The 129,990-nt window shown below is 44.5% G+C and overlaps 7 protein-coding genes across 11 annotated transcripts; 6 read left to right on the forward strand and 1 right to left on the reverse strand.

Moving 5' to 3' along the window:
* The first annotated feature begins 17,356 nt into the window (after nucleotides 1-17,356).
* LOC134641722 (P2Y purinoceptor 14-like) lies at nucleotides 17,357-31,189 on the forward strand. Its single transcript, XM_063494241.1, has 4 exons — nucleotides 17,357-17,373; nucleotides 17,658-17,787; nucleotides 26,622-26,881; nucleotides 28,941-31,189. The coding sequence occupies exons 2-4, from the start codon at nucleotides 17,668-17,670 to the stop codon at nucleotides 29,569-29,571; spliced, it is 1,011 nt and encodes a 336-aa protein (XP_063350311.1). The 5' UTR covers nucleotides 17,357-17,373; nucleotides 17,658-17,667; the 3' UTR covers nucleotides 29,572-31,189.
* Nucleotides 31,190-38,504: 7,315 nt separating this feature from the next.
* Nucleotides 38,505-55,767, reverse strand: LOC134640730 (scavenger receptor cysteine-rich type 1 protein M130-like). The gene is made up of 11 exons (XM_063492631.1): nucleotides 55,728-55,767; nucleotides 52,298-52,588; nucleotides 50,251-50,556; nucleotides 49,870-50,178; nucleotides 46,637-46,942; nucleotides 46,280-46,564; nucleotides 42,041-42,346; nucleotides 41,677-41,967; nucleotides 41,129-41,458; nucleotides 38,676-38,767; nucleotides 38,505-38,588 (listed from the first exon to the last, which is right to left on the reverse strand). The coding sequence occupies exons 1-11, from the start codon at nucleotides 55,765-55,767 to the stop codon at nucleotides 38,505-38,507; spliced, it is 2,640 nt and encodes an 879-aa protein (XP_063348701.1).
* An 8,429-nt stretch (nucleotides 55,768-64,196) lies between these two features.
* On the forward strand, nucleotides 64,197-79,303 carry ano7 (anoctamin 7). The gene is made up of 24 exons (XM_063493638.1): nucleotides 64,197-64,229; nucleotides 64,942-65,055; nucleotides 69,341-69,388; nucleotides 69,468-69,595; nucleotides 70,519-70,626; nucleotides 70,701-70,837; nucleotides 70,912-70,969; nucleotides 71,730-71,840; nucleotides 71,926-72,091; nucleotides 72,165-72,255; nucleotides 72,360-72,456; nucleotides 73,124-73,267; nucleotides 73,367-73,504; nucleotides 74,957-75,055; nucleotides 75,212-75,314; nucleotides 75,830-75,941; nucleotides 76,020-76,074; nucleotides 76,411-76,508; nucleotides 76,671-76,822; nucleotides 76,912-77,117; nucleotides 77,315-77,457; nucleotides 78,781-78,871; nucleotides 78,949-79,068; nucleotides 79,142-79,303. Exons 2-24 carry the CDS (start codon nucleotides 64,962-64,964, stop codon nucleotides 79,292-79,294), a joined length of 2,652 nt encoding a protein of 883 aa, XP_063349708.1. The 5' UTR covers nucleotides 64,197-64,229; nucleotides 64,942-64,961; the 3' UTR covers nucleotides 79,295-79,303.
* A 4,690-nt stretch (nucleotides 79,304-83,993) lies between these two features.
* eif4h (eukaryotic translation initiation factor 4h) lies at nucleotides 83,994-96,973 on the forward strand. Of its 3 annotated transcripts, XM_063493556.1 has the most exons (8): nucleotides 83,994-84,112; nucleotides 91,598-91,785; nucleotides 91,868-91,932; nucleotides 92,014-92,110; nucleotides 93,182-93,292; nucleotides 93,744-93,890; nucleotides 94,467-94,582; nucleotides 96,430-96,973. In XM_063493556.1, exons 1-8 carry the CDS (start codon nucleotides 84,048-84,050, stop codon nucleotides 96,433-96,435), a joined length of 795 nt encoding a protein of 264 aa, XP_063349626.1. In that variant the 5' UTR covers nucleotides 83,994-84,047; the 3' UTR covers nucleotides 96,436-96,973. The 3 variants fall into 3 exon arrangements, with proteins under 3 accessions (XP_063349626.1, XP_063349627.1, XP_063349628.1); XM_063493557.1 differs by having other exon boundaries at nucleotides 93,182-93,265; nucleotides 94,467-96,973; XM_063493558.1 differs by lacking the exon at nucleotides 93,182-93,292.
* A 1,447-nt stretch (nucleotides 96,974-98,420) lies between these two features.
* rffl (ring finger and FYVE-like domain containing E3 ubiquitin protein ligase) lies at nucleotides 98,421-107,668 on the forward strand. 3 transcript variants are annotated; one of them, XR_010095569.1, is made up of 9 exons: nucleotides 98,421-98,629; nucleotides 101,070-101,248; nucleotides 103,146-103,343; nucleotides 104,217-104,465; nucleotides 104,598-104,802; nucleotides 105,170-105,193; nucleotides 105,301-105,510; nucleotides 105,664-105,992; nucleotides 106,659-107,668. XR_010095569.1 is itself a non-coding variant. In XM_063494242.1 (8 exons), exons 2-7 carry the CDS (start codon nucleotides 101,072-101,074, stop codon nucleotides 105,486-105,488), a joined length of 1,041 nt encoding a protein of 346 aa, XP_063350312.1. In that variant the 5' UTR covers nucleotides 98,421-98,629; nucleotides 101,070-101,071; the 3' UTR covers nucleotides 105,489-105,510; nucleotides 105,664-107,668. The 3 variants fall into 3 exon arrangements, 2 of the variants coding, with proteins under 2 accessions (XP_063350312.1, XP_063350313.1); XM_063494242.1 differs by having other exon boundaries at nucleotides 105,664-107,668; XM_063494243.1 differs by lacking the exon at nucleotides 98,421-98,629 and adding an exon at nucleotides 98,771-98,893 and having other exon boundaries at nucleotides 105,664-107,668.
* A 3,328-nt stretch (nucleotides 107,669-110,996) lies between these two features.
* On the forward strand, nucleotides 110,997-112,893 carry LOC134641360 (uncharacterized). Its single transcript, XM_063493748.1, has 8 exons — nucleotides 110,997-111,022; nucleotides 111,269-111,414; nucleotides 111,518-111,749; nucleotides 111,843-111,918; nucleotides 112,000-112,277; nucleotides 112,409-112,486; nucleotides 112,574-112,650; nucleotides 112,746-112,893. Exons 2-8 carry the CDS (start codon nucleotides 111,407-111,409, stop codon nucleotides 112,813-112,815), a joined length of 819 nt encoding a protein of 272 aa, XP_063349818.1. The 5' UTR covers nucleotides 110,997-111,022; nucleotides 111,269-111,406; the 3' UTR covers nucleotides 112,816-112,893.
* Nucleotides 112,894-112,970: 77 nt separating this feature from the next.
* On the forward strand, nucleotides 112,971-116,493 carry LOC134641359 (G2/M phase-specific E3 ubiquitin-protein ligase-like). Its single transcript, XM_063493747.1, has 7 exons — nucleotides 112,971-113,101; nucleotides 113,874-113,970; nucleotides 114,049-114,211; nucleotides 114,288-114,391; nucleotides 114,481-114,625; nucleotides 115,437-115,557; nucleotides 115,726-116,493. Exons 1-7 carry the CDS (start codon nucleotides 113,032-113,034, stop codon nucleotides 116,028-116,030), a joined length of 1,005 nt encoding a protein of 334 aa, XP_063349817.1. The 5' UTR covers nucleotides 112,971-113,031; the 3' UTR covers nucleotides 116,031-116,493.
* The last annotated feature ends 13,497 nt before the right edge of the window (nucleotides 116,494-129,990 follow it).

A 129,990-nucleotide genomic window follows, 5' to 3' on the forward strand; every position in this document is an offset into this window, starting at 1 on the left:
CAGACATAAAGAGACGCTGTACACACAATCACACTCCCCAAGCGTACTCTAAGAACCGGGTCTAGGTACCCTTGTGCCCAGACCCAGGTGGTGTTACCCTTTTCCCTGCGGTGGAGAGAAGCAGACCGCCCCGACCCCGCAGCAGCAGGGAGGCCCCACATTCCAGACCCCAATCGGACGGCCAACTTCTCCTCCTAGCCCCCCCGCTCCAACAGGCCGCAGAGAATGGGGGTGTGAGAAGACTCCAAACCTCCCTCCACCCGCTCATATGTAGTGTTGATGCATGTGTGTTCTAAGGTGCATTTAAAACCCAGGAGGACATGGAGCTACCTGCCAGAGAGCAGCAGGTAAGCTCATAGCCCCTCCTGATAGCCCTCAATGTCTACGTGTATTTAAAATTGAGAGGTGGGCAACGACGCCAGGGGTGAGGTGTACACCCTGATGGTAATTTGGAGTCCGTGTAGCGTGCCCACCCCCAAGATCCTATATGTATGTGTAATGAGAGTGTGAGTAATGTGAATGTCTAAGTTGTGAGATAAAATTGAGGCACAGGCAGCCAGAAGGGGACAGAGGGGGGGGATGCCTCCCCTGCACCCTGGTGACACACCTTTACCCCAAGGCCCTGCATGTGTGGGTGATTGTGGTGGAGCGGGAAGAGGGAGGCAGCTGGAGATGGGGAGGGAAGGAAGGGAGGGGCAAGTGACCCCTCCCTGGGGCCAGCTCCCCCGCTGACCCCAGTAGGCATCCCCATACTCTGCAACCCACCAGGGGAAGGGGGCCCAGGCCCATCTGGACCGGGCCCAGTTCAGCAGCGCCGCCCGGCCCCACAGAGCCTGGGACAGCCCACCCGACCACACCTCAGAGAAAACTGCACCCACCCCATCATCCACTCATCTTCCAGACTACACAAGACAATAGACACCCAGGCTGAGATCTTCCTCCACCTCTCCTGTATCTCCCCCTCCTGCAGAGAGAGTTCCTGAAGAGAGGAAAGCTCCTGCAAGATGTGACAGCCTCCCCCACCAGTTGAAGAGCCCCCCAGGTGGCTCAATGCACTGGTGGCACCTCGCGCCAGGGCTGAGCTCCCATACACCCACCCGCTCACAACCCCGGCAACAGACCAACCAGGACCCAAGCCCCCAAGACCCAGCCAGGGCCCCAGCCCGGAGACGGAGCGCCCCGCGCAGCCACGAGGAAACCATCACCTAAGAGCCAACAGAGCCCTTAACAGGCCATGACCTATCCCTAACCCTAACCCTTCAAATCTGAGCGAGCAGCGAGCACGCTGCCACGGGAATGTGACATTCACAGAGAAACCCCCGGATCCTCCCACTGACATGACATCACTGTGGGCAAACTTCCACCCGCCCCACTCCTGCTCAACAGGTGACAACAGATTTAAGAGCGACAGGACTCAGAGCTGCTGAGTCTTTGATTTTATTTATTTTCTGCTGTGTTTTACTTGCATCTATTTGAAACAGTGTAAACACAAAACATGATTTTATTTTATCTGCTGGAATATGCAGGAAGTAGGTTTAAATGTTAAACAATTTCTTCAAGTCAAAGACTGCTGCATGTAATTTAATATTTGCTTGATTCAATGTGCATCAAGGTAAAAGATTAAAACTAATGAAATAAGTTTTTAAAAAGAGACTTTTTCATTTGATTACATTTTATATGATGATTATGCAGAAAAAATAGAATTGGGCTGAAAGGTCTGTTCAGGTTGTGTATCATGGTAAAAAAAAAAAAGTAACTAAGTAATAAAGTAACTAATTACAAGTAACAGGATTACTTTGCTGGAAAAGCAATGAGGAATTAGTAACTAATTACTATTTTCAAGCAACTTGACCAACACTGGTCACCACTGTGCTGCTGTTGGCTCCTTGTTCCAATAGATTCTCACTTAAAATCAGATGGTGTGTAAATAATTTAAACAAAACAGTAAAAAGCAACCACACCTGCAGCACAGGTCAAAGAAACAGAGTCACCACCCTGTGTAGGTGAAAAAGAAAAAAGATTCAAGAATAAAAGCCAACACTTACCTCATGTCGGTACAAAATAAAATGCTTTTGCTCAAAAATGAGGCAATGCTGAACGACGGGTTGGACGAAATTACGGAAGTATGAACAGACAGCCAAGTGGAGGACAGAAATACAGCTAGCAGGTAGACAAACATAAATATGTGTTTGCCTTTTGTAGATGAAAATATCTTTGCATTAAAATGGATGCACAGGGAAAATTCAGCAGATGGACGATAGTGGAAGGAAACAGTGGCGCCAGCGGACAATTAAATGTGACCCGAATTTTCAAAAAGGTTGGGTATTAGGAGCTGGTGTGTGTGTGTGTGTGTGTGTGTGTGTGTGTGTGTGTGTGTGTGTGTGTGTGTGTGTGTGTGGTGTTTTGTTTTCCTTTTTTGGCACAGGTAGGCGGGGAGGTGATTTGCAGGATCCGTGATCTGACAAACCGTCCTACTTTGGCAAATCGTCCTACCCGTGTTATAACTTGATGGTGACTTCTAACTACTCCAAACTGTAACCCCAACCATAACTATAAGAAATATTCACCATGGGTTAAAAAATGGAGTAAATTTGGGTTTTGTGTTGTGCGTATGCGCAGACACAACTGGTAGGATGGTTTGTGAGGTAGAATGGATTCCCAGAGCGAAAACTGGCGGTCGAGCATTCCCGCATGCCCCAGATCTGTGTTTCGTGTTTTCCCATCACTGTAACTGAACACCATGCACTGCAATTTCCTGGCGTCTGGGTCCACCTTTTATAGTTACCTAATATTGGGAGTCTGTATTAATAAAGTGAAGCAGCGTGTAAATCATGTCAATCTTACATTTAGTTTAACAGTAGTAAAATATTTGATGTTTGAAATTATAATAATGATGCTAAAACTTTTATTCATCTCTTCCACAGCCTGTGTTTTTGCCCTGTATTTTTCATGGTCCCTGTGTCTGCTCGGCTGGTCCCACAGGGCTGCATTGGTTACCTGGGCGGAGCTCACTGCTCCCGCCTTGCTGGCGCACCTGTTTCCAATTATTCGGCTGGGGATTTCTCGTGTACTTAAGGCTGGGGCCCAGAGCCTGTGTAACTGCTCCTGAAGGTTTGTCATGTTCGAAGTAGAATAAAGGGCCATGCTCCAACTGATGTTTAGCCAGTATTTTAATCTTCTTTTCACCAGCAAACACCGTGAAAAACTATGGTGAAATGATCAATGAAAAACACAGAGATTACGTCAGCAGAACAAAAATTACAATTCAAATAAAACGTACACACAAAGTAAATGCACCGACATACTGTGTGCGCCTTTCTACTGAACATTCATGAGCAGCTGTAGTCCATATCTTCCATATTTCCACCTTTTACAGGAGCCAGCCTTCTCTTTCTGGCTCGAGCCCTCAGTCTCTGGTGACATGTGCGCTTAATTGAGCATCACCCCAAAGCATGCGCACCACAAAGCGCCACACTCAGGTCCACCAGTAGGTGGGGACAACACAACATGAATCCAGATTAAACACCAAATTTTGAACATTGCAATCACATAATAATTACATTTCAATGCGACAGCTACAGCCTGTCTTTGCTGGATGAGTGACTGAGTGGGACACTTTCCCCAGACCTGTTGCCTTTCCCTGTGTGGAGTACGAGTGTGTTGGTGTTTTGAACTGCAGTGGAGAGTGCGAGAGGATTTTCCCTTCTTCAACTATCTTTTGGATCACTGGACTTTTATATAGCTTCCACTTTGGTGATCCAATTTGGATCCATCCTGTGTGTGTAGCTGTCCGGTAACTAATATCACAAGTTCATAAGTAAACTGTATCTGACCTGCTTCTTCACAGTTTCAGCTTCTGTTATGTCCTCAGCACGTTACCCTGACAGCTTATAGCTGAATAACTAGATTCAGATATAAAATATGACACTAGGAGTAAAGCAATAAAAGAGGTTAACGATGACGACAAACAGAATGAAATAGAAAGTAGACGGGAGTACTGGGAGAAGCATTTCATCCAAAACCGACGAAGGAGAGCGTCTAAAACTGCAACAAAGTTTGAAATATGACCGCTTCTGTGACACATCAGGCGATGATGCGTAAACTTCAAATATCTGCTCGATTCATCAAGACAACACAAACGTGCTCTGACGTTTTTTGAGACGTTACCCCACCAGCTGAGCCGGCCAGAACCCCTTACTCCTCCCACGGGGTTTCACCGCTTGGTGGAGGTTAAATGTCAGATACAAGTCACTTAGATAATTTCATTATCATATCGATTCTAAAGTCTTACTTGGAGAGCTGACTGTCATGGACCCGGTTCTGGGGACTCGGGGTCTGTAAGCAGTGTGGACCATTATTATCATTATTATTATTGTTGTTATTGTTGTTGTTATAGTAAATGATGTATGTTTGCTGCACTGTGCTGTGTGCTTGTGTTCCATGCTTGTGTGTGTGCGTGTGTGAGTGCAGCAGTGACACTCCCAGGCCTGGTGGGTGTGGCCCTGCCAGCTGGCTGGTCACGCCTAGGATCTCACCTGCTACTGATCAGGCTCGTCGGGGAGCTACTTAACAGAATGATGGAGCTTCCTCCGGCGCAGGATTGTTGAGTTAGACTCCATGTTAGTGTTTCTAGTGCTGTTAAGTGTATGCCTGCTGGAGTTGGTGTCGTAACGGCTGCGTCTGTTGTTTTTTCCTCAGGAGGAGAGCGGAACAAAGGACAGCAGGACGCACGGGGTGCGTGGGCACGAGAGCCGAGAGCACGGAGTACAAACACTTGGGAGAAAGCACGACAGGAGTTGATTGAGCGCACTGGAGATTTATTGTGTGTACATTTACCTCACTGTAAATAAACGCACTGTTCATATTTGCACTGAGTCCAGCATTTGGGTCCTTTCTCCAACATCCCCACAGCTTGCCCTGGCAAACCGTAACATTGTCAGTATATTTTGAGCTGAATACTTGTCTTGTCTCTGTCCCCTGATGTAAAAATGCGCTGTTCTTATTTTGACAGCCGACTCTGATTCAAACCATTAAAGATATTTTAATCCAGGAGGAAACATTTTCACCGTGAGCAGCAGAAACAGCATGTTGACACGTGGAGATCCTGAAGGCTGCACCAGAGATGATCAAATTATGTTTTTAATATTTTTTCAGTTCTCTTCCAAACAGCAGATCCCAAAAAAAGCATTCTGACCTCTGACCTCTTTGGTTTTAACAGAGAGATGAAGCCTGTGTTTAACACAGATGGTAATAAAAACTGTGATGTCATCAGGTACACTTATCCAATTAGGGTTGGGTATTGTCACATTTGTGTAACCCCGGGGGTCGGCAACCCTGGGCACGCGTGCCACAGCTGGCACGTGAAGGGTTAACTGATGGCACGACCATAGCTGGACTGACCATCGGGCATACCGGCAAATGTAAAAGTAACTCAGTTGTTTGGTGGTGGCTATGGCGAAGCTTCCACAGAGGCCAGCAGGTGGATGAGGGAAAGGGGAGGCAGGAGGAGGAGAGACCCGAGGCGGCCGCCGGTCCGAGTGTCAGGTGAACTGAACTTCAGGTAAGAAGTTATGACCTGCAGTCTGAGTCAGATATAAACCAAGTTTAGGTGGAGTTTATTTTCGTTGTGCTGACTTTTTACAGTCAGTTACAATAACTCGTACTGCGTACTAGCTAGCATGACGGAGTTTCTATACAGCTGGGTGGGTGCTATGATGTTACTGATAGTGAACTTTATTTTATTCATAAGGTTAGTTAGTAGAGTCGCCAACCGTTCCGTAAAAAACGGAATCGTCCCGTATTCAGAGAAAATATTACGCATTTCGTGTTGAGCTGAAAAGGAACACAGTTTGTCCCGGACTTCAGCTAGAATGAAAAAGAGACAAAGCTGGATTTATTCTGTCGTTACGCTGCAGCTGCCTCTTCTCCTCTCATTCTCTCCCCTCCCTCTCCTGTTGCTACTTCAATCATGAAACTGATCAATGATCAGCTGATCGGCTTTTCTCTCTTGTTTGTTTATCGCCCACTTTGCGCCAGAAAGAGGAAACCAGCGGATGTCGCGCTAAACAACAGCAGCACGTTTAAGCTTGATCAGCTGTTGTTAGAATTTATTTAATATTACTTTCTAGTATCAGCTGATGTTTGCTGGAGCCACAGCTGTAAAAGCTGCTGGTCATGATGTCGGTTTGGATATGTGGTGAGAGGGAAACATGAAGATGAAACCAGGAGATGTCCTTACTGAATCATCAGAGCTGAACAGGTGATGGAGAAACAGGTTTACCTTTTAGGTGACATGAATGAGTTGAAGGGAAGTTATGAACTGTTTCTGAGAGACAAATAACACCAGGATCCTTTTCTAAGTAGCTGACAGCTGGTAACTGTGCAGGGGCGGGTCTAGCAAAGTGTTGCCAGGGGGCCAGGTAGGGCATTAACAGGGAAAGGGGGGCACAAAGAAATACTTTTCTTTCTTATTCTCATTTAAAATGTCTCGCTTTTAATAAATAATTATCTGAATCTTACAACCAAAGTTTTTATCTGACGTAAAATGTCTAAAATCATACATATACCAACAAGACTGTACATCACTGTCACAACAGCGTTTGTTTTCATTCAAAGGCTTTATGGCTTTAATACCTGGTGGGCCGGTCTCTCGTCAAAATGCCCGGGCCGATTTTTTGTCCCAGTCCAGCCCTGGGCACGACACGCAGTGAATTAATCTGAGAAGGTGCATTAAAAAATAAATGGCCGGGCCAGCGGTGCACATCGCAAATTAGCTCGCATACACACATTAGTTGTGCCGCTTCTTAATGACGGTATCTTAGCTAATAACCTCAACTGCCAGATTCAACTTGTAGTTGTCTAAAAATAACTTAGCCTACTGGTGAGAGGGACGTTGTTAGCTTTCCACATTCAGACTCTTCAAATGCTTCAGGAGCTTTCCGCTCAGCGCAGCATCAGCACCGCGGAAATACATGGATACATCCGAAGACTCGAGACAGAATTCACAATGCGTTTTCAGGACTTTCAGGTGTATGGACCAATGTTTTCTTTTCTGATCAAACCAGAAAGCTTTAATGAGCAGCTGGATTTGTCTCGCATTAACTGGCTGAGTTAATGCCAGTTAATGCAACATTGAAGCAGCTGGAATCCACAGCTGTGCGTGTTCATGGAGCTGCATTTTCACCTGCTGGACATCACTACCTGACAAGTTTAACTGTCTTCAGAACATTGCAGAGGCCTTATTGACAGTATTTGGCTCTACATGTCTGTGTGAGCAGATTTTCTCTCACATGAGTGTCCTCAGGTCTGAATGCTGGACACTCGGAGACCTGTGTCTCTGAGTGGGAGACCAGAGATCACATTAACATGTGTGTCTCTGTATTAACAAACATGCCATATTGGCCCAGTTTATTTTTCTTATCATTGCTGTGAGGAGACCATAAATAGCATTTTCTGTTGTACAGTTCATTTGCTGTTATGGATACAAAGTGTCTTTTTTTTTCAAAATAGCTGATAACTATTCGCTGATAGCTGCCAACATTGTGTATTAGAATCAGCTGTGCTCCCACCTGTATGTCATTACCTGGTCTCCTTGTTTGTGTGTGTATATATAGTGGGTGTCAGTCTGTGCTTGTTGTCGGCTCGTCTGTGTTCCATGGTGTTTTGTTCCTCTCTCTGCGTCTCTCTGCCCCGCACCCCGTTTCGTATGTTCTCAGGTTTGTTATTTAGTTTTCCCAGTTTAGGTTTCTTTAGTCATTTGTCATTCCTCACTGCCTGTTCTGTCACTCCGTCACTTGGAAATAAACGTCACTAGCATCATCAATCTACTGCCTGCATTTTGGGTCCTCTTTCCCTCCAACACCACACAGCTCGCCTCGGCAGCCGTGACACATATGGCACATTCGAAATTTTAGATGGCACTCATCATCAGAAAGGTTGCTGACCCCTGCTGTAACCGATTCAATTCAATTCAGTTTTGACTCAGACAGTCAGAACTATTATAATTCTGATCATTTAGCAGTACTTATTCATATTTTATATCTGTGTATAAACCAAAGCTGACACTGAGACTTTATCAGAGCTGTGAGCATCACAGCAGGTGTCTTTGTGTCAAAGTAACTGAGGATCAAACAGAAAAACATGAAGCAGATTTTCCTGTTCTGGCTTTTTATATTTCAATTTCAATTTCAATTTTATTTCTATAGCACATTTAAAAGTCACGATAAGCAGATAACCTTAAAAATATTCTGCAATTTTGCATAATTTTAAGGTTTAAATTTCTTCAGTATTGAACAGCAGAAATTAGGCTTTCCTGTCCGAGGTCATTTGAGTAAAAAAAAAAAAAGACAGCGGCCGACAGCGCTGTAAACAACGGTAGACTGATGGGTAATAAGCGAAAGAATAAGTCAGAAAACAGATTTTTATCGTGGTGGAGGCAAAACAGCAAAACTCAGAGGGAATTAATGACGACATTGATCAAATGTGAAGCGCAGTTTGCTGCTTCTTTTGCTGCTGGTTCAGTGAATTTGGGTTGGAGAGAGACAAAACCTGCAGCTCAGAATCAGCGCAAAAAGACGTAAACACAGAGCAGACCTGCCACATCAGAATCGGTGAGCCCCGACAGCATGTCCGTGTACGTGCCGTCGGGTGAGAAAGCCGAGAAAGAGAAAGCTTTGTGTCAATGACTTTAACACAAAGGCCTCTGCTGTGATGCTCACACCTCTGATGAAGTCTCACATGTATCAGTACTGATAAATGATCAGAATTATAATATTTCTGACTGTCTGAGGCTAAATTGAATCGAATCAGGACTTTGATTTGATTTGATTTGATATACCTTTATTAGTCCCACAAGGGGAAATTTCATAAGGCTGCCGACCTATTGCACGCAATGGCGGCGCCATCTTACCCTCCGACCATACATACATTACACAAAAACATCACATGGGGAAGACAGGTCAGAGGGGTATAACAATGGAAAATGCACCACATGAGGAAAGATAAGGAGAAAAAAATAACTCCCCCCAGACTGAGCTCCAACAGGGAGATCAGTTTGAGAACAGAAAAAAACACCTCTGCACATGAAAAAACTCTTAATACACCAAAGAAACACATGACAAGCAACAGGGATGGGTAAAGGGTGAGAGACATCCAATATAGACAGTACATCCGGGCCTGCAGCCTGTGCGCTGGTCTCCATGATCCACCGTCAGCATCGGAAGGGAATAAGCGTCGAAGGCGTTTGGAGGGGGAGGGGGGATGAGTGTGTGCATATCAGTGTATATGTATGTGTGTGTGTGTCCAGAGTTCAGCTGAGACAGTGTCCTTCACCCTGCTAGGCTAAGTAAACAGTCTTCCAGCCAACCCAGGTGGCCTTGCATGGAGTGGGAAGGAACAGACTAAACGCAGTCGTTATCAGGGTGTTTTTGTTCGGCTCCAGCCTTGCGACTGCAGCTGGCGCCGAGAGGGTATCCGCATGAAGTGATGTTGCTTTTTACTTTAGTGCGAACAGCTCATATGAATTTCAAAGCAGTTCTACAGTCCAACACTGGTCTCTCAATCTCCCGTTGGAGAGCCGGGAGCTTCGCCATACTTGCGTTCTGTGATGTTGTCATTCTTGTGCTCAGGGAGCCGATTATGAGAACTCACAGCAGTGTGCCTCCCCGAGATGTCATCCAGTTTGCTCAGAGGTGTTATTCCGAGCTAGCCCTTCCGAGATGTAATCAGTCTGCACTCAGAGATCTTATTCTGAGTATTCACAGCAGCCGTAAGCTTCTCCAAGATCTTATCCGTGCTGCACTCAATGAGCCCATTTTGAGAAACTCACGCCTCGTCCCATTGTTTCAATTCCAGCGAGCAGCCTTGTGGAGGTTTGAACAGCCGGTTCCGCTTTCTTAATTCTTCGATAAGTCAGGGCCAAGCCAGCTCCGATCAGCAAGAACCCTGTTACCATGGTTCCGAATAGGTAGATATCTTCAGCACTCAGGCTCACCCAAGCCCAAACTTCTCGATGAGAAAAGGGTGTCAATTGCATTCAGGGACCAGTTGATCCAATCCATAATTCCTCTTTAAGGTTTTAGAGAACAGACTGTGAGAGAGTGTTCCAGGGAAAGTAATACAAAAAAACACGAGACTAGACAAGGACATAAGAGGCTAAGCAGGGAAGCTAAGGGAGAGGAGAGGAGGAGAGGAGAAAAAGTGCGACCGCCTTCGTCAAGAGCAAGAGCATTCTACTCTAGAACTGGAATCGAATGGATTATAGAAATCAGTGATGATACCCAGCCCTAGTGAGCAGCCTAGGCCTGACAGAAGTGGATGTAGCTGTGGGTAATAAGAAAAGATGAAAAGAACTATTGATAACTTTTTTATTAAGTTAAGGCCTGATCCGTCTGAAATTCATAGCCAGCTCTGACACAAAGCCATCAATCTCTGAGCGCTGAAAAAGCAACAGTGTATCCAGAAAACACATTATATGCTGCAATAAATGCACTGCCCAAGTGTCCCCTCTCCCCACTGCCTTTCAGCAGCAGGCAACAGCAAACAGGTCGTCAGAGGAGGCCGAGATGATGATTAAGTTTAACATTGTCTACAATATTGCCAAAGCACTTTAAGTACAAGATTGTTAGTTAATCATTTAGAAATGAATATTGTCTGTATAGACTGCAATTCCCCCCCCCCCCCCCCCCCCCCCCAAAAAAAAAAAGTGCACAATGAAAACTGCAGTGTAAAGCAATGCGGTTGAAAAATATGAGTTAGGCGCAACCATGGCAAAAAGTTAGTCTAGAGCCCTGGCCAGGTCCCATACTCCTTCAGTTGCTTTTCTACTCGAGTACTGAAAGCATTATACACAGTGTATTCTGCTTGTATTCTGCTTTTCAACGTTCACATGCCAATGGATGCATCAGAGACCAAGTTGGGGTTCATAAACTCGCCCAAGGACACCTTGGTAAGAACTCCAGACTAGAGCACACAGAGATTGAACCAACAACCATCCAATTAGCAGATGACCTGCTCTACAGCCAACTCAATGACAAACAAGGAGGGACAACGAGAGAGGAAGAAAAATGGATCGAATGCAGCTGTAGGCATATGTGGGTATGTTGATTCTTACTGCCGTGCATCCAGTAGAGTCGCCACGGCCAGTTTATGACATCCTGAGTCTGGTAGAGAAGTTTTAAAGGTGACACAAGATTAATCATAGAAGCACAAAAGTGATATTATTTCTTGATAAAGACACAATAGATGATCGTCGTTCATGACACAAACGTGCTCCCATGAGGTGTTTGGAACAAGTGGGTGTTTCTCCTGCTGTGATGTAAGATCCAGGTACTGATGTGACTGTATGAGCACCACGTCCCCTTCAGAGGACTCTGTCTATTCCAACAGAACATCCCAAGTAAACCGGGGAACTATGAGATAAAAACATGGGCAGTATGTGATGCCAGGTCCAGCTGTACATGGAACATGCTAGTGTACGATGGCAAACCGTCTGTCCTGCAGTCAGGACACGCGAGTTGTCCCTAACATTGCAGGTTTCCAAAAGAAAACAATCACCTGTAACAGCTTGTTTACTTCATAGACCCCTGGCCTGCAACTGCAGAAAAGAAAGCTGTCCATGATGGGACCAGTACAGAGGAATAAACCTGAGCTTCCTCCTGCACTTGTGTCAAATATGGACACGCCTTTGTTCTCATCAAAGTTTGCCTTCACTCAGACCCATGCCCTGGTGTTCCTACCATGCCAAAACATAGAAAACTGTCAGGTAATGATAAATATACAGGTCCTTCTCAAAAAATTAGCATATTGTGATAAAGTTCATTATTTCCTGTAATGTACTGATAAACATTAGACTTTCATATATTTTAGATTCATTACACACAACTGAAGTAGTTCAAGCCTTTCATTGTTTTAATATTGATGATTTTGGCATACAGCTCATGAAAACCCAAAATTCCTATCTCAAAAAATTAGCATATCATGAAAAGGTTCTCTAAACAAGCTATTAACCTAACCATCTGAATCAACGAATTAACTCTAAACACCTGCAAAAGATTCCTGAGGCTTTTAAAAATGCCCAGCCTGGTTCATTACCCAAAACCGCAATCATGGGTAAGACTGCCGACCTGACTGCTGTCCAGAAGGCCATCATTGACACCCTCAAGCAAGAGGGTAAGACACAGAAAGAAATTTCTGAACGAATAGGCTGTTCCCAGAGTGCTGTATCAAGGCACCTCAGTGGGAAGTCTGTGGGAAGGAAAAAGTGTGGCAGAAAACGCTGCACAACGAGAAGAAGTGACCGGACCCTGAGGAAGATGGTGGAGAAGAACCGATTCCAGACCTTGGGGGACCTGCGGAAGAAGTGGACTGAGTCTGGAGTAGAAACATCCAGAGCCACCGTGTACAGGCGTGTGCAGGAAATGGGCTACAGGTGCCGCATTCCCCAGGTCAAGCCACTTTTGAACCAGAAACAGCGGCAGAAGCGCCTGACCTGGGCTACAGAGAAGCAGCACTGGACTGTTGCTCAGTGGTCCAAAGTACTTTTTTCGGTTGAAAGCAACTTTTGCATGTCATTCAGAAATCAACGTGCCAGAGTCTGGAGGAAGACTGGGGAGAGGGAAATGCCAAAATGCCTGAAGTCCAGTGTCAAGTACCCACAGTCAGTGATGGTCTGGGGTGCCATGTCAGCTGCCGGTGTTGGTCCACTGTGTTTTATCAAGGGCAGGGTCAATGCAGCTAGCTATCAGGAGATTTTGGAGCACTTCATGCTTCCATCTGCTGAAAAGCTTTATGGAGATGAAGATTTCATTTTTCAGCACGACCTGGCACCTGCTCACAGTGCCAAAACCACTGGTAAATGGTTTACTGACCATGGTATTACTGTGCTCAATTGGCCTGCCAACTCTCCTGACCTGAACCCCATAGAGAATCTGTGGGATATTGTGAAGAGAAAGTTGAGAGACGCAAGACCCAACACTCTGGATGAGCTTAAGGCCGCTATCGAAGCATCCTGGGCCTCCATAACACCTCAGCAGTGCCACAGGCTGATTGCCTCCATGCCACGCCGCATTGAAGCAGTCATTTCTGCAAAAGGATTCCCGACCAAGTATTGAGTGCATAACTCAACATAATTATTTGAAGTTTGACTTTTTTTGTATTAAAAACACTTTTCTTTTATTGGTCGGATGAAATATGCTAATTTTTTGAGACAGGAATTTTGGGTTTTCATGAGTTATGTATGCCAAAATCATCAATATTAAAACAATGAAAGGCTTGAACTACTTCAGTTGTGTGTAATGAATCTAAAATATATGAAAGTCTGATGTTTATCAGTACATTAAAGGAAATAATGAACTTTATCACAATATGCTAATTTTTTGAGAAGGACCTGTAAATAGTCAAAGCAGACGGGGTCATTTTTGAGCCCAGAGGACAGCAGATGTGATTATTTGCTGCCAGTGAAAAACTTGAAATAGTTTAAAAACAGCTTCCTAAATTAACTTTGACATATACCTGTCTGTGATCATCTGTTAAAGCAACCAACTCTGGTTGTGAAACGATAAAACAATAACTGATTATTTAATTTATTTTTTACCCAAAAACAAAGAAACAGGTCATTTAAATGAGGTTTTTATCAGACTTACATTTGAAATGGAATAAAGAAATAGTGTCAAAATGTTCGAATTAAGTTTAATTAAAAGTGGGGGGAAAATCCGCTTCATATTAATTCAGTATCAATCAAACCAGATGGGGACATTTTTGACCCCTGAGGACCACAGGTGTGTGGAAATCAGGAGGACATTATGAGGGTTAAGTCGCTGTCTTCCCTGCCTTCCATCTGTTATATTCTTTCAATCTGTCTCTCAGTGTCAAGTTTGCGTCTTTGTGATTTGTTTCTTGTTTCCTGTTTTATTTTGATAGTCCCAGTCCTATGTCACTGTTTTCAGTTTTACTTCCCCCTGTCTCGTTAGCCCTAATTTCTCCCAGCTTAGCCTCCCTCCTGTTTCCCATTCCCTGATTAGGTCTCTGTGTGTTTAAGCCCTGCGTTAATGTTTCTTACTTTCTTCATGCTGTGTGTTTGTCGTGTTCCAGTGTTTAGTTCCTCTGTTCTGAGTTTTGTTTTGTTTTTGTGAGAGTGATTTATAAGGAGATTTTTCCAGCATTAAAGCTGCGTTCTGAGTTCCAGTCCCGTCTTTGAGAGTCCTGCATTTTGGGTCCTTTTTCCTGCCTGCCTGCCACACAGTCTATCATGAGAGAAACATCACTGTGTCCCGGCGAATTGTGCCCCCTAGTGGTGATAACTAAAATGCTGCTTCTCAGTTAACAACAACAATAATAATAATGCAATCAACACATTTTACAACTTGAGTACACACCTCAACGTTTAGCCGTTACAACGATGAATCCTGTCCCCACTTAGATCAGAGAGGACATAGTGTGATTGAACTGACGTCGATCAGCCTTCCTGTTTCTGTCACACATAACCTGTGTCTGTGTCCGACTTTTACTCTACATGTTGCAACATTTGGACACCATATAAAAGGTTAAAAACTAAGATTTGTATTCAGATCTTTACCTTAACACATCGTAATGTGACAAAGACAGTCACAAATGAAAACACAAGTTTGGATTTGGTTATAACAACATCAAAGTGTCACGAGCTGCTTAGAGGATCCACTCGCAGGACTCCTGGGTAGCGTTCACACAGAGATAGTTTATTACAAATCTTCACCGAGTGTATGTATAGACAGTGCGGGGTTAGTGCTATATACAAGACGTGAGGGGCAGGGGTCCAGGGCTCCAGGGAAAACGGGGAAACCACACTCGCGCTCCAAACAGCCTCTCTCCTCTCCACTAGCGACCTGTCACTCCTTCCACACACCACACGGGGAAACACGGGAACGGGTCCGGGGAATCTAGGAACAATTGCTCTCTTTTCAGTTCTCCAGACTAATTTTTCTCTAGTTTAGCTTTTTGCTTGTGTCACTGTTGGTAGACTGAAATGGTACCTATAGCTCATTAAGGTTGCACAAGTAATCCAGGAGATGGGCCATTACACGAGGAGACCTCAACAGGACCGTAAAAAGGTCTCAACCCAGCAGCAAGAGTAACAGGAGGAGTGCTGCCAGTACCCTACAAAATAACCTCGACAGGTCGTGTGCATCTTCATGCTTTGTAACTAGACAGGTTGATTATAGTCATCCCTTGGCTGTTAACCATTATATCAGATTTGTGGAAAAATAAAATATATTTCAACTTGTTATTATAAATAATCAACTCTACTATAAATGCCAGAAGCCATCAAGATTTTTCACAGCATTCAGAAAAAGCTACACACATATTTGACATTGTAAGGATTTACTCAATTTTACAAGGCAAATACATTAGTATAATAAGCTTATAATAATCTTTGAGATGTTTAATTTTAAAAGACAGGAATCCAGGCAAGATATTAATCTGACCTCCCACTGATATCCAGCAAAGGTGCGTATTTGGATATCTTCTTAGACAGCAGTTGGCTCAAGTTATTATCTTTCTCATCAGGGATTAGTAGCTAAATGTCCCTGGGGGAAAAAAGGGGGCTCTATAGAAATACAGGACACTAAAATCTAATGTCCTTTGGTCAGAAATGCTTCATTTTTTAATGTAAGTGAATTAATGCATTGATCTGCATTTACAGATCATTGGTTTGTATGTGAATACCTGAGTGAATGCATGTGTGCAACACACACACACACACACACACACACACACACACACACACACACACACACACAGAGACACACACAGACACACACACACACACACACAGACACACACACACACACACACACAGACACACACACACACACAGACACACACACACACACACAGACACACACAGACACACAGACACAGACACACACACACAGACACACACACACACACATAGACACACACACACACACAGACAGACACACACACACACACACACACACACACAGACACACACACACACACACACAGACACACACACACAGACACACAGACACACACACACACACACACAGAGTGGTTTAATGCTCTAAAACTGCCTCATAACTTACATTATTACATGATGTGTCTCAAAATAACTGAAGGAACTAATAAAACTAAAAACTTGTTTAGTTGCCGTCTCTCGTTTTGAGCTTCTGTCTGTTTAATTAACTGTTTCTGAGTCTGTTTCATAACTGTGATGTTTGTGTCCATAAGCGCCAAATCAGCTCAGCAGCAGCTGCTAAATAAGTAATAAAACAGTTAAAACCATTTAATGTTTCAGCTGAGCAGCTGAGGTCTTATTGGATCAGACTAGTTACTTTAACTAGCAGAATTAACAACATCCCACATGAAAGAGCGGAAAGAAAAGAACTGCACATATGCATCGGGGTGACTGCAGAGCAGGTCATCTACTAATGGGAAGGTTGGTAGTTTGATCCCTGGGTCCTCCTCCACCATGCCAAATAACCCCGGGCAAGATCCCAACCCAGGCTCCCTCCAGTGCAACCATGAATGAGCTCAGTTTACATGCATTCAATTAGTGGTGCAGAAAATGTAGAAGATTGTTAGGTAGGTGTCAAACTCGAGGCCTGCGGGCCACATCCGGCCCGGCGTAGTGTTATAACTGACCCCTGAGATCCTTAGCTGCCTTACCAAACGACAGGCCACCCGTGATCATTCCCACGTCGATGACGTCAGATTAGTGATGCGTCTGTTCATGTATTCAACCTTAATGTCAAGTCAGAACGAGCCGTTAGCGATGGCCAAGAGACAAGTTGATTCTGAAAACAGCCTTTCAGACTCAGCGGGAGGTTTAGTACATGCTGACTGAAACCTGTGTGTCTTACACGTGGAGCTAACGTGACTCTAATTTAGGAATATAATCTAAGATGGCACTACCACACAAAACATCAGGACAAGTTCAAAAACTTGAATGCAGACCATAAACTCGAGGGTTGAAGAGGAATCTGACGTCACCGCAGGCATTTTTCACCAAAGGGAATTTACCACAGCCGTGAAAGTTTTATTGTGGCAGAGGAGCTAGCCAAGAGCTGCATGTCGAACGTGAGTCCAGACAAAAAAGACGGCGTTTGAAATCTTTCAGACTCATACATCCCAACTGCTTCGATTTATAGTTATGTTAGAAGAACGTTTAGTTTTGGTCTGTTCAGTAAATGTTTATCGTGTTCGGCCCATGACCTAAAGCGTCCTTTGAGTGTGTTGTGGTTTATCTGACTAATAACGCGGCTCTTTATCGTCACGTCACGCTAACCACATCCGTGGTTATCAGCAGTTCTTCTTTCTGTGTAAGAGCAGAGGGGAAGTAGTGTGGTACACGTTAGGCATCGAGGAGAGTTGAGGGTGAGTGTGCTCTGTGTGTGTTTGTTGCAGAAAAACATGCTTTTCCATATTTTAATGTTCAGCATAGAGATGGCAGCTGTTCAGCTGGGTTAGTGTCAGTGCACTGTACTAATGATCACAAGGTTTTAACATCGTTTTCTTCAATAAGATACTTGAAAGTCAGACGTTCCTTTAAATATGCAGCTAATAGTAATCATTCTCCTCTTTGTCAAAATGATTTTTTAATTATTATATATTATATAATTATAATAGAGAATATTAATGTGGATTATCTCTGTCCAAAGCCAGAGAAAGATGAGTGGAGTGGCCTCATTCAACAACAGCTCTTCATTTTCCAATGAGACAGAAAGCTGTAATCCAGTCACCACCGTGTCCCATCTCTTCTTCATACCCATCCTTAGTTTGGTGTTTCTGGTGAGTTTCAGCGACTCAGATCAGTGTATTGCTATCAACAACTAATTAAGGTAATTTACATTTTAGAAATTTCTTCAAATTTCAGCAAAAAAGTGTTACAGTCCTTAGTCTTAGATCCAAGTGTAACATAAAAGACTTCAGCAGAGAGCATGGGCAGGCACAGTGCAGACACAGCTGTGTTACAACCAACAATAACCAAAATAGCGTGAATGCACAGATAGAAAGGGAAATGAAGTCAGATCCTGGTCTTTTAATATCCAGTGTTGTCCAGCTGTAGTGTTTCACCATCAGCTGATTCAGGACTCTCATGTACTGTGGTGAGTCACGAAGCCCGATGGTATCCTCCTCTGTCTCAGAGGGCTCGTCACTGTTTAGCTGACTACCGTGTTATCGGCTTACGTGTGAGTTTTTTCATGACATACGGGAGTAAGAGATCTCGATGGCCAGTTCACCGAGGAGCATCCTTGTTCTCAGGCTTTATGGTGTAAACTGGGAGACCTCCAGCTTGGTTTACCACCATATAAACATCTGACTCTCACTTATCAGCAAGTTTATGTTTCCCTCTTAAGCGGGCAGCACGCACTGCTTCTACTTTAGCAGCAGTTACACACACGTCAATCCTCTAACTCTGTTCCAGACGTGGCTTCAGACTTCGCACATATGGTGAATGTGACCTGTAGCCATCGTCTCTGAGGGAAAAAACAAAAGCCAGGTCAACAGGCAATCTGGGTTTACGACCGTACATTAATTCATAAGGTGTGAAAGCTGTTACCCATGGACCAATGGTTTCACAAAACTCTGCCACTGTGAGCTGTCCTTGTTGTCCAAACAACGTCCTATTAAAACACTCCACATGGTTTCCCCTGGGATGTTAGCGTGTGGTACGAATGTTGTGAACACCCATGATTTTATAGTTTTTTGATGTCACTATGGAAACGTTCAGGAATGCCATAATGTACAATGAAATTATCCCACAGGCACTGTTTGAGCGTTCTGGTTTGGGGTTGGGATGGCACGTGGTAAAGTGATGTGTAAATACGAGAATGTCCTTAATATTACTCCTATTATGCTCAGTGGACAAAAAGCCCATACAGACAAGCTCAAGAGGCCTGGTGGACTTCATGGTGAACAAAGGGGCAGCTCTTTTAGGAAGGGACCACAGGTTTTAACCTTTCTCCCAACATCTGCGGCCATCCTTGACCAGTAATGACTTGTTCTCACCGGGTTGAGATGCTTAAGTGGCCTATATCATCATGGAGACTCTATCTGGATGTCATGGTCTGTGTGCAGCAGCAGGAAAGTAGGATCCAAATGCAAACTCGTGGTGGACTCAAACTCAAAGACCTCAAACACACAAAACAGAAACTAAACTGGGAAGTCTAGAAAGTGAACTTGAAACAGAACACACAGGCAAGTATGAGGGATGACGCAACGTCGAACAGGAACATACGCAGACACTAAATGCAGAAGGGGAACAGGGCAAAGAGCAAACACCTGGGAGACACGGCTGACACTAATTACATAGACGAGATTGGGAGGAAGCAAAACAGAATACACTGACCTTCAAAGTAAAACAGGAAGCTGACTGGGCACAGAACTAAACCTATACTAAACACAAACCTCAGAACTAGAATACAAAATCGGAAATCAGAACTCTAAAAGTCATATACAACGAAGAAATCATAGAATAACAATAATAATACAGAAAACACTGGGTCACTGACCCAGGACCGTGACACTCAAAAATGTTCTGGAAGAACTAGTTGCCAGGTTACAAAACCTCCATCTTGTCGTGTCCGGCGGAATATTTCATTTTGTAGCTCAAGATGACCGAATTCCCTGATTAGCAAGGGAATATCATCTTCCTAACGGTGGGTGAAACCAATGTCCCCAGTCTCAAGCTGAGCTATAATTTCCCTCAAACAAGGGTCAGCTCGTTGTTCTGGTCTTAGCTGCTCTACTGGCATGTGAGGAATAACTGGTAAACAATTTTATTCACAAACTCATCTGATACAGCAGCTACAGACATGGCTAAAGACCGCACCAGGGTGAAAGCACACTCCACCTGTTTTTCACTTGGACTAAAGCCGAGGAGGTGCTTCTCACACTTTTCTGTAAAGTTCATCTGGATGTTTTCAGTGGGAGAAACGTTTCATCATCATCATCATCATCAGGTGACTTCTTCAGTCTCAGCTGACTGCAGGTTCCAAGCTTATAAACAGTACATTTACATAATGACTGAAGCTAGCACCACTGAAGGAACAATGGGCTGGGAGGTCAGTTCCTTAATCATAATTATGCAAATTCCCATGACCATTGATCAACAACCACTGACCAAAACCCACTGATCAACAACCACTGATCAATGTCCATGAGTACCATTCACAGAGAGTTGGGGAATGGCTGCAATCACAGCATTGTAAGATGGTGACAGATGTACCCTTAGGCCCCCTCCTCGATTCAGAGATGGTCTTTCCCTTTTCACGTAAATGGCCTCCTTGACTCCGCCCTCAAACCAGCGTTCCTCCCTGTCCAGGATGTGTACATCCTCATCATTGAAAGAGTGTCCACTGGCCTGTAGGTGTAAATAGACTGCAGAGTCCTGGCCTGACGAGGTAGCTCTTCTGTGTTGTGCCATCCTCTTAGCCAGAGGTTGTTTGGTTTCCCCGATGTATAAATCCTGGCAATCCTCCTGGTTTACCACTTTCACTGGGCTGGTTTCAGTCATTATGCAAATGTCCTGTTTATAAGATTGGGGAAACCTGCAGTCAGCTGAGACTGAAGAAGTCACTTGGATAATGACGAAACGTTTCTCCGCCTGAAAACGCTACGTCCAGATGAAGAGAATCAACTTTTTGGGATTTACTCACCTGGATGACTGAACATGCATCAGGACGTTTTTGTTTTTACCTGCAGATCTTCTTAAGTCAATTTAAAGATTTTGATTTTTCTCAGTGCAAGAAACTGGTTTGCTTAATGCCAGCAACTGGGTTTTGGGGGTTGGGGGCAGGATGGTATGGGATAGAAAGCTTGGGGTTTCAGAAGTGCATAGTAATTGTACCACTTCCAGAACTTTTGATCAGAGTTCTTTGTAGTGGACAGCGGGCTTTCTATTGCACACTTAAAACTGATGTCGATACTTCAGGATGAGGCATAAAACAGGCATAAACCCAAACTGTGCAAGGGGAATCAGACTTACTGTCGTCAGGGGATGAGGTGGAGAAAGGCCAGATGTAGGGGGGTAAGGTGAAAGCTCAGAGGACATATCCATGTCCTATTTATGTTTGGCTCCGCCCTTCACAATATATGTGCGTGTGTGTATGTTGGCTGTTTTCCATTAGGTAAGAATGCGGATGGTTTGAGACAATAAAGCGCTGCTTAGCATTCTCTTTTTTTTTTTCTTTTTTTTTTTTTGTCTGTCCCATTTGGTTCTTTAGCCGTCAGAATTGTTGTCTGAAGACCAACAAGGATACCAAATGGATTTATTTTGCCAAATGGATCATCATGGCATTGCCGTATTGGTCCATTTGATCAAGCTTTGTTGTTATTATTTATTTTATTTTCAGTTGTTACAGATGGGACAGACATGACTGGGGGATAGGAAAGAGAGGAAGGAAAAGAAAAACAGAAGGGAAGAGGGACAGTGAGGAAGGGCACTTACAAAGACAAAGAGAAAAAGAAAAAAAAATCTCCTGGATCACCTGTTGAGAGAAAAAGAAGAGAAAACAAGCAACAAAAAAAAACAAAGCAACATACTAAACACAACACCATCCCGTTAATCTAGCTAAGTGTGAACAGCAGTAAATATTAAATATTGAATGTTGTTGTGCAGCACACAGGACAGACAGCGCACAATGTGCTTTGAAGTAGCAGCTAAGAAAGGTGTAGTTTATGTCTACGAACAGTGAACACCCGTGTGCACACCTGTCTGGATCAGCGCGCTTGTATACAAAAGGTTTCTCCATGTAACGGTCTGCTAGAGGGTGTGGGGGGCCATAGCCCCGTCCCCCAGGGCATGAAGCAGTCATGGAGAAGATCCAGGCTTCAGACATCCAGAGGCCCCAGAGTGCGAGAGCCCAAGGTGGACCACCGTTGGGGCATCCGTGCCACCCTCCTGGGAAGGGCTGAGGAGATCTCCAGACGAGGGGTCACCCAGTAGCCACGGAGCAGAAGCCAGAGGGGGCTGCACTGGCCTGCCCGCCGGCTCTGCCGGCAGCCAGCTGTGCCAGAGTGAACCAAGCCGCAGACCCCGAGGCCGGAGGCCCGGGGGGTCCCCTTTGCCCCGGAGGAGGCCTGACCGAGCGACAGGCACCAGGTCCCGCCAAGTAGCCACCGGGAGTGAGCTGGTGTATACCTGAGCGCCCAGCCCCGGACACCAAGAACCACCAATGCACCGACCCCTGAGGGCATCAGTCACCGGCAGGGAGTGTGGTGAGGGGAGATAGACCTCCACACTTTGGAGGGCCTGGGTGTTCCCAAAGAGGTGGAGTCTAAGACCCGACCTGACATATAGACACAGACAAACAGGCACACACAGACACAAACATGCATTCCCACCCTCATGCACACATATACAAACACTCAGCACTCATCCAACGTAGTAATAGACATACATGGACATGTACACACAATCACACTCCCCAAACATACTCTATACCCCGGGTCCAGGTACCCTTACCCCCAGAGGGGGAAACGGCACCCAGACCCAAGAGATGTGACCCTTTCCCCCCGGGGTGGAGGTAAGCAGACCGCCCCAGGCTCCGCGGCAGCAGGGAGGCCCATCGGACAGCCAACACCTCCTCCCAGCCCCCTGCCCCGATGGCTAGTAGAGAACGGGGGTGTGTGAAGACCCCATACCTCCCTCCTCCCGCTCATGTGTAGTGTTGCTGCGTGTTGTTCTAAAGTGCATTTAAAACAAGGGAGGGCATGGTGCTGCTGCCGGAGAGCAGCAGGTGTTAGCACGGCCCCTCCCGAGAACCCTCAATGTCTACATGGATTTAAAATTGAGAGGTGGGCACCGGTACCAGAGGTAAGGTTGAATACACAGACCGTCCACTGGAAGCCGTTAACGTGGTCACCCTCAAGGCCCTATATATATGTGTGTGTTATGAGAGTGTGAGGAATGTGGATGTCTAAGTTGTGGAATAAAATTGAGGCACAGGTGGCCAGAAGGGGACAGAGGGGGGGGGGAATGCCTCCCCTGCACCCTGGTGACACACCCGCACCCCAAGGCCCTACCTGTGTGGGTGGGTGTGGTGGAGCGGGAAGAGGAAGGCAGCCGGGGATGGGGAGGAAAAGAAGGGAGGGGCAAGATGCCCCTCCCTAGGGCCAGCTCCCCCGCTGACCCCAGTAGGCACCCCCGTCCTCTGGTACCCACCAAGGCAAGGGAGCCCAGGCCCATCCAGACCGGGGCCTACGGTAGCAGCACCGCCAAGCCCCACAGGACCTGGGGAAGCCCACCCTACCCCACCGCAGAGGAAACTGTACCCACCCCAACATTCAATCATCTCCCAGACTACACAAGACAACAGACACCCAGGTTAGGTTTATTCTCCACCTCTCCTATGTCTCTCCCCCACCTGCAGAGTGGACTCCTGCAAGGATGGAACAACCTCCCTGCCAGTTGAAGAGCCCCCCAGTTAGGCCGATGCACCAGAGGCCCCCTGCGCCAGGGCTGAGCCCCTGTGCGCCCACCCGCCCACAACCTCGGCGACACACCGACGAGGACCGAAGTCCCCAAGGCCCAGCCAGAGCCCCATCACGCAGACGAAGCACCCCCGAACCCCAAGCCCCCCCGCCTGCCCCGGATCCACTCAGGGGCAGCCAGGCTACCAGGCCAGTAACCTACGTCCGCCAGTACAGACCCTCCCCCAGCCCCGCTGCACGCAGCCACGAGGAGAACACCCTCTAAGAGCGACCAGAGCCACTAACCAGGTTATGACCACAACCCCCCGGGTTGAGCCCTCCAGGGATAACGTCTCTAGGGGTTCTCCAGGCGCCCCAAGCCCGTCCCAACCTCCACATCAACCACAATAGCTAAGGCGGGACCAAACCACGACCCCCCACCCCCGCTAGGTGATGGAACCGATCAAAGGAGCCCAGAGGGATTGATCTAATGTGGTGGCAGAGGTTGTATCGAGACTAATGTGATCTATTAGATGGTTTTTATATTGATTAGGATTAAGATTATTTTTATTTTTCCAGTTCATGAGGATCGTTTTCTTGGCGATGCATAGGGCAGTAAAGACCATGTGGACTGTATTAGTTTCTGTAGTGACATCATCCAATTTTCCCAACAAGCACACTAAAGGGGAGGCTGGAATTTTACATTTCAGACACTTTGATAAGTCTTCACATATCTCACGCCAAAACTTCTGCACTGGTGGACAGAACCAAAGAGCGTGGATGTAATTGTCTGGTGTATTGCCTTGACAGTGTGAGCAGTTGTTGGAAGATGTAAAGCCCATCTTGAACATCCGATGACCAGTATAGTGCACTCTATGTAGTATTTTGTATTGTATTAATTGCAGACTGGGATTTTTAATCAATTTAAAGGTTTTTAAGCATACCTGAGACCAGAAGTTTTGGTCTAAGCTTACTGATAAATCTGCTTCCCACTTTGCAATAGGAAGGGATACTGATTCATCTATTTTAGAAAGTGTTCTGTATATTTTAGATAATAATTTGGGGGATTTAAGAGTAAGAAAGTGTACCGCACTTGGGGGTGTTTGTAATTCAGCTTGACAGAGGTAAAAATTTCTTTTTTACTATGGATTTAATTTGTTGATATTCTAAAAATCTTTTCTTGTTGATCCGATATTGTGTAACTAGTCTGTCAAATGAAATAAATTCTGTTCCCTCTAATATATGTTCTAAGTATTTAATTCCTTTACAACTCCATTCTGGAAAATTAATCATATTATTGTTTTGTAATATGTCAGGGTTATTCCAGATAGGTGTACGTTTGCATGGGATTAATGAAGACTCCGTTATTTTTAGAAACTCCCACCATGCTGTCAGAGAAGAGCTGATGTTGATGCTTTTAAAGCATTCATGTCTTTTGATGTTTGAGCTGATAAATAGTAGGTCTGAAATCTCTAGATCATTGCATAGTGCCTGTTCAACATCTAGCCAAGGTTCATCTAAGAAGGTATGTTTTAACCATTCTGAAATGAACTGAAGCCTGTTGGCTAAGAAGTATTGTTGAAAGTTAGGCAGATCTAATCCTCCTCTATCCTTGGTTCTTTGTAGTGTTTTTAAGCTGATACGCGGGGGTTTATCTTTCCAAAGGAATTTAGAAATATATGAATCCAGAGATCTGAACCAATCTTGTGATGGTTTGTTAGGGATCATTAAAAATAAGTAATTTATTTTTGGCAAGATCATCATTTTTATAGTGGCGACCCTTCCCATGAGTGATATGGGTAAAGATTTCCATCTAGTCAGATCGCCTTCTACTTTCTTTAGAAGTGGGATGTGGTTTAATTTAGTTAAGTCTGAAAGCTTAGGAGAAACATTAATACCTAAATATTTAATATTTCCAGATTGTAGTGGGGCAGAAGAAGAGTTATGGAAGGAGCAGTTAATGGGAAGAACTGTAGATTTTGGCCAGTTAATTGAATAATCTGAAACTCTTGAAAACCAGTTTATTAGAGTAATTACCTCAGAAAGGTTGGTTTGTGAGTTTTGCAGAAAAAGCAACACATCATCCGCATAGAGACTGATTTTATGTTCTATGTTCTTACATTTTATGCCCTTAATTGTTGTAGCCTGTCTAAATGCTGCCGCTAGTGGTTCGATAAAAATTGCAAAAAGTGAAGGGGAGAGTGGGCATCCCTGCCTGGTGCCCCTCAGGAGACAGAAGCTGGAGGATGTCTGGTCATTTGTCCTGATACAAGCTGTTGGGGAATTGTATAATATTCTTATCCAGTTTATGAAAGAGGTTCCAAAACCAAATTTGTGTAAAGTTGCAAATAGAAATTTCCAGTTAACTCTGTCAAACGCTTTTTCTGCATCTAGAGATAATATTATGGTTTCAATGTTTTTACTGCATGAGTAGTCTATTAAATTAAGTAATCTACGAGTGTTTGTTGATGAGTGTCTACCTTTTATGAAACCAGTTTGGTCAGGATGAATTAAGAGGGGGGTTATTTTCTCTAATCTTTTTGAGAGAGCTTTGCAGATTATTTTGAGGTCTACATTTATAAGAGATATTGGACGATAGCTTGAGGGAAATAAAGGGTCTTTGCCTGGTTTTAGTAGGAGACTAATGTTGGCAGAATTCATATTTGGTGGTAGTCTGCCATTTTCCTTGATTTCCTGCAACATTCTGTGGAATACTGGTGCCAAAATTGTCCAGAATTCTTTGTAGAATTCTGCAGGAAAGCCGTCTGGACCTGGAGCCTTATTATTGGGCATACTTGTCAGGGCTTCCTGGAGTTGCTTAGCATTCTCAGCTGCTCGTCGTGTCGGCCTTGTCTTTGTGTGATTGGAGCAGGACATCACGTCTCATGATGTGTCCATGTTACCACAACGTAACATGCTGTTCACTTAATCTTTTATGGTGATTTTGTAGTCTCAGTCACTTCATTTAATTCTTATTTAATAAGCAAGATGTTAATTTGGTAATTTAAGATCCCATCAGAGTCAAGCAGAGGGGGTTGAGGGCAGAGTTAACTCCCACACGAGTGGGCAGTGTGCTTCATGTCCTCCGGCCTAGTCAGAGACGGCACGTTGACCAGCAGATCAAACTCAGAGATATTCATTTTTCTGTGGATGAATGGTATAAGGGTACCAAACTCTTGTCCTGAGCCCGCTCTCTATCTCCTCCTCAGGTGGGTTTACTTCTCAACAGCTTCACCATGAAGTTTTACTTCTGCCGAGCTCATCATCGGGTATCCAGCAGCCTGACGGTCTACCTGAAGAACCTGACGGCCGCTGACTTCCTGCTCTGTCTCAGCCTGCCCATCCGCATCACCAACTACGCCAGTGCGTCCGTCACCATCCATGTGCTGTACTGCAGCATCGGGGCTTCTGCACTCTTCCTCAATATGTACGCCAGCATCCTCTTTATGGGGTACATCGCTGCCAACAGGTAGTAACCCTTTAGTGACATCAGACTGTCGGTCTCGACCATAGCTGGACTGGCGGTATGCCCGATGGTAATCTTTCGTTTTTATGGGCCGATAGGGTTTTTTGTTTTGTTTTTTTTCGTTTTTTTTCCGTAAAGGTATAAACACTGAAAGGTGGTGGATTGGCCAGATGCTGGGAGATGTGTAAAAATAACTCAATTGTTGTTTGGTGGTGGCAATTGCGGAGCTTCCACAGATTCGGTAACAGTAGTAGCAAGTGGTGGAGGCCAGCAGATGCAACAGGCTGGCAGATGGATGACGGAAAGACAGGAGGAGCAGAGACCCGAGAGGATGAACTGAACTTCAGGTAAGAAGTTATGACCTGCAGTCTATCTGGGTCAGATATAAACCAAGTTTAGGTGGAGTTTATTTTCGTTGTGCTGACTTTTTACAGTCAGTTACAATAACTCGTACTGTGTACTAGCTAGCATGACGGAGTTTCTATACAGCTGGGTGGGTGCTATGATGTTACTGATAGTGAACTTTATTTTATTCATAAGGTTAGTTAGTAGAGTTGCCAACCGCCCCTTAAAAAACTGAATTGTCCCGTATTCAGAGAAAATATTACGTGTTTCGTACTGAGGTGAAAAGGAACACAGTTTGTCCCGGACTTCAGCTAGAATGGAAAAAAGACACAAAGCTGGATTTATTCTGTTTTTGCTGCACAGCTGCCTCTTCTCCTCTCATTCTCTCCCCCTCCCTCTCCTGTTGCTACTTCAATCATGAAACTGATCAATGATCAGCTGATCGTCTCACTTGTTTGTTTATCGCTCACTTTGCGCCAAAAAGAGGAAACCAGCGGATGTCGCGCTAAACAACAGCAGCACGTTTAAGCTTGATCAGCTGTTGTTAGAATTTATTTAATATTAATTTCTAGTATCAGCTGATGTTTGCTGGAGCCACAGCTGTAAAAGCTGCTGGTCATGATGTCGGTTTGGATATGTGGTGAGAGGGAAACATGAAGATGAAACCAGGAGATGTCCTTACTGAATCATCAGAGCTGAACAGGTGATGGAGAAACAGGTTTACCTTTTAGGTGACATGAATGAGTTGAAGGGAAGTTATGAACTGTTTCTGAGAGACAAATAACACCAGGATCCTTTTCTATGTAGCTGACAGCTGGTAACTGTGCAGGGGCGGGTCTAGCAAAGTGTTGCCAGGGGGCCAGGTAGGACATTAACAGGGAAAGGGGGGCACAAAGAAATACTTTTCTTTCTTATTCTTATTTAAAATGTCTCGCTTTTAACAAATAATTGAATCTGAATCTTACAACAAACGTTTTCATCTGATGTAAAATGTATAGAAATCCATTATTGTACATAGTAATTTGTTTTAGGGTCCCATCATAATTTCTTCAGAAGTAGCTAAGTACTGTATATGATGCCAGTATTTTCCCACATTATCTAGATACTGTACTAGTACTGTGTGTAAAATGCCATCAAAAAGTCAATTAAGTTTTATTCTTTCTCACCTGTCTTTCTATCTCCTCACTTTTTAAAGGTTGCCATGTTAGAAAAAATATTTTGCCCTGCCATGCTGTTTATTGATGTGGCAAATTAATTGTTTATGAAAATATATGTAAATCTGTCATTAGTAATCAGTAATGATCATGTCTCACCTCTAGTCTTTGTCTTAATTTCAGGTTTTCACCATGTGTTGTAGATAGTTCAGGAGGTTAACTCGACCAAGCAGTCTACTTTCGGGTACTGTTTAGAATACCAGAATAGGGAGGATGGTGTAGGTTTAAGTTTATTAGACTGATACATATTTACCAACAAGACACTGTACATCACTGTGACAACAGCGTTTGTTTTCATTCAAAGGCTTTATGGTTTTTCCTATAATACCTGGTGGGCCGGTCTCTAGTCAAAATGCCCGGGCCGATTTTTTGTCCCAGTCCAGCCCTGGTCTCGACGGTTCTGTCACCAGATTAATGGCCGTAAACACCAATGCACGTCTTCTGCATCTTACAACAAGTATCACTGTGACCCCTTATTGAAATTCTTTATTGCATTTCTTCAGGTATCTAAAAATTGTTCATCCTTCAGGAACTCACGTCCTACAGACGGTACGAGCCGCCCACATCATTTCCGGGGTCACCTGGGTATTCCTCCTGATCCCTGCGATCGTTTACATCATCCTCTTTATCATCGCCCAGAATCTGACCTCTAAGTCCACCCACTGCGATTTCCAGGTCAACCTGCTGGATAAAATAGTCCACGTCAGTGCAATCATCATCTTTATGTTGGTCCTCGTATCCCTGGTCTTCTTCTACCACAGCACCTCCCGCAGGGTGTTGCTGGCACAGCAGAGGCAGCCGACCTCCTCGGGCTCCAGAAAGTTAGTGAAGTCTCGCAGGAACATTTTAGTGCTGGTCAGCATCTTCTGTGTTTGCTTCGTCCCGTATCACCTGGTGCGACTTCCCTATACTTTTCAGTGGAACTGCTCTGTGAAGCTGATGCTATACAACCTGAAGGAAGCGACGACAATAGTGTCAGTTCTCAACATCTGTCTGGATCCGCTCGTTTACTTTTTCCTTTCTAAGGCTTTTCGGGCCCAGGTGAGGAGGAGGACGCTGTCCAGGAAGAAACGGGCCGACGTCCGACAAATGAACAAGGAAAGCGAGAGCAGCGAGGAGCAGCAACAAGCCTAACCAGTGAACTGTGAAGAAACATTCAGCCTTTTATAACACGCTCAGATTTGCTATTTGTTTTTAACCTCGAACACTCGACGTGGTGCCAGCGATCAGTGTCTGAAAGACTGATTCAAACTTTTAAAAGAACCAAGAGGACGTTTGATTGAGTGTTTTATTTTAAAGGATAAATGAAAGGACATTATGTCCTTATTGCTTTTGCTTTTTATAATATAATACCTGCAGGTTTTCTAAATGTTAGTTTATAGTTTTATTTCATTTTGTTTTGCTCTTAGAAAACATTTAAAGTTTATAAGGTCACGTGTGCACTGAATCCTCCCTCCAGTAATCCTGAGCTGCTTCTTCTTCATTCACTTTGTGTTCACACAGCAGCACTGTACTTATTAAACCCTGGCTCTGTGTGCGCTGTGTCTTTTGTCTTAGTTGTATATAAAGATGTTTGTATGTCTGTGGCATGTCTGAGTCTGTGCTGCCTCTCACTGTGAAAACAAACAGGAAATGGGTCAGAGTGGAAGTGTGGCCACTGTGTGCGTGTGTGTCAGAGTGCAGAGTGGAAGTGTGGCCACTGTGTGCGTGTGTGTGTGTGTCAGAGTGGAAGTGTGGCCACTGTGTGTGTGTGTGTGTGTGTGTGTGTGTGTGTGTCAGAGTGCAGAGTGGAAGTGTGGCCACTGTGTGTGTGTGTGTGTGTGTGTGTGTGTGTGTGGAGTGATTGGATTCGTTCCAGTTTTGAAGCATTTAAAGGCCTCTGTGTCAGAGATTTTCACTGATCGATAAATTCCACAAACTCCCAGCATGCAGTGCAGCGCTGTAGTGGCTGATAGTGACAGGAGGGACAGCTGTGAAACCAGAACATTCAAATTAAATCTCAGATCAAATCAGTTCTGTTCAGCTCGAGTTGACCAGCTGACTGACGACAGGTAATGTAGCCCTGAGCCTTTGGGAACAACGTGCAGATCAATCAGAGATCCGGTTTGTGGTCCACATTTATAGATCAGGCTAAAGTTTCCCTTCAGCAGGGAGGATGAAATGTTGCAGAGACGGGACAGTTGTCAGTGAGTGATTTTGTGTCAAAAAGAGATGGTGTGAGATAATGTTAGTCCCAGTGAGAGGCTTTTAAAACCAAGTGGAGTGTAGATACGTGCGTGCAATCTGTTTACCACAAACTCACGCAACACCTCTGAGTTTTCTGTGGTTGCATTTTCTTGCCTCTAGCTGTGAACAAACAGGAAATAAGTCAGTGTGGCCAGAGAGAGTGTGTGTGCGTGTGCGTGTGTGCGTGCGTGTGTGTGCGTGCGTGTGTGTTGGTACTCCAGGTGAGGTCATCCTAGCATCTTTCACGCTGCTGGATTTTCTTCTTAGTAAAAACAAATTTTTTAAGGACTCAGCGACCTCGAAGCAGCAGGCTCAGCACCACAGCTGCGTCCAGCATTCACACAGATGTAAAGTTGTGATCACGATGACTGTTGCCGGCTCAGAATGTGGGAGTCCTGCTGCGGTTCGCACGTGTGAACAGCCTCACACTCCAACGTGGTGTCTGTTACAGACACATCAGAGCTTCGGTTTCAAACACAGGGGCATTTCTCCTGAGCTGTGTTCTTTTGTCACAGACAAATATCAATACGTGTATGTATATAAATGTGTTTTCATATATAAATAAAACATAAATATATATTATAAATCATAGAAGCTTTATCATTGCTGACGATGTATCCCATGGTCTCAGTTCTGTGTTCTCATTGGCTCTCTGCACACATTGCGCGTGAGGTGACTTGTGTTCGATCGATGCTACTAACCTGGAAAGTTTCTCTGCATCAAAACTGTGCTCCTTTCCTTCAGATTGCACATTTATATGCAGGAAATGCTGCGAATCCCCACCTATTACTGACGAGCTGCTGCTGCATCGCATTTTGTTCAGCGGGGTTTACATAACCCAGTGATCAGGTTAAACCAGGGGTCGGCAAACCTGCGGCTCCGGAGCCGCATGTGGCTCTTTAGTCCTTATAGTGCGGCTCTGCGTGGTTTGGGAAAATATTTAGCTGAAGTGTATTTTATTTATGTTAGTTCTTTTTTAACGTGTAGTTCTAAATTGGAAGATTATTGTGATATTGAAATATAAAAAATAAAATTATATTCTATTATTTTTTCATCGCTCAAAATAAGCGTCACACTCGCGGAAGCCGGTGTACCCGCCGAAACGCCGTGCATATATTGAGACTTTCAACCCCAGGTAGGCCAATTATGGATCTTCGGATCCACATTATGTCAGCAGCTATTCTCCACTGTGAACTATGTTAAAAACAAACACCACTCACGCCTCACAGACGACAGCTTACAGTCCTGCATAAAGATGAAAGTGACTTCGTACAGCCCCGATTTGCAGACGCTGTGCGCAGAGGTTCAGGAGCAGAAGTCCCGTTGTAAACATATCACGGCAGACCCGACGATGTTTGCATGAACACGCTTTTCAGCATCTCTTTATTGACCACTTTTCACACACGGTTGCTGTACGCATACAGCCGGCTGTAGCTTTGCAGCTCACAGCCTGACACATACCAACAACAGCATAGATAGCACAGACGTTAAGGCGGAGAGGCGTGATTGCAGGTGCCGCTCAGGTGCGTCTGCCTCCCCTGCAGCGGCGCTGCAGACCACGCCCCGCCACACACATTAACCAGGTAAAATACACATTTAGGCAGAATTTTGCAAATATCTATTTTTAATTTTTTAGCAGCATAGTGCTTTTTTTCCAATTATTTTTTAAAAGTCAGGTCAAGGCTCCAAAAGCCCAAAGGCGATATAACAGTTTCTGTTTGCTACATGGATCATTTTAGTTCAGCTGGGTGTCTTTCCTTTTGTTATATTTCTTTAAGAGTTCAAAATGTGTTAATTACATAAATAAAATGTAATTTTCTCTGTAGCACTTTATGGATTTCATAAGCAACACACCAAAGCATAAACGTAAAAAACAATAAATACAGTGTTATCTTCATTTTAGATGTCAAAAAGTATTTGCGGCTCCCAGTGTTTTCTTTTGTGTGGAAACCGGCTCCAAATGGCTCTTTCAGTGTTAAAGGTTGCTGAGCCCTGGGTTAAACCTTTCAATACATTACTTTGAACCTGAGGCCCACTTCCACATGAGGGAGTCAGTGCTCATATTTAGTGAGGGTAGATACTGGTGTCATGGTCTGGGTGAGTCCTGAAGCTTTCTGTGTGGTTGGCATCTCAGGAAGCTCTCTCAGAAGAATGGCCTCAGAACTATGTACAACTATAGGACTCGATATACCTTTTAATGTAATTTCCTACAATGAGACCAAACCCTTTAGCAGGAAATGAGTAATGTACATCAACATAAAAGGCAACACAGTAAAGGGGAGCAGGTACGTAAGTCATCCCTACACCTCTTACTATGGTGCTGCTACAGCTGGTCTCTGTGCTAAGAGAAAGACCCAGTGACTGCTTATGCTTGCAATGACATGTCCTGTTTATGCAAATGTAGCGCCCCAGACTGTGTACTCCACTATAGCCGGGTACGCCCTGAGTTCTAGTTACCTTGAACTTACTTAGTTGCCCTCAGTGCAAGTTCCCCTGATTTACACACATATAACACTCAGATACACTTTTACCTTACTCTGAACTATAGATAAGAAACAGTACAACACACAATATCTTCCGTTTCAACAAAGCGGGTTTACTGAATGGATTGATAAACACCCACAAAATCATTAAAGTAAACAGTCTCTTGCAATGATAAGTTATAACAATAACAACAGTTAAACAATTACCGTAATGGGCCCCACACACTCACACACTCGCTCACACCCCAATTTCCCAAGTCCCCTCGGTGCAGGCCTGGATCGATGCTAGGGTGCGTGGGAACCCACGGTCCTAAAAAGAAAACAAAATGGTGCTCCTACCTGGAAACCTTAGTCTTTTGTCCACAATACACTCACGGCACGCCGAGAGGTCCGTCCCTTAGGTCCCTGCAGCTGCACACTTACTCCTTCCGAGCAGCAAACCTGATCGGCCCGCCTTGGCAATCAGTAGCCTCCCGCTCCGTGAAGGTCAGGTGACGCCCAGCGAAGTCCGCCTTGAGGGCTAACTCCGATTAGCCAAGTTAGCACGCCGCTAACTAAGGATATTTCGAGGCAATAGTGCAAACCAGTCCGGGCCGCACCACCTCACAGTCACGCTCTGTTACTCAGCCATCGACGTGGGATGATTTATCCTCACCGTCGATTGGGAAAAGTCTCTGCAGACGCTAGCCGCATCTCGCGCACGCTTTTCTCTCTCCTCTGCTCTCTCGTGGCTGCCTCCGCTTCTCCCCCGTCTCTCCTTCCGCTCTCTCCCTTTCAAAGTAAAAGCACCTAAACACACTTCCTTACCACTACTATCAACACAGTAAAATAAACAACAGAACTATTCAGATATATCCAACTGGAAATAAAACTTAGCCCCATAAAATATACCCGGGCTACACAAATATATCCTGGATGAACCCCGACTTATGTTATGATCCATCAAATGAAAGTGAAAGGTGGGGTCGTGGGGTCTATCGCCAGACCCAAACAAACCTCAAACAAAATAGATGATCATGCAACAAAAACTCTTATTTATAACTGAACTGGAAGCAAATAAACTATAATTAAGAAAAGGAAGGAAGTTGAGGTCATGTGTCCAAGGTTAAAATAAAAATTGCCCACTCATACCAGAAAGAAAACACTTGCTCTGTCAAAGCAAAAATACAGAATGTCACAGCAGACCAACAGCTCACAGGTTTTCCACAGTTTTTCTTCCAAAAACCTCATTAACCAAAAGTCGCTCTGGGACCGTGTGTAAAGCTCCTTGAATTAAGGTCGCCCTAAATGGTGACTCGCACACAGCATGGAGCAGTGGCTGCAGGAGCCACACATGCACTCCCACAAATGTTGTTCAGGAGTGGGAGAAACAGAGGGGAAGAGAGACAGCAGCTTCAATAGAGCCCAGAAGGTGAGTGGCTGTGACAACCTTTGGCCTCCTTTTCAAAACTCTCTGCACTTTCCTGCAGCTCCTGGGGTTTCTTTAACCTGAGTAGTGAGAAGTCCGCGAGCGGTTTGGGGGGGGGGGGGTTGGAAACGATGTGCCGGGAGTCTGCTGTTGAGTTTTGGACGAAATGCATTCTGGGATATTTAGCTGTCCCAAGTCTACACCGATGCATGCTCGATAAAACGGGCGGATCGAGAACACATCCGGGACTTTTTCGCGTTCTCGGCGTGATGCGTACTTCGAATTGGAACAGTACTTGGTCTCCGACTGATGACGTATCACGAGTACACGAGAACGCAAGTACGCACAAGTACGCATATTGATAAACGCCCACTGTGTCATTTACACACACGATCACAGTAATGGTGAGCAGCAGTCTGTGCTAACACCTCTCACCAGCTTGGCATTCACATGGATCAATATCCCCCCACACAACGTTCAGCTCCACACAGATCACACTCCTTTTGTTGGTTTTGGGGGGTTTTGGCAGGATGTGGTTCTCCAGCACATCACGCAAATCCAGTTAGTCTCTCTAAAGGTTTTCCAGCCAGCTTAGGCCGCTTTTAAATCTGTTTCTGCAGCTTTTCTGTGGTGGTATGATTGGTCACCTGGTCTCCCATCTCTGTCTTCAAATTCAGAACCTCAGTTTATGTCGTGCTTTCATTCCAGTTTCAGTTGCTTTACTGACTTCTCAGTGCAGCTTCTTTATCTCTAACCAATTCTTGTAAATTCGAGCATGTGCTGTAAAAACTCTTCCACACTCAGCCGTCACTAATGACACGTCTTTATCATTGTCATTATTTAACTTTTATGTTTTTTATGTGTACTCACCTCGCTGCTCCTCTTTCAGGTCCTGCGCTTCCTGCATCTGTTTTTGTTTTAGCTTCAATTCTGTCCTCATGGTTTTGTTGAACTGACTGATTGGCTCTGACGATTGTTGATAAAGACATGCACAGCTGTGACAGGTAACTGTCTCTAGTACCTTTAATTACATGTTTGATTGCAGCTGTCCATTACAGACATATGCAAAAATGTTTTCTATACTAGTTCTATCAGTTTAAAACACAAAAACATGGAGATGATTTCTCAGTCATCTCGTCATCTCCCTCTCGCTTCTCTCTGATATAAATCAGTCTATTTTATCTGGCTACTTTAAAACAGCCAGTATCTTCTCTGAGCTTAAAAACACACCCTCCCTGGATTATTCAGGCTAATCTCTAAACTTCCAATTATTTATAAAGTTACTGAGAAACTGTTACTTGTGGCTACTGGGGCTGGTCGAGGGATTTCCACTCAGGTTACAACAAAACCACAGAACTGAAATAACACTGCTGCATGTGCTGTAAAAACTGGCTCCTCCCACATCCGACGTAAATCTGCCAATGAAGTCGATTCTTAGTTCTGCACTCGCTGATCACAGCATTTCTATTGGCAGATTACAGAACTGTGCTTGCATCACTGGCACTGCTCTCCAACGGTTCTCATCAAACTTTTCTGAAGGACAGTTAATATTTAACTGCATCACTACACACTGTGTACTCTAATAAACATTTTACAATTACAACATTTTGAAAGCATTTCATGGTTTTGGGAAAGCTTCCAAAAAAGATTTTAATTACAAAACTGAGAAAAAAATCTTTATACAGAATGAAGAACAGCAGTAATATTGTAACATTTTCTTATTATCTGTTATTAGAAAATAATTTTGTTTGTGGAAAATAAACAACGCTCTCATGAATTTAGCAAAACACTTCATTAAAAGTCAATAAAGCAAAAGATTTTAAACCAGTAAGGAATCAAAATTATAATTCAAAAGTCAAATTCTTGGTCAGTAACGTACAACTTTTAGAACATGAGAAAGCCCAGTCTCCTTCTCTGAGTTATAAGTTGATTGAAGTGCAGGTTTGGCTCCTTTTGATTCGTGGATTTCGGGACTTTAATGTTCGAAAAACATTTTCGTCAGAATAAAAAAATCAAGAGTCATAATCAGTGATGGGAATAACGGCGTTACAAGTAACGGCGTTACTAATGGCCGTTACTATTTTTCAACAAACAGACGGTTGAAGCTGTGTTCAGCTTCAGCTGCACGGAAGTAGCTGTAAGTAATCTGGGTGCTACAGCTTTAAGCAGCTGCGCGCTCCCGCGGGCTGTAATCACGATCACTTTCTAGCACAACACCTGGAGCTAAGGGGCAAAACAATCGCATGAGTGCTGCTGTTTGACTGACGAAGAATAAGTCGTGGTAAGCCAATCACATGACCACTTAAAGACAAAGCAACAAGGTGATATATACCAGTTTATAAATTGTGCTGATAGGCCACGTAAAACCAGAGTCATGATAAACAAGATATACGCGGCATTTTTTCCTCAGTAGTTTCGTCACGTTAGCGCTAGCAAGCACTCTCTGCTATTGAGCAAAAAAAAAAAAAAAAAACAGGGGAAGTTTTAGGAGTGACAGAGAGAAAGTTTTGAGATGTGAGAGATTTGTGACGTTTAGCGTGTTTGGAGTGTGTAGTTAATGTGTTGTCTTGTGTAGTTAGTGTGTAGTGTTGGGGATAGTTTTGTGTTGTGTGTCAGAACAATGAGGCGACTGCTGTCTCCAGGTAGAAACAGGAGTGATACACCTGCTGCTGTCAGACCTGCAGGTATCAGGCTGTGATGTTCTCCTTTATAGTGGACAGACATTATTGTTTTGGAGTGGCACAAATAATTTGTGTGGCATCTTATTGAATGCAGAACAGCTGATTGTTCTGTAAATAGTTTGAAATGGTTATTTTAAAAAAAAGGGTAAAAGGTAAATGGATGCAAATAACTTTGTTGTTTGGAAAACTTGTGCATAGGATTTTAACATTAAATGCAAATATTAATTGTCAAAGTTATGAAATATGATTCATTAAACATGTTTATGGTTGTTACAGTAAAAATGTAACTTTTTCTACTCTGATTTTATGGTTTTTATCTGATTTTAGATCAATTCTGGTTATACAGTTTGTCAAAATGAAAACATGACTGTAAATTCAGACACGTGAGGTTGTGCTGAAAAGGAAGATACTAAACAAGGCAAAGCAAATATTTTTTAAAGGTAAAATGTGGAGGAAACATCAAAAGTAGTAAAAAAATGGGCAATTATACCCTGGACCCCAGAGGGTTAAACGGTTTTTTTAAAGTAACGCAATAGTTACTTTTCAAGTAATTAATTACTTTTAGAATATTGTAACTCAGTTACTAACTCAGTTACTTTTTTGAAGTAGTAACTAGTAACTATAATTGAATTACTTTTTCAAAGTAACTTGCCCAACACTGGTCATAATTAAATCCATTTGTCAATTATAACAAATAATCAATTTCCAAAGTGAGAAAGATTCACAAAATTCAATCAAACGGCTCTGCTGAGGCACAGCTGCTGTGTTAGTGCCGTTAAAACTGCCTCGTCTCCAGGAAACCAGGATAATGTTGTGCTCCTCTCCTTTGTAATCGTGGGTAACCACATAAGGTCATGCAGACAGATGCATGAGAACAAAATCATGTTGATTGTTTCTGTCATTTAAACGGTTTTCTACAGTACATCTGGTCTGACAGGTGTAGTTGGCAGTTAAAGATGGACTGTTCGGTGGGCTGTGATGAGTTGATTGGAGGAAGCAGCAGACCGACACCATCACCAACATGGCAGTGTGACACTGGTTCATCATCATTGTTGGTCCGAGGGCGGATCATTGGTGTTAACTTCCAAGCTTTTATTCAGAATCCACAGTCTGAGTGTGAGTTAGCCATGGCAGCAACCTTCTCCTCTCAGCCTCCAACACAACAGAGCATTAGCTCCAGTCTTTGTGGGGGAACAACCATTAGGTGGAGATGCTCTGAAAATTCTGCTAAACTCACACCCATCTTATTTGCTCTCTAACCAACACAGCCTAACAACAGGTAGCTGTATACCACTTGTTGGTGATGTGGTGCTTGTTGTTCTCCCGTCTGCCCAGCTTCTGCCCCCTGCTGGCCTGGAGAGACATAAGAACACATAGATCAGACTGACTGCATCGCTCCTCTCTCAGGGCTTCGTTCTGATACAAACATGTGTTCAGTACCTTACAGTAGAAATACAGGACAACGTTCTCCAACAGCAGGATCAGCGGCAGGACGAGCGCTCTGATGTTAAAGCCTGTGGGATCTGGATGATCTGTGGGATCAAACACATTCACAGTCATCACGAGTCAAACAGCTGCTATTAAACACAAACTGCAGAGAAATCTGTGAACATCACCTCCACATGGAGCTGCTTGAATCTTGTTCTCTCTTCACTGACTGAATACTGACTGTGTTTCATACGTTGGTACCACAGGTTCATCTGTGTTCTCTGTAAAGACGTCTTTTTTGACGCCCCAAGGACCTCAACAGCTACAGGCCGGTGGCTCTGACATCCCACCTGATGAAGACCCTGGAGCGGCTGGTCCTGGCTCAGCTTCGGCGCCTTGTGAGCTCATCACTGGACCCACTTCAGTTTGCCTACCAGCCTGGCATTGGAGCGGATGATGCCGTCATTCACCTCCTACATCGCTCCCTCGCTGAAATGGAGACCGCTGGGAGCACTGTGAGAATCATGTTCTTTGATTTCTCCAGTGCCTTCAACACTATTCTTCCCTCGGTTCTGAAGGACAAGCTGGAGAACTCTGGAGTGGACCATCACCTCACTACCTGGATTTTGGACTACCTCACCGACCGACCACAGTATGTGAGGACTCAGGGCTGTGTGTCGGACAGGGTCGTCTGCAGTACGGGGGCCCCACAGGGAACGGTTCTGGCTCCGTTCCTCTTCACCATCTACACTGCAGACTTCTCCCACAACTCCACCCAGTGCTTCCTGCAGAAGTTCTCTGATGACTCTGCTATAGTCGGCCTCATCACTGATGGGGACGACAAGGAGTACAGAGGACTGACTCAGGACTTTGTGGACTGGTGCCAGCTGAACTACCTCCAGATCAATGCCAGTAAAACCAAGGAGCTGGTGGTAGACTTCCGCAGGCACAAACATCCTCCACTGCAACCACTGAACATCCAAGCTATGGACATTGAGACTGTGGACAGCTACAGGTACCTTGGTGTTCATCTGAACAGCAAACTGGACTGGACTCATAACTCAGACGCCCTCTACAGGAAAGGGCAGAGCAGGCTGTACCTGCTGCGGAGACTCAGGTCGTTTGGAGTGGAGGGCCCACTCCTGAAGACCTTCTATGACTCTGTGGTGGCCTCAGCCATCTTTTATGGTGTGGTCTGCTGGGGCGGCAGCATCTCTTCTGGGGACAGGAAGAGACTGAACAGGCTGATCCGAAGGGCCAGCTCTGTTCTAGGATGCCCTCTGGACCCAGTGGAGGTTGTGAGTGACAGGAGAATGGTGGCTAAGCTGTCATCCCTGCTGGACAACATCTCCCACCCCATGCATGAGACTGTGACAGCACTGAGCAGCTCCTTCAGTGGGAGACTGCGGCACCCACGGTGTGGGACGGAGAGATTTCGCAGGTCTTTCCTCCCCACTGCTGTCAGACTGCACAACAAAGACTTTAACTGATCAAACACACACATCCACAAATGTGCAATAACACAAATGTGCAATAATCTTTCTGGCACCGTTGTATTTTTCACTCTGTTGTATATAGCATTTGTATTCTATTTTTATCCTATTGTATATTTTATTCTATTTTATTCTACTGTATATAGTATTCTATTTTTATTCTATTCTGTACAGTTGTGTACTGTATTTATTCTTATTTTATTTTATTCTAATTGTCCTTCATAACTTTTGCACTGTCCACTTCCTGCTGTGACAAAACAAATTTCCCACGTGTGGGACTAATAAAGGTTATCTTATCTTATCTTTTTCCTGCCTGTCTGATCTGCTGTGTTGGTCCTCCTGAGGCTTTTATTGTGGAGTTTATCTGGACCTGAACCTCTGCTCTGAGGACAAACCCCTTTAAACTCATCTGAGAATAATCTGTGAACTGTGCAGCTGGTAAAGTGCTTCTAACAGAATCGGGAGATGACACACGGCGCACCTGCCGAACTAACAGCAGGATTATAACTGTGTTTTTATTTAGATGAATGCGCATTTAAAACTGTGGATTTATGAACCACACACACAGTTTCATTCTCATAATAGGACCTGTTTTTTATTTTAATTTTAATTTAATGGGTTAAGAAATGTTTGACATTTGGTCATTTCTTGGTAATGAGGATACTGAACTGTGATCATCTCGAAAGGAAAAATATAGATTTTCAAGTACTTGAACATCACGCCCATCAAGAAGCTAGATGGGCCGTCTTGGATGCTGACATGGAGTATAATTTGATATATAATGATTAGAATGACATAATTTGAAATTTGCTGTCAGTATCTGTGGAGCGTCTTTATTGAGCTCTCAGAGAACCAGACTTACAGTGGTAACCAAACACGCTGTGCCCTGTTCTTCATCGTTTCTGCTGCTGTTTACTCACTTTTTATAAGTTTGGTTTTATACAACATGTGTGAGCCTCTGCTTCAGCTCACCTGAGACAGACACAGACAGCCGACGGCTTTCAGAGGAGAAGTTATGGGAGAAAACGTAGACGTGATAAACACAGCTGTAGTTTCCTTGGTGGTCGGGCTTTGTGACAGGAAACAGGAAGTGTGAAGAATGATTGACAGCTGGCTGGATGTAGTTGTACGATGTGTTGCAGGAGGTGAAGGTGAGCTGGAAGAAGCCTCCTGGGTACTGTGGCTGAGTGGAGCAGCTGATGCTGAAGCTGGAGCCCCTAAACACCTGAAGCCCCTGCTGCTGGGCCTGGGAGACCCCGTCCATGGAGGAGGACACAGAGATGATTGGCTGAACGAGCAGGTCTGTGAACACACAGAGACAATGAAAGGTGAGCTCACATCTACCTTCTGTTTAACAAAAAGGCCTCGGAAGAGGAAGTGATTCTTCTTGTCAGGTGAGGATCAACAACCTGTGGACGTTTTGAAGTTTGCAGAAACCTTCAACAGAAACGTAGCACCTTCTGTTACTGTGACGGGGAAGGAACAAAATCACTGGCATAGATTATTTGATAGATGATTACCTGAGCAGGTGACATCAAGGGTGGAGACGGATATAAAGGATGTTGCACACTCCCTCAGAGCAGCTCCAGACTGAACACAGTCCGGTCTGATCTCCCACGTGGATCTGTCTGAGGACTCCTCTCTCTCTCCTACATAAACTGCAGAGCCACAGTCCAGATGTTCACAGACAACAGCTGCTTCCTTCAGGGTCCAGTCATACCCATCCACTGGTCTCCATTCTCCCAGGTGTTTCACCTCCAGTGTACCTCCACAGCGACTGGCTCCTCCCACCAACTTGACATCAACAAGCGCTGTATAGAAAGCAGAGAGTCATCAGTGAGAGAACAAAGTGAGTTTGAACCAAAGCTGCAGCTCCTCTTCTACCTGAGCAGGTGAGTCCAGCAGCTTTGCCAGGTGAGCAGCTGCTTCTAGCTGAGCCTGAGCTTCTACAGTCCAGGAGAGCAGACTCATGGCCTCCACATTCGAACTCTCTGCTCCACACTGGAGCCTCCACTTCTCCATAGAGCGCCCCCTGGAGGAGCGAAGGAGGCCCACAGCCAAGCTCCCTACAGACCACCTCTGCATCCTGCAAGTCAAAGTCATCTTCACACACTGAGGACCATCTCTGGTTAGACTTCACCTGCAGTCTGCCTGAACACAGACTGGAACCATTCAGCAGCCTGACAGAGTCTGCAGAGATCAGAGAAATCAAACCCAGAGATCAGAGACAGCACACACACAAGACAAAGATCAATCAGTGATGAATAGTAAGATGTTCTGGCTTTGCGGAGGGCTTTCTTATAAAGCAACAAACTATTTCTCCAGGCTAAATGATGATCCTCTAAATTTGTGACACGCCATTTCCTCTCCAGCTTACGAGTTATCTGCTTTAGGCTACGTGTTTGAGAATTATACCACGGAGTCAGGTACTTCTGATTTGAGGCCTTAGTTTTCACAGGAGCTACAGTATCCAGAGTCGTACGTAGTGAGGAGGTAAAATTATTAACAAGATGATCGACCTCTGTTGGAGTAGCGTTCAGATAGCTGCTCTGCTCTGTGTTGGTACAGGGCATTGAAGATGATAACAGTGGGTGGATTATATTCTTAAACTTAGTTACAGCGCTTTCACCACCTGGGTCTGGGTGCAGTTTCCCCCCTCTAGGGGCAAGGGTACCTAGACCCGGTTCTTAGAGTACGCTTGGGGAGTGTGATTGTGTGTACAGCGTCTCTTTATGTCTGTCTGTACGTTGGTTGAGTGTGGAGTAATTGCATATGAGAGCATGAGGGTGGGAATGGATGTTTGTATCTGTGTGTGCCTGTATGTCTGTGTCTATATGTCAGGTTGGGTATCAGACGCCACCTCTCTGGGGACATCTCAGGTCCTCCAAGGTTTGGAGGCCTATCTCCCCCCACCACTTCCCCTGCCGGTGGCAGACGCCCTCAGACATCGATGCGTTGGTGGTTCTTTGTGTCCGGGGGTGGGCGCCCAGGTACACACCAGCTCACTCCTTGGCGGCTGCTTATCAGGGCCTGGAGCCTGGGGCTCGCTCAGGCCACTTCGGAGGTGGGGTGCCCTCGGCCTCTCGGCCCGGGGCTCGGTCACTCAGGCACGGCTGGCTGCCGGCGGAGCTCATGGGCACGTCACTGCAACCCCCCCTGGCTTCTGCTCGGCGGCTGCTGAGTGACCCCTCATCTGGGACTCTCCTCAGCTCTTTCTGGGACAGTGGCGCGGCTGCCCCTCTGTTGGTCTTCCTTGGACTCTTGTGTTCTGAGGGCCTCTGGATGTCTGGAGTTTTGATCTCCTCCATACCTGCTTCATGCCCTGGAGGACGGGGCTATGGCCCCCCACACCCTCTAGCAGATCATTACATGAAGGAACCTTTTAAAAAAATCAAGCGCGTCCATGCTCACAGGTGTACACACAGGTGATCACACACACAAACTACACCCTTTTTGGCTCCTACCTCAAAGCACACTGTGCGCTGTCAATCTTACGTGCTGCACAATAATGTTTAACATTTAGTATTTACTGCCATATTCCCATATATCATTGTGATGTTGTTTATTCTGTTACTCTCGTTTTCTTCTGCTTGTTTTCTTTTTTCTTTCTCAACAGGTGATCCAGGTGGTCAATATGTATTTTTTATTTGCTTATTTTGTTGGTTTTTGTTTTTTGCCCTTTATCCCCGTCCCTCTTCCCAGCTGTTTTTCTTTCCCTCCTTCCTTCTCCCCTTTCTTTCCCCCGGTAAAGTCTGTCCCGCATACAACAAGTGAAAATAAAATAAACAATAAAAGGTGAATCAAATAGACCATTACGGCAAGGCCGGGATGGTCCATTTGGTAAAGTAAATCCGTTGGGCATCTTTCTTCGCCTTTAGACAATAATTCTGATGGCAAAAGATCCAAACGGGACAGGCAAAAAAAAAAAAAAAAAAAAAAAGTTACAGCGCTTTCAGAAAGACATCTACTGTGATAAAGTCGACTCTCCACTGCTGTGTAATCAATTATTGTAAATGTAAATGTTATCAGGAAATGATCAGACAGCAGAGGGTTTTCAGGAAACACTGTTAAATGTTCAGTTTCTATGCCATATGTTAAAACAAGATCTAGAGTGTGATTAAAGTGGTGGGTGGGTTCTTTTACATTTTGAGAGAAGCCAATTGAGTCTAATAACAGATTAAATGTAATGTTGAGGCTGTCATTTTTAGCATCTACATGGATGTTAAAATCACCCACAATAATTATTTTATCAGAGCTGAGCACTAAATCAGATAAAAAGTCTGAATCAGAGAGAAACTCTGTGTAAGGCCCAGGTGGACGATAGATGATAACAAGTAAGACTGGTTTCTGAGTTTTACAGCTGGGGTGGACAAGGCTAAGCATCACGCTTTCAAATGAATTAAAAGTCTGTCTTGGTCTTTGGTTGATTAACAGGCTGGTGTGAAAAATTGCTGCCACATCACCCCCTCGGCCTGTGCTTCGAGGTTTCTGATGCCATACCATAATTTATTTATATAGCACTTTAAAAACAACACATGACTGACCAAAGTGCTGTACAGCAGCAATATAAAAAGTACAATAATAATAATACAATAAATAAATAAACAAATAACAATAAAATAACAGTGTCAGTTACCCACTGAGTCAAAGGCCAGCAAATAAAAATGAGTTTTTAACTTGGATTTAAAAACCACCCCTGGTGTAGACTGCCTAATGTGAAGAGCAAGATTGTTCCAAAGCTTCGGAGCCACAATAGAGGACGCTCGGTCTCCTCTAAGTTCCAGCTGTGATTTAGGGACTGAGCGCAACAGCCGACCGGAGTGAACGAAGGGGGACAGGGCTTCAGCAGATCGGACAAATATACAGGTGAAAGGTAAAAACCAGTAGAAGGATTTTAAAATAGATCTTAAATTCAATTGGAAGCCAGTGTAAGGAGGCCAGAACTGGAGTAATACTGTCATGGTCCTGGGTCGGTGACCCAGCGCTTTAAGTTTATTATTATCATTCTTCTAGTTTATTCTGATTTTGTATTTGTTCTTAGGGTTTGAGTTGTGTTTCTATCATCCCTACCTGTGTCTCTCCTCTGTGTTCTGTTCGTGTCCCCAGTTGGTTGTGTAAAACAGTCTGTGAGTTTCCTGTTTTACTTTGTAGGTTTGTGTCTCGTTATGTCCATCAGTTCCAGCTGTGTCCCCGCCTGTCTGCCATTTCCTAATTACCTGGTGTGTGTATTTATACTGCGTGTCTGCCTGTGTTCCTCGTCTCGTCGTCTGTGTTCATTCCCTATGTTTCTCTACGTCTCTCTGGTCAGCCGTCCTGATCTGCCATCTCTGAGTTTCTCCCGCTGACCTTATGTTCCAGGTTTGTTTGTTAGTTTCACCCAGTTTAGGTTTATGTTCAGTCCTGCTCTCACTTCTGTTATTTTCACTGTAAATAAACCTCCACTCGCATCTCCACCACCGTCTGCATCTTGGGTCCTCATTTATTCATCACACGACTGCTGCCTCAGTCGTGACAAATACGCTCAATTTTTCTTTTACCAGTTAAAAACCATGCCGCAGCAGTTGCAGGCATGACAGAGTGCCCTGGCCACCACCTATTAAAAGGGAGTTGCATTAATCCAAGCATGAGGTTATAAAAGCATTGATGACAGTTTCCAAGTCACGCCTGGAAAGAAAAGGCTTAACCATCGACAGACGCCTGAGGTGACAGAATGAAGATTTGAATGATAGAATGAAGTGGCTGATACATTTAAATACTCTCCTGCCTAAATTGCTCTGAAAGAGAAACGTTTTTTCTGCTGCAGTAAATTTGGTCCTTTATTTGACATGCATGAAACAAAAGAGTGAGAACACATCTGGCTGAAGTAAGACATGCATTTTGTAGTCCAGCGTCTGGACCTTGTGGTCAGGGACATTCAGGAGTCGAGTGTCAGTGCGGTCAGATTCTCTGCACCCCAGTCTTCTATTTTCCTAACTCCTTATCAACTTTCCTACACACTTTTCATTCACTTCATGTTATTTTCTCTTGTGGATAAGAAAAAGTCATTAAGAAAAGGAAATGGTGTACTCCATGTCTACTGTACCCAGCTCTGATTAAGTCATTGATGATGTCACTGAACCTTACCAGAGCAGGTGAGATCCAAGATGGAGGAAGTGAGAGCTGATGTTGCACACTCCCTCAGAGCAGCTCCAGACTGAACACAGTCTGGTCTGATCTCCCACATGGATCTGTCTGAGGACTCCTCTCTCTCTCCTACATAAACAGCAGAGCCACAGTCCAGATGTTCACAGACAACAGCTGCTTCCTTCAGGGTCCAATCAGAGCCAATCACTCGTCTCCATTCTCCCAGGTGTTTCACCTCCAGTGTACCTCCACAGCGACTGGCTCCTCCCACCAACCTGACAGGCTCTAACAGAAAGCAGAGAGTCATCAGTGAGAGAACAAAGTGAGTTTGAACCAAAGCTGCAGCTCCTCTTCTACCTGAGCAGGTGAGTCCAGCAGCGTTGCCAGGTGAGCAGCTGCTTCTAGCTGAGCCTGAGCTTCTACAGTCCAGGAGAGCAGACTCATGGCCTCCACATTGGAACTCTCTGCTCCACACTGGAGCCTCCACTTCTCCATAGAGCGCCCCCTGGAGGAGCGAAGGAGGCCCACAGCCAAGCTCCCTACAGACCACCTCTGCATCCTGCAAGTCAAAGTCATCTTCACACACTGAGGACCATCTCTGGTTAGACTTCACCTGCAGTCTGCCTGAACACAGACTGGAACCATTCAGCAGCCTGACAGAGTCTGCAGAGATCAGAGAAATCAAACCCAGAGATCAGAGACAGCAGACACACAAGACAAAGATGGCAGCAAACAACTATTCACTCATTCAGACTCACAACATACAAAAGTCATACAACATACAAACATACAAAGGTCCAACAATGAATCCAAAGCACAGACACACAAAGGGAACAGACACACAAAGGGAACAGACACACAGCTGAACTGGGATAAAAGTGCACAAACATGAAGAAGAAACTAAAGAGTGATGACAAAAACAGGAGCAGTTATCAAACAGAACTTTTACTGGACTCTAGTCTTTGGCTGCTTCTCGTCATGCTATAGGGTCTCATTGCTTCCTTCACTTGCATCCTTTCCTCCCAATGAGGATGTGACAGAGATGTGAGGACAGAGGAGCTGAAGCTTCCACATTAGAAATCCTCCTTTCAGAGCTTCAGTGTAAAGAGACGTCAGTTAGTTATGATGTGCTGCACAGCTGGATCAGCTGTCAGACCGACTACCAACGTCTCACAACGTCTTCTCTGATAGGCTGATGAAATCCAACAGACCTTTATTCATTTACAGAAGTGACCTGACTGACAGAGCTGATTATTAGCAGCATTATTACTGTCGTTGTTTTTAATCATTATTTGATCCAACCACTTACCCTTGCCAGAGTCGCTCCGGAATAAGATCAGTATCTGCAGAAATTCAAAACACTCCTACCCTACCCTAGTGTGGATGAATTTTCTATGTTAGTGGACAAGGCTAAGCTGGCCCAACACACTAAGGTTAAAGAAAGAAAACTTCGGAAACTTCCGAGTCGATGCCTAGGCCATACAGACAGCAACAGGAAGAGAGTCAGGAAAAATAGGTGAAAACTTATCAGACAGTAACCTCACAGAATCTTAAAAAGATGTTGCTAGGACACAATTTTGCTCTTTCTCCACAACAGCTGCCCATAGTGGACCTCATCACAGCCACAGAAACAGCAATACAGATTAATAAATTAACACAACTTGAAGATGAGCAAATCAGGATGAAGGGTTGAGCCACCTTCTCGGTGCTAAAGTCCCTCCGTCTAAGCTCACAGTACAAGAAAAGAAGGCCGTCACATCCCTGAGCAAAGACCATAACATCACCATACTACCAGCTGACAATGGGAGGTGCACTGTTGCTCTCAAGACAACGGATTATCACATGGAAATTAAAACACTCCTCAGTGACAACAACGCCTATGGAGCCTGAAGACGAGACCCCACAAGCAGCTACAAAAGAAAGTTTTCAGTTGCCTCCAAAAACTTGAAAGGATTGACCGCCCTACATACCACCATCTGTACCCAGGGGATGCCATACCCTGTATTTACAGACTTCCTAAGATCCACAAAGGTGTCCCACTCAGACCCATTGTTAGCAGCTCAAACTCAGCCACCTACAACATCTCTAAACACCTTGCCACCATCCTAGCTCCCCTGGTGGGGAACACCGCTCCATCCCATCAAAAAGTCCACCAACTTCACCAACAAGGTCCAGAAACGTACACTTGACCCAGATCATACCATGGTGTCCTTTCAAGTGGTCTCTGTCTTCACTTGCATTCCTACAACAGAGGCAGTGGACACTGTCAGAAAACAACTACAAGAAAACCCCTGCTTAGAAAACACCGCGATCAGACCTGCACACTGTTAGACCTCTGCCTTACCTCCACATATTTTAAACACAACGAGGGTTTCTACAGACACGAACAGAAAGGCTCTTGGCTCTTTTAAAGGGAGAGTCCCCAGCCACTGGTACAGATATATTGATGACCTCTGGGTCAAAATCAAAACCCAAGAAGTGGAGTCCTTCACTGCTCACACCAACACTGTGGATAAAAACATAAAGTTCACCAGGAAAGACACAAAGGATAACCTTTTGCCATTCCTGGATTGTGCAGTGCGCATTGGGGAGAATGGAAACCTCAACACTGAAGTTTACTGGAAGCCCCCACATACGGACCAGTGCCTCCTCTTCGACTCCCATCACCCTCTGGAACACAAACTTGGAGTAATCAGGACCCTACACCACCGGGCAGAACATGTTCCCTCTAAGCCTGAAGGGAAAAAGAAGGAACACACACGTAAAGGAAGCATGTGGTTATCCTAACTGGGCGTTCATAAAGTCAGCAAAGATGCAGAGAAGAGAAGGTGAGACACCAAGAGGGAGGATCAGGAGGACAAACAGAACAACATCATCATCCCTCATGTATCAGGTTTATCAGAGAAACTCAGGAGAGTTTTTCCACCATGACCTCCCAGTGTCCTTTGGACCCAGCCACACAGAGCTCAGACCTCTACACTGGAGACACCAAACAGCCCCTTCACCTTGACAGGACAAGACTCAGCTGTTCATCTGCATCTAAAGGTCAAAGGTCACTCTTTCAAGGGTGCCAATGTTCACATTCTGGACAGAGAAGACAGATGGTTTGAAAGAGGAGTAAAAGAAGCACATATGTCCAATGTCAACGACCACCTTTGAACAGAGGGCGGGGCTTACATCCCTTTGAGATCCTTCCCAGACGCCGTAACGCCCACTCACATCTTTTGTCAGTTGATCTCAGTAACATGACAGAGTGAGGCAAGCTCTCACAATAGTTTCACTTGAAAACTCTGCTGATAATGGCCTACACCCAGTCGCTTTTCTTTTCAAGCTCCTTAGACTACCATGATGACTGAGAACCTACACAGACACTCTCTAAAACACTTCGATACTGGATACACCTGTGTTTCCTCGTCCCCTCCAGGTAAATTTAAGTAAGTTGATGATCCTTCATGATAGAGGAGAGGGAACGATTTCCAGGTGACAGGAGAGGAGAGGATGTGAGGAAGCAGAAGTTGGTGTAATGAAAAGGATGCTGTTGGTACCCTACCCACCTCTGATGTCACTGGTGGTGTCCCTGATGGGCTTACCTGAACAGATGAGATCCAGGATGTGAGTCGGACCAAGCTTAAAGGGACTGATTTTGTCACTATGATATAATAGTGCACACTCCCTCAGAGCAGCTCCAGACTGAACACAGTCAGGTTTGATCTCCCACACAGATCTCTTTGAGGACTTTCTCTCTCCTACAGAAACTGCAGAGCCACAGTCCAGATGTTCACAGACAACAGCTGCTTCCTTCAGGGTCCAGTCATACCCATCCACTGGTCTCCATTCTCCAAGGTTCACCTCCAGTGTACCTCCACAGCGACTGGCTCCTCCCACCAACCTGACAGGCTCTAGCAGAAAGCAGAGAGTCATCAGTGAGAGAACAAAGTGAGTTTGAACCAAAGCTGCAGCTCCTCTTCTACCTGAGCAGGTGAGTCCAACAGCTTTGCCAGGTGAGCAGCTGCTTCTAGCTGAGCCTGAGCTTCTACAGTCCAGGAGAGCAGACTCATGGCCTCCACACTGGAACTCTCTGCTCCACACTGGAGCCTCCACTTCTCCATAGAGCGCCCCCTGGAGGAGCGAAGGAGGCCCACAGCCAAGCTCCCTACAGACCACCTCTGCATCCTGCAGGTCAAAGTCATCTTCACACACTGAGGACCATCTCTGGTTAGACTTCACCTGCAGTCTGCCTGAACACAGACTGGAACCATTCAGCAGCCTGACAGAGTCTGCAGAGATCAGAGAAATCAAACAGAGAGATCAGAGACAGCAGACACACAAGACAAAGATGGCAGCAAACAACTATTCACTCATTCAGACTCACAACTCCAACATGAGTTCATCATTTACAACAGAACAGAAAGAAATTGTGTAAAAATTGTGTAATCCTTTACTGTCAACGTGTGATGGTGTGTTCACAGCCCTGTAGGTTACCTGAACACAAAAGGCAAAATGTTCAGGAAGCAACTGTCTGCTTTACTGATGATGGGAACAACAGAAGAGTCCTCAGAAAGTGTTTTGAGTGGGAGAAACGTTTTGTCACTCATCCAAGTGACTTCTTCAGTAGTTGAAGAATTCCTAACATTTCTTCGACTGAAGCTGCTTTGTCCAGATGAACAGAATCAACTTTTTGGATTTTCTTACCTGGATGATTGAGCATTAAGACAAATAGTAGAGTTGCACAGCACATTCTGTAGCCCCATAGTTTGTGTGATGAAGAAGAATGAGTCTATTTGTTTCTGTGTAAACTACTGCGAAGTGAATGAGGTGTACCAGTTTGATGCATATCCCATGCCTGGACCGGTTGAACAACCAAGGGCTACTGGCAGATTCATTTCAGCTTGTTTGCAGCCCCAGCAACTTTTCAGTGCCTCATGGACGGGGTGTTGTGTCTGCATGCTGCATATGCTGGATGATACAGCTGTGAGGTTTGGGTGGTGCAGTGGGTTTAGTGTCAGGGGAAGGAATCTAATTATGCCTCTCCTTTGCTTCCTGAGTGGGCATTACTCTACAAAGCAGAAATTCACCAAGTGCACAGATCCTTAAAGCTTCAATCACACTGGAGTGAAAATAGGACAGCAATCTCTTTCTGACCAGGAAAAACTGGTGAGTGCACAGACTGCAGAAAGCAGCCGGTTTCCCAGAACAAGAGTGTGCAGCACCCTCACAGTATTCAATCTGGGACAGATTGGGAAGAGGCCTGCAAAAATTTCTGTCTACGTTGGAAATTCATATTGATTCCCAACAGGTCAGCCTGCACCTATCAGCCCAAATAATCTTCTCCATCAAATAAATAGACAAATGCGACTTACTAAGGTTTGTGGCCTGCCAGGGAAATCTATTAGGCCAGCATGAAAACACTGAAAAGTTGCACCTGATATGCATGAGAGCTGTTGCCAGGACTGTAGCTAACAGATTGCAGCCCATTTGATTCAAGATTCAAGATGCTTTGTTGTCATATTCACAGACTTCTGTGCGTAGCTCTCTCTGAGTAGAACACACAGAGAAAGAGGGAAAAAAGTTTTCATCAGACTGTGACAGATGTGAGATACTGTCTCAGACCAGTCCTCATCTTCACAGATACTATGTCAGAGCGAGGGAGATTGCATGTTTATGTCCAATGTCTCGAACTAGACTCTGATGACTCCTCTTAGGGAACCTTTTGGGAACAGAGTCTCAGCTGGGCCAGACCTCCAGTGTGGAGTAGCTGAGATCTCACAGATGACTTTAATCCATTTTTGCTTGGATTTCTTTTTCTATTTTATGACGTGAGACAGAAAAAGATCTTAGATGACAATAAAGAGACCTGAGTAAAACGCTGGCTCAGGAAGGAGCTGAAGAAGGAGAGCTTTAAGGATGGTTGGTGGTTGGTCCAGAGGACTCCTGAAGCTCTGCTCTGGTCACTGAGCCAGTCTGCTGCTGTTCAAACTCGTGTCTGTTAAACTGTGAGGATTTCACTGAAGGCCTTACCTGAACAGATGATATCCAGACTCGAGGACGAGTTCTGTGATTTTGCACACTTCTTCATATCAGGTTCAGACTGAACACAGTTAGGACTGATTTTCCACACAGCTGTGTCGGAGGTCTTCTTTCTCTCTCGTACAGAAGCAGCAGAGCCACAGTCCAGATGTTCACAGACAACAGCTGCTTTCTTCAGGGTCCACAGAGAGCCAATGACTGGTCTCCATTCTCCCAGGTGTTTCACCTCCAGTGTACCTGCACAGCGACTGGCTCCTCCCACCAACCTGACCTCATCAGGCTCTGAACAGAAAGCAGAGAGTCATCGGTAAAGAAGTAAAACTCCTTCTGATTAAAGTCAAACTGATTCTATCGTTCCTTATTTCTCTGTGATTTCTCTGTTTACCTGTTGAACTTTGTCCTCCTTCAGTCGTGACTCCTGGTGATAAAATCAGAGAATCATCACTATGAAGTAGGACGTTTGTAACACACTGACACAGATACCTGCACCAATGAGACTTTTAATTCAATAAATTCACACCAGGTGACTGACGCAGGGAAAACTCACAGACAGGAAAAACAGACTTTCCAACAAAAAACTAAAGAAGACTAAGGCACAGCTGAAACTAACCATGGGAGACAAGACAGAGGAAGCAAAACTAAGAATCTGACCTATTGTCAGATCCCTTCAGTGCGGCCTCAGAGGACGCCACCATCTACCTGCTCCGTCGTGGACATGCCCATCTGGATCTGTCATGGTACCTGGTCAGCGTTTTCAGTTTCGTGTGAATTTGTTGTCTTTCCTTTGCATTAATAAGATGATTTTAGTTTTAGCTTTGTTTGGTTTAGTCTTTAGTTTGTCTGTATTTCCAGTTTATGGTGTCTTGTTTGATATTAGGTCCCTTTCATGTCTTTGTCTCGTCTCTGTGTCTGGTCCTCAGCGTTTCCCCGTTTCCTGCACCACTGAAAAACACAGGAAATCACACCTGCCTGCCTACTTTAGTTTTTGTTAGTTACTGTGACCACAGCATTTCCTCTGTTAATAATAAAGTATTCTGATTCTATTGAAGGGGTATCTAAAACCTAACCTCTAGAGATGAGCTGAAGACTTTTGAGGACGTAGTCATGGCAGCTATAATGGTAGATAATGACACCATGATTGTGCCCATGAGAGAAACCATGGGCACCATTCACACTGCAGGGCATCAACCTCTGGCATCAACAAGGCATTTTCTCCCAGAGACGGACTGCTGCTCAGGATATTTACTCTTCTTTGGACAGTTCTCTGTAAACCTTAGAACCAGTACGTGGGAAATCCCAGCAAGTCAGCAGTTTCTGAAAGACTCCTTCAAGTCACTTAAATCACCGTTCTTCTCCATTCTGCTCAGTTTAAACTTCAGCAGGTCGTCATCGTGTCTGCTGCCATGTGACTGACAGCCACAAGCAGCTGAACAAAACAATCTTTTTTTAAAAAGCAGCAGTGATCTCACTTTAAACAAAACAAGAAACCTCAAAGCTGTTCAGCAAACCAAAGAGCTGGAGTCAGCAGAGGGCGCTGTCTCATCATTCAGCCCTGACACACAGCAGCCCACAGCCACGTGCTGACTCTGACATGATGAGCCTCAGTTTCAAACTGTGAGCTGTCACTGCTGAACTACAGAGCGCATCACCTCCTGCTCACTTCCAGCCAATCAGGCTCTCGGTCAGCACTAACAGTGAGGGCTGCTGCACACACATCATCACTGAGTAAAACCATCAGATGGATTCTCTCGTTTTCAACATGTTCTTCCATAAATCAGAATCAGAATCATCTTTATAATAACAAACTGGACTGGTCCACAAACACAAATGACCTTTACAAAAAGGGTCTGAGTCGTCTCCACCTGCTACGGTGGCTGAGATCCTTCGGGGTGAACAGGACACTCCTAAGGACATTTTACAACACTGTGGTGGCGTCTGCTATTTTCTGTGCTGTGGTCTGCTGGAGTGGCAGAGAGGGACGGGGGGAAACTCAAACTGGTCAGGAGGGCCAGCTCTGTCCTGGACCGTCCGCTGAAGTCCATCGAGCAGGTTGGGGAGGAGAGGATGTTGTCAAAGCTAACATCCATCATGGACAACACCTCCCACCCCCTGCATGAGACTGTACGAGCACTGAGCAGCTCGTTCAGCAGTGGACTTTTACACCCACAGTGTAGGAAGGAGCGCTACCACAGGCCATTCTTACAGCAGCTGTCAGACTCTATGATGCAGCTTAACATGCTTTTGGTCATCTTACTCACCAGCCTGTTTGTTTACAGTACAGTTTATACAAATCTCTGTACAATTTTCTCAATTTTTCTATACATATTCTGTACATTGTTACCTGTATATACCTGTATATACAAACTTTGGTTGCTTATGTTTATAGGACCACCCTGTGTCTTCCTTTTATATTTTATTTTCCCGTGCTGTAAGAGCTCTGTAACCGAGATTTCTCATCCGTGGGATAATAAAGGTTTATTCTATTCATTCTATTCTGTTTAATTGGCCAAGTTCATGCACACAATGCTCTCTTCCACAGCATGTCTTTTATCCTCCCTGAGCCTGGTTCTGTCGGAGGTTTCTTCCTGTTAAAAGGGAGTTTTTCCTTCCCACTGTCGCCAAAGTGCTTGCTCATAGGGGGTCATATGATTGTTGGGTTTTTCTCTGTATGGATTATTGTAGGGTCTACTGTACAATATAAAGCACATTGAGGGGACTGCTGTTGTGATTTGGTGCTGTATAAATAAAATTGAATTAAAAACACAATAAAGAGGATTTGATCAGAGCATTGTTAAAGGGAACGACCAGAAACTGGTTTTCAGTGTAAGCAGAGGTGCAGTCCTGCTGCAACACACCAGAGCATGGCCCAGGGGAGGAAGCTGTTTGTGAGGTAGCTTCATCAGTTTGAATTCAGTTGTCATTTTCATGCAAGAAAGTAAAAAAGTCAAAACAAGCGATCAAAGCTGCCATCATGATGTCTGGGGCCATATTTAGTAACAGCTGGTGTAAAAACCTGCTGTAGAGGTTTAGCAGCCCACAGCCACGTGCTGACCTCTAACAGCTATGAATACAAATAAATGTTGTGACCCTGCACACACTGAGATCAGAAGCAGAGAAAGAGCTCAGTACAGACGTTAGCTCTAACGCCACGCTGAAGCAGGTACGACACACTGAAAAGAACTGTGATGAGCTCAGGTGAAACTGGAGGACACGATGGGAATGAAATGATAACAGAAAGATGCTGATGTGTGAATGTTGGTATTTCTGGCTGCAGATGAAATGACGACGTGACTGTAACCAGATGAAAAGCTGCTTCTGACTGTCGGAGTGCAGCTTTTCCCTTCCTTCCTTTGATTCTGATTCTGATCTGTGAGTGTCAGGTGATGTTGATGTGTGAGCCAATCACAGCTGTGAATCCTACCTGAGCTCCACAGCAGGAGCAGCAGCAGCAGGTGATCCATGTCCGGGTCGACGTCTCTCTGCTCTGACCGTCACATGTGCTGTGCTCAGCGTATATCTGCAACAGCAAGAGGCGGGGCTTCCCTCCTCTCTGTCTCTGTCTTACTAACAGATGTGATCGCATCTGGAACTGGTACAAGCTGGTTTTAATCTGGTTCTGGTTCCTGCTGGGACTGGGACTTTGATCTGCATTTCTAGAAGTTTATGAGTTAAACTTCAGTTTGATTGAAATCAGCACTGAACAGCTCCTTCAGTGGCAGCCTGCGACACCCTTGATGTGGGACGGAGAGACTCCGCAGGTCTTCCTGCTGCTGTCAGACTCCACAACAAAGACTTCACAGCTGGCCAAACACACACATCCACACATGTGCAATAACACTAAGTGCAATTCTCTTTTTCTGACAATGTTGTATTTTATTCTGTTGTCTTATCCTATTCCAGTGTTTTTCTTAATTTTTGCTACTGTAACTTAGGCCAGATGGTGGAATCAAACCCACAACCTTTTTGCTAGCAGGCAACAGTGCTAACCACTGCCTCAACGTTCTGCCACAAAAGTCCCGACTGTCCTACGGTGGATACCTCGTCATACGGGAGCGACCCAACGTGTGGGCCCACAAAGCCGACAGAGGCCTTCTGGCAAACATGGTTTCTGGCCCATATGGGGCTCAGTAACCCACACCAGTGAGTGCACCTGGGCCCAGCACTTCCCTACCTGGTTGATCCTGTCAGAACCATATGTCTGCCTTTCCTGACACAACCCCTATATTGGCTTCCCTTCATTGGCTCCCTGTTAAATCCAGAATTGAAATAATAGACCTCCACAGTAATATTAATAATATTATTACAATTCCATACTCTGTCATATTCATTGATTAGATTTATAGTATATATAACAGACAGACACAAACACATGTGAATATTAGATCATCATCATCCTGCGGTCACGGTCCCCAGCTCTGGTATTAAAGTATAGTTTTCTGGCCCCATCTTATCTTAATGACCTTGTAGTACCATATCACCCTATTAGAGCACTTCGCTCTCACACTGCAGGCCTACTTGTTGTTCCTAGAGTATTTAAAAGTAGAATGGGAGGCAGAGCCTTCAGTTTTCAGGCCCCTCTTCTGTGGAACCAGCTTCCAGTTTGGATTCAGGAGACAGACACTATCTCTACTTTTAAGATTAGGCTTCAAACTTTCCTTTTTGCTAAAGCATATAGTTAGGGCTGGACCAGGTGACCCTGAATCCTCCCTTAGTTATGCTGCAATAGACGTAGGCTGCTGGGGGACTCCCATGATGCACTGGGTGTTTCTTCTTCACTCACTAATCATTACTTATTATTAATCTCTGGCTCTCTTCCACAGCGTGTCTTTGTCCTGCCTTCCTCTCCTCACCCCTGGTTCTGCTGCACTGTTTGTACTTCAGGTCATTTCTTCAACTGAACTTTCAATCATGAGACGTTAAAATCTCAAATATATTGTTTCTGGCTGCACAGCTGACGTCATCATGTTTTATTTCTGAACATATGATTTTCGACACTCCACACACAGCGTTGAGTATTTACACTCTGCTTTAGTGAAATCATCACGTTTCAAGCATGAAGCTAAAATGAGTTCAGACTAGAATAAAACCAGCAGCCTGTCTCAGGCCAGGTTATGATCACTTTGTATTTTGGAGCACTCGTTTGCACTCGGCTGAGTCCAAATCTACATTTATAAGAAATGATCAAATTCTTGTGAATTTGATGCAATCAGCATCAGTTTGCATGACAGCCAGGATGGAGCTGTTCTTATCAGAGTCACGTGCTCAGCTTCCTCTCTTCTTTCCTGCTGTACGTGATAACATCAGACCGCTGTGAGCTGTGGCTGCAGCTCATCAGTGAATTTATTTATAAGGTGTTACTTAGTATGTTATTTATTTATAAACATGGAATAAAATGGTTTATTCTGATAATAAGCACATATATAACATGTTTACTGTCAGCATTTTGACCCCTCAGACTGAAGGCATGTTGTTGTCATTTCGTGTGTTCACCTCGTCTCTGCTCTTTCAGATCCGGCACTTCCTGCTCCGGTGTCTAACTGTTCCCTGTTAGTGTATTTATTCTGTTTCAGGTCTCTGATGTTTTCCCTCATATATTATTATTATTACTGCAGAGCTTCTGCCTTCTCTCACTCCTCTCTAACATAAATCAGTCTATTTCATTGGCTACCTACCAGACTACTTTAAAACAGCCAATATTTTCTCAGCTTGAGCCCCGCTGTTTTAGATCATTCAGGCCAATCTCTGAACTTCCAGTTATTTCTAATGAATTCCACTCTGGTCACCGATGAAACCACAGCACTGAAACAGCACTGCTAAAAAGGACTGATATTATTCTTACGTCATTTAAATATTACATTTAATTCCCTCAGAGGGACCCAGTGCAAAACTCTCTATACAAATATACATATTACACATATATTGTATATGTGTAATATGTGTAGCTCAAATACACAGATATATCAACAGGTTCTAATCCCTACGCATAACACACCGAGGACTGACAAGTCATCGGTGTGTTACGCGTTGGGAATGATAATGCTCTGGAGATATAGAGTAGAACCCAGTAGATTCTTAGTTCTACTTATCTGCAGCCTTTGACATCGCTCATCGTGACATCACTGATGCTGGTTCTTATTTGCCTCGTTGAATCTCATATTATTCAATTCAGTACACAGCTCCAAATCACAACAGCAGTCGCCTCAAGGCGCTTTATATTCATTTCATTTCATTTATTTATTTATTTCACACATGGTTCAACAGTGTTTCTTTTCCTACATACAGAACCTCCTTCCCATTAATATAACACTGCACCCATGGGTGAAAAGGAGCAGGAAGAAGAATAAATTCTTGTTAGCACCTGCCCCCTATCTGCAATCCAATTATTCTTACAAGAAGGCGCCAATAACCCCCCAAAAACCCCTCTAACATGTATCTTTACGTAACAATGCAAAACTAAACAACAAATCAATATAATCAGCAATATACAGCATTAAATGGCAATGAAAATTTTTCTTCCACATTTAGCCCAAATTACTTTCATGTTCTTCATATTGATTTATCTTTTTAAGTATGTAACACATTTTAAAACAGTGCATGTTTGTACAACTCTTGAGATTCTCTTCAAGAGAATTCCATATTCTTATACCTTTAACTGTCGGACACATTAGCCTTTGTGTGGTCCTCGCAAAATTATGCTTAAAGTCAAACTTCCTTCTACTGTCCCCACTTCCTGAACACAATACAAACAAACTTTGTAACTTAAGAGGTAATGTATTATTTTTTGCCTTGCACATGAATAATAATGTCTGTAATTTCACTAAGTCTTCAAATTTCAACAATTTCGATTTTATAAACAAATTATTTGTATGTTCTCTATATTGTACAGTATATCGTACAATAATAGATACAGAGAAAAACCCAACAATCATATGACCCCTTATGAGCAAGCACTTTGGCGACAGTGGGAAGGAAAAACTCCCTTTTAACAGGAAGAAACCTCCGACAGAACCAGGCTCAGGGAGGGGCGGGGCCATCTGCTGTGATTGGTTGGGGTGAGAGAAGGAAGACAGGATAAAGACATGCTGTGGAAGAGAGACAGAGATTAATAACAGGTATGATTCAATGCAGAGAGGTCTATTAACACATAGTGAGTGAAGAAGGTGACTGGAAAGGAAAAACCCAATGCATCATGGGAATCCCCCAGCAGCCTACACCTATTGCAGGGTCACCTGCAATGGGGTCTAAAAGACACGTTGATGGTTTGGAGGAAGTAATTACTGAAGTTAACTCAGAAAGATCGATTGGAGAAAAAGAGTCTAAATGAATATCAATGGTACTGAAAGTAGCTGTAGATAATATTACATCTGTGGGATGGTTATGGGTAATTTTATCTCTAATGATTAAAATTGTATTTATTTGTCAGCCTGGCTAACAAAAATTAGCATCTGCATTTCTCCTCCTTTCCACACGTACTGTAACATTACAGACATTTCATGAATGTGTTGTATTCAAGGATTTTAACTACAGTGAGCAAAAATCTTTGAATGCAATGAAAAATATTAATTCTAAAAATCTATTATTAGAAAATAATAAAGTTCCTTTTGTGTAACATAAGCAACATTTTCGTGAAATAAGGGAAACGCTTTGTTAAAATAATTCCTGATTGTTTAACGGGATCTTTGGTTGAAAAAAGTGAAATCTGTGACTGAGCTGATGGATGAGCTGAGCTCCTTCCTCTTCAGCCGGTATTGTGCCAAAAAGTTACTTTCAATGTCAACCAGATTTTTTAAACTGCATAAATAAAGGATATATAAACTGCCAAAAAGTGATTGCAGCTTCTTGTTACTGGAATGTTGTTGTTTGTCTGACTTGATTTCATTCATGAGGGAAACATTTGACACGTGTTTCATGTATTATAGACCAACAAGTTATTTACAGCAGTTTAAATACGAGCAGTCAGTTTTTGGCACACCGGCCTCCTTCAGCTGCACCAACACTGAAGCCAGCTCGATGTGAGGCTGACCGCATCGCTCGATGAACAGAGGGCTTCATTCTCAGATACAAACATGTGTTCAGCACCTTACAGTAGAAATACAGAACAACGTTCTCCATCAGCAGGATCAGTGTAGAGGAAATCTCCAAGAACTGTGCAGCAAAGTTCTTCTAACAGAATCAGGAGATGACACACGGCGCACCTGCCGAACTAACAGCAGGATTATAACTGTGTGTTTTTATTTAGATGGATGCACATTTAAAACTGAGGATTTATGAGCCAAACACACAGTTTCATTCTCACAATAGGACCTGTTATTTATTTTTATTTTAATTTAACGGGTAAGAAATGTTTGGTCATTTCTTGGTAAGGAGGATACGGAACTTCATCTCGAAAGGAAAAATGTAGACTTTCCAGTACTTGAACATCACGACCATCAAAAAGTGTGAAACAAAACATGTCCATGTTCTGTTAAAGGTTTGATCAACTTTGACTGAACATGGGGAACATTGTTATTATTATTAATGAACTTATTTATTTATTTTTTATGAACTAGATTCTAATTATTGGTTGCTGGGAAACTTTTGGTGACTTACAGGTCAAAATGTTTGAAATGTTTATCCATTTATTTTACATTTTCAACAACATTCAATACAGAAGAAAATATTTCTGCATGAAATGCTGTCAACACACTGTACAAGTCAAAGTTTAGTGAAGAAAGCGCCACCTCTTGGTGACACTCTGTAATCGAATTATTAGACACTCAATGGCCACTTTATTAGGTACAATTTGCCAGCACCCAGTTTGACCTTCTTTTCCTCCTGTTCATGGCACCAATTTAAGAAGTTGCTGCAAACACTTTAGTCATGATGCCGTCACAGTTGCTGCACACATGTCGGCTGCATTCATGACTCTCCTGTTCCAACACATCCCAGAGGGGCTCTGCTGGATTGAAATCTGGTGACTACGGAGGCCACTGTAGTACAGAGAAGTCATGATCAGCCCTGCGACAGACTGGTGACCTGTCCGGGTTCACCCTGCCTCTCACAGCTGGAATAGGCTTATAACCAGTAGGTGGGAAAATCCCAGCAGGTCAGCAGTTTCTGAAAGACTCCTTCAAGTGATTTAAATCACCGTTCTTCTCCATTCTGCTCAGTTTAAACTTCAGCAGGTCGTCATCATGTCTGCTGCCATGATGCAGCTGAACAGGTACACCGCACGGATGGAGGAGTTTTTCTTTCTGCTGGAAGGTGGAAATAAATAAATGTTGTGACCCTGCACACGCTCAGATCAGAAACAGAGAAAGACGCCTGTTCTGACAAACCATCCTACTTTGGCAAAACGTCTTACCGTAAGTAGTTTATGCACATTTCTGCTGTCACAGAGTAATTCCAGCACCAATGTAAGTAGGTATGACGGTTTGCCACTTAACTTTGCCCATCAGAGTATGCTTGTAGCTCATATTCATACAGCCAGGATGGTTTGCCACTTCATTTTACCCGTTAAAGTATGCTTCTAGGTAACATTCACAAAGGTAGCATGGTTTGGCACTTAATTTTACCCGTCAGAGTATGTGTATAGCTGTTATTAACAAAGGTAGGATGATTTGCCACTGAATTTTAGCTGTTAAATTATGCTTCTAGCTCATATTCACAAAGGTAGGATGGTTCGCCACTTAAATGTAGCTATTAAAGTATGCTTCTAGCTCAGATTAACAAAAGTAGGACAATTTGCCACTAAATTTTAGCTGTTTAAGTATGCTTGTAGGTGACATTCACAAAGGTAGGATGGTTTGGCAGTTAATTTTACCCGTCAGAGTATTTTTCTAGCTAATATTCACAAAGGTAGGACGGTTTGCCACTAAAATTCGTGTTGTGCGCATGCGCAGAAACAACGGGTAGGATGGTTTGCCAGGTAGGATGGATTCCCAGAACACCCGGCTGTTGAGGCCTGGAGTTGCCCGCTCCTGATCTACATGACTGTTAAAGTCGAACACTACAAAGATGGTATCTGGTCTGAAACAGGCAGAATACAGATAAAACTCTGAGGGGCAGATGGATGATGGACACCAGGATCGGATACTTTGCTTTAAGTACGTGAACATGAATGAAGAGATATACGCTGGTAAAAAAGGAGTGTTGTTGTTAAAGGAAAAAATAAGTGATAGGTGCAGGAAGTCGAATGAGCGGTTTAAATGTTCATAAATGATGATGCAGACATTGATTCAGGCCCCGCCTCCAACACTTTCTGTGTTATTAACAGGTGTGATCACATCTGGAACTCGTACAAACTGGTTTTAATCTGGTTCTGGTTCCTGCTGGTCCACATCACTGTGCTGTTTGTCAAAGCTGGGACATGGAGCTGCATTTCCTGACGTTTCTGCAGCTTTAAAGGCTTCAGTCAGCTGCTCCCTGATTCACAGCAGGTCACTCCACGGGTTTGATTTGGCAGCTTTTAACCGCGCGCCCTTCCTGACCACAAAGCCATCTTCCTCCCAGGAACAAACTGAGATTGTTAGTCAGAGTGTGAGGTCATTTTTGTGTGATTTAAAAATCACAGCTGAGAGGACTGTGGCTGTGTTTCCATGCTGAACAGAACGGAGCGAGCGTTATCATGTTCATGCCGTCAGCTTCCTCTCATCAGCTGTGCTGCGTGTGGAAAGTGAGGATCGTCGTGATGTCACTGTTCACGTGTTGACATTAAAGCCGACTTTCTCTCAAGCAAAAAAAGGATGAAAAGTAAAATGTAATTAATGAGTTAAGGTTTTATTTAATAAAAACCGAGCTGAGGATGGACCCAGCCTCTCTGGCAGGAGTCACGTCTGAGTGTGGACGTGAAAACTGAGCTCAGCTTTCAAAACATGAGTTCACAGTGGAGTCATTCAGTGAAATTATTACTTAAAAAACACATTTTGTATTTTAGTTGATGATGTGAAAGATCTATTTATGACAACATGTAAATAGAAAGAAAGAAAGAAAGAAAGAAAGAAAGAAAGAAAGAAAGAAAGGAAGAAAGAAAGAAAGAAAGAAAGAAAGAAAGAAAGAAAGAAAGAAAGAAAGAGGTAAATATCCAAATCAGTGTGAGCTCGCTGTGATCAGCCTTTAAGAGACGGGAAGTTCAGAGCTTCTGGTCTCAGAGTCAAACAGCTGCAGATTCTTCCTCCTGTTTAATCAGCAGCACTCAGACTGCTTCCTGACTCCCAGTGACACCGTCTGTTTGTGGGAGGCGCAAACACAGCAGGTGGAGACTGACCTGAGTGCAGTGCAGCGATGTCACCAGCAGAGGGCAGTGGCGGCAGAGTCCCCTCAGTATCTGTCCCAAAATAAATCTCTGATACAGGGGGATGAATCAAATCACCCCTGACACACACACACACACACACACACACACATGTAGACACCAGGGCTGGACTGGGACAAAAAATCGGCCCGGGCATTTTGACTAGAGACCGACCCACCAGGTATTAAAGCCATAAAGCCTTTGAATGAAAACAAAAACTGCTGTGACAGTGATGTACGCTGTCTTGTTGGTATATTTATGATTTCTATACATTTTACATCAGATAAAAACTTTGGTTGTAAGATTCAGATAATTATTTAATAGAAGCTAAACATTTTAAATGAGAATAAGAAAGAAAAGTATTTCTTTGTGCCCCCCTTTCCCTGTTAATGCCCCCCCTGGCAAAACTTTGCTAGACCCGCCCCTGCACAGTTACCAGCTGACCCGCGGACGCAGAATATGGTTCGGCTCCTGTTGTTTCATCGCTGTTTTACGCTGGCAAGTTTGTTTTTGATGAAGAGGAGGGGCGTGGTTAACGGAGTGGGCGTGGCCTCTCCTGAAGTCAGCTCGCCTCTACAAACAAGTTGATCAGCTGCTGAAGCTCCAGAGAGCCGCGAGCTCACCTGAGGCCGTCACTGTCTGCGCGCACAGGTGAGTCGGACTGCACGAGACACCACACGTCATCCATCCAGATACAATCGGTCTGATTGATCCCAGTTAAAATCAGCTCAGAGAGAGAGGAGTGTGAATGCGTCAATACATAATCGATACTGTGATCAGTGACCTGTGATCGATACTCGGTGAGGGAGCTGTAACAGCTGTGAGCTCTGACAGCGTCACCCTGACGGACGGAAACGAGTTTTATTCAATGAACCGCGGAGCTGCACGCGCAGTTACACACACGGCTGATAATCCGCCGTCAGCGCCGGTGAGGCCAGTGTTCCCATTTACATCGTCCAGTGGGATTAAAGTTATTCACGGTGACGCTGTGCAGCGTACTGTGCTGTAAAAGTCATAAGTCCTTCACCTGTACAAACTTTCCATCATAACAGTGTTAAATGTATTTATTGTGTTATTCATGAGAGGAGCTGGGAGCAGACTGTCAGAACATTAGAAAACAATAGAAAACAAAGTTGCTTCATAGCTGCTCCGTGTTTAAGACCCTCACAATGTGATCGACCTGATAAACAGACGATCTCATTAAAGAACGTCAGTCCTCTGCAGGAAGTAGAGACTGAAGATAACTGTCACTACGGTGTCATTACAGTCGGTGACATCATGGCATAATGAAAATAACATTAAACGACAGGTGTGTGTGTGTGTGTGTGTGTGTGTGTGTGTGTGTGTGTGTGTGTGTGTGCAGGAGGAGGAAGGTTTGGGAGGATGAGGCGGAGAGGGGATCAGAGAGAGGATGGCACAACACTAATCACCATGGAAACCAGCCCAGAGAACAACTATGGCACCATGGTAACAGCATGTGGTCAATAACTCCCTGATTGGATTGAAAAGTAAAATCCCTGTAGCTAAAAGATGCAAGTTGAAGTTTCACCCAAACGTGCAGGAAGTCGTCTGAGTTCACTGTCGACTCTCAGAGCTGATGGCGGTAAAACCAACGCGATTGTCCTCTCGTATCGACTCCACCCCCTTGTGATAGCTACTGCACGCAGGCAGGGGTCTACAGCTCTAACCTGTGCTGGGCCTCAAACTAACAGAAGCTCACAGTTAGTGTGAAGACGGTTCCGCATGTCTGAGTGAAAGCAGGTGAAACCCGGAAGCTTCACCACAGCTTCGCTCTCTCTGCTGCTTTTTAATTAAACTGGGCTGCGGCAGGAAACAGGAAGTGCATGATGAGGAGAGACTGAGCGGCTCCACTCAGTTCAGCACTGAGTGATCAAACAGTTGATGATTGTTCCGCTCTTGCTCTTGCACGTCTGTCGTCGTCCTCGTTAGCAACAATGGAGACGTGAAACAGCAGGAAGAGTGGCACAAAGTGTTTAGGAGCCAATTAAAAACACGAAACTTCCCGCCGCTGCCGGACCAGTACCAGCCCAGAGCCACACAAACACGCCAGCGTAGCCTTTGGGTTGGATTTTTGGAAGTGGCTGCAGGTTTCACGAACATCTCGAGAATCCTCAGAGCTGTTCATAGAAAGCATTAGCTCAGTGACCGTGAAACGTTTACCTCCATACCTCATCGTTACACGTATCATTAAACAGGATGAATACCGCGGTTGCATAGAAATCATAGCCACACATTAGCCTCACTGCTACGTTTGACAGCCACGTGCTGACAGCTGAGGTGTTTGTCTTCACATCTGGGCTGCTGCTGTGAGTGTCGAGCTGTGATCAGCACTTTTGTTTTGGCTCTCGGGACTTTATAATACAGCCCACGGCTAAGAGTGCTGCTATCTTAGGATTAAGTGGCTTTTCCAGGTGTGTTACCTGATATCATGATTGAATTAGGATTACTTGCTGGTAGGTACATTAGAATAAGGAGGTAAGAGTTCATGTTTTTACCAGGAAGAAGGAATAATTTTGTAATTAACTTTAAGTACTGAGTACTTTCTGGGTATTTTAGCAGAAAAGCAAACAAAATGATGTCATCTTACATTGTAAATACACTGTACTTTCAGGGGTGTGGGCCATGTTATGTAGTATTTTATTACACATATAACGTAAAAATATGTGAAAAGAGCTGTTGTCCTTTTCCTCGTGAGGAGATAAAACAAAGAGCAACAAATGCAGGATCATGTGATCTTTACAAACACTTCAACCAGAACTTTCAGAAGGACAGAAAACATCAATCAATATATGTATCAATATATGTATATATCTCTGTTGTCCTGCTGGGAGACTTCAATGCTCACGTGGGTAACGACAGCGAGACCTGGAGGGGCGTGATTGGGAGGAACGGCCTCCCTGATCTGAACCCGAGCGGTGTTTTGTTATTGGACTTCTGTGCAAATTGGTCATAACGAACACCTTGTTCGAACATAAGAGTGTACATAAGTGCACGTGGCACCAGGACACTCTAGGCCACAGGTCGATGATCGATTTTGTAATCGTATCACCAGACCTGCGACCATATGTTTTGGACACTCAGGTAAAGAGAGGGGCTGAGCTGTCAGCTGATCACCACCTGGTGGTGAGTTGGATCAGGTGGCGGGGGAAGGACGCTGGACAGACCCGGTGCACCTAAATGCGCAGTGAAGGTGTGCTGGGAACGTCTAGCAGAGACCCCAGTCCGCGAGATCTTCAACACACACCTCCGGCAGAGCTTCAACAGCATTCCGAGGGAGACTGGGGACATTGAGTCCGAATAGACCATGTTCAGCGTCTCCATTGCCGAAGCTGCTGCATTGAGCTGCGGCCGCAAGGTGGTTGTTGCCTGCTGTGGTGGTAATCCCCGAACCAAATGGTGGACACCAAAGGTGAAGGAAGCCACCAGGCTGAAGAAGGAGTCCTATCGGGCTTGGTTAGCCTGGGGGACTCCGGAGGCAGCCGACAGGTATCGACAGACCAAGCGGAATGCGGCTCGGGCAGTGGCTGAAGCAAAAACTCGGGTGTGGGAGGAGTTCGGAGAGGCCATGGAAAAAGACTTTCGGACTGCCTTGAAGAGATTCTGGCAAACCGTCAGGCATCTCAGGAGGGGAAAGCGGTGCTCTGCCTGCACTGTGTATAGTGCTGGCGGAGCGCTGCTGACTTTGACTGAGAAAGTTGTCAGGCGGTGGAAGGAATACTTCGAGGACCTCCTTAATCCCACTGACACGTCTTCCGAGGAGGAAGCAGAGTCTGGGGATGAGGGGAATGACCCGCCAATTTCCGGAGGCGAGGTCACTGAGGCAGTTGAACAACTCCTTGGTGGCAGAGCCCCTGGTGTTGATGAGGTCCGTCCCGAGTTCCTGAAGGCTCTGGACGTTGTAGGACTGTCCTGGTTGACACGCCTCTACAATGTTGCGTGGAGATCATGGGCAGTACCCCTGGACTGGCAGACCGGGGTGGTGGTCCCCATCTTTAAGAAGGGAGACCAGAGGGTGTGTTCCAACTACAGGGGGATCACACTCCTCAGCCTCCCTGGGAAAGTCTATGCCAGGGTGCTGGAAAGGAGAGTTCGTCCGCTAGTCGAACCTCGGATACAGGAGGAACAATGCGGTTTTCGTCCTGGTCGCGGAACACTGGACCAGCTCTTTATCCTCTCAAGGATACTTGAGGGTGCATGGGAGTTTGCCCAGTTTACATGTGTTTTGTGGACTTGGAGAAGGGATTCGACCGTGACCCTCGGGGTGTCCTGTGGGAGGTGCTGCGGGAGTATGGGGTGTCTGGCCCATTGCTACGGGCCATTCGATCCCTATACAACCGTTGCAAGAGCTTGGTTCGCATTGCCGGCAATCCATCCATCCATCCATCCAATATATGCATCCATCCATCATCCATCCAATATATCCATCCATCCATCCAATATATGCATCCATCCATCATCCATCCAATATATCCATCCATCCATCCATCCATCCATCCAATATATCCATCCATCCATCATCCATCCAATATATGCATCCATCCACCCATCCATCCATCCATCATCCATCCATCCATCCATCCATCCATCCAATATATGCATCCATCCATCATCCATCCAATATATGCATCCATCCATCATCCATCCAATATATGCATCCATCCAATATATGCATCCATCCATCATCCATCCTGATATATGCATCCATCCATCATCCATCCAATATATGCATCCATCCATCCATCATCCATCCATCCATCCAATAAATACATCCATCCATCCAATATATCCATCCATCCAACCATCAATCCATCCATCCATCCAATATATGCATCCATCCATCATCCATCCTGATATATGCATCCATCCTATATATCAATAACACATTAGCCCTGTTAGCCCTGCTGCTCGCGCCCTGCTCTTTATTAACTCTTGTGAGCAGGAGAGTGAGAACAGTCCTTATCACATTTTATTATTTAACTTGGGAGGAGCAGCAGAGCAGCCATGGTGCATAATAAAAATGTAAAAAGGCTAGTTTAAACCACTACAGCAGTAAAATAATTTAGACTATAATTATTTCCTTGTATTATTACTTCCTTATTCTAATGTTTCTACTGGTACATGTTTGTAGGTAAATGTCATTTCATTTGATTTGACTTTAATAGCAGGTAAAATGTGATTCCAGCAGAATTCCACGTGTAGTCGCGGGCCGTCTGAGTGCTGTGGCATTTTTCCACAGTTATGCAAACAGTGGGTTTGTGGTGACAAGTTTACACACGTGAGTCGGCTAATGTAATGAGCGCACAAGTAAACATTACTCCGTATGAATAATTCATAAAGTCGGCACGTCGTCTCTGTCCCACAGAAATGAATGGATCGGCTGCTCAGACGCCTCACAGATAAAATGCTTCCTTCGTGCTCTTTGATTGATTGGATCGTACAAACAGTGTATCTTCTCCTTCCTTGCCTGCAGAGACAAACATGGCAGAGCATCGTTCCAGAACAGCGTTCTCTCCTTCAGAAACCTTCTAAAGGTCCTTGTCTCCGCTCCAGGGCCTGCCAGGCTCCGTGAATAACTCTGATCATCAGCAGGATTCAGTCCTTTAAGCTTTCACTGGAAGTCTCACAGTTTCCTTAGAATTACAAACTCTTAGTTTGAGGAAGCTTTGTGAAAACAGACCCTGCTCTTTGATTGTTTTCCTCTAAACTCAGTCTGACAGGTTTTATTATTTCCCAGAATGCAGTTCAGCCTCAGGATGGGAATGTTTTCAGTGATGGATCGACTCGAGTCGGTGAGTAGAAAACAAAATCATACCGTTCCAAACGCAGAGTGTTTAGCAGAGGAATCAAACCTGTGATCCTCTCGGACAGACTTTGTGCTGGTGTGGGAGGAGCCAAGGAGCATGCAGGAGGAGAGCATGGGTGTTAGCCCCGCCCACCTCCGGTGGAGGGAGGAGTTTCTGAAAAGACTGAGACACTCTGGACTTCTGCAGGAACAGGTGAGACAATAACAGACATAATAGTATCATTGGCTTACTGATGATGTGCTTCTATGTGTTTCTGTTTGATGGATGGAAGCTAACCAGCAGCTAAATGCACCTTTCAATCAATCAATCAATACTTTATTTATATTATAGCACATTAAAAAACCCAGAGGTACTCCAAAGTGCTTCTCAATAGTAAAATATGAAATAAAATTAATTACATATGGGTACAGATATATAGAGTACAAATACATTTCCAGACAAAACAAAGCACTAATTAACCCGTGAGTACTATGGTAAAAGAAATATTTCACACCTAGTGTAAAAGTTCGGTCTAATCAACACAGAAATATCAACTGGAAAAACCCAGTAACACAACAGGTTAAAATGACATACAAATGCAATAAAAGTACAAAGTGTACATCCGATAAATCACTAACTAATCTACAACGCAAGATCAAATAAATTAGTTTTCAGTCGTGTTTTAAAAGATTGCATAGATTCCGACGCACAAATATCAGCTGTAAAACGGTTCCAGAGGTTCGGTGCAGCAATGGCAAAGGCACGATCACCTCTGGTTTTCAGCCGGGACCTAGGTTGCACCAAGAGCATTTGGTTGCACCTTTATCCTGCAGATCTGCAGATGCATGATGTTACAGCCGAGACTTTTTGTTTTTGTGCCGTTAACTCATTCAGATAAAACAGAAAGACAACAGAAAGGTAAATGTCCTTGTATGGTGGCCGATGGCTTTGAGTTCGCCACTGTTGTCTGCTGCATGAATGCAGCTGCTCACAACTGAAGCTTCTTTTACCAGACTCCCACCTTTGACCTCTGACCGCAGACACACTCAGGTATCTGTTTACATGAGGCACGGGTCCTGGAGCGGTGATGTTGAAAGGAGGCGAAGGACGCTGAGCTCTTTTCTTCTTCTCTGCAGAAGGAGGTCCTCCAGACAAAGAAGAAGATCTGTTTTGTCCTCCTCAGTGCTCCGTGGAGCGTGCTCTGTTACTACGCTGAGGAGATCAGCCTCAGAGTCCCACTGCAGGTACAGCCCACGTCCTCTGCCGCCGTCCTCACGCTCAGCAGCCATCTCACAGCGTGTCCTCTGTCCTCCTGCAGGTGGTCACTGCCCCCATCGTTAACTGGTCTGAACAGATCCTGTCCAAGCTGTCTCTTCCCAACCTTATGTCCCAGGACGTCCCCAACCCCCCGCCCGACTACTACACCTGCCAGTTCAGGACCAACAAGCTGGAGAGGTACAAACACTCAGGACCTGTGTCCCGTGTCACCCTCTTCCTCCTCCTTCACTCTCCCTGTTTCCTGCCTGCAGGTTTTTGGGCAGCGACAACAAAGACACGTTCTTTAAGACGACCCAGAGACACCAGGTGGTGAGTAAAGAAAACAAAACGGTCTCGAGGAACTCGTGGCCGTGCCGTGCACTTGGTGCATGTAGAAATGAAAACTGAATATTTATGGTGTATTTTAGGATAGTTTGACTATTTCAGAGGACAAATCCAGAACATAGAAACAGACAAATAAATGTTAATATTTCAAAACATCTTTAAACAAAAATACACAAACTAACATCTAAGAGTTTTTAATCCAAAGAACCTGAAAGTGTGAATTTAAGATTTCTTGTGCTGCTTCATTAATGACACAAAACCCGAGCAGATGTGAACTGTCTGTTTGGTCATGTTGGGAAAGTTTCCAGCACAGCTTCAGTAAACTGAGCTGAGAGCGAGCTGCTCTGATTGGCTCAAAGGCAGAAATACCAGCGAACGAGCAGATCCAGGATGTATCGGTCAACAGACGGATGCTGCCAGCGGCAACGCCTCCTCCTCAAACAAACTCTACAAACACACACACACAAATGTCCGTGTGTGTGTGTAGCATTTTATTTTATGAGTCTGTATTTCCTTAACAATCCACTAAAGTTTCCTGAAAACAGCACAAACATGTTTCTGTGGTTCTGAATCGAGATGGTTGTGGTGTTCTGCAGGGCACTGTCCTGGAGGCTCTGTTCTTTCTATTGATGCTAAAAGTTTCAGGGAAACAAAGTTTCAGCCCTGTCATAATCAGCCTTAGACATGGTTATGCTAGCTTAGCATGAAGCAAGCTGAGTTCCTTGAAACCCTCGTGTCCCTCTAGCTGTATGAGATCTTAGCCAGGACTCCATACGGTTCGGTGAAGAACGGGGAGGTGGGCGTCGACCGTCTGGTGAACGAGCAGGTCTTCACCGCCGCCTACCCGCTGCACGAGGTGAGATGTACACCACGAGCCTGGTCTGAAGCTGCTGTGATTCCCAGATTGAAACCCAGGCTGATGTTTGATACGATGTTTGCAGGGAGATTATCAGCTGCCGACCCCCCCGGTTAGTCCCCAGAGTTTAAGCCTGAGGCAGATCCTGTATGCTTACTGGGCCCAGTGGTCCTGCTGGAGACGCTACCAACCTCTGGACCACATCAGGGAGTACTTTGGGGAGAAGATCGCACTTTATTTTGCCTGGTTAGGTAAATATGAGGAAAATACCTCGGACATTATACCGTTATTTGGTGACGACTGTCTCACAGTGTCTGCATGCAGGCTTCTACACTGGCTGGCTGCTGCCGGCGTCTGTCGTCGGGACGGTGATCTTCCTGATCGGGTTTTGGCTCGTGGCCACCGACGTTCCAGCGTGAGTACAAACTCATCATCAGCGTTCATTTTAAAGCAGTTTGTGAGGACATGCTTATTCGTCATGGTTGATGCACCTGTGGTGATCTGTGTTTGAATTTGTAGGAACGAGTTGTGTGGTAGCGGAAACAGCTTCATCATGTGTCCGCTCTGTAATATCTGCTCCTACTGGAACTACTCCAGCATCTGCGTCACCTACAAGGTACCTGCCACCACCACACCTCTCACATTTATTTAAATGTTTCAGTTCTCTGGGAAAACACAGGGCGAGGCAAAGCAGCCATGTTCCTTATTCCAGCATATATTCATGCATCACTGGGGTTTCATCTCGCTGATCTCTGTGAGATGGATCGTGGATGTTTCTTCAGAGGTTTCTGTTTCCTGATACGTCTCCTGGCAGATTAATAGTCGGTGCCGTCTACAAGCCAGGAATTTTCTGTTGGAATATTTTTTTATATTTTTTTGTTGGTAAGAAGTCAAAACAAGAAGAAAATCCTTATATATTCTCTTCATGTTCTACACAGGCTCTTTTCATAATCGCTGGCTCACAGATTTTCTCCAACACTGAGGTTGACGATCCTCATATCTGGTCCTGGATGTTTGTTGAGCTTTTGTGTTTGATTTTGGAGAAATGAGCAGCTGTAAAGACCTCAGCTACTCTGACAGAGATCAGATCACTTCTTGGTGTCAAATACCACACTGAGGCTTATCGGGCAGTTTAAAGTGGACAGCAGTATACAACTCTGTCCTCTGACCTCATCAGGTCCTCTGAGCGGCCCCTTAGTTAAATGTTTGGAAATCAGCACAGGCTGATGTTACTGAGCCATCTGTGCATCCACCACTCTGAAAGGCTGTTTGTGTCTCTGCAGGCAGGTCTGCTGTTTGATAACGGAGGAACCGTTTTCCTCAGTGTCTTCATGTCTCTGTGGGCCATCACCTTCCTGGAGTACTGGAAGAGAACGTGTTCATCTTTGTCTCACCGCTGGGACTGCTCCGACTTCCAGGACATCGAGGTGCGATGCCGTCGCTCGGCCTCGCCTGCTTGTGATTAAAGTTAGCCAGTGGATTGTTTCGGGGGGTTTGTGAATTTGTGAATTTCACATCTTTGGTAGGAGCGACCTCGTCCAGAGTTCACCGCCATGGCACCGATGACCGTGAGGAACCCGGTGACCGGAGCGGAGGAGCCGTACTTTCCTGAAAATAAGCGATTCAACAGAACTCTGACTGGCTGCATGGTCATCATCATCATGGTGAGTCTCCTGAAGTCCTCGTAGCCGACACAGTCTAACACGCACGTCCACCCGATCTAAGGTCATGGCTTCCACAGGTGTAAGATGATTATTGCATGATGCTGCCAGCTGAGGGTAGGGTCGTTTCTGTTCTCAGAATCTCTCAGAATTTCCCACAGTGGCCCCTCCCCCGTCCTGCTCTGGAGCTGGTATTCACTCCCGCCTCCAATATGTCAACCAGTTCTTGTTTGGGGGTCAGCACTGACATCACTGTGATGGAAAGGGGCTGAAGGTTGGAGCCATCAGGGGCTGTGGGTGATGCTAATTCCCCCACAGATTCTGTCCAACCTGTTATAATGTGGTCTCCATCTATGACCACAACTCCAAAGAAGTCGGGACACTGAGTCAAACACAAATAAAAATAGAATGCAATGATTTGCAAATCTCATAAAGTCTCATTTTATTCCCAGTAGAACATGTAGTGTTTAAACTGAGACACATCCTGTTGGATGTGACGGAGAACAGAGCACCTTGAAGCCACATGTGACCATGATGGACAAACGGCGCCGTCTCCTCTGGGCCAAAACAGATGTGAGGTCAGAGGAGAGCGAGTGTTCAGCTGGGGGGGCGTCAGTGTCCATGGAACTGACAACTGGCACATCTGGAAAGGCTCCATCAGTGCTGAAAAGTGTAAAGTGTTGTTAGAGCAACATCTGCTCCATGCTGATGTTTCTCAGGAAGGCCTTTGTGTTTGAGCAGGACGACGCTGAACCGCAGACTGCTTCTATAACAGCCTCACGGCTTCAGAGGAGCAGAGTCCGACCCTGAACCGGCCCGCCTGCAGTCCAGACCTCTGACCAGCTGACAACATCTGGAGCATCATGAAAGCAGCAAGAGGACAAAGCAGAGCCAGGACTGCTGAACAGCTGGAATCCTCCATCAGACCATCACAGATGTTAGAGAGCAAACATGGACCTGTCCTACTTTTACAGACGTGTCGCTGCCATCATGTTCACAAGGAGCTCATATTTTTTTATCACAGTGGTTTGTTCAAAATCTGAATTTATGAGATTTAAAATCACTTCCTTCTGTTTTTATTTACATTTACAGCCTCAGTGGTGACAAAGATGTTAACACCCACCATCAGCTGTACGTTAGACGAGCTGCAGGTCTCCTACGAGCTTTCTGGCCTCACGTTTCTTCGGTTAGAACATTTAAGTTTGGGTTCTCTGCAGAGGAGAAAATTAGCCTAATCCTAAACCTGAAGCAGCTGCTGTTGCCTGTGTGCATGTTAGCAGGTTAATTAAGTTCATGATGTTATACTTGACAGATCCATATCTGGCCAATGAGATTTCTCTCCCACATGTTAACCAGTCAGTGTGCATCCACATTTATGAATCTGTCTGTGTCTCGACCTTAAAATGAAATCAGGTGTCAGTGGATAAAAGGTCTGAAATGACTTCTCCCGTGCAGGTCGCCGTGGTGTTGATTTTTCTCACGGCCATCATTTTGTATCGCACCATCCTCAGCATCATCATCTACAAGTCAGAGTACAGCTTCTTCAGCTTCTCTGTGAGTAAAAGGCAGCTCGCCTGCCTTCACCTGGGTCCACGAAGCTTAACCGAGGACCGCAACATCACTGACGCCATCACACCTGTGTGTGTGTGTGTGTGTGTGTGTGTGTGTGTGTGTGTGTGTGTGTGTGTGTGTGTGTGTGTGTGTGTTTAGGCTGGGAGAATAGCCAGTATCTCAGGGTCAGTATTGAATCTGCTGGTCATCCTTCTGCTGTCCAGGATTTACACCACCCTGGCCCACATCCTCACCCGGTGGGGTGAGTCTCCCTCCACATCTCAGCCTCGTCTAAAGAAACTTTACACATTTTCATAAACTGTAGGATTCTGTGAAAATGTCTGATCTTTTCTGAGACCAGTTTATTAATGAATATTTTAGGAAGTCTAAGAATTTTTAGTTGATAACAAATAACAGCTGCTAACTGAGCTTTTACTAAGTAATCTTGGCTTTTCATTTTCACTACTGTTCAGGTAAAAATAGACAAATTTAATTTGGCGCGCCATGATCTTCATTTCATCTGAAGGTGTGTGTGTGTACCTGTTTAGACATCTATGTGGGGACCAACAGTCACTTATGAGGACAAAGTGCCCGTCCCCACGAGTTTGAAGCATTTTTGAGGCAAAATGTGGTTTTAGTGTCAGAGTCAGGTTATGGTTAGGATTAGGCATTCTTTTTGATGGTTCGGGTTGCAGCTAGGATAAGCATTATGTCAATGAGATGTCCTCACTAAGATATGAAAACGAGAATATGTGTGTGTCTGTGTGTTCCTGTAAGAGATGCATCGCACTCAGACTAAATACGAAGACATGTTCATCCTGAAAGTTTTCGTCTTCCAGTTTGTTAACTTCTACTCGTCTCCGGTCTACATCGCCTTCTTCAAAGGCAGGTGAGGCTGATCAACATTAAACTGATGAAACTCACCTCGGCTGGTTTGGAAAACCTGCTGATTGGTTGTTTGTTTCAGGTTCATTGGCTACCCTGGAAATTACAACACTTTGTTTGGAGTCCGCAACGAAGACGTGAGTTGATGATTGTGGTCATGTGATGATGATGTGACGATTACAGAGAAGTATCAGATCTCTTCACCCAACCGCCTGCATGGAGAGGTTAGGTCAGACAGTTTTTAAATGATGCTGTGAGCGCTCACAGACCATTTCAAACAACAGTTTTGGACGCGCTGCAGTTTCCAACTGTTTTCCAAAGTGTGACATAAAGCACCCAGAGCAGCACGTCTGAAGTTACAGTAGGGTACCTGCTGATCCATCAGCTGAACTTGGCCTGTCTGAACTCACACTGCTCTCAGCTGCATGAATAGATGAACCACTAAACTCCGCCTCTCTGGCTGTGTGTTACAGTGTGGAGCAGGTGGATGTCTCATTGATCTGGCTCAGGAGCTGCTGGTCATCATGGTGGGAAAACAGCTGATCAACAACATCCAGGAGTTCATTTCCCCGTAAACAGACACACACAGATACACAACAAAGTGCATGAGAACAGACTGCATCCTGGTGCCAGTGTGTCTCAGAATAGTGATGCATAATGCACAGTTATGTGGATTTGTGTCACCAAGCGCAGTCTCGGGTGCTTTGCAATGATATGGGCTCGTTATTTGCAGGAAGGTGAAGTCATGGTGGCAGAAGAGGAAGCTGAATCCTCAGCTGAAGGAGGCGGGACAGGAGGCCCAGAGGCAGGAGGAGGCTTCTCCCTGGGAGGCAGACTACCAGCTGCTGGTCTGTGAGGGACTCTTCAGTGAATACCTGGAGATGGGTGAGTCCCAGGTTTATCCTCACATCCTGGGAGATGTAGTGTTCCATATGAGTCTGGTCTTCACTGTAAATCCTCCTCATCCTTCACAGTGATTCAGTTTGGGTTCATCACCATCTTCGTGGCGGCGTGCCCCCTCGCTCCTCTCTTCGCTCTCATTAATAACTGGGTGGAGGTCCGTCTGGATGCTCAGAAGTTTGTGACTGAATACCGTCGCCCGGTGGTAGAGCGAGCTCAGGACATCGGCATCTGGTTTCCCATCCTGCAGTTCATCGCACACATGGCCGTCCTGAGCAACGTAAGACTGTTTTGTTTTTTTTACGTATGGACGAACAGTTAACATCCAACCCCGCTGATGTCACTCTCGCCTGTTTGGCTGTAAAAGCCCAATTTGTATTTCCAAATTTAGCTCAAAACATACGTTTTGTTCGCACCACAACCATAAATCATGATCCTATAAATGAGCCGCCAACGAATCTGAACTTGTATTTTCAGGCGTTCCTCATAGCGTTCACGTCATCCTTCGTGCCTCGACTGTACTACCGCTACACCAGAGACAGCACACTCAGTGGCTTCATCAACTTCACTCTGGCTACATCACCGCTCAGCTACCAGCAACAGCACAACACATCCTGCAGGTAAGCATCTGCACCACAACACCACCACCAAGAACCACATGGGCAGGCTGAGCCCGGTCGGGCAGTTATGGACTTCATTTTAGCACCAAAACAGTCATAGTCACATGATCACATAAGACCAGGCATCTCAGCAGCTTTGAGATTGGGCTCAAAGGTGAAATGTCAAGTTTTCAAAGAAAGAACTTTGATTAGAGGTCTAACACACGATGGCAAAGTGTCCTGATTGTTTTAACTCCACGTCAGCAGCCACATCTTTAAATAAACATACATCATTTTAATACTAAGACACATGTGAGTGTCATACTCATCACTGCCAGCTCAACACTTAATCTTAATACATCCTCTGTGGTCATTAGCCACGTTATAGACTCTTCATATGACACATAATGGAACAGGAATATCATTTATATGTAGATGCACATCTCCCCTGACCAAGTAATGTTTGGGCTAAAACTGGGCTCTGTCTAACACGTTCAGCTAATGTGGGACTGAAAGTAGATTATATTAGACTTACTGGTCCCACATGATCACAACACACTGTGGTTGTCATGATCAGCGTTCGTGGACTGAATGGTCTGTGTCTCACCATGGAGGTCACGATGGACCTGCCCAAGGTCTGCAGGAACACCACAGGTGGTTAAACGGGTTTATATTCAAATGGGTGGAAGCCTTTTTTCTAGATGTGTTTTCAGTGAGATCCAAAGACAATTCAGTTTTATTTATACAGCGCCCAATCACAACAACAGGTGCTTTATATTGTAAGGTAGACCCTACAGATCATATGACCCCCTATGAGCAATCACTTTGGCAACAGTGGGAAGGAAAAACTCCCTTTTAACAGGAAGAAACCTCCAGCAGAACCAGGCTCAGGGAGGGGCGGTGAGATGAGGAAGACAGGACAAAGACGTTCTGTGGAAGAGAGACAGCAGACAACATTTTACGTTTTTATTTGACAACCTAATCTTGACGTCATTTCAACGTCTGTGACGTCACCTTTCATTTAACATTTGGTTGGTAGGAACAAAATCCTGACGACAAATTCACTGTTGCTGTTGATGTTTCGAGTGCTGTCTAAATGTTGTCTAAATGTTTACTGCAGCTCATTTTAATTATTCTGTAAATTTAAAATGCTGGTGGCGCCATAATATAGTGGTTTACAGCGCTCTGCGGTTAAATCCCAGCAGGAGACACAGAGCCTTTTGGGTTTGTGTCCGAAATGTATCAGGAGTGAAACTGTGCCACGTGAAATCGTCAAAGCTACCTGCTGTGAACGAGTAGCACAGTACCTACTGCAGGTAATCGACGCGTCGTTATCGTCCACAGGTATCGCGGTTTCAGGGATGAAAACGGTGAATACCTGCCAGAATACTTCCACCTCCTCGCTATACGGCTCGGTTTCGTCATCATCTTTGAGGTCAGTGTCTCTCAGACTTCACTGAACCCCAAGCAGTCTGTGAACTGTTGAAGACTTGTCCCATTTTTCTTCCTCAGCATGTAGTCTTCTTCATCGGCCGCTTAATAGATTTGATGGTTCCTGATGTGTCCGAAGAGGTGGAGATGAAGATAAAGAGGGAGCACTACATGGCTAAAGAGGCTCTGGCTGAGAACCAGGTATCAAAGTTAACAGAGTGTCACATGACGGTTTGTCTCACAGTTTGTTTACTATCATGTTCTATGCCTGCAGTCTCTGGGGAAGACCATGATTCCTGGGAATGGGGAAGCCCCGCCCAGTGAACTGCGACAGCGTAGATCCAGAATCTCTCCACAGGAGAGCGACCCACCGTCACCGAACCTGGAGGAGATCGCAGAGGAGACTGAAGCCATATTCAGCTCCTAAGACGAAGCTCAGGTGGACTTGGGCTACAACACCCAACGCTCGTTTTTAACCACTGACTGCTTATCACTGCGCCTGTCATCAAATAACTTTTTAACTGTAACTTACTATTTTCAAAACTTGCCATGTTTGTTGTAATTGAAGTTTGTGAGTTAAATGCTAAATGTTGCTCAGCAGCTGGTAACCTGATGGGAGGCAGTTAGTGACAGCGCTGTAACATGAGCTGGGCTTTTTCATGTAATGAACATTTGGATATCTGTTACACATAAACTTATATATATCCAAACACTTTATGGGTGATTACAGAAACATAATCATCAATGTTGGCATGAATTTCACTGTGGATGAGGTAGCTTCTCTCACACTGTAGCTGAATGTGCTGTTTATGTGTATTTGAATGCTTAGTCAGATATCTTGTGTAGTTTAGCTTCTATTGCTGAAATGTTTTAGTTTATTTTCTAATAAAAATTCATGGCCAAGAAGATTTACATTATTTTTGGTATTTTCCATTTTTTTCACAGTTTATTGTTTGTTGTTCTGTCTGTGTAAGCTCAGCATGAGGACCACTGATGGGAGTGGTGATTAGATGTTCAACCATATCCTCCTGCAGAAGAACGGGGCCCAACAGCAGCTACCTCCATCAGCAGGACACAGCCCCACACAAACACTGAACATTTTTCAGATACTAGTGTGATCAAACCTTTTGCATGATTGGATCTGCTTCCAATATTCCAGGGCCAGATCTGACTGGGCAGCCCCAGACCCATCATTTACGACGTGTTTCCCAGACATGCATTAAGCCCGTTCCTAAAGTAACAGAAAAGTTCAGTCTCCACTGAAAACAATTTTAGTCTGAAAAAAGGCTCAGCCCAAGCCCAGAGAACTGAGCCATAATTTTACAACGTTATACTGCAATAAACGTGTCACGGCTGAGGCAGCAGTCGTGGAATGAATGAGGACCCAGGATGCAGCACTTACGGAGATGCGAGGGTGGTTTATTATAAATGACAGAACACAAAGTGGGGATGGCAAAAACAGAACTTAGGATAAACTAAACTGGGAGAAACTAAACTATAGAACGGCAACCCTGAACACAAAGGGAGGACAGCAGGGAGAGCATGCAGTGGATTCACAGACAGCTTCCAGGAGATGAACATGGAGTAACACAGACGACACGACGAGGAACACAGGCAGACACACACTATAAATACACAGAGGGACACTGGGAAATCACACACACTTTGGCGACAGTGGAGAGCAAAAACTCAGTTTTATCAGGAAGAAACCTCCAGCAGAACCAGGCTCAGGGAGGGGTGGCTCCCCGTTTTCTTTCCTGGCTGGAAAGAAAACGGCATCACAGCATCTTTAATTATTTTTAAAAACAAGTTTATTTGGTGTTTTCTTCCATTCACACAGGGTCGTAATATATGTGCACCTGTCTGGATATTTGAACGCTCTTCTTGGCAGAGATGGCAGGGTTAATTTAAATTAGTTTTCTGTTACAGACCCGGCTTTAAAGTCCACAAATTTTCGACAGGGTTGAGGTCGGGGCTTTGGGAAAGCTAAACGAAGCTAAACGTTGGCCTAAAGAAGCTAAATACAGAATATATAATATGGATAAACAGGATTGCACATTTGAGTGAGTCTATTGCACAGTGATTATTGCACAGTCGCACTACAGCTCAGTTGTTCCCCCCTCCCTTGTCCCCCTGTCTCCCCTCCCTCTCCCCTCCAGTGAGGAGTTAAACAGTTTGATGGCGTGTGGGACAAAGGAGTTTTTAAATCTGTTGGTTCTTGACTTTGAGAGAAGCAACCTGTCACTGAATAGGCTCCTCTGGTTGTTTACGACTGTGTGCAGAGGATGCCCAGCCTTGTCCATAGTGTCCTTTTCTCTGCCACTGTCACCAGAGTGTCCAGCTTCATGCCGACCACAGAGCCAGCCTTCCTGATCAGTTTCTCCAGCCTGGATGAGTCCTTCTTTGCTGTGCTGCTCCCCCAGCACACCACAGCATAGAAAAGTACTCCAGCAACCACCGACTGATAAAACATCCTCAGGAGCTTCCTGCAGATGTTAAAAGACCTCAGCCTCCTGAGGAAGTACAGTCGGCTTTGGCCTTTTTATACAGGTGCTGCGTGTTGCATGACCAGTCCAGTTTGTTGTCCACCCCCAGCCTGAGGTACTTGTATGTGTTGACCACCTCCACCTCCTCTCCCTCTATCTGAACCGGCAGTGGACCTGGTCTGGACCTCCCGAAGTCCACAACCAGTTCCTTGGACTTTGAGATGTTGAGTTGCAGGTGGTTTGTGTGACTCCATGTGACGAAGTTCCTCACCAGACTCCTGTACTCCTCTTCCTGATCATCCCAGATACACCCCATGATGGCTGTGTCATCTGCAAACTTCTGAATATGGCATAATTCAGAGTTGTAGCAGAAGTCAGAGGTGTACAGGGTGAAGAGAAGAGGGGACAGCACAGTTCCCTGTGGTGCTGCTGACCACAGTGTCAGACATGATGTCCTTCAGCCTGGCGTACTGTGGTCTGTCAGTGAGGTAGTCGGAGATCCAAGCGACCAGGCAGGGGTCCACCTGCATCCTGTTCAGTTTCTCCTGGAGCACACGGGGCTGGATTCTATAAAAGGCACTGGAAAAGTCAAGAAACAGGATCCTGACCGTGCCTTTACCCTTGTCCAGGTGTGAGTGGGCTCTGTGTAGGAGGTACAGGATGGCATCCTCCACTCCGACATCCGCCTTGTAGGTGAACTGTAGTGGGTCCTGGGCATGTTGTACCTGTGGTTGGAGGAGGCTGAGGAAGAGCCGCTCTAGAGTCTTCATAAGATGTGATGTCAGTGCCACCGGTCGGAAGTCATTCAGCTCATTGGGCTCATACTTAAATATTAAAGTATTTGTCTGACTTTGCGCCTGTGTGGAACAGCGAAAATACATTTAAAGATGTATAGTGTACAATCATTCCAGCCTGGGAAAAGAACAGGCCAAATACATCATTAAAAGTCCAAAATTACTCTGACATTACAATGAGTGGACAAAGACGTCTGACAACAACTGTAGATGCTTTATTCATATGTTTACTCCAAAAATACAGTATTGCTTATGAACAGAAAGACTTTTGATAAAAGGTCTTTTGTCTCAAAGACCTTGTGTGTTTTATCAGTTTCTCAGACAGAGAAGCATCTGGGCTAACATTTTGTAAATTACGTGAGGGACAGACATATCGGACATAGTGGAGCTCTGGTGAGGTGATATAAACGGAGTCAGTGGTGTGATCTAGTGATGTGTCGGTTGTGAACGAAACGGCTCTTAGAGCCGACTCTTTGAAGTGAACGACGCAAGCCGGCTCCTTATTGGGAGCCATGGGGTTTTTTTTTTCTGTCTCTCATCCTCTCTCTCTCTCTCGCACTTTTTTCCGCTTCACTTCGCACGTGAGCCTTGTGCTTTGCGCTGGGCAGAGGGGGGAGGGGCGGTAGTTAAACTCTTAGTAGGACAGGAACAGAGCGGGAGGGAGAGAGAGAGAAAGAGAGCCAGGGACAACAACGTCACATTAGAAAGGTGTAGTAATCATCCACAACTATTTTCAGTTGTGGATGATAAAGGATTCAGAAAGTTTATTCATGCAGGCCCATATGACAGAGAATGTGCATCTTCTTTTTGTTTTCATATTTTAATTTATATTTAATTGTGTTGTGGTTTGCAGTGTTTTGTGTTGTTTCACTTTAAATTTGTTTAAAAGGAAAACGCTGAAAATTTAAATAGTTAAAAGTTGAAATGTGAATAGTTTGTTTTTGTATTATATGATTTATTTATTACATTTTATGTGGAGTGAATAAATAAAAGTATATTTACGGTGGCTCCTAGAGACAAAGCACGTACAAACTCCAAAACACGTACAAACTCCGAATCACATACAAAGTCCAAAACACAACAGAAGTGCTCCAGGATGCTATGAGCAGTGTTGAGCTTTTGTTACCTAGTGGCTACACAAGCCAGCAAGTACCAACGACCGGATTTGGTGTGTGGTAGTAACAGGTAAATGAACTTTTTTTTTAATTATTTGAATATATATGAGTGTTTGTGTATAAATACACAAACAATACACATATGCTTTCAATTGTGTAATTTAGGTGATCCAGGTAGCTCTGTTTGGGAAGTTCAGTTAACGCTAGCAATGTGTTTTGGAGTTTGTGCGTGCTTTGTCTCTAGGGGCCACCATATATATTTATATATAAACATATATTAAAAACCATGGGTTTTTTTTTACATTAGTAATTCCTTTTGTGCATAATTTTATATTGTTGTTGATAATAAATTAATTAAAGCAACAAAACAACCTGAAGAGCCGGTTGGGAGCTGAAAGAGCCGGCTCTTTTTAGTGAGTTGAGCCGAAAGAGCCGGTTCTCTAAAAAGAGCCGGAATTCCCATCACTAGTGTGATCTAAAGGCAACAATGGGCCAAACATTTATTGGCTTCAGGATTATGACATTTTAACAACTGTTTCTATTGTTTACTTTGTATTTTTCATTCATTTTAACAATTCCATTTAGTTTCGTGTGTTTTCCACGTTCGTGCTGTGTTTTCATTACTTATATTATAAATATTTCTTTTCAAACTGACTTCAAAAAAACATAATTAGTAAAAAAAAGAAGTTAGTCTGTGATATTACCGGTCAGGCGCTCTGCGGGCAGCTAAACCCGCTGTGCGTGTGACGTGTAGGACCTCCTCCTCCAACACACAAGCAGCAGTAATGGCGGACTACGACAACTACGATGAACGGGACCGGGCCTACGGCAGCTTCGGCGGCGGCAGAGGGTGAGTTTCCGCCGTGCACGGCAGCTTTGTCGTGTCCCCGAAGAGCAAACTCGACCGGACCGTCGCCGTGTTTCCCGCTGCTGTCCGCCTCGAGTCAGGGGAGCAGGCTGTGTAGGCCCAGGAGCTCGACACGCCCCGCGGTTACTGAACAGACCGAGCAGGCGTGAGGGTATCCCGGAGATATCAGCCGGGAAACACCGCGGTCTCGTAGCTAACATGCTAACAGTTAGCGAGCGGCTAGCTAGATGTAGACAGTAAGAACAGGCTCTCCAGTGTGGCGTGGATCGCCCCGCAGCTTGGCGGTACAGATACCCACTCAGCGCGTGTGGCTGTGAGGCGGTGGGGAAGGAGGCCGCAGCAGGTTAAGGTGGAGGCGGTGGCGGAGCTGCAGGCTGCCCGCATGGCTGCATCATGTGTCCCCTGCTGCACATCCATCCACGTCGCAGTCAGAGCTGAGGGTGGGAGTCGGTTAGAGCCGGTAGATGCGCTTACCGTCAGGTTAGCGGCTGTTTTCCGCTCTGTGGCACTGCGTGTTGTTATCTGATTGCTGATAAACGATTAAAAAAACAGTCATTTTTTTTCTGCAGGGAGGGGGCTTCAGGATGTCTGCAGCACACAAAGCTTTAACATCAGTACAGGCAGCAGTCACCTGTGAGAAGATCGGACTGATGTTCTCTCCTTTATCACTGACTTTATGAACGAATTAACAGAAAACGGTCGGGGTTTGCCGAAAGTTTGCTGAGATTAATTTTTTGTCGATTAATTGTTTCAGCAATTAATCTTTATTTCTGTTTCTTCGTGAGCACCAAACCAAATTTTAATCAAAGTTTAGAGAATGATGAAGCGTTAACGGGTTGCTTTTCTTCATCAGTTGTTCTGTCAGGAGCTGAATCTGATGAGAGGGGAAAACGTTGGGGCTGAACATGGGGCCTGAAGTCTATATTTTAGGAGTGGAGGGAATTCCCCTCATTGCATGCTTCCATTGGAGCAGGGTGGGCTATGGAGTTTGAAGGAGTCTGGGCTGATTGAGTGGCTGAGCCCTGCAAAGACAATACATAAAACAGAAACCAGACTGAACTGGGTGAAGGTAATGTCCGGTAAATCAAACTGTGCTAGCTTCTGCTTGAGCATCTTCTCAGAGCACCGAGGTCCATGTCGGCACATGTTGAAGCCTGTCTGTTTGAAACAGTGGGGGGCGCTGTAGTCCTGCAGGGAGGGAGCAGAGCTCCAGATGTTGTCTTGATTGTTCTTCTAGTCACTCTGCACTGCTGTCCTGAACGTTATTGGACCTCTGTCTGTGGGGATTTCTTGCAATATAAGTGAAAGATTTATGTATAACTCTCTTTAGGATGATCTCCTGATGGCTCCAAAATGAGGCAGAGCAGACTGTGATTGCATGAAGTTTTGTTTGAGGGTGTTGGATGGCTGATTTCAGATCTGAATCCAGACTGTTGCTTCAAGAGTTTAGCAGCTGGCTCCATGTCAGTAGGTCAGACTTTTACTGGTTCATAAAGAAGCTAAACAGAATCTATAAGAACCAAACATCTATTAATAGATTTGTTGTTTATAATAAATCTGTGTCTGTGAAAACGAGTCCCAGTTTCCCAGATATCCCATTTATTTTAAAGCCAAAGCTAGTAGAAGGTGTGGTGTTCTGCATGCGGCTGGTGTTCTGCATGCGGCTGGCATTCCTGCTACAGGGAGATGCTGCTGCTGGCAGCCTGTAACAAAATCTGCAACAAGTCATTTAAGGCTTCATCAGTTTCTCTGCTGTTGCTGTGTTTAAGAAGAAAAGGTGGTGTGTGGGAGCAGCACAAATTTTTCCTTCAGTTTAAACGACTCCTGCAGGCAGTTTGAGGTAACACTTTTGATGTGTGAATGTGGAAACACTGTGAGAAAACTGCTCCTCAGTGAGGGTCTGTTTCAGCTTCAGAGGGGAACCCTGTCTGAAATGCTTTATTACTGGCCAAAGGTCGTCAGGTCATCACTCATGTTGAGGGCTTTTTGTGGTGGCTGCATAGTATAAAGTGTTGCAGTATTCAGTTTGAAGTTGCTGTGTTAGGACGAGTGCTGGAGGCTGATAGTGGGCCTGTGGGGGTGGGCGGGCCTTCTGTGGTCAGGCCAAACAGTCTGAGAAAGCCTCAGTTTGATCAAACCACAACACTTCAAACAGTGCCGGTGCTTTTCCTTTGCCAGCATGTTTTATATGCAACACCTGATTTTAGCTGCGCGTCTGTATCATAGCAACAACAACCGGTCAGCGATGGATGCAAATCAACTCCAAATAGCAGCGACCAGGAGCCAAGCTGGCTGACTTTGTTCATGTAGAGCAGGCTGATGCGCTGCTCAGCTCCTACATTTTAACCCCAAACTGCACGGCCAAAGCTCCTGGCTGTGTTCCTGCTTCATCAGACCTCCATCAGTGATCCAGGAGCAGGGTGGAGCAGCACACAGCAGAGTGATAACCAAGTGGCTCAGAGTTTTGAATCGGGTTTGTAGTTTATAATTGTTTCAAAGTTTGAGCAGCTACAGAGGGTTAAACCACCTGTTCTGAAACACACAGATCTACACTGACGGGCACACGGCAGCATGTCAAGCAGATGGAAATATTCTCTCATTTTTACGTCTTTTTACCTGATAAGAACAGCAGGACACAGATTTACCGGCATCATAAACACACCACTCCCAACCTTCAAAGCGTCATAAATTCCAATTATGAGTCCTTGATTTTTTTTGTTGTTCAGTTGGTGGAAATCTGCAGATTTACCCGTTATAATGATAAGTTAGAGCTAGAGCTGGGCGATATAAGATTTTTTTCATGTCACGATATGTTTTTTTCATTTCAGGCGATAACGATATATATCACGATATAAGCCAAATAACTATATTTGTAAGATTTAAATGTGCCGTTGCTCACAAGTAAAATGTGAAATAATCAGCAGCTTGTTTTGATTTAAATATTTATTTCCCATAATAAGTTCAACAGGGTAGATGTACTTAAGGAACATCAGACTTCAGTTTCAGATAAATAAAGGCAAATATTGCAAACTACACAAAAGGCAGCCGCTAAAGCGTTTAAGTTTCAAAATAAAACAAACAAAACAGACTACTAAATTGTCAATTCCACTTAGAAACAAAATATTAATTCTAAAAATAAATCTTAGTTTGTTTTACAGAAGAACAGACAAAATTGACTAACTTTTGTCAATATCAAAATAAATGAGAACTAAAAGGAAATTCTCAATCTCTCCTTGTTGTATAGCTTAGCTTTTCAAACAGTTACTTTAGTCTGACAAAAGCCGAATGACGAATTAGCGCTTTCAGTCAGAGATTGAGCATGCACCGGTTTATTGTCTTTCCAGACTTGCTTTTGGCACAATTTACAGTGCGCGCTACTCTGTTTTTTGTCAGACTTGAAATAGCCGAAATACCTTCACACTACGGAACTTCTATGGCCCTTCCGTTCGACAATCTCTCGGGCATTGGAACCATCATTGTTTTTTCTTCGGTAACCTTCGCTCACGCTCTCGGTTGATTTTTCTCTAGTCGGCAAACTCATTTCCTCCATTACCTGGGCAGCCCGGCTGCAAAAACAAATACACATGTGCGGCTTGGCACTTGTGCTGTACGTAACAAGTCACGTGACGTGACGCTGCGGCTGTGATTGGTTCGGCTCTGCGCTACTTAATTTGGATTGGCTGTTTGTTTGGGTTTTTTTTAAGAGGACCAGAGAGATGAGGCCTATCGCAATAGTTTAATTTTTCTATCGAGAAAAAGTTATTTCGCAATACATATCGTTATCGTTCTATCGCCCAGCTCTAGTTAGAGCATAAGTTAGCTGTGAAAACAGGAAGTGATGTCATTTTTGCAGGAACTGTAGTTTTTTTTTCCTCCTCCAAAGCCTATCAAAGCTGGAATTAGGGCTGCTTATTAATCGAATTTTAATCGTGATTACGATCTGGGCTTTCAACGATCATTAAAAATGACTGAGCCGATTATTAGCTCCTCCTCTCGCGCTGCTCCGTGTGGCAAATCGAGCGCACCTCTCTGCGTTTCGAACACGCGTCACAACAATTAAGAGGACCCGAGGGAAGCTCGAAAAGCTCGGAAAGCTAAGCAGAAGTTATTTGGTGAGGAGAGGATAATGGCTGCTGAAGAAAGAATGCCGTTGGTTGAAAAGAGAGGTAAAACGACTTAAGTGGTGTGGAAACATTTTGGGTTCGCGGAGTCAGACGTGGATCAATGAGACATAGTGTGGAAACTTTGCTACGGTGTCGTAGCTGCACCACAGAGCAACACTACAAATTTATTCAATCATTTGAAGACCGCTCACAAAGTGACATACGATCAAACAATGAAGGAACATAGAGAAAAAACTCTTGACAACACCTGCTTCATCCTCACAGACTTCCATTCACGCTCCCCTGTACAACGCGACTAAATATCCCAGCAGCTCCCAGAGACACAAGGAGATAACAAACGCGGTAACGTTTTCCTCGCCAAAGACCACTGCTCAATTAACACAGTGAACAACCAGTATTATGCAGTATTTTGAAGTTCACTAAGCTTAGATGTTTACATTTTTCATTTATTTTTTATATTGCAAACATTTGCACTGTTATCAGTATTTGCACGCTATTTTATATTATTTTTTGACATCTTTAAAGCCATTATTCAAATCAAAATCAAATCACTTTTATTGTCACGTCACATGTGCAGGTACACTGGTACAGTGAGTGAAATTCTTGTGTGCGAGCTTCACAAGCAACAGAGTTGTGCAAAAATACAATAACGTAAAAAAAAGCAAAATATAAGAATGGCTAAATCTGAAAGTAATAAATATATGTACAATATATAAGAGTATATGCATTACTGGATGTGTATACTAAATATGTTTCTCTACGTGTGTGTGTGTGTATGTGTGTGTGTGTATGTGAGTGTGTATACATATTTTACAAATGAAATAGAGTAAACAATAAAATAAATATATAAAATATACAGAGGTTGGTAGTTGACATGTGCAAAACAGTGGCATTAATGTACAGTATGGAGTGCATAATGTTGAAGTTCCAGTAGTGAGGGTGAGGTGTCTATGACGTGTTCAGCAGTCTGATGGCCTGATGGAAAAAGCTGTCTCTCAGTCTGCTGGTACGGGACCGGATGCTGCAGAACCTCCTTCCTGATGGAAGTAGTCTGAACAGTTTATGGCTGGGGTGACTGGAGTCCTTGATGATCCTCCCCGCTTTCCTCAGGCACCGCTTCCTGTAGATGTCTTGGAGGGAGGGAAGCTCACCTCCAATTATCCGTTCAGCACACCGCACTACTCTCTGGAGAGCTTTGCGGTTGTGAGCGGTGCTGTTGCTGTACCAGGTGGTGGTGCATCCAGTGAGGATGCTCTCAATGGCACAGCGATAGAAGGTCCTGAGGATGCGGGGGCTCATGCCGAATCTTTTCAGTCTCCTGAGAAAGAAGAGGCGCTGCTGCGCCTTCTTCACTGTTTTGTTTATGTGTACTGACCACGTAAGATCCTCAGCCAGATGTACACCAAGGAAGCGGAAGCTGCTCACTCTCTCCACAGCGGCGCCGTTGATGGTGATGGGGGTGTGTACTTCTCTGCACCTCCGGAAGTCCACTATCAACTCCTTTGTCTTTGCGACGTTGAGGGTGAGATGGTTGTCTTGACACCAGTGGGTCAGGGCGCTGACCTCCTCCCTGTAGGCCGTCTCATCACCGTTGGTGATAAGACCCACCACTGTAGTGTCGTCCGCAAACTTCACAATGATGTTGTAGTTTCTAATGGCCGTGCAGTCGTAGGTGTAGAGTGAGTACAGGAGAGGGCTCAGTACACACCCCTGTGGAGCACCAGTGTTCAGTGTGATGGGGGATGAGGTGGTGCTGCCCAGTCTGACCACTTGGCGTCTGTCAGACAGGAAGTTAAGGATCCAGCTGCAGAGGGAGCTGCTCAGTCCTAGATCCTGCAGTTTCCTGTCCAGCTTCGAGGGAACGATGGTGTTGAATGCTGAGCTGTAATCTACAAACAGCATTCTCACATACGTGTCTCTCTTCTCCAGGTGTGACAGGGCAGCATGGAGTGTCAGGGCTATGGCATCATCAGTGGACCTGTTGTGGCGGTATGCGAACTGTAGAGGGTCCAGTGAGTCGGGTAGTGCAGAGCAGATGAAGTCCCTGACCAGCTTCTCGAAGCATTTGCTCACGATGGGGGTCAGGGCTACGGGTCGCCAGTCGTTCAATGAGGAGATGGTGGAGGATTTGGGTACAGGGACGATGGTGGCCATTTTGAAGCAGGCTGGGACTACAGACAGAGAGAGGGAAAGGTTGAAGATGTGTGTAAACACTCCAGCCAGCTGAGCCGCGCATGACTTGAGGACGCGGCCGGGAATCCCGTCCGGACCAGTAGCTTTGCGTGCGTTCACCCTCCTGAAGCACTTCCGCACATCCTCCTCAGACACAGTGTGCGCACTGACGTCATCCGCGGTGCGCACACTGTCCGGTCTCGTGGTGTTCGCTGTGTCGAATCTAGCGTAGAATACGTTTAGATCCTCACACAGAGGATTCAATACATTGTTATTGTTAAATAAATATCGTCAAATAATCGAGATCTCAATTTCAGTGAAAATAATCGTGATTATCATTTTTGCCATAATCGAGCAGCCCTAGCTGGAATACTGGAAACAGTTTATTTTGATGCCTTGTTTGTCATTTTGCTCCAGTTTATAAAAATGAGTCTCAAAAATGAAATTATGAAGACTCAAAATACATTTCCTGTGGTTGGAAACTATTGTGTGCAACTTTTCTTTCTTACAATTTTGATATTTCTTATTGGCTTATTCCACTTATTAAATAATGTAATTACTGTGGACATTTTACAAACATATTATTAAAGTTTGACATATAAGGGTTGCATTGATGCATAGCAACTTGAAATGCTTAAAAAAACACATGTAAAATGTAAAGTTTAACTCTGGCAGATTGTGAGATTATTTCTGATCGTTCATCAAACTACAGTATTTGGATATCAGCTGATCGTTTTTCCTTTCAGACAGATTTCCAACATTTGTTATGTGTAGTAATTTATTTACTTGTTTACACTCAGGATGTTTCTCTGGTCTCTTTTTTTTAATCTTCATTTATTGATCATTTTCATTATAGAGATCGACAGAGAGCCAGTGTCGTCCGACAGCATCGTCTGATTTGTCAGGCTCTCATTCCATTTCACAAAACGGCCGTGAACGAGCTCATAATGTCATTGGGAACGCATCACGGGGCTGATTGCAGCTTTTAGGTGTTTCTGTCCCCGCCATTTCCTGTTTAGACTCCAAAGCGAGCACACCCAGTGTGGAAGACCAGTGAGCTTAACGTGTTGAGTGTTGTTGTCTTTAACTTTGGTCCAGTCTAAACTCTACATCCCACAATCCTCTTTACTTGTGTCCCTGTCTGACGATCCTCTGTCCCCCCTCCCATCAGGCCCCGTGGCGGCAGCGGTCCCGGAGGCCCCAGGAAGCAGAAGGAGCTGCCGACAGAGCCTCCGTTCACGGCGTACGTGGGAAACCTGCCGTTCAACACGGTGCAGGGAGACATCGACATCATCTTCAAAGAGCTCAACATCCGCAGCGTCCGATTGGTCAGAGACAAAGAGACAGACAAGTTCAAAGGTTCGGAGGGGGTGTGGGTGTCGGGGATGATGAAGTTTGCCTCGGGTGAAACTTCCTTTCTGACTGTTTGTGTCTCTTTCAGGTTTTTGTTATGTTGAATTTGACGATTTGGAATCTCTAAAAGAAGCTTTGACATACGACGGCGCCGTGAGTATCTGATTTGATAAACCCGACGTTTTCTGGTTCTGCCACGCTGCTGTCTTGTCTGACAGGAGCTCTGACCTGCAGTTATTAGGTGAAAGGTCACTGAGGGTGGACATCGCAGAGGGACGAAGGCAAGAACGAGGAGGCGGCGGCTTCGGCTTCAGGAAAGACGACGGTAGAGGTACGAGCAGAGAAGAAGAGCGTTAATGTGGTAGGAGGGTTTCCAGGCTGGAGTTAAATCCCAGAGAAAATAAGGCGTGCTTTTAGAAACGGGAAAGCTCTGAGATGCTCCTCAGTGACCTGGAGCAAAAGACGGCTAAAATAGTTTTCACCAAATTCTTTACCAAAACATTTTTCTGCAGCTGAGTTGCCCATAAATCATCAGTGTTCTGCTAGTCTGTGCTGATTGGTCAGTTAAGGACGCAGGACAGGGCATCCCCGCTTGATGGCGCCCATTCCCAAACAATAGCTCCAGCAGACGTTAGTAGAAGCTTCAAGTGTTTGTTGGTGTTTCCTCTGATTTATTGTCCGGTTCTCGTCTGGGACCTGCTGCTGTTGTAATTTTGTGCTTTATGAATAAAGTTGAACAAGTTAAGCTATCGGGAGGCGGGGTCTGCTCGCGGCACGCCCCAAACTGTAATGTATCAGGGAGGTCACCTGGTGCTGGGACCTCCCTGATACTTACAAGAAGACCTCCTGGCTCCTGTTCCCAACCATGTTTCCTTGATCAAGGCCAAGAAAAGGTGGTTAGGATAAGTGATGAGGGCTTAGGAAAAGAGGGGAGAGGTCCTGACGTGTGCTGGAGGCGCTGTCTGGAAGCGGGCGCCGGTTGAATCTGATTCAGATTTAAGTCCAGCCTTCAAGGAAATGCAGACGAAGCATGTTTGATGTTGCCGTGTGACTCTGAGGAGGAGGACTCTTCATCTTTCATGCTTCATTTCTTCATCCTCACCTCCACAGACACCTCCCCTTTTCCTTTCACCTCCCTGCTGTTCATAGTCACCTGCAGGTAGGTGGAGGCCACCTGACGTCTCCTCCTGCTGACCTTTCACCTTCTTCAGTGTTCAGAGTACTGCTGCTGCTGCTTCTCTCTAACTCCGATTGGCTGATGGACCACTAACAAGCTTCGCCTCTCTAGTGTAGCCCCTCCCAGCAGGAGGTGCTGCCACCTCCTCTGTTTTCTTTCTTTTCAATTCCTCTCCTCCTCTCCCCCCTCCCCCCTCAGTGTTAAACTGCCCCGTGTCCTCTGCAGGACGAGGAGGCTCTCGAGGCGCTCCCAGAGGAGGAGGAGGAGGACGCGACTCCCGTGAGGACTTCTACGACCAGCCAGGAGGAGGTGCGGTCAGAGAGTTCAGCAGCTCAGGTTGGACAGCATCGCGTTCCAGCGGCCAATCAGAGCACTGCCAGCTGGGCTGCGGCCAATGGGACGGCAGGAAAATTTCCTCACCCTCCAAACTTTTTTAAAGCAGTAAAACTAAACAAACTAATATTTAGACGACCTTTGCAGATGTGCACTGCTCTCTGTTTATTTATATGATGTGAGGTCATATTATGATTATTGCTCTGGTGGTGAGGCATGATTGACCAGTAAGGGAGACTAATGTTAGAGGCTAACACACCAAACAGGAAGTGGTAACTAGTGTCTGGCTCTGCCTCCTGAAGCTGCTGGACACACCCTGTTTTCCCCCATCATGCCCTTCACCTCAACCATCTCATATTCATTTCCAGGTCTGGGACTCTTTCAGGGCGCCTGTGGCCGTCTATCTGAACACTCACCTGTGTGCTCGTCTGTCTGCTCACCTGTCTCTCTGCAGGTTTTAGAGATGATGACTACATGGGGGGGCGGAGTCGAGGCGGTGGCAGTCGCCCTAGTGACAGAAGGGGTGGAGGTGCAGGGATGGGTCGCTACAGAGATGGACCCCCACGCGGAGGAACGACAGACTTCAGGGAACCGTCTGAAGGTGACATGACTTCCTGTTTTTTAACCTTTTCAGCAACGATCTGACACAGGTGGATTAGGTTTGCTAAAATATGGCAGCGCTGTATCAGCAGTGACTGTGACACAGATAATACAAAGAAAACAATTAGCCAGGTGCTAACAGGTGTGTACATCTTAGGACCTGCCTGTCGCACAAAACCAGGAAGAGGAAGGAAGGCAGAGAGAGTAGGAGGGGTCATCGCAGTAACAGAATCCTGAGTGGATGATCATCCGGTTAGCCAGTGAGGCGTACAGCTGACACACTGAGCAGAGAACACAGCAGCGTGACATCAGCATAACATGTGCACATACCTGTGTTTCTAGAGGCTCCCCCTGGTGGCCAGCTTTGCTTCCTCCTGGGAGTGTCCCACACAGGGTTTAGAAAGAAGAGTGTTTCCTGCTTGTTATAGAAATGTTCCTCTGGAAAAAAGCCCCAGTTTAAAACTTTGAAGATTTTTCCTGATTGGAAGATTTTTCCTGATTGGAAGTATGTCTGTTGATTTAAAACAGGAAGTTCCCCGGCGTGCACTGACTGTCTGTTCTTATGTGTCTGTTGCAGAGGAGCGCGCACAGCGGCCTCGGCTGCAGCTGAAGCCTCGGACCGTCTCTGAGCCGCTCAACCAGGTTGCCAACCCCAACTCCGCCATCTTCGGCGGAGCAAAGCCGCGAGAGGAGGTGATATCAAAAGAAAAACCATAAGAGACTGAAGGCCGCACGGCCATAGGGAGGGAGGGGGGCGGGGGGAGAAGGAGGTTAGGGGGCGAGAGCGAACTTTAACCAAGAAACGCCAAACGGGGTGATTTAGACGCCACAGTTAGTCCTTCCTGGCAGACAGCCAGCTAGCGAGCGAGTGAGCGGACGCCGCCCTCCTCCTCTTCTTCTTCTTCTTATTCTTCCTGTTTGAGTTCAGTTTGAGCAGAATATTTATTCTTAGTGGGAATAAAGACGAATCGCACTCTGACACTCTGATCAGTAATAAACCTGTAAACACAACACGGCGAGCAGCTCGTCAATGCATGTTCCGTCTTTGGGTTTCTCTGCCCCGCCCCCTCTCCGCCACCTCTGCTTTCTGTGATGTCATACCCGCTTTGTCCTGTAGCCCCGCCCCATCTTCTTCTGGGTCAACGGTTGCCCACATTTACTCCAACAGAAAGAAGCTCGGAGGTTAAACCTGTAAAGTCTTTTAGTGTTTCTTTTTTGTATTTTATAGTTGTTGAACTACAGCCCTGCCCCCTCACTCTGATTGGTTGAAAATGTCCCCCACTTTAGTTGTTTTTTTTAATCTTTGGTGTCTTTTGTTGGTTTAGTTAGTTGGTTAGTTGGTCCTGGGTGGGTGGGGTTTAATGCCTGGCTCTCGGCAAGCTCCGCCCACTCAGGTGTCTACAGCAGACCCACTTGATGAAATAAGTAAACTACTAAAAAGCTTTAGACTTCTGTTCCCATGATGCTCTGCTAGCAGAGACAGGTGCTGCATTCACTGTCTGCAGAATTTTACATGAAAAATCAAAAAACGGTGCATTCAGGTGCAGGAGACGGCTCCTCGGGAATCATTAAATCCTACTAGTTTTCCTGATTTATGACTGTGGAAGAACAGACCCTGAATGCAGCACAGTTTGAAAAGGCTCCTCTGATTGGCTGTGTTCTGTCGGGTTTGCAGCGATGTGGCAGTGTCCTGTCCAATCAGCTTTAACAATGCCTCCCACACTGAACACACAGAAGGGAATCTTTTCTGATTGGTCTGTTGATCCACACTGAAAACTTTTATATATATTTTTTTAATTTAATTGTATCTATTTTTTTTTTTTTTTTAGCTCTTCCCGTTTGATTTTTAACTTTTCCTGAAACATTAGCTCTGAGTCACCGTTCGCCTTATTATGAGTTGAATGATTATGAACTGTTCTCTCAGGAACGGCTTCATATTTTTGTAGGAAAAAAAATCTACCAGCTTTTATTTAATGTTGGTGAAAATTTTAAGGAAATGTTGTAAGAGAAGTTTGACCACCAACAGCAACGACAGCAGAAATAAGTGAAGACATTGAGCCCGGTCTCTATTGATTCTGTCTCCGTTTGTTCGATTCACAGGTTTTTTTTACAGGCTCATTGAGACTAAATGTGTAGGCGTGTTCTCGAGCTTCATAAACTATATGTGCAGAACTGTTACTGCTTTAACGCCGTCAGGCGGCCCCATGTGCTCTGATGTTTCCTGTTCAGGCCCACCACACTCCAAAATCTGTGAGAAGCCTCCATTAGTCTCTGTACTTTGTAAAAGATGATATCAGAGCTTTGACTGCGCTGTCTTACTTGCACTGAGCGAGGTTAAATCACTGACGGCAGCTAAAGCAGTGAAAACGTTCTGGACTGTAAACGGTCCCTCGAATCCAGGAAGACGATTTTCATTCATAAAAAACAGGGAGGACAAAAAAGTTCAAAGTGTTTTTCTTAACTTTTATTTTTCCCTTCCTTTGCTCCCCTTTTTCATCTCTTCCCTCTTTTTTTCTCCTTCCATCTGTCTTTGATTACAGCACTGAGTCATTTAAAGCCGCCACCACAGATCCCAACCAGACGGTGGCGCTAGCACGCCGCATTGCCGACAGAACAGAAGAAACCGAAAGCTTTTTTTTCTTTTTTTCTTTTTTTGTGCTGTTTGGTGGTTTCAGTGTGGGTCAGACGCCAGCGTCCACCGATAAATTGTTGTAAAGTTGATTGTGTACAATAAAGATGGGGCTTTGGTCTGGAACCTGTAACTTCTGTGTGTTTCTCTGTGGCCCGACAGGAAACTGGCTGTAAACCCGGCCCAGGTGAAAGCTTTCAGGTGTGGGTCTGCGTCGCTTTGACATCATGTGTGTTTTTTTTTGTTTTTCTTGGAGGTAAAATGCAGAAACATTTCTGAATAAACAACTGTTAGAACTTTCCTTTCCTTGAGTTTATGGCAATAAAACTGTCTTCATCTTCATCCTCATACCAACCCGAATGTGTTTAATTTCAGGGTGGGGGAGGCGGGAGATTGATTCCTCATTACATTTTTATTTTTCTTCCAAATGAAAGAAGAATAAAGAATAAAGCTCGTTCTGTTTTGCCTCTGTTTGTCTGTGTCGCTCTGACGAGCAGCTCCTGCTGCGGTGACCGACGTTAATGTTAAACATGACCACAGTTTACACCTTCATCAGGTACATCTCTCCAGCACCTGATTGGAGCTCCTCTTCCTTCAGTCGTTGCACAGTGGTGACATCACACACCTGCTGGAGGTGGGTCTGGAGATGCTGCAGGACCTTGCTGAGGGTCTTTGTAGATGTGGGTGGGCTCTTAGAAAGTTTGTTCAACATCTAAAGCGGTTTCACTCATTTCTAAAGGTATCCTGACTTCAGATGTTTCATTTACAATCTGATGAAAGGTCACCTGGGACAAACTGAACTCGCTGGACAGGTTTAGAAAGCCAGAAGGTCTCGGTACTATAACTGGACGTCAGTATGAAGTGGCAGGTTGGCTCTGAGAGTAAAGGGTTTGTTCTGGGAGCTCAGAGGCCTCGCTGAGCCAGCGGCGCTCCTATTTCTGTTCATGTTCGCCAGATTGAAGACTGGGACCAATGTTGGAACCGCTGACATCAGTGGGTGTGGGAGGAGCTACTGCAAGGAACTCACCAGTGATGGTCCACAGGTTCTGATCAGTCAGGCTTTCTACAGAAGTCTCTTCAGCTTCCACTACATTAATAACCGGTTCTCTCCCAAACCCAGCAGCAGGCTGCTGAGAAACAGCCTTCAGCTCGATTTAATTTATGTATGCATGTAGCACCAAACCACAGCTACAGTTGCCTCTGGGCGCTTCATATTATACGGTAAAGACTCTATAACAGTACAGAGAATCCCCAACAATCTCACGACTTGAGTAAGCACTTGGCAACAGTGGTAAGGAAAAACCCGTTTGAATCAAGAAATTAAACGTGCAGGTAAAAAGAAGGGAAGCACACTTTCTCAAACATGATGTATGTATCTGTAACCAGGCAGAATAAACTCCATCACTCATTAAACCGGTGGTTCAGTTCTGACTCGTAACATATATTTTGCTGTTGTAGGGTAAAGGGGCGGGGCTGAGAAAATGCAGGTGTGCTTTAATGAGTTTCTCCAGGTTTCATTCACCTGTGTGTCTAATGTCCATTCAGTTTGAGTTTGACATCTACTCGTTATTGTGGTAGATGTGTGTATTTTATTACACTCACACCATCCTAAACGCATTTGGAATTATTTCCTTTAAACTCAGTAATCCAGTCAAACTGAGCTTCACCCGTGGGCGGGGCCTGTTAGCACAGGTAATCATCCAAGCCTGAGGGTAATCGATCAGGTTACACTTAAATAAAGTTCTCGAAAAAATAAAAGTTCAAAAACGGTTTCTGCTATTTTAAATAAGTCAAAGTTGTAATTCACTTAAGTACAAATGCTGGCGTCCTCCGGTGTGTGTGTGTGTTATCTGAGTCAGTGTGTTTATGTGTGTTATCTGACTCTGTGTGTGTGTGTGTGTGTGTGTGTGTGGCCGAAGTCTTCCTGGTTGGCTGTGTTGTTGTCTCAGCCCTCGCAGTGTCTCTGTGCTCCTGTTATTCCTTCACTTCCTCCTTGAGGCCGTCGTCATGTTGTTTAACTAACTAGCAGCTGCTGGTTAGTGTTTCTTAACTACCATCAACTTGTCCGGGAGTTAGCTATCTGCTAGCTCTAGCAACCCTGTCATCAACAGGTAAGACGCCTCATTACGTCGGTAACCGACCCGGCTATTTGTCAGTTAACCCGTAAAGTGAGACAGTTTAACCCGGTCTAAGTGTCCGAGCTGCTGTCTTCTGTCCTGCTCTGAGTTTCTTTGAGTCTTCGCTCTTTTCAAACTTCTCTAACCAGCCTAGCGTTAGCATAGTTTTTAGCCTCCTAGCAGCAGAGGGTACTTCCCGGACTTCACACGCCAGACTCCGTTAACAAACCGTCGGATTTAAAGTCCTGTGACTCACCGGTAAGTGTATAATCATCTCTGAACAAAGAAATTCGGACTTCACGCCACTTATATGGAGACGTTTTCTCATTCGGCTCACAGTTATAATTAAACAATGCTCATTTAAATGACACGCCAGCTTGAATACCGATGAAGTTTAGTCGGAGCCAAGTTGTGTGCCGTGTTGATTATTTATTAAATACGAATCTTGAAACTTTATGAAATATAAAGCCGAATTCATCAGAACATTAGCGGGAATATTTCAACAGTTTTTCCATAGTGTTTTGTTTTTTTTAAAGTCGGCGACAAACGCGACACAAACGTCCATTTTTCTTATGGAATTCGGCTAACTGTCACCTGTGTACAAAACAAAGTTGTTTTAGCCATTTACAGTGTTTATTTCACGGCAACAACAAACCTGTAGCGTAAAATACTGAAGTCAGACTTTAATATCAGTAGTTCCAGTAAAATGTGGTCACGTGTCTTTGGATAAAGTTAGATTAAAGCTGTTTGTTATGGGGACAAATATGAGTCATGTTTATAAAGTAAGAGTCCAGTTCTATGAAACGTAAAGCAGAGTTAATGAGAATAAGAACAGCGAGCTGTTTTTAGTTTGTATACAACTTTATTATTGAGCGCCAAGCGAAAGAAACACGAACATGTCAGTTTTTCTTATGGAGTCTGGCAAATGGGGAAATTGTTGAAATGACCAGAAATAATCAGTGATGATTAAAGATAAGGTCATGAAAGCTGTGGAGGGTTGATGAGGACAGCACTGACAGGTTCAGCTGCTTTATAAAAATGACTGTTTACAATTAACGTAACTTTATCATTTTTCTTTTTGTTTCCAGAGGTGACTTTGTGGTTTCAGTTCAGTTTTTACTGTTTAAAGTGTTTACTTTCATTCTAGTTCTTTTTTGTCACGTGAAACTCTAAAAGTCAAAGTTTTAAAATATTTCACTTGCTATAGTAGAAATGCCTGAGAAGTTAGCATTCAATAAAAGCTGTTATTACGTGCTGAGAATACAGAGAGAGATTAATGAGTTGGTGAGCTGTGTTGAACTTACAGTCACAGCGACTGTCTTAATACCTGTTGGATCACCATGGTAACTGATGCTGAGCACAAACTGGACTAGAGCAGGTGAGGTTCAGTGTAACATGCTCAGCAGAAACGCTCAGGTGGGCTGTGGGATTCAAAGCTCGCCCTCGCCGTCACGCCGCCATCAGCCTGATACAGGCAGGATCCACGCTTTCATGCCGTTAGACCTGGGCAGCAGAGATCGAGCTTCAGACCAGGCAGCATTTTTCCATCTTCTATTGTCGTTTAGCAGCTTCAGTTTCCTGTTCACAGCTGGCAGGTGTGGCACCTGCGGGTCAGCATACTGGGGTTGGTTATTTGAGTTCCTGTTGCCTCGCTCTCAGCTTGAAGCAGACTGTCTATTGTGCTCCGACATCAGCGAGTCATTGTCTCCCAGAAAGCTGCCTCTCACGGGACCTTGTCTCACATTCTCTGTAAACTCAGAGATGTGTGGGAAAATCCCAGCACATCATCAGTTTCTGAAACACTCTGATCCATGTGTCTAAATGGACAGAGCTCCTGTCGTGTGATTGGCTGGTCAGATATTTGTGTTGACGAGTGGTTGAAGAGGTGTACGAGCGGCCGTGTGTGTGTTTCGGTACGAGCTCAGTCTGGTCAATCGTTTTTGTCTTCCACACATCACTTTATTTCACTCACACTGAAGCGTGATCATCATTTATCATCTTTATTGATCTCCGTCCCGCTAACACTGTGTGTGATTTGAGTAGTGGTGCTTTATCACTGCTCTCATGTGAGCATGCTCAGAGTCAGAGTGTTTTAACAGGGAAGTTTGAGAACTCCATCGTGATGCGTGCTCTCTGGTTTTCCGTTTTGTCCGTCCAGCGAACAGAGAAAACCTGGAAAAGTCGGGGCTGCTCTGTGACACAGACCTGCAACAAGCTGCTGATCCTTAGTTAGGATCGTTGTGTGTTTGCATACACACCACACCGCTGTTTGTGTCCCACTGAAGAAGGAAAATGTTTATATAATCGAGCTGAAAAGAGCAAATGAAGCCAAACTGGATTAAATTAAAGGCTTTTATTATGAAGGACTCAGAGGAACGTGTTTTTAACTCCATAAACCTGTCTTTGTGTGTGTGTGTCTGTCTGTCTGTCTCAGCCATGTTTGCGTCCTGCTGTAACTGGCTCTGTATGGACACGGCCGATGCGGATCAGCCCACTCGAAGCGACAGACGTCATCAGTCCTACACCAACTCGGCCTTCACCAGCCAGCCGTCTCCTCCACCTGAACACACCTGTAAGGCCTGCGGGGGGCGGCTCGACACACCTGCCAAAAAAGTGAGTGAGTGATTGTTCCAGCCCTGAGCCTGCAGCTGCAGCGAGCTCCTGTCTGTGGACATTGTCCACAGGGAGGGGGGGTCGTCGCGTTTGTGTTCAAAGGGCTGTCGGAGGTTAAAGTTCTGGATCACGTGACAGATTTTTGGATCCTTGTTAGAGCCGGTTGGTAGGACCACCTAAAGGCTCCATATAAGTGATTATTACATCAAATACACTTTCTTTATCGCAGACGTTGGGAGGTTCCTGTTTGAGGAGCCAAAACATTAAACACAGATCACTTAAATCAGGTGAAATAGTTCATAAAATAGAAACGGTGCAGATCCTCGGCTCTCTCTTTGTTTTCATCCACTGAACTCCCCGCCCTGCCTCAGTCAGGTTAGCCAGCTGTGGCGCTTCCAGAAGGTTCAGCCCGTTTACTTCCTTCCTTATGGGCCGGGACTCGAGATGGAGAACGCCAGAAAACGAAGCCGTTGAGCGAACTTTGCTGGTGGACGGTGCACGGGTAGGCTAACCTCATGTAGGCACACATTGTTGGAATAACTTACAGATTTGGGAGTTCATCCCAGGAACAGAGCAGGATGCACAACTCTGGCTCGGTGCAGTAAGTCGAACCAGCCAATCGGCAGCTTATCTGTAATGTAGTAAATGAAGGAAAAGCTCCGGGACACTGAAAGTGGCGGGCTCACTTCCTTGTTTTGCTTTGTGGTTGGTGGAAAACCCAGAGCAGAGATTTGCTGAAGCGACCAGGAAACAACCAGGAGCTGATTAAAAACACCAGAGTGGACTTTGTGTTTGTGGTCTGTTTCTGTGGGTTTCAGGCTGTTGTGCCTTTAAAAGCACAATCATCGTCTGTGTGGTTTAACAGTCTTCTGGCTGCCACCACAGAGGAAAACGTCCGTGTTGAGCCTCCTCAACTGAACAAAGTACTGTGACACAAACTTTGACATCAGCCTGCATGACCGGGATGAGACCGTGTGGTGACTGAGCTGAGCTGGAAGTGACACACATTACTGATGGTATTAATTGGACTTTTAGGTGTAACCACTCATTAACTAAAGGTTCATTCAGTTAATGAGTGGTTACAGTCCAGCAGTAAACTGTGCAAGTCTGACAGGCTGCTGTAACCTTTGATCCCTTCAGTCTTCTCCTCCGGGTCTAAGTCAAAGCTCAGAGTGCTGAGTGTGTTTTATGATTTGTAATGTTGGGCTGTGCAGAAGAAATCAGATCATTCTGTATTTTAAAAATCCTGTAACAACACCTGTCGCCTCACTGTGGTTTATATTGGACTCCAGTTCATTCGTCACGGAGGGAACGTCAGCCTGTGTGGGTCAGAAAGAACGAAACTAAGAGGACGTCACTCTGACCTCATAGAATTACTGTAATCAACAATCACTGCATGCTGGGTTACCTAGCAACACATATTGTTTGCACATATTTTTTAAGGCTGCTGTAACACGAGCCACAGCAAGCTCGATGACACTGATAAATGTACAGCAGGCGGTAGAATAATTATCGCAGGGCTGAACTGGTCAGAACGGGATGGAGGAGTGGGCGGGTCGCCGTGCAGAGCAGCAGGGCGAAGAATCAGACGGTGTCAGGCCTGAGGAGGAGAAGCGGCAGCGTGCACTGTGTGATAACCTTCAAACCCATGCCGCCAGCAGAACTGAAACCAGCTGTGAACAGCTGTTGTGCTGTTTGTTCATCATTTTTATTCTAATATGAAGTTTAACTTTAATCTGTAACACACACACACTCTCAGAGGTCAGCAGGCTGTTTTTTCTCACACAGATGCTTCAGATCAGTGATTTTGTCCATATTAGGTGTCGAGCCTTCTGATTGGTGCCTTGTTGGTGTCACCTGTGGTGTGATTGACAGCTCAGGTCTGTTTCTGTTTCAGCACGTGTGCGTCGACTGTAAGAAGAACTACTGCAGCCGCTGCTCCGCCCAGCAGGCGCCTCGGCCACGCCTCTGTCACACCTGTCAGCGTTTCTACGGCAACCTGCTGGAGCGGGCAGAGCTGATGAAGCTGAAAGTGAAGGAGCTCCGGGACTACCTGCACCTGCACGAGGTTTCCACCCACATGTGCAGAGAAAAGGTGACGTATGCGCCCTTTTTCGCACTTCCTGATGAGACGTGCATGTATTCTTGTGTTTTAGTGCGACATCCAGGTGGGAGGAGTCAGTGAGACACGCTGTGGCCTAATCGACCGTATTCACGGTCCGTCGCACTCATGCAGTTGCTGGAGTGTTGTTCCTCCTCCTCTTTGCATTCATAACAGGGAAGAGGAGGAAGAGTCCTACTGGCTGCTGGCGTCAGAGCTTGAGCGCTCCAGCTGCTCAAGACCTCTGATGACCTCTGCTTCTGTTGTTGCTGGAGAATCCATCGTCTGTGAGGCTGGGACAAAGCAAAGCTGAAATATTTGGTCTCCTGTGGGAGCGCACTCCTCTCTGTTCACATCTTTGTGCCTGAATACAGCGCTGTGCGTTTGGTCTGACGATGTTTAACCCGTAATGACTCGATCTGTGCTGTAGCTGTTTACCTCCACCAGGGGGCGGTGTCACAAACAGCCGGTCTGTGGGCTGCTGCTGTGTGTGCAGAGCTTAGTCCTCCAGCCACGAAGAAGAGAGAAATGCTGTTGAAGCAGATGTCAGGTGTAGCATGTAACCGCGTTCTGCAGAGCACGCAAGCACGGGCAGACGTCTGCTGCAAACCAGCTGACATGTCCTGTGTGTGTAAAGTGTCACGGGTTTACATGATGCGATGATTGGAGACTATTAAACACTGCACACACACACTGGGCGCTCACCTGCGCTCGGCGCTCACCTGGTCCCGCCCTGTGGGATGCAGGCAGATTTCAGAGGGTTTCTCTGGTGACAGTCTCGATTAAAACCATCTAGAGTTTTTGCTGCTGAATGATTTAAATGATGAGTTTGTTCCTGCTGAATCGGCCGCTGTTTCCTGTTTGCAGGAGGAGCTGGTGGAGCTGGTTCTGGGTCAGCGGCCGTCCCCGTCGAGCAGCTCCGGCCCCGAGACCCCGAGCACCCACCCGCCCTCTGTGACCTCTCGCTCGCCGGCACCTCGCATCTCCACCTCCACTCCCGAGCCCCCCACACCTACACCAACTCCAACTCCCGACCCCCCCACTGCACACCCCGAGGCCCCAGCCCCACCCACAGAGACAGCCCCTGCTGAGCCTGACATTCAGGATGAAGACCAGGTAAACCCAGAACCGGCCGTTAAGTGTCCAATAATGAGAGAGGGAGAGCTCAGAGTGAGCTTATTTCCTGGTTCTGTTTTTAAACCCGAGTCTGAGTCTGGGTTTCCTGAGCGACTCTGTGTCTCGGTTCAGACCTGGGACCCCGAAGAGGCCCCGGTTCCTGGCCGCAGGGCGTCCCTGGCCGACCTCACCTGCCTGGATGACATCGAGGCGCTCAGCGTCCGGCAGCTGAAGGAAATCCTGGCCAGGAACTTCGTGGACTACAAAGGCTGCTGTGAGAAGTGGGAGCTGATGGAGAGAGTGAGGCGTCTGTACCAGGACCAGCAGAACCTGCTGGGTGAGAGAGTCCACTTTTAACATGAAACAGTCTTAATACATATACAGAGAGAGAGCGCCCCCTACAGTTAATCTTTCATGGTGCAGAATGGCAACATTTAATGATACTCAAAGAAAACAAAGTGCACTAAAATTCAAAAGGGAAGTAAGTGATTTTGAGTTTCTCCTGTTTGGTTCACATTTGCACCAAATCCAGTAAAAACACTGAGCTACAGTTTAAATTTGATCAGTTCTGATCACAAAATTAAGTTTGCGTGGACGTCCTCTTGTCGCGGGGGACGTCCTCTCAGTATAAAGAGGATGCTGCACACAGGCCTCCGTTCCTCAAACACTCCAACAGTTCTCTTGTGTTTCTGTTTTGCTTTCAGCTGCCAACGCTGTGAACGCTTCAGGTGAGTCTGTGATGTTTCCCTAAAGCAGACCGATCACACCAAGTAACGCTGACGTCAGTGTTTACATGCCGTTATTAAAGAAGCGGTTGTCGCTCCTTCGTCTCCAGAGTCGGGTGGTGTTGGCACCGGAGGTCTGGAGGAGAACCTCTGTAAGATCTGTATGGACTCTCCCATCGATTGCGTGCTGCTGGAGTGCGGTCACATGGTCACCTGCACAAAGTGTGGAAAGAGAATGAGTGAGTGCCCCATGTGCCGCCAGTACGTCATCCGAGCCGTCCACGTCTTCCGGTCCTGATCCTGGCTGAGGCTGAACCCAGGTAACCCGACCCAGACCTGGCAAACCAGTTTAACCCAGAGCGTGCATCCAGACCCAGTTTAACAAACCGGATGCTGCCACTTTAACCAGTCTGATGTTATTCTGGATTTAAACGAGTCTTATTAAAGTGATTTTTTTTTTTCCTTCTTTGTAGGACCGACTGCCTCCAAAGCAATAAACTGTAATCAGGTCTTTCTGAAGGGAACTTGACAGAATGGGCTTTTATTTTGATAACTTTATTTTTCTAATGGAAATCGAATGTGCGGTATGACTGTCTGAAGACGGTGAGACGCGACCTTACCCCACCTTCAGAGCTGCTGTTTAGATGCACACACTGAATGTACAAATTCTCGCTGCGGAGGATGTCCACCGCGCATTTGTGAACTAATTGATTAAGAAACCACTGTGCCTTCATCGCCGCCTCGCTCTGACCTGCGGCCGTCAGCCTGCGCACAGCCAGGCAGGAATCTACCAAAGCAGCAGGTGATGACAACCAGGAAGTCCTCACAGTGCCTTCAAGTCCACACTTGGTCTGCATTCTTATCACAGTCATGTTTACGCTGCAATAAGGAAGTGAAGCGAACAGCAGCCGGCCCACAGTGTACAGACGGCTCTCAGCCTTCAGTGTAATAACAGCAGCATGGACACGGGCAGCAGCTTCAGTGTGTTCTATACAGAAAATTAATGATGCATTCTTCACATGACACCATCTGTTCAGCCAGATTTCTATTTTACAAATAGTTTGCATAATTACCTTTTTTTTTTTTAAGGAAATACTCAGGGAACCATCTTTAAATATCTATTTTTGTCTGAAGGGCAGCTCAAACCTGCAAAGATGTTCCCGTTATTGTTACAGAAGGAACATCTGCAGTCACGTCTCATATTCACACTAAATTTACCCTCAGTCACTGTGTCACTAACAGGAAACCACAGGAACATGAAAATCAGTATACTTCTAATTACCATTTACAGTAAAGTCCAATTGTACACCTTCACATACGTGACATCATAGCAGGAACCAGCAGGGGGCAGCACACACATTACCTGAACTAAACAAACTCGAAGGATGGGACCAAGTGCATAACGTGGAGCCGGCCTGGCGCTTCCCCTGACGTCCGTGCACACACTCACATTTCTGAATATTTTTAGGGCAACAAAGGAGTTCACGATGAAGGATTCAGACTTTGGTGGAGAAATTTCAGGACAGCATTCAGATGGGGTGCTCATCACAAGGAACAAAGTCCGGAAACCGCGATTCCCAGCTAACGTGTCGGCGTGTAACCACTTGCAGACTCAGTCAGAGGACAGATTTCTTCCTGAAACATGATTCCTGGCCTGGACCTCCAGCTCTTCATCCTCTCTGCCTGGAAACGACATAAACTGGAGGTTTGGGTGAAGCTGCAGCTTTAAACGTATTAGCAGGTGTACTGGAAACAGCAGAGGCCCTGAAACGCTTCCATGAGGGACTCCTTATTAAAGACAGAGGAAGACTGTTTGTGTGTTTTTGAGCTTTTAAACTTTTTGGATTTAAGTTGACTTTGTTTGCACTAAACTGTTGATTTTAAACTGTTTTTCTTGTAGAATGAGGTTTGCAGGAGGATGGTTTGTCCTTTTCCCAAGGTTTTTGTTCTAGTGAAATCACTGTTTGATCTTTGTTGTGAACATTTTGGATTCAGATGGTGTGTTACTTGCTGGCCTTTAACCTGTAACTTCTTCCTCTGTGGTGCAGCGGGATCATGCGAGCTCAGCTCAGGAGCTCACACTGCACTTTGGTTTCTCCCACGTTAGAAAGAGTCTCGTCTTCATCGCAGCTCTGAGAGCTTGTAGCTGAAACTTACACAGGACCTTGTGTCTGTGAGCACGGTGAGGCGGAGCCAGTGCAAGCAGCACAGCTGGAGTGTTAACCTCTAATCCAGCTGGTTTCTCATTAGTCCACTGGCTTCGAGCTTTTTAAAAGGACACACTGTGATCTGCAGATTTTCAGTTTTTACTTTAGCTGCCTCACGTTGACCTGTCTTCACCTCTGTGTTGGGAACCTTTATTAAGACTCGGAGTGTTTCTGCAGCTACCAGTGAGACACATTTTTGCAGAGGGACAGGAAGCTTTAGTTTTCTGAGTGAGCTTTGCATCGTATTCTAATAAAACTTGATTTTCATTGAGTTCTGTGTCCTGTGCTGCATCGGGTTTATCGGGGGGTGCTCAAAATTTAGCTGATTAAACTACTTAAGGCGGAATTTTTATTTTGTGACTTAACATAAGAAGCTTCGCAGGTCACAATCAGCCTCATTTGTGCTTCTCTATTCCTGTATGTGCCCCCCGTAGTTCAGCTGCTTTAGCGCTGATGTGCATTTCTGGAAGTCTGCCGAGGGGCAACACAGGTATGCTGCCTGTACTCTAAGGGATGACTCCTAATTACATCTACTCCATATTTTAAAAATGTCTGATAATAATACTGCTTTAAGCAATGTTTACTGGTATACGTTCCAAAGATGGAAATCAGCACCCCAGAGTAAAAAAACCAGACTCTACTCAACATTTCCTGGAAATTTCTCTGAAAGAAAAATACAATGAAAAAATTATTTGTCCATATTTTCTATTCCTTTAGGTCAATAATGATCACAATCAAAAAAAAAATTTATACACACCTTATAGTTTTTTAAATATTACCCTCTACCAAACGGTTGAGATGTCTCTCTATGGTACAACTACATAAAGTTCTACAGACATAACTAGTAGAAAAAAGTAAAGGTTATACTCATTTTGCAAAACAATAACTACCCAATTTTGTGTTTGACCCACTTTATTGTGGTAGTAAAACATCAAACATTGTTGGATTCCATTTCAACAGTGGGCGTTATAATAACAAACCATAAAATGTATAAAACACAAAAATATTGTAAATTTGATCAAAAACTTGATCTGCAATTACCGAAAATTCATAAACATACAAATTCACTTTTGACCTGTTGTTAACATAAACTTTTCACTGTAGTGTTGGAACAGCACTAACATTTTTTATTTTATTTTCCAGAAAATTCTGGTGGTATATACCATTGCCATTTTGCACTGAAAAATTTGAGAACGCACTGAAACAGTTCTGGCTCTTTGCTTTTGCCGTTCATGCAACTTCACCAATACCCCTTGATGATTAGATCTTCTGGTGGTACACTGCAAAGCATTCCTGACTGGCATTCAAGCACAAGAAAACATTGCATTTTTGGCATTTCCATCTTGAGACGCCCTTTGGACAGTAATTGCATCTAGCGATGGAAAGTTGAAAACACCCATGAATAGGAGGATTTCCAGAAAATCTTCAATTTCCTTAGGGCTAGTCTTGATTGTGTCCCCCAACTCTTGAGCAGAATACAGATTGGTATGATAGGCAATATGATCAATCATTTCATCAGTGAAGAGCATTTTGAAGTACTGGAATGGGAACTGTAGGGCGTCAGGGGTTTCGAAACTTGCATCTGGAACTTGAAATTCTTCAATGTCCTCATGCTTCCAGATTCTTCTTGTGTCTTTTTTTGGGACTAAAGAGGAAGATGAGTCTAATGTATCCTCTGCTTCATCCAAGGGAACTGTTTTTAGGATAGTTTTCCCTTTTTTGCTCATTTTACGCGAAAGTTTATTAGATCTACTTGTTGAAGGAGCATCTTCATCCAGGGAAACATCAAAGCAGCTTTCATCACTATCATCTGCAAAATTGGGTTGAAAATCTGGATCCTCTATTGGGTCATCATCACTCAGTTCACCATCGGAGTCCTGAGAATTTTCAGGTACAAGGGCCAGGTAGGTGCGTTGTGTTGCTCCATAAAAGGATTTGCAATCCATCTAATAAACATTAAAAAAAATAAAATTGTAGAAATATAGTTGGTTTGATTTCCATGTGTCATTTAAAACTGTACTTTAAAAAATAATCACAGAAAGTGAGTAAATCTTTAAACATTAGAACATTTTGTAACATACAGTATTTGTCACGGAAAAATTTAAACATGTCATATTTACATGTATAGATCATTAAATTATTTATATTCAATAGTAAATAGTCAATTTCATATGTTAAAACAACAGTTCTAAACATTAGCTAAGTTTTGCTACTCTTACCATCAATTGACAAATCAACCGTTTGGTTGAGCATGTTTTTAAAAAAATATTATGGATTTATTACAGCTATTTTCTGGTATCAAATGACATAATCATGTTCAGTAAAGACTCTGACATGTTTATACTGCAGAAAAATGTACTTACCTTTAAAATTTTTAGCCAAAACAGTCCATGTGTCCAGAGTGATTTTTTGCTTTCTGATTTCCTGGTTGGAGGGTGGCAGATGAGGCCTGCCATATCCTGACACAGTGCCATCTAGTGTTTTTTTTTAGGATAACATAACTCAACCAAGTGGTAGAGATGGCTCAATAAGGTTGAGTTAAGCTAAGTACTCCAATTCATTATATATAGTCTCTCAAAATATGCTAAACCAAATGGTTGAGTAGGCAGTCAAAGGGATAAAGTCACACCAGACAGCAGGATCCGTGAACGATCCCTGCAGGAGGGGTTTGGGAATATTCGTGTATGTTCAGTTCGGCGTCCACCTTCCTGCTTCCAGGTGAAATGTATGGAGTTAAATCAGGGCCATAATGTTTGTTTAGTTTAAAAAAAATTTGAAATCGAAAATATGTAAACTGAAAGCAAAAGTCACATTTTTAGAGTTTACTTTGAAAAAGAAAGAGTTGGATTTAAAATTTTCAGATTCAGATCTTTTAAATTAATGTACAAAAAAAAATTCTTCAGGTTCGGATTTTTCTCTCAGCTTCAATTTTTTTCTTTTCACTTTCAAAAAAAAATTCTTCAGGTTCGGATTTTTCTCTCAGCTTCAATTTTTTTTTTCACTTTCAGATCTCTATTTTTCAGTTACAGACTTTTGGCCCTGTTTTGGCGTGGTGGGCGTGGCTACACAGAGAGGGGCGGGGAATCATGAGTGACAGCAGACCGCTGCAGGCTCAAGATGGTCCATTTTTCATGTTGCCTTCAGGAAACCTGGGAATGAACATAATTTATCAAACACCTCCTGCACTGTATTATTTGATAATGTTTAGAAAACATGTCATGCATAACTGCTAAAACTCAGTTACTAAAGCTCTTTCAAGCAGTAATGTGTACAAATTACGCCGTAACTGATCAATTATGAGACGTTTTCCCAGCCACTACGTGAGAAGTGGTCATTTCCCATGCTCTCAAAGTAGCGCGCATTGTATCGGGTGGGGGCTGCTGTTAACTTGTCCCTCAGTGAACGATGGCGTCGTCTTCCAACAACACTGCTGGCGTGAACAATCAGGTGAGTGTTCAAGTTTGGAACAGTTACACTGCAGTCTGTGAATACTACGAATTTAAGAAGTGGCTATTGTTACTGTTAATTTTTTTTTTCTGTTTTTTTATTTTATAACGTTTTTTGCTGAAATGCTAGCTCAACAGAAACGCCTCGCTATCATTTCGGCTGAAACTTACTTCGAAAGGTAAAGTAATATTAACAATTTGATCCTTCCCCAAAAATATGGAAAACATTTTAAAAGACTCCATAACTAATCGGGCTTAGGATGCAGTCTTCTTTCTCAAACCATGGTATCGGGGGAGTTTTAACGAGTACTTTAGAAAATCTGGTATCGAGGCCGATACCGGTATCGGTGCATCCCTATGTTTAACATATTTCATAATTTCTGTTATGTTTTACCTATTATTTTTTTTATATATGTGTTTTTTAGAATGTGAACTACAATTCTACAGTGGAAGCCGCTGCACAGAATCTTATTACTGTGCTCACTCAGAATCTTTCTCAGGGACAGCACCAGGCAGCACAGGGAGTAAGGCAGGAACAGGGACCTCCCTCTGTAGATCAAGAGATGGCAAGGTTTTAAATTAAATATGAAAAAAAATTATTTAAAAAGTTTTTAACCTTTTTGGTGTGTTATAACTGTGCTGTCATTTTCATGTATTTTTCTAATTCCGTTCAGATCTTTCCCTGGTTTCTTTGGAAAAAAAAGTTTTCTTGGAAAACGAAAGATGCATAATCCAAGGATCCCTGTGACACCACCTTTTAAAGCATGGAAGCCTTTCAGTTTCTATGTATACTTGCTGAACTGTAATGCAGTAACAACACCTACCTCCTCTGAGGAATTTCAGCTTGCACAGGCAGGACTGGGTAAAAGACATCTCACAATGTCCAGGGACATGAACCATGAAGAGGTTAAAGGAATAAATATATAGATTTTCAGACTTATATGTCTCTGTAAAGATCATCAAGTCTGCAGGCATCACAATATTGATCTTGTTCTGCAGTTATTTGGACTTCTTCAAAGTGAATATCCTAAAATGCAGGGTCTGACTGGAGGATGGTTGCTCTACAAGGCTACAGGTAGGGGTAACAAATGTTTATTACATGATAGTCACATAATTTGCACCTATGTGAACTAGATCTGGGCTCTACTTTTTTCAGGTGGTCAGGGTAAAAGGAAACTGACACTGGTCCCTCCTGATTCTGAAGGTTACACAGGGACCCTAATACGCAGTATGACAGGAAATGGGAAAAACTTGCTGTATATAGTACCTTTACAGCAAGAATTTGACCTTACTCCGTTACCTCCTGATGCAGTTGAATTTAAAAATATGCCCAAAGCACAATGCCAAACATGCAAAGTAAGTCTGCCATTGCATATTTTGGCTCTTCATGTGCAGGAGTGCACAGAGTCTGGGTCTTCAGCTGAAGACACAGAGGTACATACATCTTAGAACAATATATGCATTTATTTTAATGAAATTGCATTGCATTGAAATGTCAATAAAAAAATTGACCCACTTGTTTTTTATCTTAATCAGCAATGTTATATGTCTATTAATTATGATAGGCATGTCAAACCGAGGTCCAAATAGTGTCCGTGCAGCCTTCTGAAGAGCACACCGACACAGAGGAATTGGATGAAGAAGTAATATCTTAATAGAAATGAGTATAGACCATTAACATAACTACAATGGAACTCTATTCAATATTTTAACTCTCATTTCTGTTTTAGAAACTTCAGTGTCCTATCTGTAACTTGAAATTTGCACCTTATTTCCTTGAAATCCATGCAAGCACATGCGGAGAAAGGTAGTTCAAAAAGCATGGCTTTTAAAATATCATATAGGATATAACATCTTGAGAATTTCCCATTTAAACAACAACTTTTTCTTTATTTTTATTAGAAGCAAAAATGTAATAGACGTGGATGAAATTGAGGAGAACATAGTAGAAGAGGACCATATGAAAAGGTAAAAAACATCACACACACAGATGACTATTAATACTCTGAACTGAATAAAGAGTGTTTATTCTTTCATTTATTGATTTTTTTAGTGTCGACAATGTGTTGGATGCGATTTGTCAAAGAGTTGATGTGGAGAAGCAGTTCAGCATCCTTATTTCAAGAACAAACATTCTGGAGAGAGGCCTTCTGCAGTGGCAACGTCAAAAAAAAATTCACCCACTGCCATGTTGAAGGTGTCCTTCTTTGGGGAAGCAGGAATCGACACTGGTGCCCTTCGAAAAGAATTTCTCACAGGTGAACTTAAAGAGATCAATTACTTTTCCATTCGTATTATTTATGTTGAAGAAATGACTAATCCCTAAATTTTATACTTCTGTAATATACATTTTATCTTCTAAGTGAACTCTGCTCCAGTTGTGTTGTAAATATGACTATATTTCTCCTTTACTAAACTATACATCAATCATGTTTATAATTTGGGATGGACTGATATGAAAGTTCTTGGCCAAAACCAAAAATGAGAAAACCAAGGTCGAAAACCAAAACACCGGTAACACAAGGAAAATAGTCTTTTTTTTTAACCATAGCATGGCTGTGATGTGACTATGTTGTGTTATGAGCTTACTGGTTTAAAGGTGTCAATATTATTGTCTCAAGTACACCTTTCTGTATACTATGATTTATTTTTTGAATCATCCATCCATCCATCCATTTTCTTGGCCGCTTATCCCTTGTGGGGTCGCGGGGAGTGCTGGTGCCTATCTCCAGCGGTCACAGGGCGAGAGGCGGGGTACAACCTGGATGGGTCGCCAGTCCATCGCAGGGCATCTTTTTTGAATCAATATTTTTATTTTGAATGGAATTTTTACATATCTGGAACAGATGTATGATGTTGCTTCAGTACATCTGTCATGTTAAGCCTTCAAAATCAGTGAGACACATTATGATATATATATCAGTATTGCCTCAAATGAAAAAAATACTGTGATATGAAAGAAATCTTATTTCACCCAGCTCTAAATGAATGTTTTACATCGGATAATTCATAACTTTCTTCTCTCAATAGAAATGGTCGCCGGAATCGAGACTCGTTTCTTTGAAGGACCACCACACCAAAAAAGTCCACGCTATTCCCTTACTGACTTTGACAGTGGACTCTTCAGGCATGTTTATTTTAAAGAAAGGGAAAACTGTCATGTTTTATACTATAAGCAATACACTCATGCTGTTTGTATAAATAGGACTGTTGGTGAGATTCTGGCCGTCAGTTTGGCACAAGGAGGTCCTGCCCCTACATTTTTCAGCCAGTGGGCTTACAGTTACCTCTGCAATGGGCAGATCAACCCAACACAGCTGGATAAAAATACAGTGGCAGATTCACAGTTGCGGTTACTGATTGACCAGGTGCTGTATAACTAGTAAAAATATTGCCTTAGTACACATTGCAGCTATATAATTTCATCTGTTAAATTACTTTTAGGTGGAATCTTCAACTGAGCAGTCACTTCAGGGCCTTACTGATGAGATTTTAAACTGTGGATTCACTGGAGCCATCTCGGTTCAAAACAAGGAACCGATTGTCCGGTATGCTGTGACATGTTTTCGTTTTTCTATATGAATGTGAGAAAAATAGCATCTGAAGATGTTGTTTAATCTCTTTTTGGTACCCACAGAGCCATTACACTCCATGCTGTGCTTAGATTGCAGCCAATGTTGGAACAACTCAAGGAGGGTTTGCAGCTGTATGGCCTCCACCTGCTGATTAAGCAATACCCAGAAATCTGCCAGCCTCTCTTCGTCCTTGGGGGAGATGTGAAAGTGAGTACAAACGTATTTTCAGTTTTACATGTATGTATTACATACATTTACACATTTTGTTACATTACAGACACAAATATGAATCTATTTTATTTCAACTCTAAATGAAACACCTACACAAAGTGGTGTACATTAGAGAAGTGGAACAAAAATCATACATGATGCCAAATATTTATTACAAATAAATAACTGAAAACTCTGGTGTTTGTAATTATTCAGCCCCCTTTGGTCTCAGTGTAGTCAGTTGCCCATAGACATTTCCTGATGATTGCTAAACATACAGTAAAGCCAGGGCAACAATAGAAAAACAAAACATTTCCATGTGTTAGAACGGCCCAGTCAATGTCCAGATGTAAATCCAATCCAGAATCTGTGGCAAGATCTGAAAACTGCTGTTCACAAACGCTGTCCATCTAATCTGACTGAGCTGGAGCTGTTTGGCAAAGAAGAATGAGCAAGAATGTCAGTCTGTAAATGTGCAAAGCTGGTAGAAAAATACCCTAAAAGACTGGGAGCTGTAATTGCAGCAAAAGGTGTTTCTAAAAAGTATTGACTGAGGGGGCTGAATAATTACACACACCACACTTTTCAGTTATTTATTTGTAAAAAAATGTTTGGAATCATGGATGAATTTTGTTACAATTCTCAATTGTTTACCACTTTTTATTGGTCTTTTATGTTGAATTCCAATAAAATATATTTATGTTTGTGGCTATAATGTGACAAACTGTGGAAAAGTTCTAGGGCCTGAATACTGCAGCCCTGAAGTAATCAAGCCGTTGGGTTGCTTTGCTTTCTAATATCATCATAGGTTAATGCCGAGTTTGTCATGGCGTCCATTCACCCTCAGCTGAGTGAGAAGGGAACCTCTAAGCATCAGGTTGAGCTGGACCTGGTTAACTTCATTCAGGACTTGCTTTATGAGTCAGAAGGTAAATGGTTATTTTTGTCTAGTTTATAGTTGTCACATTCCAAAATTATATTCTAAGGTTTTTGTGACAAAAGTTACACTTGTATCAAATTAAAATATTTAGATTTTTTTTTTGTCCAAGAGGCCAGGCTTCTTCAAAACGTCTTAAAATTCACTCTTATCCTAACAGAAGGTCAAGAACATGCAGCTGACGAAGATGGCCCAAGATCTATCACACCTGCCAGGTTTCTGCAATGGATCACCGGTCAAGGCCATGTTCCTCTCCTCCCCTCAGAAAAGAAGGACTTTGCTGTGGTGGTAAAATTTAATCACAATTGTGAAGCTGACTTTGGAAATCACAGCATCTGCTATCCTGTTGTGTCATCCTGTGCTAAGACCATTGTCCTGCCTGTGAAACATATGAAGTCCTATAGTCAATTCAGAATGGTTCTGCTGGAGGCTTTTCATCTTGGCCAGGAATTTAACAATGTGTAAAGCATAGCATTGTCTATCAATGTGTAACTCAAAATGCTGCTCCTTCCATTTAATGTTCAGGAAGCACATTTCAAAGTTGGAGATTGACAGCCAGAGTTCTTTAATGAGTGGCATAAAAATTTCCTGGCAGGTTCATTTTACATGTATATCAAATCAAATAAAAGTCTGAGCTATTCATGAACCTTCTCTGGGTTGAAAATTCAAAATAAAAATGTTGCCGCCTAGGAACGGTGAGTTAGTACAAAGTTAAGTACATCCAAATAAATGTCTCGGCCATGTGACTGAGAGGGCCTTGTTACATTGACAGTGTCTCTTAGTCTTGCCATGTCCTCCTCAGATAGAGGACATTCAACAGATGGAAGAATTACTCCAGGATTGCTCCCATCCAGCTCACCAATAGAGTTGACATCCAAGTACGCATCCTCGATTTCCTGTGATGATTTAAAAAAAAAAAAGATATTTCAAATGACAATTCAAAAACAGTGTTGGGAAATTCTAGACAAAAAGTCAGCTCCATAAATATTGGAACATGGGAATTCTACTTTTGGCTCTATATGCCACGCAATGGATTTTAAATGGAACTAACACGATTGGCTATAACTGCAGAGGTATTTGAACTGTTTTCATATGTGCCTTCCACTTAAGGGACCAAAAGTAATGGAACAATTGGCTTCTCTGATGTTCCATGGCCAGGGATGTGATTAAAGATAGAAACATGTTTATCAGGTATTGTAGCTTGGTACATTTATTTTATATTTTTAAGTACAAGAAAAAAAGCAGGCTACATAATTCCCAAGGTAGCAAGCTGCCATGAGATGTAGCAGTACTTGTAATCAACTATTCACCCAAATGCAAAGGGTAAAAAAAAAATCCTTTTAGCAACTTGAAGAATTAGTTTACCAAGCATTTATAGTCACCAAATACTGACAAACATAAACAGATTAGGAACATTTTGTTCTACAGAAGGATCTCTATATTACAGTATATGGTAAGTTTTATGGTAGACCAAAACACAAGTATTTCACTTTTCAATTAACATCTCATTCAGCTCAATTTTGAAAGTGAAAAATCACCTTTCTTGAGTACCCATCTATCCCTCCGAATATCACCAGGCCAAATCTGTAAAAAGAACAACAAAAAACAACAACTAGGGCATTAACAGGTATAAAACATAATTCAGTATTTAGCAGTATTGTCAGACTTCATCCTACCTTATTAGTTTATGGTTTGTGTCTATATGCATCAAGTAAAGAGGACCTTGCACTGAATATGTCCTTCGGACCACAAATCCCAGCCTTGTCATTCTTGAGAAAATACCAGCAGAGTCCACACGGTGCATCGACGAGTACACTCTCTTCCACTGTACATGGTGGCCCATGGCTTGAAGCATCCCTTTCATCATCCTGTATCCAACATGAGGTGTTCTTGTCTTTATAGATCTTTGTAAATTGTCCAGCTCTTCATCACTTGTTGTACTGTAGCACTGCTTTATGGAAATGCCATATTCATGCAAACGACGTTTCACTGTCCTCACAGATATTCCAAGAAGTTTTGCAATTTGGGTGATTGATAAGAACATTTCTGTCAGTATCTGGAGCTGTACAGGCGATACATTGTAATTTGGACGTCCCAGCTTTCCTTCTGACACTGACGTCTGAGAGGGGGTTTGTTCATTGACGTCCTCCATACTGAGCACAGTTGACAGCTCTATCAGAGCATTTATAATACTTTGAGGGATCTCAACCTGATCGGACAAAGATCTTAAAAGGACCATCTCATGGTCGATAACAAACTGCAAATAGTCCACATCGAGGGGTTGTCTGTGCATGACCTGGGAAACTTTATGCAGTAGTCGCTGAAGCATCTCTCTTTTTAGCTGCTCCTAAATTAAATACAAAGAATTTTACGTTACTTCACTAACTTTGTTGTTCTCCAAGCTTACAGATCAACTAGGACATAAGTTTCAGCCGAAAATGACAGCGAGGCGTTTCTGTTGAGCTAGCATTTCAGCAAAAAACGTTATAAAATAAAAAAACAGAAAAAAAAATAACAGTAACAATAGCCACTTCTTAAATTCGTAGTATTCACAGACTGCAGAGTAATTGTTCCAAACTTGAACACTCACCTGATTGTTCACGCCAGCAGTGTTGTTGGAAGACGACGCCATCGTTCACTGAGGGACAAGTTAACAGCAGCCCCCACCCGATACAATGCGCGCTACTTTGAGAGCATGGGAAATGACCACTTCTCACGTAGTGGCTGGGAAAACGTCTCATAATTGATCAGTTACGGCGTAATTTGTACACATTACTGCTTGAAAGAGCTTTAGTAACTGAGTTTTAGCAGTTATGCATGACATGTTTTCTAAACATTATCAAATAATACAGTGCAGGAGGTGTTTGATAAATTATGTTCATTCCCAGGTTTCCTGAAGGCAACATGAAAAATGGACCATCTTGAGCCTGCAGCGATCTGCTGTCACTCATGATTCCCCGCCCCTCTCTGTGTAGCCACGCCCACCACGCCAAAACAGGGCCAAAAGTCTGTAACTGAAAAATAGAGATCTGAAAGTGAAAAAAAAAATTGAAGCTGAGAGAAAAATCCGAACCTGAAGAATTTTTTTTTGAAAGTGAAAAAAAAAAATTGAAGCTGAGAGAAAAATCCGAACCTGAAGAATTTTTTTTTGAAAGTGAAAAGAAAAAAATTGAAGCTGAGAGAAAAATCCAAACCTGAAGAATTTTTTTTTGTACATTAATTTAAAAGATCTGAATCTGAAAATTTTAAATCCAACTCTTTCTTTTTCAAAGTAAACTCTAAAAATGTGACTTTTGCTTTCAGTTTACATATTTTCGATTTCAAATTTTTTTTTAACTAAACAAACATTATGGCCCTGATTTAACTCCATAAAATGGAGACAAGAGACAACACACTGAGTACATATAGTACAAATATATGTGTGTGAGAGATGCTGTTTAATAAATTAAAGGGCAGCGACGTAGACCAAAATAGTTAATACAAATAAATGAATGAAGATGCGACCACAGTTGGACCCGTGCACAGACCAGCTCTTTGTTATGCTTTGATCACTGAACGTTGTCTCATCAATAATCAAAGCTATGTATATTTTAGAAATAATTACATTGTAGATTTGAATGATGCAATTTTATAAAAATATTATCATAAAGTAAAATTTACCTTGTTTAACATTTATGAAGCAATTTAAATGTATCTGTTATTTGTAATCATCCATCCATCCATTTTCTTCCGCTTATCCGGGGGCCGGGTCGCGGGGGCAGCAGCCCAAGCAGAGAAGCCCAGACCTCCCTCTCCCCGGCCACCTCCTCCAGCTTGTCCAAGGCGTTCCCAGGCCAGCTGAGAGATATAATCTCTCCAGCGTGTCCTGGGTCTGCCCCAGGGCCTCCTCCCGATGGGACAAGCCTGGAAAACCTCGCCCAGGAGGCATCCTTGTCAGATGCCCGAACCACCTCAACTGGCTCCTTTCGATGTGGAGGAGCAGCGGCTCTATTCTGAGCCCCTCCCAAATGGCCGACCTTCTCACCCTATCTCTAAGGGGGAGGCCAGCCACCCTTCAGAGGAAGCCCATTTCTGCAGCTCGTGACCATGGGTGAGGGTAGGGACGTAGATCGACCAGTAAATTGAGAGCTTCGCTTTTACACTCAGCTCTCGCTTCACCAAAACAGACTGGTACAGGGGCCGCAGCCAATCCATCTGTCCATCTCCCACTCCCTTCTCCCGTCACTCGTGAACAAGACCCTGAGATACCTATACTCCTCCACTTGGAGAGGGCACTCCACCCGTTTCCGGCTAAGGACCATGTCCTCAGATTTGGAGGTGCTGATTCTCATTCCCACCGCTTCACACTCGGCTGCGAACCGTTCCAAGGCGAGCTGGAGGCCGTCACCCAATGAAGCCAACAGAACCACATCATCTGCAAAAAGCAGAGATGAGATCCTGAGACCATCCAAGTGAAAGCCTTCTGCCACTTGGCTACGTCCATAAAAATTATGAACAGAATCAGTGACAAAGGGCAGCCCTGGTGGAGCCCATCACCCACCAGGAACGAGTCTGACTTATTGCCGGCGGACCAAGCTCTTGCAACGGTTGTATAAGGACTGAAAGGCCCATAGCAATGGGCCAGACACCCCATACTCCCGGAGCACCCTCCACAGGACCCTGTGGAGGGTGTGAATGCCTTCTCCAAGTCCACAAAACACATGTAGACTGGTTGGGCAAACTCCCATGCACCCTCAAGTATCCTCGAGAGGATAAAGAGTTGATCCAGTGTTCCATGACCAGGACGAAACCCGCATTGTTTCTCCTGTATCTGAGGTTCGACTAACGGACGGACTTCTCCTTTCCAGCACCCTGGCATAGACTTTCCCAGGGAGGCTGAGGAGTGTGATCCCCCTGTAGTTGGAACACACCCTCCGGTCCCCTTTCTTAAAGATGGGGACCACCACCCCGGTCTGCCAGTCCAGGGGTACTGCCCCTGACCTCCACGCAACATTGTAGAGATGTGTCAACCAAGACAGCCCTACAACATCCAGAGCCTTCAGGAACTCGGGGCGGGCCTCATCCACCCCAGGGGCTCTGCCACCAAGGAGTTGTTTAACTGCCTCAGTGACCTCGCCCCCAGAGATTGGCGGGTCATCCCCTTCATCCCCAGACTCTGCTTCCTCCTCGGAAGACGTGTCAGTGGGATTTAGGAGGTCCTCGAAGTATTCCTTCCACCGCCCGACAATTTTCTCAGTCGAAGTCAGCAGCATTCCACTCGCACTATACACAGTGCAGGCAGAGCACCACTTTTCCCTACTGAGTTGCTTGATGGCTTGCCAGAATGTCTTCCGAAAGCAGTCCGAAAGTCTTTCCATGGCCTCTCCGAACTCCTCCCACACCCGAGTTTTTGCTTCAGCCACTGCCCAAGCCGCATTCCGCTTGGCCTGCCTCCGGAGTCCCACAGGCTAACCAAGCGCGGTAGGACTCCTTCTTCAGCTTGGTGGCTCCATTATTACCACCACAACAGGCACCAACTACCTTGCGGCCGCAGCTCAGCATTGGAGGTGCTGAACATGGTCCATTCAGACTCAATGTCCCCAGTCTCCCTCGGAATGCTGTTGAAGCTCTGCCGGAGGTGTGAGTTGAAGATCTCACGGACCGGGGCCTCTGCTAGACGTTCCCAGCACACCCTCACTGTACGTTTAGGCGCGCCAGGTCTGTCCAGCGTTCTCCCTCGCCACCTGATCCAACTCACCACCAGGTGGTGATCAGTTGACAGCTCAGCCCCTCTCTTTACCTGAGTGTCCAAAACATATGGCCTCAGGTCTGGTGATACGATTACAAAATCGATCATCGACCTGTGGCCTAGAGCGTCCTGGTGCCACGTGCACTTATGGACACTCTTATGTTTGAACAAGGTGTTCATTATGGCCAAACTGTGGTTTGCACAGAAGTCCAATAACAAGACACCGCCTGGGTTCAGATCAGGGAGGCCGTTCCTCCCAATCACGCCCCTCCAGGTCTCGCTGTCATTGCCCACGTGAGCATTGAAGTCTCCCAGTAGGACAACAGAGTCCCCAGGTGGAGCACCTTCCAGCACCCCACCCAGGGACTCCAAGAAGGCTGGGTACTCTGAACTGCCGCTCGGCACACAAGCATAGATGACAGTCAGGACCCGTTCCCTGACCAGAAGGCGAAGGGAACAAACCCTCTCGTCCACTGGGAGGAACCCCAACAGACCGGCAGCAAGCCGAGGGGATACCAAGATACCCACCCCAGCCCGCCGCCTCTTACCAGGGGCAACTCCAGACGGAGACAGAGTCCAACCCCTCCTCCAGGAGGCTGGTTCCAGTTGAGGTGAGCCCGACTATATCTAGCCGGTACCTCTCAACCTCACGCACTAACTCAGGCTCCTTCCCCACCAGAGAGGTGACATTACATGTCCCAATTGCCAGTCTTGGTAGCCGGGGATCAGTCCACCAGGGTCTCCGCTCCTGGCCGCCGCCCGGCTCACATTGCACCCGACCCCTATGGTGCCTCCTGTGGGTGGTGGGCCTGCAGGAAGATGGGCCCATGTCCCTTTTTCGGGCTGTGCCCGGCCGGGACTAAGGCCCGGCCACCAGACGCTCGCCCTCGGGCGCCCTCCCCGGACCTGGCTCCAGGGCAGGACCTGCCCTATCCCGGGCAGGGTATACTGTTCCCTCGATGGTCTTTTCATAGGGGTCTTCTGAATCGCTCTTTGTCTGGTCCCTCACCCAGGACCAATTTGCCATGGGAGACCCTACCAGGGGGCAAAAGCCCCCAGACAACATAGCCCCTGGGATCCCTGGGACACACAAACCCCTCCACCACAATAAGGTAGCGATAAGGTTGCGATTCCATAAAATAAATAAATAAAACTATATATAAGAGAATAAAGTTGAAAATACGGAGATTTCAGGACAAACTGCCTCGCACACACTGGCTTACCTGAACAACTGAGGCTCAGGTGGGTATGATGAAGACGTGTTGTCACACACTCCTTCAGACCATCCACTGAGGACTCTCGACATGCCACAGAAACAGCAGAGCCACAGTCCAGATGTTCACATACAACAGCTGCTGACTTCAGGTTCCAATCAGGACCAATCACTGGTCTCTGTTCTCCCAGGAGTTTCACCTCCAGTGTACCTGCACAGCGACTGGCTCCTCCCACCAACCTGACATCAACAAGCACTGTATGGAAAGCAGAGAGTCATCAGTGAGAGAACAAAGTGAGTTTGAACCAAAGCTGCAGCTCCTCTTCTACCTGAGCAGGTGAGTCCAGCAGCTTTGCCAGGTGAGCAGCTGCTTCTAGCTGAGCCTGAGCTTCTACAGTCCAGGAGAGCAGACTCATGGCCTCCACACTGGAACTCTCTGCTCCACACTGGAGCCTCCACTTCTCCATAGAGCGCCCCCTGGAGGAGCGAAGGAGGCCCACAGCCAAGCTCCCTACAGACCACCTCTGCATCCTGCAAGACAGGACAAAGATGCTGTGGAAGAGAGCCAGAGATTAATAATAATCATTGACTAATTGCAGAGAGGTCTATTAACACATAGTGAGTGAAGGAGAAACACCCAGTGCATCATGGGAATCCCCCAGCAGCCTACACCTGTTGCAGCATAACTATATGCTTCACCTATATGCTTTAGCAAAAAGGAAAGTTTGAAGCCTAACCTTAAAAGTAGAGATAGTGTCTGTCTCCTGAATCCAAACTCATCATAAATGCATGAACTAGTTTTTCAGCATCACTCTGAGACAGGATATTTCTAATTTTAGAGATGTTGCACAAATGGAAGAAAGCAGTCTTACATATTTGTTTAATATGTGCGTTGAAGGACATGTCCTGGTCAAAAATGACTCCAAGGTTCCTCACAGTGTTACTGGAGGCCAAGGTAATGCCATCCAGAGTAAGAATCTGCTTAGATACCATATTTCTAAGATTTTCAGGGCCGAGTACAATAACCTCAGTTTGATCTGAATTAAGAAGCAGAAAGTTAGCGGCCATCCAGGTCTTTATGTCTTTAAGACATTCCTGCAGTTTAACTAATTGGTGTGTGTTATCTGGCTTCATGGACAGATAGAGCTGGGTGTCATCAAGCAAGCAAGCAATTTATTTATATAGCACTTTCAGATCAGCCCCCAGCTGAACACAAAGTGCTGTACACTTGACATGCCAAAATGATACATTGAACATGTTAAAAAATAAGAAAAATAATAATATAAAATAAATAATATATATATATATAAATGATTATTAAAATGACATTAAAATAATAAAATTAGCACAAATAGCAAAAACAATAATAAAATAGTATAAAAAATGATGATGAGAATTACATTTAAAACAATAAAATCAGCGCATTAGATCAAAACAATAAAATCAATAAAATCAGGGTCAGACTGTGTCATATGCCAAGGAGTAAAAATGGGTTTTAAGACGTGTTTTAAAAGTGGACAGTGAAGGGGCCTCTCTAATGTGCTGGGAAAGATTGTTCCACAGATTAGGAGCAGCAATAGAGAAGGCCCCGCCACCTCTGAGCTTCCTCTTGGACCTGCGTACCTCCAGGAGCAGCTTGTCAGCTGACCTGAGAGACCTGGGGGGTGAGTAAGGATGCAGAAGCTCAGAGAGGTAAGTTGGGGCAAGACCGTTTAAACATTTAAACACAAACATGAGAATTTTAAAATGAACTCTAAGATATACAGGCAGCCAATGGAGTGAAGCCAGGATGGGAGTTATGTGCTCTCTTTTACGAGTTCTGGTTAAAAGTCGTGCAGCAGAATTCTGGACCAGCTGCAGACGAGAGAGAAGATGCTGACTAACTCCACAATACAGAGCATTACAGTAATCTAGACGACATGAAATAAAAGCATGGATTACCGTTTCAAGATGCGGCCTGGATAAAATAGGTCTTATCTTTGCCAAGCGCCTTAAATGATAAAAACTGGACTTGACAGTAGCCCTAATTTGACTGTCTAATTTAAAATCACTGTCCATCTTAAAACCCAGGTTTGTAACAACAGATTTAAAATACTCTGCCAGGGTTCCCAAATCAATAGCAGAGGGTTCACAAGGTCCACTAGGACCAAACAGAATCACCTCAGTTTTGCTTGAATTACACCTTAGAAAGTTTAGGGACATCCAAGATTTAATGTCTTCTAGACATGCTAGAAGTGGCTTAATAGAGAAGGCCTCTTTCTTCTTCAGAGGCAGATAAATCTGACAGTCGTCAGCATAGCAGTGGAAGGATATTCATCAGCATAGCAGTGTAAATGTATGCTATGTCTTCTAATGATGCTGCCTAAGGGAAGCATGTATAATGTAAACAGAATTGGTCCTAGCACTGAACCCTGTGGAACTCCATAATTAACCTCAGTGTGTGAAGAGGACTCTCCATTTACATGCACAAACTGGAGTCTATTAGATAGATATGATACAAACCACTGCAGTGCAGTACCTGTAATACCTACAGCATGTTCTAATCGCTCTAATAGGATATTATGGTCGACAGTATGGAACGCTGCACTGAGGTCTAGCAGGACAAGCACAGAGATGAGTCCACTGTCAGAGGCCATAAGAAGATCATTTGTAACCTTCACTAAAGCTGTTTCTGTGCTGTGATGAGCTCTGAAACCTGACTGAAACTCTTCAAATAAGCCATTCCTCTGCAGATGATCTGTTAGCTGTTTGACAACTACTCTTTCAAGGATGTTTGATATGAAAGGAAGGTTGGAGATTGGCCTATAATTAGCTAAGACTGCTGGGTCTAGAGATGCTTTTTAAGTAAAGGTTTAACTACAGCCAGCTTGAAGGCCTGTGGTACATAGCTGATTATTAGAGATAGGTTGATCATATTTAAGATTGAAGCATTAATTAATGGCAGGACTTCTTTGAGCAGTTTTGTAGGAATGGGGTCTAAAAGACACGTTGATGGTTTGGAGGAAGTAATTATTGAAGTTAACTCAGAAAGATCAATTGGAGAAAAAGAGTCTAAATGAATATCAATGGTACTGAAAGTAGCTGTAGATAATATTACATCTGTGGGATGATTTTGGTAATTTTTGCTCTAATGGTTAAAACTTTAATTGTGAAGAAGTTCATGAAGTCATTACTAGTTAACAGTAAAGGAATAGTTGGCTCAGCAGCACTGTGATAAAGTCTACTCCCCACTGCTGTGTAATCAATTATTGTAATTTTAAATGTTATCAGGAAATGGTCAGACAAGAGAGGGATTTCAATGAATATAAAAATGGGACGGTCCGTCTCCATGACTTGGGTCCTGTTGCATCAATGGTCCAGGATGCTTCTCTTCTGCTGACGTGACACAAACATGAGTACCTTACCCCTGTTTTTGCCTCTTTATTTTATAATGAATTTAAACTCTTGCTTATAAAGTTTTAAATGTCCTGTCTCCCATTTACCTGGTAGACCTTCTATATATACATACCCCAACGTCTCTGAGATCGGCTGGCCACTCACTCCTTGGTGTCCCTGTGCTGAGACCAACGATCGAGCTGCTGCTGCTCTGGCCCCCAAATTATGTAATGAGTTTTCCCTCCAGATCTTTATGTCTGAACCTGAAATTAGCGTGTTAGGAAAAGTGAAAAGCAGTAAAAATCCACATACTCAATTTTGATTGATTAAAAGCTGAATTTCAAAAAGCCATGACACTTTACAGCAAGATGTAATCTTCCAGACAGTGTAGGAAGCAGGTTTAGGTAAACTTATTTATAGATTGCTCAAAAAATTAAAGGAATACTTTTACAGACTGTACTTTACAGACAGAGGCTGTCAGATTGGAGTGCAGACAACAACCTGGACCTCAATATCACCAAGAAAAAGAGCTGGAGGAAGTCTGAGCTACAGCCTGTCAGCATCAGGGGGAGTGCGTGGAAAGGGTGTCCAGTTTCAACTTTACTTTATTTATATAGCACATTTAATAACAACAACATGTTGGCCAAAGTGCTGTACAAAGATTTAAAAAAAAAAAAGCTGGACCCGTGCTAAACAAGACTGGCTAACGCCTACATATAGAGAGTTACAGTAATCCATTTGAGATAAGATAAAAGTGTGAATTGCCCATTCTAGGTTTTTAAAAGATAAAAAGGATCTCACTTTGGATAAGAGCCTCAATTTAAACAAGGACAGCTGTACAACAGAGTTAATTTGTTTCTCAAAGGTAAACTTACTATCCAGTATAACCCCCAAATTTTTTGCATGCAGTTTAACAAAAGGTGCTAAACTGCGCAGGTCAAGATCTGGGGTACTAGAATTGCAGCTTGGTCCAAAGATGATCACTTCAGTTTTTTCCTCATTAAAATTAAGAAAATTTGAGACCATCCAGGTCTTAACTTCGTCTAGACACTGATATAAGGGTTCCAGCGAAGTGGAGGTGTTTAGCCGGAGATATATCTGAGTGTTGTCGGCATAAGAATAAAAACAAATGTTATATTTCCTAAAAATTAAGCCTAGCCGCAACATATAGATGGAGAGCAGAATTGGGCCTAATACGGATCCCTGTGCAACACCGCAAGTAAAGGGAGCTGAAGAAGAGATAAAATCTCAGAGTGTCATGATCCTGGGTCGTTGACCCAGCGTTTTGTGTTTCATTTTGATTTCATCTTGTGTTTGGTGTTTATTCTGATTTTGTATTAATTCTTTGGGTTTGGTTGTCATGTTTAATATCGCTACCTGTGTCTCCCCTCTGTGCTCCGTTCGGGTCCCTGCGTTTTGTGTTGTAAAACAGTCTGTGTGTTTCCGGTTTTACTTTGTAGGTCTGCTTCTCGTTATGTCCATTAGTGTCAGCTGTGTCCACCCCTGCGTGTCATCTCCTCATTACCTGGTGTGTATTTATAGTGTGTGTTGGCTTCTGCTCGTCGTCGGATCATCTGTGTTTCTCTGTGTAACTACGTCTCTCTGCATTCTCTGTTCTCCGTCCCATGTTCAGGTCTGTTCTTTAGTTTCCTCCAGTTTAGGTCTCGGTTAGCTACCCACCCTTCTTTGCCTGTTTTCGTCACTGCCACTTTTGTAAATAAACATCACTCTTATCACCAGTCAACTGCCTGCATTTTGGGTCCTTTTCCTCCTACACCACACGGCTCACCCCACCAACCGTGACACAGAGGCTCACGGTCCTATCGGAGAGGAAGGACCTGAACCAGTCCAATGGAGTGCCTTTGACACCGCAGTGCTCCAGTCGGGAGATTAAGATGCTGTGATCAACAGTATCAAAGGCACTGGTCAAGCCTAAGAGTAAAAGCACAGCCGGGTCGCCTGAGTCAGTGGCTAATAAAAGATTGTTAATAACTTTTAAGAGTGCAGTTTCGGTGCTGTGAAAGGCTTTAAAGCCCGATTGAAACCTCTCTAGGATATTGTGACTATTTAGAGAGGATTGCAACTGAACAAATACCATGTTTTCCAATATTTTAGACAGAAAGGAGAGCTTAGAAATAGGTCTAAAATTTGCAAGGACAGAGGAGTCAAGGTTAGGTTTCTTGAGTACAGGCTGCACGACAGCATGTTTAAAACAGGCTGGCACCACTCCAGAACTAAGACTGCTATTAAGAATCGCTAAAATGTCAGAACCAACAACCTTAAAAATCTTTTTTAAGAAACGTGATGGCACAACATTATTAGGGCAAGATCAAGTGTCTATGTGCACACCCAGGAAGATTCAAGTTCCTGGGTGTGCACATAGACACTTGATCTTGCCCTAATAATGACACAGACCACCAATGGTCTTTGTCAAACACCTCTGTGGTTTTGAAGAAGTCCCAACATCGCCTCCACTTTCTGAGAATCCTCAGAAAAATGGACCTGAAGAAGGAGCTGCTGATCGTCTTCTACCGCTGCTGCATTGAAAGTGTGCTGACATACTGCATCTGTGTATGGTTCTCCAGCTGCACCACAGCACACAAAAACACACTTCAGAGGGTCATTAATATGGCCCAAAAAATCATTGGACATCCTCTTCCCTCCCTGAAGGACCCGTACAGCACTCGCTGTCTCAAGAGGGTACGCAGCATCCTACGGGACTGTACACACCCAGGACACCGGGTGTTTAACCCGGTCAGGTTGCTGAGGTTGCGGACAAACAGACTCAAGGACATCCTTTACAACAGGGCAATAGACCTAATCAATGCTAACAGCTGACCTGATTGGCTAACTCCCTGGACTTTTTTTTTGGGGGGGGGGGGGCAATAACAATAACAATAATAATAACAATGCGCAATAAAAACATACACTGATCAGGGCTCTAGAGTGCGACCAATTTGGTCGCAAATGCGACCAAATTTTTCAGTGGTGCGACTAAAAAAAAATATTTTCGGGTAACAAAAAAAAAAAAAAATCTCTGCAACTCTCCGTGTGGTCAACAACAGACACACATTATGCCCTATCGTGGACTAAACCAATCAGAGATGGTCAGGGGCGGGACCTCTCTGATTGGCCGTGGTCCAGTTGGAAGTGCAGGTAGAGAGAGGTGAGTAGCTTGAATAAGGCGATATCAATTCATTAACGGATTCCACACAAAGACGTAAACACAGAGCGGACCCGACGCATCAGAATCAGCTTTGTCTTTCTCGGCTTTCTCACCCGACGGCCCGTAGACGGACACGCTGTCGGAGCTCACCGAGCCCACCGTCCGCGCTGTGTTTCCGTCTTTTTTGCGCTGATTCTGAGCTGCAGGTTTTGTCTCTCCAACCAAAGTTCGCCGAGCCAGCAGCCAAAGAAGCAGCAAACTACGCTTCACATTTGATCAATGTCGTCATGAATTCCCTCTGACTTTTGCTGTTTTGCTTCCATCACGATAAAAATCACATTTCATGCACAGCTCTCTCTCTCTCTCTCTGTACTTCAAGAACAGTTTCCGTCTCAAATCTCTGTTTTCTGCATTATCCATTCGCTTATTACCCACCAGTCTACCGTTGTTTACAGCGCTGTCGGTCGCTGTCTTTTTCTTTTTTTCACTTAAATGACCTCGGACAAGAAAGCCTAGTTTCTGCTGTTCAATACTGAAGAAATGTAAACTTTTTAAAATTGTGCAAAATTACAGAATATTGCAGAATATTTTTAAGGTCATCTGCTATAAAAAGCCAGGCCAGAAAAATCTCCTTCATGTTTTTCTGTGTTTTATTCTCAGTTACTTTGACACAAAGGCATCTGCTGTGATGTTCACAATTCTGATGAAGTCTGACATGTATCAGTGCTGATAAATGATCAGAATTATAATATTTCTGACTGTCTGAGGCTAAATTGAATCGAATCAGGTCTTTGAGAACCGGAATCGAATGGATTATAGAAATCAGTGATGATACCCAGCCCTAGTGATCAGCCTAGGCCCGACAGAGTGGATGTAGCTGTGGGTAATAAGAAAAGATGAAAAGAACTATTGATAACTTTTTTTGTTAAGTTAAGGCCTGATC

Source organism: Pelmatolapia mariae, linkage group LG14 (assembly GCF_036321145.2).
Source record: "Pelmatolapia mariae isolate MD_Pm_ZW linkage group LG14, Pm_UMD_F_2, whole genome shotgun sequence".
In the NCBI taxonomy this organism is placed as follows: Eukaryota; Metazoa; Chordata; class Actinopteri; order Cichliformes; family Cichlidae; genus Pelmatolapia; species Pelmatolapia mariae.

Bases quoted from the DNA above. Each gene is read 5' to 3' on its own strand.
- LOC134641359 (XM_063493747.1), top strand. From the start codon at position 113,032: ATGTTGAAGGTGTCCTTCTTTGGGGAAGCAGGAATCGACACTGGTGCC. The intron at 113,102-113,873 runs GTGAACTTAAAG...TTCTCTCAATAG, and splicing joins TCGAAAAGAATTTCTCACAG to AAATGGTCGCCGGAATCGAG. The intron at 114,392-114,480 runs GTATGCTGTGAC...TGGTACCCACAG, and splicing joins AACAAGGAACCGATTGTCCG to AGCCATTACACTCCATGCTG.
- LOC134641722 (XM_063494241.1), top strand. From the start codon at position 17,668: ATGAGTGGAGTGGCCTCATTCAACAACAGCTCTTCATTTTCCAATGAG. The intron at 17,788-26,621 runs GTGAGTTTCAGC...TCTCCTCCTCAG, and splicing joins TCCTTAGTTTGGTGTTTCTG to GTGGGTTTACTTCTCAACAG. The intron at 26,882-28,940 runs GTAGTAACCCTT...GCATTTCTTCAG, and splicing joins GGGTACATCGCTGCCAACAG to GTATCTAAAAATTGTTCATC.
- rffl (XM_063494242.1), top strand. From the start codon at position 101,072: ATGTTTGCGTCCTGCTGTAACTGGCTCTGTATGGACACGGCCGATGCG. The intron at 101,249-103,145 runs GTGAGTGAGTGA...TTTCTGTTTCAG, and splicing joins TCGACACACCTGCCAAAAAA to CACGTGTGCGTCGACTGTAA. The intron at 104,803-105,169 runs GTGAGAGAGTCC...TTTTGCTTTCAG, and splicing joins GGACCAGCAGAACCTGCTGG to CTGCCAACGCTGTGAACGCT.
- eif4h (XM_063493556.1), top strand. From the start codon at position 84,048: ATGGCGGACTACGACAACTACGATGAACGGGACCGGGCCTACGGCAGC. The intron at 84,113-91,597 runs GTGAGTTTCCGC...CCCTCCCATCAG, and splicing joins AGCTTCGGCGGCGGCAGAGG to GCCCCGTGGCGGCAGCGGTC. The intron at 92,111-93,181 runs GTACGAGCAGAG...TGTCCTCTGCAG, and splicing joins CAGGAAAGACGACGGTAGAG to GACGAGGAGGCTCTCGAGGC.
- LOC134641360 (XM_063493748.1), top strand. The intron at 111,919-111,999 runs GTAGGGGTAACA...TACTTTTTTCAG, and splicing joins GTTGCTCTACAAGGCTACAG to GTGGTCAGGGTAAAAGGAAA. The intron at 112,651-112,745 runs GTAGTTCAAAAA...TATTTTTATTAG, and splicing joins GCAAGCACATGCGGAGAAAG to AAGCAAAAATGTAATAGACG.
- ano7 (XM_063493638.1), top strand. From the start codon at position 64,962: ATGAGGCGGAGAGGGGATCAGAGAGAGGATGGCACAACACTAATCACC. The intron at 70,627-70,700 runs GTACAGCCCACG...GTCCTCCTGCAG, and splicing joins GCCTCAGAGTCCCACTGCAG to GTGGTCACTGCCCCCATCGT. The intron at 75,315-75,829 runs GTGAGTCTCCCT...TGTTCCTGTAAG, and splicing joins CCACATCCTCACCCGGTGGG to AGATGCATCGCACTCAGACT.
- LOC134640730 (XM_063492631.1), bottom strand. From the start codon at position 55,767: ATGGATCACCTGCTGCTGCTGCTCCTGCTGTGGAGCTCAG. The intron at 46,943-49,869 runs GTAAGCCCATCA...TGATCTCTGCAG, and splicing joins CCTGGATCTCATCTGTTCAG to ACTCTGTCAGGCTGCTGAAT. The intron at 38,768-41,128 runs GTGAGCTGAAGC...TTGATCCCACAG, and splicing joins GCTGTCTGTGTCTGTCTCAG to ATCATCCAGATCCCACAGGC.